The sequence below is a fragment of the Lygodium microphyllum genome, chromosome 19 (genome assembly GCF_053477565.2).
Source record: "Lygodium microphyllum isolate KBCC chromosome 19, Lygodium_microphyllum_v1.1.10, whole genome shotgun sequence".
NCBI lineage: Eukaryota > Viridiplantae > Streptophyta > Polypodiopsida > Schizaeales > Lygodiaceae > Lygodium > Lygodium microphyllum.
In genome coordinates, this window is record NC_141153.1 from 52243530 (window position 1) to 52387708 (window position 144179).

General features: G+C 40.2%; 1 protein-coding gene across 2 annotated transcripts; it reads right to left on the bottom strand.

The window, feature by feature from the left end:
- Nucleotides 1–13068: 13068 nt before the first annotated feature.
- On the bottom strand, nucleotides 13069–87683 carry LOC148019864 (P-loop containing nucleoside triphosphate hydrolases superfamily protein). Of its 2 annotated transcripts, none has more exons than XM_087700069.1 (11): nucleotides 87192–87683; nucleotides 46019–46255; nucleotides 45641–45907; nucleotides 45484–45563; nucleotides 44400–44505; nucleotides 44162–44275; nucleotides 43964–44062; nucleotides 43735–43824; nucleotides 14633–14739; nucleotides 14309–14452; nucleotides 13069–14231 (listed from the first exon to the last, which is right to left on the bottom strand). In XM_087700069.1, exons 1-11 carry the CDS (start codon nucleotides 87537–87539, stop codon nucleotides 13787–13789), a joined length of 2037 nt encoding a protein of 678 aa, XP_087556195.1. In that variant the 5' UTR covers nucleotides 87540–87683; the 3' UTR covers nucleotides 13069–13786. The 2 variants fall into 2 exon arrangements, with proteins under 2 accessions (XP_087556195.1, XP_087556196.1); XM_087700070.1 differs by having other exon boundaries at nucleotides 13897–14231; nucleotides 14373–14452.
- Between the last annotated feature and the right edge of the window lie 56496 nt (nucleotides 87684–144179).

The following is a 144179-nucleotide window of genomic DNA, read 5'->3' on the forward strand; positions in this document are numbered from 1 at the left end:
GTGCAAAAAATCATCATGTTCTAAAGCAATACAGAAAAAAAAGTGGTTTGGAATGAAGTTTGGATATTTACGAGCATTCTCAAGGTGGCTTAGATGAATTATTGATAGCTATTTTCCTCATCCAACCAATCTAGAAAAATCCACAGGCATAAGACAACCAAGTCCATCATCATGGTATCTCTCATGCATTCCAAAAAACATACTTAATGGAGTTAACCGCTTACATGCATTATGATCTTCACTATCCATTAATGCATTTTGCTAACCTTCATGATCATATACATCAATGACCAATCCATCAACAGGATTTGTCTTCTTAGAGGCATTATGATTATCACATTTTGAAGCATTTGATAAGAAAGACCTAACATTTGGACATACAACAATCAAATGAGCATATAATGCTACAAGCATAGCACCAATCCTACTCTTTTGTTGTTTCTTCCACATAGTGGGTACGTAAACCTCTTGCATCATTTTGTCATGAAGTGTGCTTGCCCAATTAGGCATTTCATTATTCTCAGCATACCATAAAATTCAATAGGTATCACAGTTAATAGTGTCAATCTTGATGAAGCCGAGAAACCTCTCCATGAACCACTTGATATGTTGCCTTCTTTTGGGATCCACATTCCTCGATATATATTGATTTTGAGCACTTGTTGGTAAACCAAACTCCACCTACATTGCTTCCTTGGTACATCTTCAATGTTTAACATGGTCATTACATTCCAATGTAAAGACTTCAGATAAGAGAGAAAGAATAATGTCTAGTTTTCAACCAATCTTCCTTATATTATGAAGAATAGCCAACTAATTTGTAGCATGTGAGTTATCACCCCATAAATCCTAGCAACCCCTAATATTTGCATTAAAGGTATCAACATGAAGTACCGAATCCACCAATGGAGTTGATAACTCATCCTCTTCACTTGAGAATCCATGAATAGCTTTAGATGTCAACTTCCTCTTCTTGAAACGTGTGATTTTTGATGGATTGTTAGACTAGTCAACATCATCCACATCATCATCACATAACTACTCCTGATATTTGCATCGGAGGTATCAACATGAAGTACCGAATCCACCAATGGAGTTGATAACTCACCCTCGTCACTTGAGACTAGAAAAATAGCTTTACATGTCGACTTCCTCTTCTTGAAAGGTGTGAATTTTTTCTCCCTTTTCACTTCCATTTCCTTCAAATCATGACTAAATGCCGGCAATACTTGAAGAGAATTGGTTCCATAGTACTTGCATACAACCATTATAGCTAAAAAATCTTGAGTTGCCGCTTTAGGCACCATGGCACGAGCATGAAGCAAATTGATTGTTGCTATTTCCTTAAGTTGTGAATCTTGATCTAGATCATCATAATCAGGTTGCACGAGTATCCACAACCTAAATTCATTTATTTTTTACTTTATGATCTCGCCTTGCAATGTAACTAGGAAAAAAGTTCCTTGGCCACCAACATCCTTCACTATTTTATAAGGACTTGCATAGCAAAGCTTAAGCTTATCTGGATGTTTTCCAAGCTTTGAATTGTACACCATCACTAGGTCTCCTTCTTTAAAAGTTTTATTTCTCACATGATGGTTAACCCAAACTTTCCTCCATGAATGCACTATCACTGATAAGTAGCGAGCAATAATCCTATCTTTTTCTAGCTACATAAGCTTTTGTAGCCTATCATGCACCGGTTCTTCAAGGGATAACCAATGAGTGACTACAATTCTTAAGCTAGGAAATGGACTCCATAGAAACCACCACTTCAAGCCCATATATCAATTTAAATGGAGTTAAGCATATGTTGACTTTTTAAGCTCTTCTAAAAGACCGTAAACATGAGTCCAAATTAGTGTCCCAATCTTTAGATTATGTGACTTGTAATCTTTTTCAAAATACGCAATAAGATTTTATTTGAACACTTAGCTTGATCGTTAGCTTGAGGATGATATAATCTTGACATCTTATGCAATATCATATGTTTGGAGATCAATTCGTTGATAACCTCATTCAAAAAATGTTTACCTCAATCATTGACAAGCTCAATCGGAAAACCAAATCTTGTCATGACATTAGAATAAAGAAATTGAGCCACACTTGCTACTTTGTTATCCCACAATGCCTTTGTTTCAACCCATTTAGTGCAATAATTTGTGCACATTAAGATATACTAATTCTTACTATGATGGGATGCTTGTTTGATGGGGCCCACAAAGTCTATACCCCATTTTTGAAAGGGTTGTAGGGGTAGAATGGATGATCTTGCATCTTATCCCTAAGTTGTGGTTGGCCTTTCTGTAGATAGAAAATATAGTCCTTTGCGTATTGATGGGCATCTTCAAGAATTGTAGACCACCATAAACTTGCATGGAGGATATTTTTACTTGTAATTTCAACAAAGTGTCCCCTTGATAATCCAACATGAGCTTCATGTATTGCAATGGGTTCATCAACTGTAACACACCTTCTAAGTATATTATAAATTCCTCGCCTATATAATATTCCCATTCTGACTTAAAAATGTTTACTTTGTAATGCCAACTTTCTCCATTGGTCTCTAGACAAATTTTTTGCCATTACCCCATCAAGCAAAAAGATTAGCATTTGATCATAAAACTTAGTTAAATTGGTGTACATGGACATTGAAAAATTCGTTGTTAGGAAATAGATCATTAAAACCTTGTTCTTGTTGACTCAATTTTACCCAAAAATTTTGCTACAACATGTTCTTCCCTAATGTACACACAATTTTATAGACAAACTCTTACAATAGTAGCATCCATTTGGCTAAAATCCTTGTCAACTAGGGTTTATTTATCAAATAGTGTAGAGCCTCATGATCAACATGAAAAACTACTTGATTCCCCAATAGATAGTGTTAAAAATTTTCTAATGAAAATGCCATACCCATGGCTTCTTTCACTGTCATAGTATAATTCTTTTATGATATTGTTAGCCTTCTATTAGCACAATAGTTTTGCCTAAACTATCTTGTTCCCCTCTCCTACATCAGGAACCCCCATGGCAATGTCAAAAGTGTCTATAAACCCATGATAAAGAAGATTCCATTATGGGGGTTGCAAGATTACAGCTACAACTAACATCTTCTTTAATACACTAAAAACCTCCTCTTGATCATTTCTCAATATAAACCAAATATCTTTTTTAGTGAGCAACGTAAGAGGAAAACAAATATATGCCAAGTATCAAAGATACCTGATGTGTCACTTGACCCATAAATCACATAACCTCTTGTACTATTGCAAGTACCATAGCCTTTTGAATTGCTTGAATTTTCCTAGGATCAATTGCCATGCCTTTTAGTGAAGTGATATGTCCCAATAGAACTCTTTTTGTAGCAAAAAATGATTTAAATGGATTGAGTGACATTCCAGACTTGTAGCATATTTCAAAACAAAGCCTTAAATGTTGTAAATGGTTTCTATCTTGCCAAAAACACAAAAATCGTCAATAAATACTCTCATAAATGTAGTGACGTATGGGTCCAAAGTTTTATGAGCTGCTTCTTGGAATTTTACTGGTCCATTCTTTAATCCAAAGTTCATGACCATACTTTCAAAACTCCCCATTCAATGATAAAGGCAGTCTTGTCCATGTCTTTTGGATGCATTCTTATCTGGTTGTAACCTAAAAACAATCAAAGTAGCTATAAATTTCATGACCTGCTACATCATCTAATAAGGAATATGTGAATGGAAGACAAAATGGGGTAGTAATGGTAGCTGCATTCAATTTCTTGTAATATACACAAACTTGTATTTTTCCATTTTTCTTTCGTACAACAACTATAGGTGATAGCCATGTGACTTCATTCATAGGCTTGATAAAACCCACTCTAAATAGCTTACCAATTTCCTTGTTCACTTTCTTAGCATAGTTGGGGTTCATATAGTACCATTTATGCATGATGGTTTCCACATTTTCTTTTAAGTTGATTCTATGTTGACACACTTGTTGAATCAAAACCTTTCATGTCAATATATTCCCAAGAAAAAACATATTGGAACTCTTTACATAATTGAACCAACTATTGCTTAAAATCTTCATCCACAAACATAATCATCTTGATTGGTTTTGACTTTGTATCAATATCCAAATTGACTTCCTGCACATAATCTTCCAATACTCTCACTTATAGTATACTCATACTTTAGTTTAGCATCAATAATAGCCTATTGACTAGATTTGTCCAAAGCCTCTTTAGTCTCCATTGAAGTGTTATCCTACACTCCTTAGCCTCCTCGTCAACTTCTTAACTTTCCTTAGTGCAATCAATGCTTACTTGGCCCAATTTATTGTCTTTCTATATCAAGTTACTATCTTCCTACATCAAGGTAACTATCTCCACATCATAGTGCTTGTATCTTGTAATGGTATTCCCATTCTTGTAGTGGTCTTCTCATTGTTGCAATGGTATTTAATTTTCTTGTAGCAATATTCCTATTTCCTATGGCAGTATTGTTGTAAATACATTGTATCTTAACAAAATATTTTCTACATTAACCTCAAAAATTGGCATAATCGTGGGATTACCTTGTAAAAGTAGTTCCTCTTCATCATATCCTATTTCGTGTGCAACATTTATAGTTTGAGCAACTAATGGCCCGCCCATTTTTAGATTTCAACACAACTTGATTAGCTATTGATAGCTTTACCTCTTTACCACCATAAGGAATAATAAGACCATCTATGTCCCAATCTTGCTTGAATGTGAATGAGGGCCTTCCCAATAGCATATGGTATGAATCTCCTAGCCCTATTTCAAGACCTACAAAGCTAACCTTGAACTTACAAAACCACAACACAAATAAGTTGGTCCTTCAAGATTCCCAAAGACTAAAGCCTCTATTGATCTGCCATTTTTACTTAGAAAGGTGTTGGTATAAATCCTTGTAGCACTTATGAGCAAGGTACAATTCTTCAAGAATGATATTTACTGCTGAGCCTTCGTCCAATAGAATATAATCAAACTTAATACCAAAGTACTCCACTTGGATAGTTGGCACTTCATAATCCACTACTTCTAACTGAGTAGGGATCGTTCCTTGACAATCTTATATGTCTTTCTAATCTTTGGCATACTTCTTCCATAATTTCCCTTGATTTACCATAAGCTTTGCTAAGAGCTTCTCCTTAAAGCTTGGGATCAAATGAAGAATGTGATCTAAAGTTAATTATGATGGAGATCTTGCTAATGCTATAAACAAGATGCAAAGCATGGTGATGTAGTTATGGTGGGGATGCAAAAGAAGGTTAGGTTCTCAAAGTTCAAGTTAGAATCCATGCCAAAGAAGCAGGATGTTTTGCACAAATTGGACACTATGCATGTTGAGGAAAAGCCTATGGTTTCATCTTATGTACCACAATATCTTGATGAGGCTTGTACTTGGATAGATGGATTGCATAAATTCCTTCTTGATTTGTAGAGGCTAGTGGTGCAATGAAGCTAGATGTGGTGCACGCTTTGCAACAACAAATTGCAAGTGAAAAAGAGAAAAAGGATGTTGTGTTGTTGGAAATGCAAAAAGTGATGGAGTTGCATGATAGTGAAGTTAGGCTTTGAAGAGGCAAGTTATTAAATATGGTATGATGTTGCAAAATTTTGAAATTTCATCATCAATTTCCAAAAATTGGACTTCTACAATACAATAGAATTTTCAACAAGATATTCAAGTAGTTTCCCAAGATAATGCCAAGCCTAAAGCTGAGAGAGTATTACTGGATGCTTGGATTGAACATTTGTTATAGGTTGAGAAGCAATTGTTTCAAGATCTAGAAGTTGAACTTGAGGGTTTGGTTTTTATACAGAAGGATCTTAATGCTATGAAGAATGCTTTAGTGAAGTGCATGGATGAACAATGAAATAGCATTGCAAATAGGATGTCACAAGTTATTTTTAGGTTGTATGGATTGCTACGGAAAGGTTTTAATTTTGAAAATATGGAAGGTTTGATTCAAGAAAAGCATGCTTTTTGAAAGATTGGTTGGATGGTCTATAAAAGGAGTATAATAGAACACTTGCACATGAATTTGAATACACATTTGAATGCCTTTTTAGATACAATCTCATCTATAGATCTTACATTGTTTTAAATACATTCATAAGTGTGGTAATAATTGTAGTGCCTGCTGGCCAAAAAGAAAACAAGGAGTTGCTAGTTGCAGAATTATGGCTAGAACCATAGTATTGCAACTACCAACTTCCTGGTTTCTTTTTGTCCCTTGTTGCATGCACATTGAGTGTTGTTTATAAAAAGTGAACACACTACACAACACATAATAACATATCTTGACATAATATAATTGTACAATGCAAATATAAAACAAGGACAAGAATGACCAAAAAGTGGTCTTGGTTGTATGACATAAATCTTGCACAATCTATTATAAAACTTGTAAGAAACTTTCCTTGGGAATGATAATCTAAAGGAGCATTAGAACTTTCTCATCTCCCTCAAGGTAAAACGAGGACAAGAATGAACAAATAGTAGTATTGGTTGTATGATATAGATCTTGCAAAAACTATTGTACAACTTGTAAGAAGCTTTCCTTAGGAATGATAATCTAGAGTATTGAAACTTTCTCATCTCCCGCAAGGTAATTGTGTGTGATCTCCACATGTTTCTTCTGAGGATATTGAGGACCTTTTTGGATGACAACGGGAACTTAAGGGTGGGCCATCGTAAGGCTCAAAAGTGGATCATTTGTTTCCAAGAGTATGATTATGGTTCCTTGATTGGAATTTTCTTCACATATTGCTTGGTCCTAGTTATAGTTAACTGTAAGTGGAAGATGTTAAATTTCAATTAGAATAATGAAGGTATATTTTAAGAGAAAAAATCCCAAAAATTTAGGGCCTATTTGCACAAGAAGTCATCATGCACTTGGAAACTTAATCACAAAAAATTTGCAATGTAACTAGTTCATTTCTATGAGTTTCCTTTAAACCCATTTTCTACCCTCTCTTTGACCTTGTTTCCAATCAGTTTACATGGTCCTCTATTGCAATTGATGCATCATAACATGCCCATTTAGTCATCCAACATAGTTCATTTATCTCTCTAACCAACTCATTTGCATTCTCATTTTTGTCCTTTGTGACTTTTGAGCTTCATTGGCCACTCTTATCCTATATCAACAAGATGGCAATTAATGCAACATGAGCTATCCAATGTGAATTTTCATTCCTTGAGTGGACCAAATTCTAATGTTTCCTTAAACTGCAAAGTATGTCCCATGCACTTGTAGAATGTGCTACAAGGATACAAATGATCAAAGATAGAATTCTAAAATAAGCATATGTAAAACCTCGGCATCCAAGAATTTGATTCATTTATGCATTATACAATGTGTGATAGAGCTTGCATCCCAAGCCTCCATCATGTTACCATAGAAATTATGCATCACAACAACTCTTCCTTCTTCTCTACATTGTCAAAGACTATCTTTGAGAGCAACAAAGCCAATCTATTAAGACTAATCCAAATTTTGGCTTTTTCTACCCTTGTTTTTCCTCTATTACTACAATATAGATTCACATCTTTTTTCTAACCCTCATAGTATTTTGGATTTCTTATTGTAATATTACCAAATTCATCTAACAGTGAAGAAAGAATTTTTATAACTTTGACCCCTCTAAAACAACATTTCTTAGACCTATTGCCACTCTTCCCTAACCTCTTTTCAACAATCTCAATTGTTACATTGATGTTTTTATACCCAGACTCCTGATAAACTTTCTACCTCTAGTTTCAATTTTATGTAAAAAACATATATTGATAGTAATTTTTCTAGAATGCAAAAAAATCCATACAAAGAGCACGTATAAAAACATTCTAAAGGTATCTTCATGATAGACTTCCGATTTGGGTCTTGTTTAACACGAGTGGGTGGGGAAGATGTATTTTATTGCACTTGTTGCCACTTCTTCTTACCATCAATTTCTTCTATCCTCTCTATCAAGCAATATAGGCATGGAAATCTTATCTTTGCACCATTGGAGATGTGAAACATGCATTTCAATGTCTTCAAATCACTAGCTAGATCCATTTTGCAATATATTCACCAGTCCCCCTCATCTTACAACCTCTCACCCTTTTTCCTAATGATTCATAATCCCTAAACATGCATACAGATGAAGAATAGTTTAGCATCTCAATACTCCTTTGGAAATTCAAATAAAGCAAGCCACCATATATTGCACTCTAATTGGTTATTAAATTTTCTTAGATTATGTTTGTTGTAATGTAAATCTCTTTTCATTAAAGTGATATTGACTCTCTCAAGCTAGACCCATTTGATAACTTTATTTTCATCTAAGTTCTAATTTGATATAAGGACCAAACTTTATTTTCATCTAAGTTCTAATTTGATATAAATTTTCTTAGATTATGTTTGTTGTAATGTAAATCTCTTTTCATTAAAGTGATATTGACTCTCTCAAGCTAGACCCATTTGATAACTTTATTTTCATCTAAGTTCTAATTTGATATAAGGCAAACAAACACCAAGAAAGAGATCTTCACGTAGCATCATATATTGTATCTCCCACTTGATATTGTCTAGAAAATCCTCAATGAAGGCTAAGTCCCCCATAGCTAACCATTCTCTTTGCTTATGTTATTTCAGTTTTGCTCCACAAAGTTATGGCTACAATGGTGCATGTTTCTATACCTTCAAAAGATAGTGGGAACAGTCCGTCATATATGGCTTCCATAAAGATAGCATTGTGTTTTCTCCATTGGGGAATGAATTTCTTGTAGAAAATGGCCTCGAAATGGATTTATTTAATTCTTTTGAGTAGAATGAATTCTACAATTCTCCATCGATTTCTTCTCCTCTCAACAATGTTTTATCCATTTTTAGCTTGTTTGAGTGCTTGCCCAAGGCAATTTTCCCAAATCGTGCACCAAAGCGTAGAGCTCTCGAGAGAACACCAAGAATACAAGGAAAGATATACAAGAAAACATATACTGTAGCATCAATAAGCATGTTTTTTTATCTTCTTATAAAACCAAACTAGGAAAAACATCTTCACACAATATCATAGATTGTATCTCCTATGGTAGCAAATTTAATGAAACACATCATATTCTTCATAGTAATGAACCACAAAGAAGAGCTCATATTCACCAATGTATAAATCGAATCAATGACATAGTATTCATATTATAACTTCCACAAAGAATCAATGTACTTTTTCTCTCATAGTCTCACAATATACCTCTCATATATGATGTTTTTATGTTAGAATCTCTCTCTCTCTCTCTCTCTCTCTCTCTCTCTCTCTCTCTCTCTCTCTCTCTCTCTCTCTCTCTCTCTCTCTCTCTCTCTCTCTCTCTCTCTCTCTCTCTCTCTCTCTCTCTCTCTCTCTCTCTCTCTCAATGACATAATAGAATATAATAAAATAATACTCCATAATGCTCATTTTTTTTGTGGAGGCACCCTCCAAGATGTATGGCTAATCGGAAGAGGCACTAGAGCCACTACAATGACTCTTCACAATAAATTGCTACACTATCACTCCTAGTTTTGAGCTTCAATTTTGAACAGTTACTTTCTTCACTCAAACTAGCTAATATGAGCTCGTATTCTCCTCTTTCCAAATTAAAAAAACATCCCAAGCTAAGAACAAACTATTAAAAATAGCTAAAAATCCAATCAAATTAGCACACAACAATATTAATGTGGATCAATTGGGCATATATCTCCATTCACCCATCCCTTTAGCTTAGTAAAACCTAACAAGTGGTATTAGTAAATCGTGTCCTCATGAATAAAGAAGCATGTTCATGTGTAGGTCATTCTTTCTTGAACCCATTTTCATCTACTAGGAGAGAGCCCAAATATGCATAATGATTGAGAATCATTGAGAGTCCAATGGAGGTAGAGAAATTTGGATGAATGATAAAGTTAAATAATAGTAGTGAGACTCAAAATTTTACTTTTGTTATTTTAGCTCAACATACAATGGTAAGTAAAAAGCTAGTGAAGCAGTCAAGTTACAATTGGACTTGTGTCCACGTGGAATATGACCTCTACACATGAGCCTTGATGGCTATTTTCGTCAAATTGCAACTTGATGTTGAAAACTCTTAAATGACAATTTATCAATCCTTTACTACACCCAAAGGCTCTTCTAGGTCCATCACTTTATGGAGCCCCATATCCTATTTTATAGGAAATTTTCCCTTAAATAATACATTAAAGATCATCAACAAGAAGTGATTACATCTCTCATTCCTAACATCATCATGAAATAGATCCCAAATATTTGGAGTTTACATTTGGAAAGAATATACGCACGTGGTGTAACTCAAGATGAGCAAAGCAAGATGATGTATGAGACAAAAGGCCATGAAGAATTATTAGCTTTTTTGTTACAAATAGTTAGAAATTCAACGTTTTAGTAGGTTAGAGTTCCATTAGTTTGTTTTAGTAATGTAGATAGAAAACACTAAAACTAGAGTGTAAATTCATCTTTTGAACTGATAAGATGGCTTTAAGGATATGGGTGAAAACTATCATGATATTGAAGTTTCCCTAAAGGGACTATGTACCCAACTTAGATTAGGTGTACTTCTTTGGCACTTCTTCTATGTGTGCATATCTATGTTATGTATATTATTATAGGAGCTAGGAATCCAAGAGCTTCAAGTACTATTTAAAAGCTTTATCAATCTATAGTTGATGCAATAAAAACAAGTATTAAAGCTCCACTGGAATGTCATTTGATCAAGTGGGCCTTTTTGTCAGATTTATTAGTCATAGGGGATGACGAGGATTGACTCTATGTGGGCCCATGAATACATATCAAGAAAAGTGAGAATTTGGAGCTCGTACTACATGAGTATTTAGAGCAAATGATAATGATGATAGCCACACCATATGAATCCTCGATCATACTTTCATGCTCCATTGAACAAACCACTAGACTAGCATAATGGCCAATGAAATTGTTGCGTATATCAAATAGAAAAGTGATTGCTTAAATAGAATCTTACATAGAAGAAATCGACATAAGACATTTATTTCATACGGGTAGTGCCATTAGGGCTGCATAGATATTATATGATGGGAGACGAACCAAATGATTATTATGAGATACTCATAACATCTCCATAGAAAAAGTAAATAAAAGCAAGAGGACACACTTAAGAAGTTGATTAACATATTATGAAGTACTTTAAGAAAACTCAGAGAGTTACAGCTTATACAATTATTGTAGCAATAAAAGCTACAATGTGATGCAACAACTTTGGTTTTGCAATGAAGAATTTGCCGATAAAATAGCCACATCTTTTGTGAGCTAATAACATCAAATTTGCAAGCATGAGAAAATCCATAAATTATGGCCAAGAAAAGTACCCTTTGGTTCGATCTATCCATAAACCTCTAATTCTATCTAAATGATCCTTAAAAATGGCCCATAAAATGAGGAGACCATAATATAGAAGGGTATATGCATGTTTCAAGTGGTCTCAATTTCTAGAACTCTCATAACTTCCATTTTGGAAATCAATGTTTGTCCAAGATCAAAGCATGTGCATAGAACCACTACAAGCCACACAAGTCTCTTTAAATTTTGTTCTAAACTCTTTGGAAATAAGCAATTGACAATAGAGTTGCCAATTGGGCCAAGTTGTAAAAGAACATGTTTGGAGGTTACTACTATCACAAGACAAATGAATATGATGACTCTTGCTTACATGTTATTAAAATGGATTTATGAAAGCCACATTACAAGGTCACAAAACACCATAAAAGTTTGTGTAAAAACTAGGTCAAGTGTAGTGTTTTCATTTTACAAAGCTCTTTGGACACCTCAAAACAATTTCAACATTTAATATTCCTCAAATGCAAATTATTTTACTAGGTATACAATAATCCACCCTTCTTAATATAAATGTTTTTCATGACTAACCACATGAAATGAGGGTTAAAATAAGAAACAATATCACCTAAGGCACCCAAAACTAGACAAATTTAGAGATTCCCTTTTGGATCATGGCTTATGAAACACAATAAGATACATGAGTTTAAAGGCCTTTAAAGTCATCCAATATGAGAACCTCCTTTGGGATCAAATTGAGAAAACCTATGCCTATATATACGGAATTAGTTCGTATAGAAGGGATGTTGCCACATCGATTGATCTGCATAGTATTGAATTCTTTACCCAAGACAAAAGCAACATACCCACACCATCCAAACACAAAGAAAGTACACAAAGTAATGACACTCCTATTGATGCTACATTCCTTTGTTTGCATATGGAAAAGCTTCGCATATGGAAAAGCCTCACAACTACATTCAATGGAGCAACAAAAGTTCTCCAAAGATTGCAAGGGTCTATCACACCTATTATTAGGAGACCTTGTGATACCTCTCGCTCCGAATTAGAAATCCAAGACACAAGACAATAGACAACTACATAGGACTCTCATTGATGTTGCAATACTAATAGGAAGAAATATACACTAGATGCATGTAGAGGAAGCTCATTGGTATCAATAGCCTTCCATGGAAGCTCAATCTTCTTGATAGTTGAAGCCCTATATGATAATATGTTTGAAACTTATAGGTTGATAAACCATACATAGCACCTTTACGTTAATGACCTTCAAGAAGAGAATGTGTGAGAATCGAGAAGGCCAAGATTGACCTCAATTCCTTGTATTTAATATGTGTCTTATCATTTCAATCATGCCATGAATCCATTTGAAGTGATGCACTTCCATTTAACACAACTTTCCTCATGTACAAGCAAGCAAACAGGTATATTGTCATCAATTAAAGCATGAGAAGTTTTTAGCATTTACGCCTAGGTTAACTGACCTGATTTGTGTCACCTTATTTATTTTCAGGTCCAGATCTTGCAAGCAAGAATTTGCCTTAATTGCTTATCTACAAGATAGGAACTTGATTATAGCCACCAATTCACTGGTTGAAATTTACAAGCAAAAACTTCAAAAAAAAACTTTTGAGAAGACCCAAAATAGTCATAAATTTTCCTTTTTGCTGCAGCATCAAATACTAGTTTGCATTAGTATTATCAACTTGACTTTAAAAAGGGGAAAAGTCCTGGGCACGACCAGAAATAGTCATAAAATTTTTAGAAGACCCCCCAAAATAGTCATAAATTTTCCTTTTTGCTGCAGCATCAAAGACTAGTTTGCATTAGTATTATCAACTTTAATTCAAAAAGGTGAAAACTCCTGGGCATGACCAGAAACCATTGTTACCTGGAATTCAACACAGACAGATTCAACTTCTTATATTGTTCGAGGGTTCAGATGGATAGATGTACTTATTACAAGTAAAATTCCTAGGTTTTCACCAAGAAGATCCTTCCCTGCTACCTTTAACCATTGCCAAAGCTGCCAGCAGATGTAGATGAAAACCAAGAATCAGTCTTCCATAACATGAAGCCCCTTTTCAAATCAAGCCACTATCTGGTGGCTGTTGCACGATCTTGGTCACAACAAAGGCCAATGCGTTTTGCAAGTAAAGAAACCAATGCAGATCCCCAGCTCAGCAAGCAGCAACAGAATGACATATTTCTGCATGGCCATCATGCATGAATTATGCTCATAGCAGGAGCAAGGGAAAAATGAAAATGCAGTCCTGCACCTTTTGCTCCCAAGGATATCATGCATGAATTCAGCTGAAGCTTCATGCTCATTGGCAGGACCATGGCCAGAAAAAAAAGATACTCTTTGATCTCATTCAGCTATTTGGATCAGGATACTGGTTCTCATCTTTTCAGTCGTCTTCTTTTCCCAACCTTTTTCCCTGATAGTTTCTTGGAATGCTTTGAAGGAAACAATCCATGCTGCTTCTTTTTGCCTCTCTTTTTCAATCCGGACACACTTTCCAACCGAGCAGCATTGGCATTCCCCTTTGCTTCTTTCCCACTAGATTTGCCAGTGCCTTTGGCCCTTTCGCCATTGTCCATATCCAATGCAAGGTCGCTTTCACTTATTAAACCTTTCTTTATCTTTCTCAGTAAGCGATACTCTTGCTCCATTTCCTTTTCATCTTCAAGTGACTGAGTTGCTCTTCGCTTTTTACTGTTTTCTCGTGTTTCCTTGAATTTATGTGCCTTTTCTGTCTTGACCTCCAGCCTCTGAGGAGCTTGTGACAAGCTTTCCTTCTCCTTAAGTAGCTGCTTTTGACGCTGCTTTTCGCGGACTCTGTCTCTGTTACAATCAGCTCCTTTTAGTGTATGGTTATAATTACAACAGAATCTCAAAAAGTTAGGTCTTTGAGCATTTACTTATATTTGATAGACGTCAAATCAACGCCCTCAACTGGTAAAAAGCCTGCAGATGATAATGTACCCCTCTTAATCTCAGGCATGGCTGGAAGCTGCAACAATCCAAAGCCCATTGCCAACTTTCCTACTTCCAGCTCCTTCCATCTGTAGACCACCATAAAATAGTCAGATTCACAAAGGAGCAAGTTGGGCAGAAGTTAATCGGTCTATGTAGTCAGAGTAAGAAGTCCTAATTTCCTCAAAAACTTCTGAGTCCAGCATGTGCTCCCATAAGCAGTTCTTATGATGCATTTAGATAATGTAAAACAGAAGCAGAGATCTTACCGAAAGATGTATGTGCATTGATGCTCCTTATAAGCACGTATGAAAGACACAAATGCTCTCAATCCTTTCTCCATGACATCACGATCATTCATAGCTGCTGCACGCAACTGCAAAAGCAATGCAACATATGAAGCTTATTTGATGGGCAAGCAACAAAGGAAGACATTTCAAAAACAAAGCAACAATCAAGCAAAGAATCCTCTAGAGATGATGCATGATGATTGATGTGGTAAGATGACTAATCAAGCTTTGGGAGAATCCTTCTACATTATGCTACTTATTGACAACTATAGTAGAGAGACTTCAAGATAAGGTTGAAACTTTTGGCAAGTTCAAACAGTGGCATAAACTTGTGGAACTCAATACAACAAGAAGGTGATCAAGGAGTTTAGGGCAAGTTCATTGACTACTTGAAGTAGCATGGTGTAAAGAAATACTCATCTACAAATAACAAACACATTCATACAACAAAGCACAAACTGATAAAGAATACAGTTATGGTTAAACTCAAAGACAATGAACACCGAGGAAGAAAATGAATCACTGAATGCTGAAAGTAAGTACAATACTCAATACAGGAAACACACTAAGCAAAGGTGAAATACTGACCCCAACTCCCATGTCTAGGACAGGGGCAGAGTATGATATGGAGAGTGTTGTACTTTGGCAAATCCCAAAATGCAGTAGATAGCCTCCAAGTCTATTTGGCAGCAGCAAACACGGCAGTGGGGAGCTGGATCAATGACAGACGGAGAGCAAACAATGGGGTTCTGTCAGAAAAAGCAACAACTGCAGCACCAAAATGCAGTAGTAGATGATGATGTGGCAGCTGTATGGCAGGGCAGAACAGCAAACACAGCTGATAATGATGTCCCTGTAGTAGGCGACTACTCCTGGAGGTCAAACACAAGCTGATCAAGCTCTTGCAACAGCAAATGCAGCCAGCCAAGGTGCTGAACTGTTAACTCAGAGATGGCAGCTATCAGCTCGGCACAAAGAGTGTAGACATAGCTCGACACTTGATTAAATTCACAGTATGTAAGACAAAGTACAAAAGTACAACCCTTAGACTTTAGGGTTGTGCAAGTGCCCTGAGGTGCATTCACACACAAAAATGTGTAATGTGTGATAAGACAATGTGGCAAAAGTGGATTGTTCTTACTAAGCCAAGAAATGCAAGAAAAGCCAAGAAAGAAACAATTTCCACTTGTAGAGTAACGAGAATCAAAATCTTGAGCCCAATTGGAATCATTGTAAGCATATAATTGCAGCAGCCCCCTCTTGGCATAAAGCAATCCAAGAGTCCTAGTGCCCTTCAAGTAACGAAAAATACGCTTCACAACTTGCCAATGTGACATGGGTGGGCTGTGCATATATCTACTCAGGACTAAAACTGCAAACTGAATATCTAGCCTTGTGTTGCATAAATAAATGAGATATCCAACTACTGAAGCATATGTATGAATATCAAACGTCAATGTCGTCATGCAAAGACAGCTTAAGTCCAGTCTCCATTGGTGTGCTTACTAGCTTGCAATCCTGAAAACCAAATCTCTGAAGGAGTTTACCAATATATCTAGACTGTGACACTCCAATGCCTCTAGTATCGTGAATAAACTGAATGCCCAAATAGTAATGCAAAGGCCCCAAAATTTAACATTTCAAAAGTTTGCTGCAAATTTTTCTTGCGTGATGAAATTTTATCAGCATGTGTCCCTATGAGCAAAAAGTCATCCACATAAAGATAAATAACTAGCAAGAAACCCCCCCCCCCCCCCCCCCCCCCTTGCATACGCAAAGAGTAGACTCTGATGGGCTATTAATGAACCCTTGGCTAAGTAAGAAGGCATCAATTACCAAACACATGGAGCTTGCTTCAAACTAATACAAAGCCTTTTTCACCTTGCATACCAAGTATTTGAATCCTTCAATTGCAAAACACAAGGGCTGCTGAACATACACTTCTATCTTAAGTTCCTCATGTAAAAACGCAATTTTAATGTCAAGCTGATGCACAATCCAACTATAATGTACAACCAATGCAACCATACATCTAATAGTAGTCATACAAGATGTAGGAGCAAATGTCTCCTCACAATCCATGCCTTCCTTTTGCACATAGCCTTTTGCCACTAACATGGCATTGTACTTATCAATGGATCCATCCGCTTTTCATTTCAACTTATAGACCCATTTAGTACCAATGGCTTTCTTTCCAACAAGCAATGTAACTAAATCCCATGTTTAATTCTTCATGATAGAATCAAATTCAACTTGCATTGCTACCATCCAATGCACATTTGTTATGCATCCTCAAAAGAATCAAGTTCATCATCATCAAGTGTGTTTGTTGCCATGACAAACTCCATAGTATTAGCATGATCATGTAGACGTGCTTGCCTTCGAGTACAACTGGCAAGAGGAGCATCCAAATGACTATCTTGTAGAGTCTGCAAGTACCATCTAGGTATTTGTCTAGCCTCCTGATTATGTACGTGCTCTTGATGAACCTCAAGTTCAGCATCTTGCCACATATTCAGATCAGCCATAGACTGAATTTCTGCATTATTTAATGGAGCAGTTGGCTGACCATTTTGTTCATTTAATGAAGCTCCAGTCGTATGACCAAAAGAAATAGGCAGCAGCCCTTCAAACATATCATTTGCAGCCTGATATGTGTCATAGCGAGGAAGAGATAATTCTGAATTTTCATCGAAAATCACATCTCTACTGACAAAAACTTTCTTGGAAACAAGATCATGCAATCTATACCCTTTGCTTTCACTACTGTACCCCACAAATATGCACTTAACAGCCCTATTGTCCAACTTCTTTCTCAATACTTTGGGAATGTGAGCATATGCAAGACACCCAAAAGTACGGAAGCAACCAACTAAAGGTTTACGGTTGTTCCAAGCCTCAAAAGACGTTATATTTTTCAATGCCTTAGTAGGGCACCTTTTCAAAACGTGACTAGCACACATGACTGCTTCCATCCAAAATCCATGTGGTAATTTTTTAGCTTTTAGTATACATCTGGCCATCTCCATGAGTGACCAATTCTTCCTTTTTGCAAACCCATTCTGATGTGGAGTATATGTAGTAATATGTTGATGTATAATGTCTTTTTGCTTCAAAAATTTATTTAGCAAAGACATGTATTCCCCCCCTCAGTCCAAACGGAGAGTCTTAATCTAGCATCCAGATTGATTTTCCACAAGTGCAATGAAAGCCAAAAATGCATCATATATAGTACACTTTTAGCTTTTTCACCAATGAATAGACCCAACAAAAATGAGTAAGGTCATCAATCAAGATGAGAAAATAATGACATTCACCCAATGACTTTGTCTGCATGGATCCACACACATTCAAATGCACATTTTGCAACCTAGCCGTAGCTCTAAAAGCAACATCATGAGGAAAAGGAAATCAATGCATTTTTCCCAAAATACATCCCTCACAAATGTGCTCAAGAGGTCTCTCCAAGAGAGGTCAGCCTTGCAACATCTGAGTATATTGCATAAGCATCAAACTGCCATAGTTAACATGCCCCATATGAGAATGCCACAACTCTGCTTGTGACATGGCAAGAGTAACAGTAGATGCCAAATATACTGACTGATCAATTGAATGAGCATCTAACTCATAAAGTCCATGACATAATGTGTCAGTAAGTACCAAATGTGACTTGCATTCCACACTTTGCTAAAGAAAAAATGAACAGCAAATTCTTCTTTATCCCTAGCACTTATAATGCATCCTACAAACAGAGAGTAGCACCATCAATGGCTTTCAAGACAATCTCTCCAACATCTACATCTCTAACAGGATAAGATGCATTGTTGGCACATTGCATTGATTTGCCAATAGGAGTTGCAACAACAAAGGTAAACAAACCCCTATGGGATGTAATATACTTAGAAGCACCACTATCAAAGAACCAAGTACTGGCATCCTCTGTAGAGCTGAATGCTCTATTTTTCCCAGAAGAATCATAACTGCAAGTGTAAAAACAATAGTCACGATCAACAATAAATGACATGAACTCTGTAGCAATAGCAATGAAAGGTGCATCTTAAACAGACATCCCAAATTCCTTCTTTTTCTCCTTGGCAATATATTTCTTGAATTTTGTAATATAATGACCTGATTTTTTTACAATAATGGCACTTGGCCTTCTTGGCTTGCATGCCCCCTTGCTTTTTGTTGTTCTATGAAGTTTTTGAACTTTCAGAACTCTGTGGAGCATTCTTGGACTGACTACCTTTGTTCTTCTGTTTTGCCATAAAGGCCTATTCAAAGGCTACAACATTCACCCCATTATTTTTCTTGCTCTTCTTTAAGCAACAAACTAACCAGCTAAAGGAAGGTAAGTGGCTGGAGAGAAATTCGCATTGTGAGATTCAATGCCGTGTGAAAGGCCAAATAAGAAAGTGACAAAGAATTCAAAGTAGTAAAGATCATCTGAGCATCAAAATAATACTCATCTACATTCATTAACTGTTGGTACAAGTCTTGAAATTCATTAAGATGATCATGCACGGCATCACCTTTTTGAATCTTCACATTTTCAAGCTCCTTTAAAAAGAAAATGCAAGTATCAATTTTTTCCAACGAACATATGCTCAAGTATAAGCCATGCTACTTGTGAACTAGCTACAAACCGAATATGCGAGAATAAAGACTATTGAACTACCAATGCAATAAGCCACAATGCGTAGGCATCCCTAGTGCCTTGAGTCTTTTGTGCGGTTGTCCTTTGGGGTGGTGGCTGAACCAGAGCTTACCTTTGACCATGACCTCCTTGTGGAGAAGTGGTAGGAGCCATTCCTCTAGGAAGTACATTCTTCATCATGAAGGACCATAGAGAATAGTTATTGCCATTCAATCTATCCTCTTTAGATGCGTAAGTGAAGGCATCACTCTGTCCTTGATTGGCCATGATAAATGTCACTCTTCCAAAGAGCATAAAAGCAATAACCAAAGCTGGCTTAACCTGGAAATCTGCAAATTTCCAGAAACTACAGCAAATACCAAGCTATAATTAACTAAACTGTGTCACACTTGACCACTACTGTCTCAATGTGCTGAAATTTTTACAGATTTCAACAAGTAGCATGCTGTCCAATGCAAGAACAGTACTCAGCAGCACTGAAAACACAAAATCCCCAAAATTTGACTGTCCAATGTGCACAATTTCAATCAATTTCAGACTGAAACTTCAATGCATACGCCAATGTTTGCCAAACATGCAAAAGCCCAAATTTTCTTACCCAAATTCCAACAAATCTCTACAATTTTTTGCACGAAAGCACCTTTTGTAGCACAAGTAAACCTTTTCCTGTAGAAGCCCCTTGTTGTAGCTCTGATTTTTTTAATAAAATGATAAAATATACCTATGACAGCTGAGAGCTAAGGACGAGCCGAGCTCAAGGTGTGTATGCCAAAAGTACAGGCAGGACTACCCAAGCTGTCAAGCGACAACTGGTACAATTGACAGCAACAAGAGGAGAAGTTGGTGGAGCTCGCAATAACTATTGGCCAGTCAAGTGGCATAGGCAGTAGATAGGCAGGGGCAACAACTAGAGGGACCAGTAGCACAAGCAGCGCATCCTACAGGCGACAGGTTTGGGAGCAGCGGAAACTAGACAAGCGGCTCGTACAGGCGCTGGACAGTGACCACCCAACTGGTCTGGTGAGACCGGCATGGAGCTGTAGATAGGCTGTGGCTGATGTTGTAGTTGGCATGGGAGCTGCTTGCTCAAACTTGGTGCTCTGATACCAAATGTTAAATCAGAGATGGCAACTATCAGCTTAGCACACACACTGTGGAAAATGAAGAGAGTGTGTGTGTGTGTAGACACAGCTCGACACTTGCTTAGATTCAAAGTATATAAGACAAAGTACAAAAGTACAACCCTTAGACTTTAGGGTTGTGTAAGAGCCCTAAGGTGCGTTCACACACAAAAGTGTGTCATGTGTGATAAGTGACCGAACTATGTAATACAATACAAAAATAAGGAGTAATATGACTGGGGGGGAAAAAACCTCTCTTATAGAGAGTAAAAAGTGCCCCGATGTCCTATTGCGGATCAACGACACTCCTATGTGAGCGTAGGCATGAGTAAAACCCAACAATGTAAAGAGAGGGAGAAGGTTTACAGCAACAAAACACAGCCAACTAGCAAGTAGATGTAGGCTGATTAACAATCACCAGCAATAGATGGAGGGCTGGATGTAGGCACCAGCTGATAGTCAATAGCTCAAACTGAGATATCCTCCAAATGACAAGGTGTGGACGAGACAAGGTACCAACAATTTGCAAAACAAGATGGAGCTGAGTGGTGGGCAACCTTTCTATTTATAGATGGAAGGGTCCTCCCATATTAGAGTATGGCTTATGGGACACGAACAGTCTCTAGGGTCGCTTTTCTTTTTAATAAAAGTTTGGTAAATTTGAGTTTTACGGCTGAAATTAAGAGCTAATTAAGTGATAATACATCTTTTAGATCAGCACATGGCATCAAGCACCAAATCACAACAGCCTAAACAACTCAGCAAATGGTGTCATGAAGCGACGCATCCGTACTGTCATAAAGATGGCACAATGTATATTTAAAGGAAAAAGATCACTAAATTCTCTTTGGGCTGAATCAAATAACACAATTGTATACATTCTCAATCAGAGCTACTATAAGACACTAAAGGTAAAAACACCTCAGTATGCCTACTTTGTATAAGAACTTCTCTATCATATATAATTGGAACATCTGGATGTGACTATTGTTTTCATGTTCCAACTAAGAAAAGGACCAAGCAAAAAGCTAGGAACAAAAAAATTATCTTTTATGGGTGCAAGCAAGAATCTAAAGCTTTAGAAACTCATAACAAAAAAATTATCTTTTATGGGTGCAAGAAAGAATCTAAAGTTTTATGGGTGCAAGCAAGAATCTAAAGTTTTTTGCCCTTCGTTTGGTTGTTATGAGTTTCTAGTTATGCTATTTGGACTCATAAATGCTCCAACTACCTTCAATCACAAGATGGATACAACTTTTAGACCACATAGAGCATTTTTTGATACATTCTTTAATAAGATTGTGGTTATCAAAAACACTTGGCCATAGTATTTAATGAGCTAAGGAAGCATCAATTGGTTATTAATGATAAGGAAAGTGAATTCTTTTTGCATGAGAATCACTTTTCACGGCACATTGTATCAACCAATGGTACACGGATGGACCCTATAAGGTTAAAGCAATAAATCATGGCTACATTTGAGAAATGAATCTGCACTTTCATGGGGCTTTGCTCATACTACAAACAGTACATTCATCATTTTGCTGAAATTACTTCTCCATCACATGCTTTGTAAAAGAAAGGTGTGTCCTTTTGTCACCAAAATGAGAAATGAACTTATAAACTTAATGATTTAATTAAAATGAATTTTAATTCTAGTATCCCTAGCTCTTGGCATGGTGACCATTGCACCAGTAGTGAAGGATTTGACACTGGGGCATGCAGTGGACATACGTACGAGACATCTGGTACATGACCAAGGCTAAAGGAACAATGTACAACATGGAACTTTCATTAAATTGAAAGTTTACACCATAGAATTGAGTTACATTGAAAGTTTCACCCAGTAAGTAGCTCACTTAGGGCACTTAAGTTATTAAGCAAGCTTGGAGCTGAATTTTCGCCCAGTAAGTAGCCATTAATTAGCCCCTAATCAAAAACGTGATATGATTAAAAAGCAGCTAGTTACTCATTTCGAAAGCTCATCTTCGCTATTTGGGGCTTCTTCTCTCTCATTCGGGGAAACCCAACTTTGGAGACAGCCACTCTTCTCTCTTTTCTAGAAAAATTGTAGATTTCAACCACAGAATGAGCTTATAGCATAAATGGAGTGTGGACAGCAACCAATTTTTCTCATCTTGGCCTAGGGATTCCATTTGGCAGCTTTATAACTCCATATATGGCAAGGTATGCTATTATTCTTGAGCTAAATATCAAAAAAACAAGTTATGACAATACTATGGACTGAGATCCTTTCTTCTTCTTCGAGATCTAAAGCCTTGTGCACTTTTCTGGGTAATTTTGTCACAAAGAAAGCAACATTCTTACAGTTTCATTGCAAGAAACCACCCCTGTTTGTGAGAGGAACAGCATGGGACTGCATAGTAACTATGCCTCAGACTTATCTCATCAAATGCTCTACAAAATTGGGTTCAAATGGTTGCTATCAATTTTAAGGTTTGGCAAGCTAAAGTGTTCAATCGTAGTTTTAAACACTCTAAAACTAGTTGAAGACCAGCAATGATTCAGTAATCTAAAGAAATACTAAAAGGGATGTCAAACTTTGAAACCAACAAGTGTCAATGTGTGGTATAGGAGCACCCTAGTATGTGTGGAGTTTTCTTGCTGAATTTATTGTTAAGCTAAATTGAATGTTTGCTAAAATGCAATTTACTATCCTTTGGGCTTCTAAAGGCCAGTTCCACGGTTTTCGTTGCCGGGACATCACAAATTTCTGAAGGAGGTGAGCTTGTGGTCGTCTTGAGGAGCAAACATATGCATTTTGGTTTGCTATAATTCAATTACAGCAAGGTTTATACTCGCTGAAAACAGTGTGCAGCAAGGGGCAAACGGTAAAAGATGTCATAACTTGACTTCTTTGGGTAAACAAAGAAGGTGGGGCAGCAGCCAAATTTGAAAACTATAATGGTATGCAAGATAGACTAGAGATTTTGAACTTCATTCAACAATCTGATGTAGCCTACTTTGAGGGAAATTTTCCCAAGCCTTCAAAAGTACACAAAGCAACCGTTTTTTTAAAAGAAAATGCACTTCAGTGATGGACGACCCTCTTGATGCACGGCAAGGCACCAAAAACTTGGGTGTAATTCAAACAAGTTTTCTCTTCTCAATGGTTCACAAACACTTTTGAAGTGAATGTGACCACAGTTTGGCACAAATTGGATGCAATTCATTGTGCTAATTCAGAAGAGTACACAAAAAAAAATTGGGCAGCTTTGTTATCCATTAGCTCTTTTCACAAGGTCACGATGGCTAAGCAAATAGAGATCTATTGTTGTGGTCTACCAAAAGAAAACTGTGACTATTGCACCAAGACAAAAGTGACCAGCATGGCACAATTGACTGAAAATGCAAATACAGCTTATGCATTGATGAAAGGACATGTCATGGGATTTAAGGGCAGCAAAGATGCTTCAAAAGACAATACTGATGTTGGATGAGTGCGCAATGGAAATAAAAATCAGAAGTAAAGCAACAACAGTCTTGAGTGTGAGAGTGAGAGAATCCTAAGATGAGTGTACCAGCTCGTTCCGGTACACAAAGAATAAAATATATTTATATGTTAGGGTACAAATAAGGGTGTGTTCACACCCATATAAGTTTATACACTAAGATTAAGGGACTTTACACCCAACAACCTCCCACTTAAAGGCTTGAAGTAGTACATTTAAGCTAGCCGACTTCCACTAATCGGATGCAATGTTTACGCTGAGCCTTTGCAAGACTCTTAGTGAGAACATCTGAACGGTTATCTTGGGTCTTGACCTTAGTCAGTGTGACAAGACCATCATCTAAGACCTGTCGAATGAAGTGTGACATGCATATGTTAGGGTAAAAATAAGAGTGTGTTCATACCCATATAAGTTTATACACTAAGACTAAGGGACTTTACATCCGAAGGGACTTTACGCCCAACAACCTCCCACTTAAAGGCCCGAAGTGGTACCTTTAAGCTAGCCAACTCCTACTAATCGGATGCAATGTTCATGCTGAGCCTTTGCAAGACTCTTAGTGAGAACATTTGCAAGGTTATCTTGGGTCTTGACCTTGGTCAGTATGACAAGACCATCATCCAAGACCTGTTGAATGAAGTGGTACCAAACATCTAAATAAAAGTTACAAAGTATCATGCACCCCCATATGAAATAACAGGCATAGTGCACACATCAGAGTATACTAAATCAAGAGTATTGGACTTCTTAACGACACCAAAGTAATAAGGAGACTTCACATGTTTTCCATATATGCAATCATTACAAAAGTTGAGACCAAAGCCTTTTACATCAAATCTCCCTAAAGAGGAGAGAACCTAAAGGTCTTTCTGGCTCATATAGCCAAGTCTTTTGTGGTAAAGTTCCATTTGTGAATGAACTTCAGCCACAGCCAAATACTTGCCAGGTAATGCTTTACAATGCAAATAGTACAAAGTCTCTTTTTGCTACCCTTAACAATCAGCATAAAGCCCTTGTAGACCTTTCAAGATCCACCACCAAAGGCAGTAAAATATCCTCTTGCATCAAGCTGCCCAACTAACAATAGACTTTTCATTATGCCAAGTACATATCTCATATCCTATAAAATCAGCTCTTGGTTGTTTTCAAGGGCCAAGTGAATAGTACCTACACCCTCTATCTCACATGCATAGTTGTTGCCCAAGTAAACCTTTGCCTAGGCAACTTGCAATGTATTCTGAAAATGACTAAAAAGAGGGAGTAATATGAAAAGAGGCATCACTATCCACTATGTATGATTGGGATAGCCCATCATGAGCTGAAAGTAAAGCATCAATGACCTCCTTTTTGGTGATGTGTGTTAACCCCAACACAAAGAAAGCAAAAGGAAATAAAAAAGACGCAGGGCAAAGGCGGAAAAAAGGTAACCCGACAGAAGAAAGAAGAAAAGAAAAGGCTAAAAGCGCAGGGGCAACCTTAAAAAGCCCAAGGCAAATGAAAAAGAGAAAAGGTGCATTTTAAAATACAAAGGCGCACCCTAAAATCTTGTAAAAGAGTGCCAGGCGGTGGAAAATCCGGAAAGCTAAAATAAAAGATAAAGACAAAGGCCAAGGCAAGAGAAATGGAAGACAAAGGCGCACAAGGAAAAGCGCAAAACAAAACTTTTGTAAAAGAGCGCAAGCGCATCACGGTTTAATTCAAGGAGCGCCGGGCTCTCACCCGTGCAATTTGTAAATGTAGACGGGCGGTGGAAAGGAAGCTAGGAAGAAAGAAGAACAATGGGAAAAGAGCCTAGGCTACGGCCGGCCATGTAAAAAAGGGGATAAGGGGATGACCGCCCAAAAGGGATTTAGGGTTTTGTATATAAAGTGGAAAAGTGAATGAGAAGCTCATTCTTGTGTGTGGCAAAAAGTAGCTCTCCTCTTCTTCTTCTTCTTCTTCTTCTTCTTCTTCTTGCTTGCTGGAGCTTGTGCTTGAGAGAGGGAGTATGAGAGTGTGAGGGAGTGAGTGTGTGAGGATGAGGGACCGTGGGGTGGAGAAGCTCTCCATCTTCTCCTCTCTTCTTCTCTTCTCTTCTCTTCTCTCACCTTGCTCGCGGCGATGGAGCTTGGAGCTTGGAGTGGGAGGATGGAGCTTGCTTGACTTGCACTTGGATCGTGGAGCTACCGGAGTACGCAGGAGAGGAGGTAACTTGAATAGCATGGAGATAAGCTCACTACATCCGTAGATATGGATGGCGCGTCGGCTATGTGAGAGGTAGCCATTAGTGCTCGGCTTGGAACGCTTGAAACAATAAGCGGTCCGTGGGTCTTGGCGGTTGAGCGAAGGCTCCCACATTTTGATTCCGTTGCCGGACCAATGGATTCAAGCATTGAGCGCTTGCGCGCTTCGAATCGAGCATCAAAGTAAGGGTTTTCCCCGAACCGGTGCTTGAGATAGGTAGGAAGTGAGGGGGTTGAAGATGGTATTCGATCTCCTTGGCGAGTAGGTTTTTTGCTTTTTTGAGATTTATGTTGTGAGATGGAGTAGTGTAGGTATTTACTTTGTGATTTGGGTACATTAGAGTAGGAGAAAACAAAGAAAAACAAAGAAAATAAGCATTAGGGTTTACTGTTGCAAAACAGGGCAAAAACAGAGCAAAAATCGTGCAAAAAATGGTAAAAAACTCGCTTGTGATGCCTAAGATTGGCAAGTAAGTGATTGGGGACATCAATACCATACCCGGGAAGGGGTATAAGGGCCGCTTCGATCTTGTCATCCGAGAGATATTTGCCCAACCCAGGTAATTCTACACCTTCCCCTACATGAATAGGATGGATCTGGAGCTACTTGACTAGGGGGAAGGCCTCCAACGCTCGACGCGGCAAATTTCGTGAGGTCCGGCGAAAAAACGCGCGGCGCTCGACGTGTCCGAGTGACAGCGATTCTGGGCCGAGTCTCAGAATCGGCCCTCAGACCATCTAACTCGGCCCTCCTAACCACTCGACTCGGCCCTCGGCCACTTGGTCCTCTGACCATTCGGCCACTACCACTCGGACACCCACCGCTCGGCCCGTCCGAATTGAGCACTCGGACTACCTTGGAATTCGGCCCTTTGCCCTCCTGACTCGGCCTCGGCCCACTCGGCCCTCCTGGCTCGACCTCGGCCCACTCGGCCCTCGGACATCTAGGTTCGGACTGGCCGAATTTGGCAGTCGGACGGCTACATACGATCTTGTCATCCGAGAGATATTTGCCCAGCCCAGGTAATTCTACACCTTCCTCTACATGAATAGGATAGATCTGGAGCTGCTTGACTAGGGGGAAGGCCTCCAACGCTCGGCGCGGCAAATTTCGTGAGGTCCGGCGAAAAAACGCGCCGCGCTCGACATGTTCGAGTGACGGCGATTCTGGGCCGAGCCCTCGGACCTCCGACTCGGCCCTCCTGACCACTCGACTCGGCCCTCGGCCACTTGGTCCTCTGACCATTTGGCCACTACCACTTCGACGCCCACCGCTCGGCCCGTCCGAATTGAGCACTCGGACTACCTTGGAATTCGGCCCTCGGCCCTCCTGACTCGGCCTTGGCCCACTCGGCCCTCCTGACTCGACCTCGGCCCACTCAGCCCTCAGACATCTAGGTTCGGACTGGCCGAATTTGGCAATCGGACAGTTACATACGGCCCCTTCTACTCGGCCCTCGGACGAGGCCGAATCGGGCACTCAACCCCTGCAATTCGGACCAAGGGCCTAGTAAGAATTTTGATCAAATTTTCAGAAATTTGACCTGACCCGGCTACTGTCGAAAGCCCTTAGGACGCTCAGAACTTGACTCTGGCACACGGCATAGGCAAAATCGTAGGGCGTAGCCGCTTAGCAGCTTGAAGTAATCAGCAGCAAGACCCAGAGACCTAGACGCAAAGCGCTGAGCAGTTAAAACTTGATTGGCCAAAAACGAACGCGACAACATATTAGAAAGGTGCTGAACCCCGTCAAGGCGGCCAAAAAAGTGACCAGCAAGCCTATCAGGCCCGAACAAGCGGAAGTGCATGAGACGCTTCAAGTAGCTTGCTGCACTCACCGCAAATTTCTGCACTTGAATGCACTTAAAGAAATTGAAAGCCCAACTGAGCACAAGTGCACGAAGAGCGACACGCACACTAAGTAACCATAAAGTGAGGGTTGCATTCAATAACCGAAGGAACTCACTCAGATAAACCTCTCGAGGACCCTCGCAGAGGGGGCTCTGCCCCTCTGCACCTCCCCCAAGTAGGTTGAAGAGAAAACACGCGCCGTGATAGGTCCTCCAAATTAGACCCTAGTGTAGTAATGGCTCTACAACCCTAGTGTAGTAATGGCTCTACACGAACATGGATTCGCACTGACAAAAGAGCAACCAAAAGCCCATACCCGAACCGAGAGAAACAGAGACCCTAGAACCTCAATGGGCCAATCTAGCCAACAAGGGCAAGAAGGCCGCACTGCAAAAACACATACGTGTTGCATTCGGACTGCATCTAGTCAAAGCGACACGCAACAACATCAAGCTACAATAGCGAGAATGACTGGACATGACAGTCCTGACAATAGATGCTCCTTGAATAGCACTGCACGGACGAGCCAAGATATCAGTGGAGAATCCACATCTGGTCGTGCAGTTGGGGACTCAAGGGCATTTGTCAGAAGGCTTAAATTTACAAGCCAAGACCCGCAAGATGAAGACATGGTATCCCTTGCTTATCTTAGGGTCAAACTCACCGCGAAAAGAGAGCATACTATCGATGCTCTGATTGATGCAGGAGCAGATTTTAATGTCTTGACCTATGAGGCATGGACCCTACTAGGCCAACCAGAGTTGACACCGACTAATGCAACTCTTAGCCCTTATAGGGGACCCCCACAAGCACTCATGGGGAAGTGCAATATCCTTGCAACAATCGAAATTGAGAGCTTGCCTATCCTATTTCACGTTCCTCCAAATAGTGCTAAATATGGTAAGGAAACCCTCCTGGGAAGACCCTTCAAAAGAGCGACCAAATGTGAGGCTGACTATGTAGCTCAGAGGATACACCTGACACTACCGGGTGTGAGGATAGTCACAACCTTTAGCAAGGGTGACCTCATCGAACCTCGGAGGAAAGGCAAGGAAGGCGCTGACGTAACAACCAAGCCTAGTAATGAGAGGACATGTGAAGGCAATGGGTCAAGGAAGTTATGCACAGTTTAGAGAGCAATAGGCATGTCACCCTCATCCATGTCGAGTTGATGCAAGCGCAGGTTGAACGGAGAGAGCTAGTGAGTGAGGCCATACTTGAAACAAAAAGGTCAGGAGGCAAGGCCAAGGATAGAATTGGGACTTACAGATATCATAGAAGACCACGAAAGAAGCCTAAGCCTTGTAGACGAAGGCATCGATGGAGAGCTAGCACGATGCCTCGATGGATTTCCAAGGCGTTGCTTCGTGCTGAAGGGTATTATGCAGGCAACCAATGGATTTGGGTACCAAAACCCCCTGCTAAACCACTTCTGCCAGAAGCCCAAATTATGTCAAAAGCAAAGAGGCATTGGAGGAAACCTAAACGCAAATCCAAGTCTCGAATCAAAAATATTGGAGCGATTGAGCCCCTCACGATTGAGATCAAGAAACCGAACACGACCTATCAAAAATTAGATCCTCAGCCTACCGTGCTTAGCAAGCAGATATCGGAGGTAACTGTCGAGCGTGCACGAGGTCCACTAGTGGCCAAGGAGCCTTTGACTTCCCAAGAGAATAATGAGAACCACAGGCACAACATCGCTCATGATAAGGCTGATTGCTCAACAAAGCTAATGACAGAATCGTCTAACAACCACGAGCAACCCATTCCACCAGTGCCAAGTCCACCTAAGAGTCCTAGATCTCCTACATCTTCCTTTTTCAAACGGACACAGGAAGCACAACAGCGGTCGTCAATGGTGGCTGCTTACTCCCAATCTCTATCTCCATCAAAGCTTCCAAATATCCAAGAGGGGGGACATGACACTAGCCGTAGCTCTCGGCCCAAGGATATGCCTGTGCAACCCAATGTGATCAGATCAACTCATGCTCGATCTATACAGATGAATGCTCAAAGGGCAACAAAAGACGCGACCACTTCCGATCGCCCTAAGGACTGGAGACCGCAATCCACCAATAGTAGCAGGTCCACCGAACTAGCTGCTAGTACTTCAAATCAGGGATCACAGCAGTCACAGCCCTTTGCCGTAACAATGCCCCTTGCGGAACGTATCCTTAGTAGTTCACCCGCGGAGGAGGCGCCGCAACCAGTATCCTTGACAACTCCAGCCCTTCCAAAGTACCTAAAGCCTAGGCTTGAGGAGGAACCTCTCAAAGATGTTGCCAAGGAGAAGATGCACCGAACCACTCAACCTATCAAGGCTATTCAGCAGGCCACGGCTATGTTCCATGAGGACACACAAGAGAAAGGAAATGCTAAGGTCCAACCAAGCACAACAACGGTTGACCTAGTCCAAGGTCCTGAGTCGTTGAGAGATGCACCTTCACTGACCAAGAAAAAGAGGAGGAAATAGCGAAAACAAGAACAGCTGCAGGTGGTTGAGGACCCCAAGAACATTGAGACGAAAAGCGCTGGAGAGTTGATGAAGAAAGCATGGAGTCCACCCACCAATGAACCCATTGAGGCCTCCCCTAACTGTGGCGAAACCTCAGGCACATCCGTGTGCTCTGGAAAATCAAAGCAGTCGTTACCATCAATGGCTGCTTGCAAAACTCAATCCACCAACAATAGAACTTGCATTGACCAGTTAAGAGTGAATATAACGCTGTCACAACAGGGTGACAAACCTATACCAGTCACATCCAGGGAAAACCATGACGCAATAACGAAGCCTCAAGAGAAACACGGAAACCCCAAGAGCGTCAGACATCCTAGCGTTGATTGATCCTGCTCATCTAAGCCTGAGCCCCCAGCTACGCTAAAGCCCAAGCAAACTCCTAGAACCTTGCATGAGATAGTAACCAAGCAAGCCCTCGTTGAACATAGAAGTGTCACCGAATGCTTAACTGAGTTGGATGCCAAGCTCAAGGTGTTCGCACGAGTCTATGTCTTGGCAGACATGCGCGCATTCCCTAAAGAGCAGCTCGGAGAGTACTTGCCATTTCCCTTATCTTGGGAGGAGCAAGAACATCTTGACGAGCACTATAACAGGCTCCTGTATGAACGCATGCTACTCATCTCGGGCGAGGAAGCCGACGAACTGCGCTTAACTGTCACATTCAATGATGTGCTCTGCCAACCAAATCTCTTAGAGATAGAGCAACTAAAGCGAGTGTCAGAGGGCCGAAGTCAGTTTGAACAGCGTTGGTGTGAAAACTGCGTTGCAATGGCCGAACTAGGAGCTCAGATCATAACAGTCTCTGAGGAGCGATTGGCCAAGTGGCGGTCTCAAAGAGACCCCACCTATGTGGCACCAACCTCCCTTCGAGTGCTGACTGCCATTCGGGGTACAGACCTAGCTGAACCTAGCCAAGAGGACTTGCTGTTCGATAAGGTCCTCACTGAGGAGAAGCTACACGTTGCCAGTAGACTCGGACAAGGTTCCATGCTACTCGATGTCGCAAAATATTTATCGCTATTGAGTAAGCTGCCACGAGTACAATCCGGAGTTCTATAGCTGGTTTTTATCCTCATAAAGCGACATGAATCCATGGATATGTATATAAATAAACAATAACTTTTGTCACCCTATATAGACGCTATCAACACACACAAGCAATAATAGTCAAGCGCAAACAAAAGAGTTGGGGCCAACAGGCTAGGCTCGTCTGGTCCCCCTCTCACATGACCATTTCCACCTCCGGGCGAAGGATATGCACCCCTCATTGCCACCGTGGAAAGCCCTAACCAACGTCTCTGATGATGCAAGCAGGGTGCAGTCCCTTTCTATACACCTTTCTCTTTCCAGTCCATCCTTCCAAGGATGAGCCCTGCCCAAATCCATGACCACCAGCCGATGTAACTCGGCGTGAGCCAAGATCTACTAACGGCGGGAGGCTAAGTCAACACCATCACGGGGGCCACCCCGCTACAACGAGCACAGTACGTCCCACTCCGCCTCTTCTAGTCATATGCGTTTGATAACCCACACTATGATTCAGCCCATGCGAACGGTCTTATTCCGTATCAAGGCCTAACCCTTGGTTTGCATATTGCAGGTCCCCTACAAGAAAAACATGGAAAACCTAGGGCAGCTGACTTGCAAAGACGCTCTCCACGAACGTCGGGAACTTGCGGCACATGCCCCTCCACCGGTGCGCTATGTGCCCACCCTCAAAAGGTATGCGAAGAAACGGGGCCCTAAGCGACACCGTCCTGGACGAAGGCCGAAGAATCCTCGGGCCAGGAAAGTCGAAGCTCAAAGAAGCACGCAAGATGTGGCAACACCAGTTGCACAAACCCCCAACGTACGCTCAAGCACCAGATGCTCAAGGCCAGAAAGGGCAGCCCGGGATAGGGAAGAATTCAATGAATTATTTAAAGGCATTTTCGAAACGGTGGCGGCCCAGGACTACACCATTCATGTCCCGGCCGACATGTGCCCTGCCCAACCTCACGGGAGTCCCGCACCAGCACCGCCCCAGTCGCCCAACCAACCGGACTCACCCCGCCTAGTACAAATCGTCTAAGCCCCTATGATGTACAAGTAGCTTGACAAGTCATCATGCCATAACTTTTTGTCTTTTGATGAGTAAAGGGGCAAGACCCCCACTTGTGCACACCTCCTTTACCCCTCGTTAATGTATGCGACCTTAACAAGCAATAAAATAGGCATCCCAATAGACATCATAGCATTCTGAAAAATTATGTCTTAACATGATTGCATTTGTTCGACGTACTTAATGTAAGCAAGCATACACTCTCACGAAGTGACAAGTGGATGCAGGATGAGACAGGTCTTTGTGCAAACGCGTTCAACGGCCAGGCCACCGCAAGACCACCAACCGCACAAAGAATCGCAACAAAGCCACGCTACTGAATGCGAAAAATCACCCTTGCGAGTGCCCACATCGCACGAACCAAAGCACAGTCATGGGCTATACTCTCTTCTTGGGCCAAGCTCTACGGTGAGCTCACGACGGATGTCACCGCAATCCCACCAATATCGCAACAACGGCTACCCTAACAACGAGGCTAGGGCAAAATCATCACGGTCATATCTATTCCCTGAGCCTTCGAGGCTTGACATGTCCCGATCTATTGAAAGGCTCATAACCCCCGCATATTGCAATGGTTGTACTGTGGCAAAAAAAAAAAAAAAAAGAGAAGAAAACACGAACGAAAAAATAAAAAACACCCACGATCACAGCACCGCACCTAGGGGCCCTCAAATTAGGTGCGTCCAGTGACCTTGGTCGGCTGGCTCCGTCCCTAGTCCCCTAGCCCCCTAGCATCACCCACCATAGTTCAGGGCACATTAAGGGCAGGACAGTCCTAGGGAGCTTGTCTCGCCTGTGGTTAGACCTGTCACCCTGAACCATTCACACAATTCCCCCTTGCACTCTGCCTTACTACCATTGCAATCAATTGTGGTCGTGCAATCACAATGTACAGGATGTCGCATACGTCTCCACGCATACTTCTTCCCATCCGGGACGACTTTGCTTAATCCACACGTCATTAGGCGAAACCAGCCAGCGGTCTTCTACCTACGTAATATCTAAGTATGCACGGGCACTCACATAATATCTGCACCAAAGTATATATACAGTTTGGGTCCTCAAGTGCAAGACAATACTCTCAACTTGCTTAGAGTTCGACCTGTCTCCCAAACTAATTGCACTATGTCTTGTGCACGATAAAAAGATTGGCACTACCCCGTAGGGAGAGACCACATGAGAGGTTTTCCAATTGCAGGTGTTAAAGACTCCAATGAACGCGCCGTCAGCTCTACATCAACACTCCACTCTGACCTTTTATCCTTTACTTCATCATACAAACCACCAGAGAATCATCACGAGCAAAATCCACCACGAGCATCCCACGAACACCAACCCCCGTGCCAGCTATGAGTGGCCATTCCCAACAAAAAATAGCCCTATCGCCATCATATCACCAGCCAATCGGAACAGCACCGTGCCACCAACGACCTTCATCCGCACCAACATTAGAACTCCCCCAGGGCAAACCACAACACTCCCTTCCACCCACGTCTTCGGTGCAAGCTCCGCATGGTATCTTCGACGAAGAGTGCCATGGGACTGGCACTCGTCTAGGAGGGGGATAATGTTAACCCCAACACGAAGAAAGCAAAAGGAAATAAAAAAGACGCAGGGCAAAGGCAAAAAAAAGGTAACCCGACAGAATAAAGAAGAAAAGAAAATGCCAAAAGCGCAGGGGCAACCTTAAAAAGCCCAAGGCAAATGAAAAAGAGGAAAGGTGCATTTTAAAATACAAAGGCGCACCCTAAAATCTTGTAAAAGAGTCCCAAGCGGTGGAAAATCTGGAAAGCTAAAATAAAAGACAAAGACAAAGGCCAAGGCAAGAGAAATGGAAGACAAAGGCGCACAAGGAAAAGCGCAAGACAAAACTTTTGTAAAAGAGCGCAAGCGCATCACGGTTTAATTCAAGGAGCGCCGAGCTCTCACCCGTGAAATTTGTAAATGTAGACGGGCGGTGGAAAGGAAGCTAGGAAGAAAGAAGAACAATGGAAAAAGGGCTTAGGCTACGGCCGGCCATGTAAAAAAGGGGATAAGGGGATGACCGCCCAAAAGAGATTTAGGGTTTTGTATATAAAGTGGAAAAGTGAATGAGAAGCTCATTCTTGTGTGTGGCAAAAAGTAGCTCTCCTCTTCTTCTTCTTCCTTTTGTTCTTGCTTGCTTGAGCTTGTGCTTGAGAGAGGGAGTGTGAGAGTGTGAGGGAGTGAGTGTGTGAGGGTGAGGGACCGTGGGGTGGAGAAGCTCTCCATCTTCTCCTCTCTTCTTCTCTTCTCTTCTCCTCTCTTACCTTGCTCACGACAATGGAGCTTGGAGCTTGGAGCGGGAGAATGGAGCTTGCTTGAAGCTTGCACTTGGATTGTGGAGCTACCGGAGTGCGCGGGAGAGGAGGTAACTTGAACGGCATGGAGGTAAGCTCACTACACCCGTAGATATGGATGGCGCGTCGGCTATGTGAGAGGTAGCCATTAGTGCTCGGCTTGAAACGCTTGAAACAATAAGCGGTCCGTGGGTCTTGGCGGTTGAGCGAAGGCTCCCACAATGTGCATATCACCTACTGTCGCCATAATACCTACATCATTGCATGAGACTGCAACAATTCTCTCTCAAATGTCAGAGAGCTCTTCAATGACCACACTTGATGCAACATTTGCCTTTGCAACTTCTTTTGAGGAAGAGCTATCATCATCTTTCTTGTCATCCTTTTTCTTTCCTTGCTATTTCTTTATTTCTTGCTCTTTCTTCTAGTAGCAACAACCAGCTTTTTATGCCCTTTATGCCCACATTGAGAGCAAGTAACATCATATTATTTGCCCTTGCTTTTACTCCTACTTTTGTCTTTATTTGTTGCATTACCCCTCTTCTTTAACATGCCTCTAAGATGATAGGCTGAGCCATTGCTTTCTCCACTGGACTTTCTTATAATCTTCTCATTGAGCATAGAGTCCCTAACACCATCAAAGGTTAAAGTAGGATTGTTGCTAAGTGAAACAACCAAAGTCTCTCAACTATCAAGCAAAGTCATCAAGGAGAAAATAGCCTTAAGTTTATAATTGAACGGCTGCAAACTAGAGTCCTGCAACTCACTCAAAATCCCTATGAAAGCACTTAAACGCTCAGATGTTGACTAATACTCATCCAACTCCATGTTCACAAGCTTGAGCATGAGATACACTTAATTCACTGGAGTTATATTTTCATAAGTATCCATTAACTTTTTCCATATGGCATAAGCCATATCAAAATGCTTAGTGTCTGTAAGTACATCATCAAATACAACCATTTTTAATGTATGCAATGGCCTTCTTGTTGAGTCTAGCCCAATCGTCATCTATCATAGCTGAAAGCACTCAAATGCTCAGATGTTAGCTAAGACCCATCCAACTCCATGTTCACAAGCTTGAGCATGAGATGCACTTGATTCACTAGAGTTGTATTTTCATAAGTATCCATTAACTTTTTCCATATGACAAAGCCATATCAAAACGGTTAATGTCTATAAGTACATCATCAAATACAACCATTTTTAATGTATGCAATGGCCTTCTTGTTGAGTCTAGCCCAATCGTCATCTATCATAGTTGCAGGCTTGGTTTCTAAGAGAGCATCATCACAATCCTTGAGAAACGAAATGCCTTGCATCCTATCCTTCCACAAATCAAAGCCAGTCGCCTTGTCACACCCGCCTTGAGGGTACTGATCTTTTCCTTCAAAATTCGCATTGGCAAGATTTTAAGAAGGCCCTGAAAGAGGAGTATTTTCTTGAGGACTTTGGGATGGCTACACGATGGTCATTCCGAGAGTGGGTCTACATGCCAAACAAAGGTCTAGCTGCTTCAGAAGTGATACGAGAATTTGAAGAGAGGTATAATCAGCTTGATGCCACTAAACAAAGAGCATTGGATATTGAGAAAGTTGAGCTTTTCTTGCAAGCTACAGATCCTGCTCTTCGGGTTGAATTAGGAGAGCTTCTTGAGGATCGAGCGAAGCCTATGGGACTTAAAATAGATATGCAGGATGCTCAGGATGCGGTCTCGACTTTGACCAAGAGGCGGATATGAAAGACCCGATTACAGAATGGATCTATGACTTCGACATCGTCCTCTACTCCTATGTCTACTTCTACCCCTGTCATTTATTCTCTTCCTTAGCCAGTTACTTGGCCTATGCTAGTGCCTACTGTTTCTAATCCTCCCTTTCCTCCTATTCCTAGACCGATGCGAGCTCCTTCTGCTCCAAAATCATCCACTCCTTTGGTTCCTTCCTCTCTTGATGACATAATCAAAGGCATAACGGATTTGAAACTGGAGTCAGTTAAAGCAAAATTGGTGGGAAAATTAAAAGAGCAGTTTGTCTCAACCACGCCTACTATTTCTTCTCAAGAACGGATTTAGTGTCATTGTTGCTAGAAGCATTAGTGGCCATTATTCAGTAAAATGTTAAGTACCAATGCTGTATTTTATGACAGCAAATAACACGCCAAATATTCAGCTAATTTCAGCCCAAAATTTCAGGAAATAAGAGCAAGATTTGATCCAAATACATGAACAGCAGTAGAAAGAATGATTGTCATTAATATAACTGAGATTTCAGCATACATTCCATGCGTACATCACTGCAAGGTGACTCCCACTTCAGAAATATCACAAAAAAATACATCTACAATAATCCTAGATCTGCAAATGATCACTAAGACTGCTGCACTATGAATATTCAATGATACATTAACTCAATAGGAGCTGCCTAACATGTGTACTAAATACATACGTGCCCAAGTCAACTTCTAATACATAAAGAACCACCAAAATTCTCTGCAATTCCTCCGAAATCTCACAAGTGGGAGATAATAAACTCATTACACTGCTTATAACACCAAGATTGCTTCAACAATGTCCCCAAAGTGCATTTCACACATCAATTTGGCCAAAATTCACAAATTTCAACAAGAGCCCCAAAATTTCACTAACCAACCTGGCCCGATTGCATTAATACATGTTCCCAAAAGCATAGAACGTGAAAATTTAGCAAAATTTCACAAAATTTTGCAAAATCCCCAAATTTCTTGGGTCTAAATGTGCACCAATGTCAGTAAATTCAACTCAGCTGAGAAAAATTTCACTAATATATGAAAGGCCCCAAAAATTTTCAAAGCCAATGTGCACAATTTCTGCAATTTCCGGGTCCAATGTCACTGTTATGTATGAACAGCACCAAATCTGGGAAAAGCCCCAAATTTTTGGGCACAAATCTGAGAATTGTGCTTACACACGCAAACCTCTGTTAGTGAACAAGGAGTCTGCTTGCAGAAATTAAGAAAATTTTGACGAAAACTGCCCAAAACGTGACAAAAAACAGCCATTGACCTGCCCTAAGCAGTTGCCTGGTCTGAAAACTGATGAGACTGCCTTGCATGGCTGTGACACAGCTGATCATGGCCTGTACTGCCTGCGCCTGACCAGCCTGAGCGGAAAACAAACGTGAAACACTGTCACCTGCACAAAACGAAACCTGGGAGTTGTCACCTATCTCGCCTCAGCCAAAAAAAACAACCTGATGTTTCTTTGTGCATGCGAGCTGAAACTGACCCGCACGGTCCTCAGGAAGCGCGCACACCTTAGCCGCAGCTTTGATAACAATTTGTTGGGATGAGTACACAATGGGAATGCAAGTCAAAAGTGAAGCAGCAGCAATGTTGAGTGTGAGAGTGATAGAATCCCAAGATGAGTGTACCAACTCGTCACGGTACACAAAGAATAAGATGTATTTATATGTTAGGGTACAAATGAGGGTGTGTTCACACCCATGTAAGTTTATACATGGAGATTAAGAGACTCCACACCCAAAGGGACTTTACAACCAACAACTAAAAATAAGGGTGGCAAGACTGAATTTTTTGGCAACAAGTTTAAATCCTCAAAAAAGGGTCAACGTGTTGAAAATCAGTCAAAGTCATTCTTTAAGAAAGGTAGACAAGGCAAAAGGTCATTTGCTAGTACTAAGAAAACTACTGAAAGGAAGGCATTGTATGATGCAAACAAATGCTATGTTTCTGAACAAGAGGGGCATATAGCTCGTGAATGCCCAAAAAGTAAGTCTAAAAACCATGCAAATGACAATAAGGATCGAAAAGGCAAGAAGCATAAAACTTTTGCGGAATTGATATCTAATCTTGTTGCTGAGCAACCAAACAAGGATGCTTCACAGCTATGCCGTGCATAGGGCAAAGTGAGGGATCAACATGCTTTAGTTTTCTTTGATGCACAAGCTCATGCCCGCTTCATTTCCCCAAAATTGGCAACCAAGTTGGGCAATAGAGATGATGAGATGGATCCCATGGGTTAGGCTAGTTTGTTTGTTTGAAAGGGACTATTTGAGAATGTGGCTACCATGTTGAAATTTTCATCATCCTTCCATAAATGGATGGGCAATCAAACGAAGTGAATTCCACAATGTTGGGTTTCTTAAGGTGCTACGTTTCTCAAGATAAGTCACAATAGGAACAATTTTTGACATTCATGGAGTTTGATTACAATGACACAATACATAGTTCCACTAGAAAGGCTCCCTTTGAGATTGTGGGGAGAGAGAAGAAAATTTCACCTATTTTAAATACAAAGAATAAGATCTTTGAGGCTGATAACTATATCCAAAGAATGGATGTGACTTATCAAAAGATCAAGCAAACACTTCAAAGGTCTCAAGAGAAGCAAAAGAGAGCAATGATTGACATAGATGACCATTAGAGTTTGTAGAGAGAAGTTGGGTATTTATGCATTTTTTAAAGGCAAGGCTGAAAAAGATGAAAGGCAAAGAGCATTTATCCTAAGCTGAATATGTGTTACCATGGGCCCTTCCAAGTGTTGAAAAAGTTAAGTAATGTGGCACATAGGCTGAAATTACCTCCACATTGGAAGATACACAATGCCTTTCACGTTAGCCTATTAAGATCTTTTCATGGAGATGTGCTAAAGGATGTATCTACTGAAATCCAGCCAAAGGTTGAGAAGCTAGATGAGATTTTGGTACCAAAGTAGATTTTAGTACGTAAGGAAAGAAAGGTTAGAGCTAATCTAATGTTTCCAAATGTTACTTCGTGAAATTTCAAAATTATGCACCTATGGATGCAAAATGGATGAAAGAGGGTAACCCAAAAGACTATTCTCACTTGTTGCAACTTTACCTCAATGCATTTCAGCTTGAGCCAACTTTAGATTGGGCTCCTTCAAATTCAACAATGCAAGAGATCCAAGTATCACCTTATGCTCAAAGAGGTAGCACTTCCACTTCTCTAATGATGGACAATTTTGCAATGGATCTTGGATATACTCACTTTGCATCCAAGGTATTGTTTGCTGAAAATACGTTTGCCTAGAGGTCACTATTCAATGTATTGATAACTATGGCCGGTATGGAGACCGGTATAGTTTTGAACATGGCTCTCACACTATACTTTTGTATTGGTTATTAGCGGGCATTGGTTATCAGTGGTTTTAAGTGTTAGATATTGCACATGAATGTCATGTGATGCCACTAAATATACAAGCATGGTTAATGCTCAATTTATGCTCTACTATGCCTTGATGGTCACACCGATGTTGCTTTTTGTATGATGACCACATCCCATGTGGTTTTGACAACAATTATAATTCATTCCGATGAACTGTGACTTAGTTTTGCTAGCTCAAAATTTCAGCATGTGTATTTGGCATGAGCATAGTTAAATACTAGTGTCCAATGTTGTTTGACTATGATGCCTTCTGCTTTGCCAATTGAGTACTTTGCTTTTGTCACATTGTAGAGCAATCAAAGACAATAGCAAGGATTTAAGGGGGAGGGATGTCACAAGGATGTGAATTTTTATTACTTTGCTTTGGTATATTTAAGTTATGCACATGTGAGGTGCATATGTGAATTCCAAGTTAATTTGAGCACAATGAAATCCAAAACCTATGTTTGCCAATGGGAGATATTGGTAAATGTTGTGCCATATTATGTCACAAGGATGTGAATTTTAACTACTTTGCTTTGGTATAATTAAGTTATGCACATGTGAGGTGTATATGTGAATTCCAAGTTAATTCGAGCAGAATGAAATTCAAAACCTATGGTTGCCAATGGGAGATATTGGTAAAAGTTGTGCCAGATTATGCATGACACATACTTGTGGGTAGGGTTGTCACATCCGATTAGTACCGTCCGGTACTAATTGCACTAATAAATCTTGAACTTACATCCGATGAAAAAAATTGTACATATAAATTTTAATGCCTATACCTAATGTTGGGACTCAAAATAATACACTTTAAACATTTAGAGACTTTATACCAAGAGTTTTATTTATTTATTTTAGGGGGGGAGACTTTATACCTTTTTTTTTTTTTGGGGGGACAAGTGTGCTATGGAGAGGAAGCCTAAACAAAGTTTGTGTGGGGTGTACAAGTGTGCTACGGAGAGGAAGCCTAAACAATACCTACAATTTAGCCCAAATGGTCACAAACAAGCACTTTGAAACAATCGGACAATTTCCATCGAATGTGATCGGACATGTCGTACTGGACAGGATGGATCAGATGAGTTGACCCGTCCATCAAACGTGGACAACTAGGCTTGTGGGTGCCTGCGACAATTTTGATCAAGAGCATTAAATTACTTATTACGTCATTTGGGATGAGCCAAAATTGAAACATTTAATGCTGGACTAAGCTAATGAAAGTTAAAACAACTTTCAAGTTCAAAGGGCTTAGGACATTAAATGTGGATGCGTAGGCCATTAATTAACCACTAGAAATTAAGAGGCTGAGTTTCACATCAGGCGTGTCATTTGGTGGCCAAGAAGAGAACTTGCCATGCAAACTAGATGAGGGCCGTTTGGAGGATGGCTCAGGCTGTGGAGGAACCATTCTGAGGTTGTAGATTGCAGGAGAAGCTGATTCCAGCCTAGGCAACTGCTGCAAGGGAGATTTCAGGCACTAGAGGAGCAGCTAGAGACTAGGTAAGAGTACCAAAAGGCTGCCCACCAGCTGGCGAAAACCTCTACAAGCCCAGTTCCTGCTGGCAATAGCACACTCTCTCCTCCAAGACAGTAGACTGCAATCAACAATATTTTTGCTGTTAGGAATCATGCAATAGAAGATTTGAAGCTATCGTAGCAATGGAACCATGACAACACCTTTCCTTCTCAGATAGAGTGGTAGATGACATGATTTAGAACTAATTACAGCAAGCAAATAATTCACAAATCTGAAATAAAACTTTACCACAACAAACTTGGATAGCCGACACCCGATTAGCCCCAAAACTAGTACCCCTTGCAATATTTCTTTAATTTGTATTGCCTCGAACTTATAATCTCTAAAAATTCCAATACTCTTGGTTGTCACAAATGACCAGCAGAGTATTATTCTCTCCAAGCTCCCTTCCCCAACTAGTATTGGAACTTCCATGACACATTTTGATATACAATTTGGGCCTAAATTGGACTGAGAACACTGGCATACAAGTCAAATCAAATGTGGCTGCAAGAAGACGCAAAATGAGCAAATGCTACAATTAGGGGACTTACAGCAGATCGAACAAAGATTGCACATCTACATTTAATCTGACTCACATACAAGTGTTCTTGGTCCAATTGAAATTAGTGCTTCTCAGCCATCACAGAAAACATGTCCATTAACAAGAAACCCAAAGATCAAATCAATTGCTGCTATTAGGGAATTACAGCAGATCTGACAAAGATTATACATCCACATTTCATTTGACTTGCATGAAGGCGTTTTCAGTCCAATTTTGGCCCAAATTGCATCAGAATCAAGAGGCAAATTGGATCTTGATGCTGCTGGTCATTTGTGACAACCCAGAGTATTGCAATTTGTAGAGAGATCGACCTATATATCAATGTACTACAAGTTTGAGGCAATACAAATTTTAAGAAACATAGCAAGGGCACTAGTTTTGGAGCCAAATGGGTGTCGGCTGTCCAAGATTATTGTGCTAAAGTTTATTTCAGATTTGTGAATTATTTGCTCGTGGTAATTAGTGTTAAATCAAGTCATCTACCACCCTATCCAAGAAAGAAGCCGGTTTCAATGTGAGTGAACATGTTAATGATTCAACATTTGGCATCTTGTTCGATCATCCTGTCATGGTGAACACTTATAAGCACTAATGGCAATAGCAATAATTTGGAAACAATGACAGTTTTGGAAACAAATAAACAATATCTAGAGCCTTGTGGTGATCTTCAAGAGGCTGGTTGCACGTCCATGAATTCGACCAGTACACTCAAACTGAAGACAATTGCTTTTCTAGTGGGGGGAACCTAATATGCCAAGCATCACCCCTTGTAATTTGGACCTAGGCATATGGGTGGGCAAGCACATGTGAACAACGTGGTGACCTGGTAGTCAAACATGATGTCGTATGGTATTTGAATTATGAATAGGTGCCTGGTTGATTGGTTGGTCAGTCAGCCACTTAAAGAACCCTCTCCTAAAAAGGGACACTTCTCCATTTCCATCTGGACATTATGAGTTTGCATATCAAGGTAGCATGCACAAGAGTGGCCATGGCTGATCATGCATGATCAGAGATCTGTCTAGAATGACAAAGCATGCCTACTTGGTGCAAATAAAGCATGGGAGTGTGCAAGCCCGCATACAGGCTCGTGTGCAGCATGGATTTGTTGTCTGCAGCAATATTTTAGGAGTGGAAGGACCATTTCCACGTTTGGATTCTCTATCTTTTCAGTCATGAACTTCATTATTTGTGCAAAACTGTATGAGTGGGAAGGCTCTTTCCACTTTTGGATTCTCTTATATAACACTTTTGGATTGTGATCTGGTATTACTGATTGCATCCATCCCATTGACTATACTCCTTTGAATAAGCCCAATCATTCACAAAATACTTATTGCACTTTTCAGATTGCACAAAACTAGATAGACAGGCCATAACGACTAGATATCCTTGAAATTGCTTTTGGCAAGCTAGAAGATAGTCCCCCGCAATACATGTAGCCCTCCACTCTTCACAAAGGTTGCACAGACAAGCACAGAGCTTCAGAAGCTATAAGGCAATGACTTTACTAACATATGTTTTTTCTTATTAAATTGTGACTAGCAGTCTAATGGTCACTCACCAATGGAACAACATTTTCAGCCATGCTCCATTTTTCTTTTTCATCCAGGGGGACTCGCCGAATTTTCAAAAACTCAACGTAAGCATCTTCCTGCACCCAGTGGATGTCCAAACTTAAAACTCATGTTTTGTAGGTGAACCATACCGTAAAAAGAAAGAAAGCATACCAAACATTCAGCACTCAAATATTACATGGCATGTCTGGACAACATGAGCCGTATCCTTCTAACCTTAGGTAATAAGAAAACAAGTGCATTGCCTGATCTTCCCATACGAGCTGTACGCCCCACTCTGTGAACAAAAACATTAGGATCTTGAGGTGGATCATACTGCATCAGAAGATAAAGTCAATTAATAACAGTCCTTCAGCAACGTTGTAACCATAACATCAATGTGAGTATATAAGAGGTTAATCATTGAGATCTTACCTGTAAAATCCAGTCCACATTGGGTATATCAAGACCCCGAGCTGCAACATCAGTGCAAAGTAAAACTCCAGACTGCATGGTTGCAAATCGCGCAAGCGCCTTCTCACGCACAGACTGAATGAGGAAGCCCATTAGTAATTTTTTTTTATCAGAGTTTAAAATTTACAAAGTAAGTTACCCCAAAGAAATGTTAGCAGAAAATTCAGATTGCAAATGCCTGCAAAGACTACCCTATTACCTGTTTCATTTTTCCATGTAAAGAAATCATTGACAGGGTCTTTAAACACTCCAAGGTAGGAAGGATGGTTCCCCAAAAGTCAACACATGCACACGTCATAAAATAGCTGCAAAAGCCCCACAAAAGATAGAAAAACAATTTAACAAACATGATACAAAAATTTAACACCTGAATATAAGAGAAGTTTTGGATCCAAGTTTTCTTTGAATCTTGTTAAAGTCTAAGAACAGGCTTTTAAATTAGATAGAACATATAGTCAAAAGAAAAACCATCTCGAATTTCCACATGGTTACCACGAATAATACAACAAAGCGTGCAGCTTTAACCTTATTACAGATGTGATCAGCCCTTAAGCAGTCAAGAAACCCTATTCAGTCAATAACCTAGGATGAAAGGATTTGAACAAGTCTAATAGTAATCTAATGCAATCACAATTTAGTGATGGCATCCCAATGTTCCTCTCTTACAAGCATTGATACAAGAAGTTCGCTTACCTTTATAATTAACAGTCATGACATGACCACATAACTTTTGCATAAAGCTTTACCGTATACATAAGGACACATTTGTTCAGAAGATAATCCTAAATTTGTAAACTTTCGGATTATCTTTATGATCTTTAACACACACATACACACATATATATACATGTGTGCGTATGTATATATGTACGTGCGTGCGTGCGTGCGTGTGTGTGTGTGTGTGTGTGTGTGTGTGTGTGTGTGCATATCTATATCTATATTTATATTTTATTTGTTTTTTTTGTGTGTGTGTAAAGAACAGTTTTTCAACAGCAATAAGTGGGAGCATGCTTTCCTCTTTCCAAATTTCTCAATGCCCATAATGCATAATATAATTAATATTGACACTAAGAGCAGCTCTTCTTATTCATTGAGTGATTTAGTGCTTTTTTTCTTAAAGAAAGAGGGGGGTGGACGGTGTGTTGAAGATACACACACAGACACACACATGGAGAGCCAGCCTGCCTCTTGTAAGCTTGTAATATTCTACTTTTTTTGTAATTAATATAATTACCTATTACGAGAGAGAGAGAGAGAGAGAGAGAGAGAGAGAGAGAGCCTACACGATAATTTTGGCTGCACTCAAATCCAGAAGAAATTGAACAAGTTGTGATGGCTTTTCATCTGCTTCACATGCTAGAAACTGCAAATCATAATTCGGCAATTTAGACTATAGACACTCAATTTTTCAAAAAGGTACTGCAACAGATCTCAACGTACTTGAATCTTTAGACTTGAAGGAGTCTTGGAACATGCAAAACCAGGATTGGTACTTGATACTGATGAAGAATGAAATTTTGCCTCGACCCTTACTTCAACTCGGACGGGATTTCGAAGCCCTGCCTTTGACAGTTCTTCTACTGCCTCTGTTTGTGTTGCAGAAAAAAGACCTGTCCTTCGCTGCTTTGGTAGCCGAGAAACAATGGCAGACAGCTGCCTTTGAAACCCCATGTCCAATAATCTATCAGCCTCATCGAGGATGAGAACCTGATTCAATTAACAGGCGGTCCTTTACCACGGACAGTTAATCAAACACAATGACAGGCAATTGCATACTGACAGTATGCTCAGCATTGAAACTACGAAGTGTTGTCTTGCCTCAAGCAGCCTGAAATCCAAACATAAAGAACGCTCCATTATGTCATCTATTCGACCAGGTGTACCAATAATGATGTTTGCCCCACGTTCATTCAATCTTGTGACATCAGCAGTAACATCTGTTCCGCCAACAAGTAGGACTACATGAATGTTTGGCAGCGTCCTGACAAATGGCTCTGCTACATGATATGTTTGAGAAGCCAACTCACGTGTTGGTGACACTACTACTGCCCCAACCTAAAGTTTGAGAAAGTACAATAACACAAGTGAGTATTGTGAACAGTTTTACTGGCATATAAAAGGACCTTACATTGAACAAGGATATCTATGTTAATAAAAGCACAGTTTAAGATAGCCTTGTACCATAAATCACACCATTGCTAGACACAGAATTAATTTTAACATTGAAATTATAAGACTATTTTCATATCATAACAGGATGAAATCAATTGGAAAAGATACTGTTCACATTCCCATAATTTGACTGTCCTTAAATATTGGCTGATACATGACGCTCAAAATTTATGGTGATATTTTCAACCAAGGTGGATGCACTTATCAGTATTCTATTTCATTTTTAGACCATGCATGCATGGGCACATGCACACTTCCACACTCTATTAGTACCAATCCAAAAAGAATATGTGGTAGAAGTATAAACCAAATTCCCAATGAAAAAACATTTTTGTACCCCAAACTGGGTTCGATTGTATTTATCTAAATAAATCACAACCATGTGTTGTCTATGTGTGAGTTTGTGCATGAACAGTAAGCTGGGCACACTAGTTTCATGATGCAATTGCCTAATTTATTGGGGCATGTACTGTGAGAGTGCACAACAGAAGAGGAACACCAACTCGGAGAGAGAAAAGAAGAGAGATATTGCAATGAAAGAAGAGAATGGAAGAAGAAAATCTGCACTGAACTGAATGCAAGCTGAATACAAAGGTGGACTAATCAGGCCCTGCACATAACCCAAGGCGTTAATGAGGGCACCGGATCAAGCTAATGACAAACGGCAACACTAGAAGACAGAGGCGTGTCCCAAATGTGAGAGTGTGCAGGGAAACCTGCAGAAGATGAATGACCAGCCAAGTGAAGGCAAGCTATTTATAGCAATAAATGCCAAAACTGGCTGACATAGTGACATTGGATGGGTTTTGAGGATGGGAACAGGGATCAGGCCCAACAGGAGGACTGGGCCCAAGATGGGGACAAGGACAAGAATTGCCATCCCCTTGTCACCACGAGAGGGGGCTGTAACATGGGGACAGGACTGGGACGGTATGGGGATGGAACGGGATCGGGACAATAAGCTAGAAAATGGCCATCCCATGTTACTATGCCAGCCAACCTACTGCCTAATCATGCCAAAAAGCTGGCCGACCCGCAAAGAATCAATAAAATAATGCAGGCAGTTCATAAAAGTGCAGATCACCACATAATAATGCTGATCGCCCCTGTCCTATGTGAAATGACTCTCTACAGACTAAAAAAGAAAATACAATAGGCTGGATAAATAAATTAGCCAATGTGAACACACCTAAAACTGATTGAAAAAAAATGTGTGGTCTTAATCAAAGCTGCCTCCTCAGTCAAAACACATCACAAACCAAGTGTCAAAATTCCTAATGTCCTCATCCAACTTTGACGGACTGACTCAAACTAAGGCTCACAAGCAAGAGGGTGGTGTTTGTGTGTGTGTGTGTGTGTGTGTGTGTGTGTGTGTGTGTTTTACAAGGAATCTGCCAAGGAAGGTGTCATGAGGACATATATTTTTGAAACCTCATTTAACATATGGATTAATTTTTAATCACATGGTTAAGTAAATGTTGCACATGTGAGGTGTAATTGGGGTTAGAGTAAATTTACGAGCCCGGGACCCGAGGAAATCACGGGATGTCAAAGGCAAAAGTTACTATAAGTTATGCTACACAAGTACTTGGTGGTATCTAGTGCCAATTGTTGGCCTAGGTCATTCATTTGGCCATTAATATAAATTGGTGACACTACAAAAGTGGCGTTTAATGGTACCTAATGCCAATCTGAAGTCAAAGATCACGCAGAAACACTTGGGAATGGAAGTTACCTAGCTAATTTAATTATTGGCGTGTCAATTTATTTTTTTGGACACCAAAATAATTATTAGATTAATTTTCAATATTAAAGACTGAAAATTAACATTTAATTATGGATAATGCTGAAAAAACCATTTGGGAAGGCTGCTACTTGTCAAAAATGCCCATGCAAGACTAAAAAATGTCTTTAGAGGCCTGAGAGAGGCAATTTTAGTCCATTCAGCCTACAAGAGAGAGAAAGGAGATATTGTTAGTATGATCTACAGCCATTAGAGGACCTTCTGAGGCAACCAAGGGCAAGAGAAGACCAATCAATTGTAGGCGACAGCATCCACAGGCTATTGAGACAGGGTACCAGCAATAAACGACTAATTTTCTTCAGTTCTTCGTGAAGGTCTGAATTTTCACTCTCCTTAGCATTCTCTCTCATCTCCCAACCTTTCTACAGCCTTGCTCCGAAGATTAGAGCATTGAGATAACTAGAGGCTGCGAAATTTTAAATTTCTCTGCTGTAAACCCTAATCTACAATGAAAATTAGGGTTTAGCAATAGCCTCGAGAAGCGCGCCAGAAATTAGAAGCTCCAAGACTTGGATTCAACAAGGCTAAAGCTGTTTTCAATCAAATTCAAGTGGAGGGACTAGCAAATCAATGAATTAGGGACATTTTTCCATCTCCATCAAAGTGGGTAAAGACCAATGGACTGTCCGAATCAAGGGACAAATCAGATTGAAGACTTGCTAGTCGTTTTGAATAGCAAGGGGAGTTGGAATATCGAAAGGAATTGGGAAAATCCCATTGTATATCAACTTCCTCTTCAATTAAGTTAAAGAGATACTGAAAGGGGTACCAATTTTGGAGCCAACAAAGTGTTCATTGTCCAAGATTGTGAGTTAATTTGCATTTCTTAGTTTTATAATAAATGTTGTTGCTGTAACTAAGTTGTAATCATGGAATTACCACCCATCCATAGAAAGAAGGCTCAATTCAAGAGGTGGTGGGAGATGGGATGAAACCTGTGAAATAGGTGATGCGCGATCAAGAACAGGTGCAGCTATGGAAGATTGCCTTGAAGCACCTGGTACAATGAAAAGGGAATGGAGCCTATATAGCCCTCGCTCTCCCCCCAGCACTAACATGTCGCTAAAATGGCTTCTAAAGAATAAATCTCAATAAATACGACATGCTTAGTGAGAGCCCAAGTATCAAATCTAGTAAGGCCATAAACTAAGAGGAGTGAAAAGACGATACAGTCGTGAAAGAAGGCTCCTCCATCACATGGATGTGAAGGAACACAAACTCATGAGTAACAATTGGGGTAGAAGTAGAAAAAGGCTCAAATAATTATCTCTATCCTTTACTCCTAGACAAAGGTAAGGGTATTTCTTTCAACACTTCTCTTCAAGATGGATATCCTTCCCACAATGTGGGCAATTAGGCTTCCCCTCTAAATTTGCGTCAGAGCTTGAAGACGTGGACTTGTATGACGTGTCATGTATTGGTTGCAAAGGGGCTTTGGAACATTGTACATGGAACTGAAAGACATCCATTTAGCCAAGCCAAATCCACTAGCCCCTATCTCCTTAAGTCACTCTTCCTGCTCCAAAGAAAGCGGAGCAACTTGGTATACATGACATCATACTTAGGAGATGGTAGATGAATAATGAGAATCGTCGCTCTGTCCTCTGATGAAATCGTCCTGCCAAGGGATACAAGCTCATCCTATATGTTTTCCATTTTATTGATGTGAACCTACATAGGGGAATCTTGGGTAGCAAGAACTGCAGTGACGGGTCAACCACGAAGATCAAAACAGTAGGTATTACTTAGGCGCGAAGAGATAGAGAGAGTCAGAGCAGAGAGTGAGCATGTTTTTAGGTACAATGACGAGTGTGTACCTTTGGGTTTTTAGATAGATATATATGAAGTATAAGTACTAAGGATGAGTTCACACCCGAGTACATTTAAAGACACGGCAACTTTATTCCCAACAACCTCCCACCTAAAGGCAATGTGCCTTAAGAGGAAAAAAGAATCAACTAAGTCTAGGTATGCACAAAGCTGAAATACATATATCTATCCAACTCCCATCATCTGTCGGCAATGAGCAAACTGCTCTGCTGGAAGACCCTTCATGAGAAGGTCTGCAGGCTTATCATCTATATGCACTTTGACAAGCTCAATGCTCTTGCTATCAAGTACATCTCTAATGAAGTCGTACTTCACCTATATGTGTTGTCTTTGCATAAAAGACAGGATTCCGTGCTAGCATGATAGCACTCCGACTATCACAATGGAGAACAGGTAACCCTGTGATGCCAAGCTCTCCCACCATACGTGAAAGCCATAAAGCCTCCTTCCATGCCTCAATGGCAGCCACATACTCTGCCTCTGTAGTAGACAATGCAACACACTTTTGTAGCCTGGAGATCCAAGAGACTGCTCCTCCTGTGAAGGTAAACACATACCCAAAAGTGGACATTCTGCAGTCCACATGACCAGCATAGTTTGCATTCGTAAAGCCAACATACGTGAAAGCCATAAAGCCTCCTTCCATGCCTCAGTGGCAGCCACATACTCTACCTCTGTAGTAGACAATGCAACACACTTTTGTAGCCTGGAGATCCAAGAGACTGCTCCTCCTGTGAAGGTAAACACATACCCAAAAGTGGACTTTCTGCAGTCCACATGACCAGCATAGTTTGCATTCGTAAAGCCAACAACAGATCTCTTCTACATTCCAAAGCAGATGCACAAATCCTTTGTGCCTTTGAGTTATCTCATAATACCTTTCGCTACTTCCCAATGCTTTTTACCAAGGTTTGCCATGTATCTACTAACCACTCCCACTGCAAAGGCAATGTCAGGACATGTAAAAACCATAGGATACATCAAACTGCCAACAGCTGAAGCATATGGTATCTTGGCCATTTCAGCCTTCTCATCATCAAATGTAGAGCTCTTCTCTGCACTGAGTTTCACATATGAAGGCAATGGAACCCCAATTGTTTTCCCCCCCTCCATATTGAAATGCTGCAAAACCTTGGAGATATACTCCTGCTGAAATAGATAGAGTAATCCTTTTGACCTATCTCTAAGTATTCGCATACCAAAAATGTGATTTGCATCACCAAGATCCTTCATGTCAAAGCTGCCATGAAGACTTTGCATCAGTGAGTCCAAGGCATGAGTATCCCTGCCAGCAATCAACATGTCATCTACATACAAAACCAAGATAATCAAGCTGCTATCTGTTGCCTTCTTGGTGTACAAGCAGTGATCCACTTGACTTCTATGAGAACCTTGAGACTACATAAATGTATCAAACTTATGATACCATTCTCTTGGTGCTTGTTTCAGCCCATACAAACTCCTTTTGAGTTTACATACCATCTTCTCTTTCCCTTTTGCCACAAACCCTTCAGGCTGCTGCATATATATGTCTTCATGCAGATCACCATGTAAGAATGCGGTCTTTACATCCATCTATATGAGCTCCATATCTTCAGCTGCAACCAAGCCCAAAATGGTTCTCAATGTAGTCATCTTGACTATAGGAGAGAAGATCTCATCAAAGTCAACTCCATGTTCTTGCTTATACCCCTTCACAACCAATCTTGCTTTGTACTTTGGCGAGGAACCAGAAGTGACCTTCATCTTGTAAACCCATTTGCATGGAAGGGTTTTCTGCCCTTTAGGCAACTGCACCAAGTCCCAAGTGCCTTTTTTCTCAAGAGATTCCATCTCTGACAACATGCTTTATACAATTTCTTGATATCCTGTCTGTCCATTGCTTCCTCGAAGCAAGACGGTTCACCACAATCTGTCAATATGACATAATCAGCCACATTGTTTGCACCAAAAATGAATCTATCACGTTGTCTAGTAGCCCTAGACGATCTTCTAACCCAATGATCATTGTTTGCTTGCTGTTGAGCCTATAAATTTCCATTTTCAGCTTGCTGTCCTGGCATTTCAGCCTGCAAATCAGTATTAACAGCTTGTTGTCCTGGCTGTTCCTGCACATCCAGTGGCTCATCATTATGGGCAATGGCTGGCTGATCATTTCCATTATTATTTTCTACATTTGCACGTTCATTTATAGCAAGTATTTGATGTTGTACAGAAGGCACATTTTGCTATCCAAAAGGTATTTCTTCCTGAAATACAAACCTATAGACTTCCTCTGTTCTTTCGGGCTGTTTGTGCATGAGATCTTTCCGAAAGATAACATCATTGCTACGTACTACTTTCCTTTTCTCGGGATCCCATAATCTATACCCCATTTTACCCTCATCATCATATCCTAGGAAAATGCATTTACAAGACTTTGGCTCAAGTTTGTTGCGTTTTTCTTTACGAATGTGCACAAAAGCCTTGCAACCAAACACTTTTACGTGAGCATATGAAGGTGGCTTGCCTAACCACGCTTCTTGGGGAACTCCCCAAAGACCTGTTTGGTGACCGATTAATTAAGTGAACAGTTGTCATAACAACCTCTGCCCAAAAACCATAGGGTAATGCAACATGAGACAACATCGTACGGACCTTATCTTGTATGGTCCGATTCATACGCTCTACAACTCCATTTTCGGGTGGATTATGAGGAGCAGTGAACTAACTCTTTATCCCTTTGCTGTTACAAAATGCCTGAAAGGCCTTGGACACATATTCCCTACCATTGTCAGAGCGAAGACACTTAAATGTCTTATCTGTCTGATTTTCAATCAATGCCAAGAATTTTTTAAACTTGTCAAGCACTTCATCCTTGCTACGAATAGGATAAACCCATAAATTCCATGTAGCATCATCAACAAAGGTGACAAAATATTTATTTTCCTCTAAAGATAATCCTGGCATCTGACATTCATTTGAATGCACTAACTCTAGAGGAGAAGATTTCAACGAAAGAGACTTTTTATGTGACGTCTATGCATGTTTGCCATAAATACAATGATCACAATGGTCAAAATCAGCATAACGAAGACAAGGCAAGTAACCCAAACAAGAAAGCACTTTCATTCCCATTTGACTCATGTGTCCCAACCGGCCATGCCACAAAGAAATGCTTGGCTGCTCGGTCACGGCAACAACATGGTCACGCACACGGGTCAGACACGAAGATGGAGACAGTAAGTATTACTTAGGTGCAAAGAAACAGAGAGAGAGAGAGAGAGTAGAGAGTGAGCATGTTTTTAGGTACAATGATGAGTGTGTACCTTTAGGTTTTTAGATAGATATATATGTGTAAGTACAAGTGCTAAGGGTGTGTTCACACCCGAATACATTTAAAGGCATGAGGCCTGTATTCCCAACAAGGACAATGTCACACTGAAAGAAATGCTTGAAAACAAACGAGGAGGCCACAAAAAAATCTCGGATGGTAAGAAAATGTCTGAAAGGTAGAGATAGACTAGAAAAATAATAAAATAACCTAGAAATGCATATAAAAGACCGACAACTGAAGCAAATGCACCTAAAACTACCAAAGCTCCTATGTCTCTCTCAAACTCTAACATGAGCTCACAACCAAGAGATGACAAACTAATATGACTAACATAGACAGGCTAACACCCCCTCTCAAATCCTGAGCGTCTGAAGACCCAACAACCTCATGTAATGAAGCATAGAGGCATGAGGTTGCGGCTTGGTGAAGAGATACCTTGCATTGTCCATCATGGGACAATAGGCCACTGCTAACTCAAAATTCAGAATCCGCTCTCGAACATAGTAACATTGAACCTCAATGTGCTTCGTGCAAGCATGAAACGCAGGGTTCTTCACCTGAGCTAGAGCATTTTGGCTGTTCATATGCAGCACCGTAAGCCCAAGCTGGAAAAAGGCAATCTGCACCAACATGTGGGAAAGCCAAACTGTCTCCATAGCTATAGAACATAATGCATGATACTCTACCTTTGTAGAAAAAAGGGCCACATTAGGCTGCTTCTTACTGCTCCACAAGATAGCCCTCCCAAGGGAGAATGCATAACTTGTAGTGGACCGTCTCAATTCCACATCACTTACCCAATCACACTCCTTTCAACCAGAGTGAGTAAGCCCCTCTCCATACATGATCCTGCAAGATCGAGTGCCCCTATAAATAACGAAGAACATGCAAGGCCACTCTCCAATGCTTCTAAGTGGAAATCTTCATGAAAGAAGACAACAAAACCACAACAAAAGAAACATCTAGCCGAGTGTGAATAAGCCAGATGAGCCACAAGACGCTTGTAATGAGTGGCATCTGTAAGGGGATCTCCTACTGCCAAAAGCTTGAACTCTCGGTCCATGGGGCATGAAATAGACCAACAATCGACCATACCAAACTCCATGAGTAACTTAGAGATGTACCTTTGCTGGAAAATAAATATGCCCTGTACCATCTGATAGATCTCCAATCCAAGGGAGAAATGTAGGATCCCAAGATCCGTCATATCAAACTCCTATCTCAAAATCTCCGAAGTCCGATCAACCTCCTGAGCATAGCTCCCATGATGATAAGATCATCCACATACAATATGATCAAAACACACCTGTCAACCTTAACCTTGCTGTATAGATTGGGGTCACGAGTTGATTGATAGGAGCCACTCTCTAGAAAGAATCGATCAATCCTCTTGTACCAAGCTCTAGGAGCTTGCTTCAAGCCATAGAGGGCCTTCCATAATCAATACACATAGTCGTCCTTCCCCTGCACAAGAAAACCTACATGCCATGAAACATAAATCTCCTCCTCAAGAACATCATTCAAGAAGACAAAATTGACGTCCATCTGATAAATAGGCAAGCGGTGGTGGGCTACAAGAGCTAAGATAGCTCGAATAGTAGACATCCAAGCCGTAGATATAGAAGTCTCATAATAGTCCAAAACTGCCCGCTAAGTAAAAACCTTGGCAACAAGCCTAGCTTTGTGCTTGTCCAAGGAACCACTTGCAAGGTGCTTGGTGTTATAGACCCACTTCACACCTATCACCTTCCACTTCCGTGGACAAGGAATCAACTCCCAAGTCTAATTATTCTCGATAGAATCAAGCCCCTCTTGCATAGCCTGATAGCAAACATCCTGTGCAAGAGCCTCTGCAACTATTGGCTCTTTGTCATGGAGAATCAGCGACATAAGAGCATAGTTCACACATAGTGAGCTATCTTGCTAGGCCTGTAAGCAAGCTGATTTGTGTGGACCTGTAGGAGAAGCATGAAAGCGAGAAATACCTAAATCTTGCATGAGCCATTTGTACCAAAGAGGAATCCAGATAGGCTCTTCTTGCTACAAGGGAGACTAAGTGGCCTCCGGTACTTGCAATGCACATGTCTATGGAAGGGACTCCCCTTCACTAAGAGAAGGTAAATCCTCCTCATCAGAAGAAGGCTCTCCTTCGGACGATCCCTAGAAGACTCTAGAGTAGAGGCTGGAGGGTTGGAAGTACTCGGCGCAGAAAAAATAGTCACACAAGTCAAAGGTGGTAGGAAAGCCGGTGTAGAGGGTGGAGGAGGAGATGGAGGAGCCGAAGATGAAGAAGGGGTGCTAAGAGGAAACCAAGAAGGGAGGAGAGGAATGGAGGGTGGGGGAAGGTCAATCAATGATAGGATCCTCGAGCCACAACCTCATCGAAGATCACATCCTTGCTTGCCTCAATCTTCCATGTCATCAAGTCGTAGAGTTGATAGCCCTTCGCAATAGTGCTATAGCCCATGAAGATGAGCTTCCTGAACTTCAAGTCAAGCTTCGTCTTCCTCTTCTTCTTGTCCACATGGACAAATGCATTACACCCAAAGGATGCAAAAGTGAGAAACAGAAGGCTTCCTTCCAAAGAAATCCTCGTAGGGAGTCATGTCTTGTAATGCAAAAATCGGAGAGCGATTGTGGATGTGAACCGCAGTAGCCACCGCCTCACCTCAAAGGAAATGAGGAAGACCCTATGCTCCAATATTGATCGGGCCATCTCTAGCACAATCCGATTTGCACACTCCACTACACCATTCTCCAATGGGGTGTTTGGATGGGAATACTCCACCTGAATACCATGATCCCTGCAAAACCAAGAAAAGAGGTTGGAAGTAAACTCTCCACAATGATCTGCTCATATGCCACACACTTTGAAAGTAGTTTGCTTCTCTATAAACACCTCCCACTCGCAGATTCGAGAGTACGCTTTGCTCTTGTACTCCAAAAAAAAAGGCCACACATAACGACTGAAGCTATCAACAATCAGCATCAAATACTTGGCCTTCCCAAGGGAGGCCGTGCCTATAGATCCGCAAAGGTCAATATAGACCAACTCAAGCAAGGTAGAAGCCCTCCTAGTGGCAACCTATGGATATGGCTATCTATGCTACTTGTCTCTGAAACAGCTAGGGCATAAAGTGTATATAGGAGGGAAATCTAGAAGTCCCTCTGTCATCTTCTTCCGAGAAGCCTGTCGAATAGCATCGATGTTCAGATGACCATAACGAGCATGCCAAAGTAGCCTAAGCTTGTGGAAAGACCTTGAGGTTAAGGCTATGAGCATAAAAGCCCATCCTCCTTGGAACATGTCCAAGAATTGCACCTGTGGAAGCATCGTCCATGGTCACTACATTCTATGTAAAGACAACGAGAGTACCTAGCTATATAAGACCATGAATAGACAATAGGTTAAAACCCAGATGCAGTACATAGAGAACTATGGCTAAAGAAGGTTGCTTGTCCAGAAATAAAGCAATAGTCCCCACTCCTCGAACGAGAATGGTAGAGTTGTTACCAGTAGTGACAATTCCCCCTTTGGCACTCATGTCCTAAAGCCAATCTTGTCTTAGGTCATGTGAGAAGAGGCCCCACTATCCACAAGCAAAGGCTTCTCCTGTGCGGAAAAAGCAAGAGTTGCATCCTCCTCGACAAAGACGCGCACAAAGACAAACTCTACCGTAGCATGGGTGGCCTTTGAATCCTTCTCGTTCGGCTTCAAATGGGGGTACTTCTGCCAACACTTCTCCTCGCGAGGAATGCCCTTCCCACAATGTGAATACTTGGGCTTCTTCTCTTCTTCTCATCCATCTTGTCCTCCTGCTTCTTTTCCTTGGCCTTCTCCTTTTTCTTCTTTCGGCCACATGTACCTGCAGTAAAGGCTTTGGTGGAGCCGGGACCATTGGCCCCAATCTCTTTGAGTCTCTCATCATGCTTCAAGACAAGCAGGAAAAGTTCCACCCATAAGAGTGTCTCACAAGTCCTCGATGTGATAAGGCTAGTGTAGAAGATATCAAATCGAGGAGATGACAACTGGGTCAAAAGGATCATAGCCTTCAGATATCGGACCAAGAGAGACAAGCTCACCCCTCATGTCCTCCATCTTAGTGATGTGCTCCTTCATAGAGCAGTCATCAATATTGAGTATCTACAACTTCTTCTCAATGGAAATCTTGTGGACAAACGTCTTGTGTTGATACAAAGACACAAGCTTCTTCCACACTTCCGCCACGGTCTTCAACCTGCGAACATGCACAAGGACAGAATCCTACAGACTCATAAAGAGAGAGTATCTCGCTCAAGAGTTGAGCCGATCACACAAGGCTATACGGTCCATAGAAGTCCCATTTGCAAAATCCTCCTTAGAACAGGGGATAGAATCAAAAACAAGCCCCGAAAGATCGAAGGTGTCGAGTATGCATTCCACCTTATACAATCACAATGAATAGTTTGAACCATCCAGTTTGTCTGTATAAGGAAGGTAAGACAGGCACCTGCACTAAGGGTATAAAGGACGGCATCTTCACTTCAAATGAAGCCTTCTGTGGCAGATGAATAGAAGAGAAACATGTGCGACTAGGAGACTCCTACCGCCGACGATAATCGCATCTCCACTCAAAAGAGTATGTAGAAAGAAGCTCCTCCTCTGAGTCATAAAAGTTCGTGAACTAGTAAGACATATTCGATCATGCAATCACCCAAAAATCTGTGTTTTGATGGAAACAACAACAAAGACAAGAAGTAGTCAACTACAATGACTATAGATGTACCGCCTGGACACAAAAAGTTGTCGCTTGCTACTGGAAGGATCTCACCTGCACCATGGAATTATCGTCACAATCCAAAAATTTGCATTTTTAACAAAACGTTGAGAGAGAGGGGCCACTTGATGCTTAAAAGCAATCACTTGCACCTATATGCTGCAGTCTGGCCTTTAGATGATATCGCAATGCACCAAATAGGGTCACCCGGCTACTAAATGGGGTCGATTGGGCTGGCAAACTCCTATAGAGGCTGCATTTGTAGCAAATGCAAGCTGAAAACCTGTGTTTTGATGATTGGGTTACCCCTCGATGAGAGATCGCCTACTCCACAAGAAATCTCAAAACTGTGTCCTCACTTAAGCGATGCTACCATGTGAGTATGCAATTACATAAGTTACATGTGGTTTGTAGTTGACGTATGCTTTATATGATTATCATGTGGTACATCATTGCTATGAGGTGTTATTTATGCTCAGTTTATGCATTGCAATGCCTTAGTAGTCAAAACAATGTTGGGTTTTGACCTGTGCACACTGCACGCATTGTTTATGGTTCGGACAGTGGTTATGATTCATATATGTGGATTGTAAATGGTTCAAGTGACTAGAATTTCACATGCAGAGGGCATGAGCATGGTTAAGCAATAGGTGCACATGTTTGATTACGATGCCACCATGTATTTCCAATAGTGGCAATAGATGCTTTGACACATTGCAGTGCAATTGAGGATGATTGCAAGGATTTCAAGGGGATGGTCTATCATGAGGACATGAAATTTTATTGCTTCACTTAGCATTTGATCGAAAGTTAATCAAATGTGCAAACGTGACTTACACGTGTGAGATGCATGTCAATTATTTCACAATGTGGAACCAAGGATCCCAAAATATCAATTGATGCCAAATGTAAAAGTTGTAATAAGTTATGTCTAACAGGTACTAGGTGATATTAGGTGTCAAATTTTGGGTTAGACCAATTTATTGGCCACTAATGTCGATGGTGATATTAAATATTAGACATTAATTAATTAAGTTATTGACCCAAGACCCCGAAACATTAGTTAATGCCAAAGGCAAAAGTTATAATAAGTTATGTCTGACACTTACTAGATGGTACCCGATGTCAAATTTTAGAATAGACCAATTTATTGGCCGCTAATGTCAATGGTGATATGAGAGACTAGGCATTAATTAATTAATTAATGCCAATATAAGAATCAATAACTACTCAAGGATATTTAGAAGACAAATTAGCCTAGTAGCTACCCAATTTCATTATTGGCTAGTTGAATTACTTAATTGAGCACTAGAATAATTATTAAATTAATTTTCAGTGTTAATATTTTGAAATTTAAAAATTAATTTAATAAGCTAGATAACGCTGAAAAATGAGATTAGAAGGTTGCTACTTAGCAAAACTTGCCCATGCAAGTGGAAAAAACGTTTTTGGGGCTAGTGGACGTTTATTCCAAACATTGTGAGAGAGATAGAGGTTGTTAGAGAGCAAGAAGATGTTGCTAATGTGATTTGAAGCCACCAGGGACCAATCCTACAGCAGTGATAGCAGTATGGAGACCTCCAAACGCAAGTGACAACAACCATAGGTCCTTCTGGTGTAGGTGAGAGCATACAAGAGGAGGCAGTGGCCTTTTTGGTGGTCCTAAGCTATACGTGACAGCTTCCATGGTTGTTTAAATAAGGCAACAACAGTAGTTTTTCAACCTTTCTCACAATGAAACTCTGAATTTTCTCTCTCTACAACATTCTCTCTCATCCATCTCTCAAGCGATCTTAGCAAAATTCAACCATTTGAGTCATCCAAGGTGGAGATATTGGAAAATCGCTCCTATAAACTCTAATTTACAATAAATTTAGGGTTTGACAACCACCTCGAGATGCATACTCAAAATTGAGGACCTAGGACTTAAATTTTAGCAACTAAAATTAAAAAATTTTAGGGAGATTCAAGAGGCCGGCCAACCCATATCAAATTTGGGGCTTCATTCATCTTTCAAGTAGCAAGGTGAAGGCCAATCCCAAAGCAAACCAAGGGGCAAATTGGTTTGAAGGCTTGCTAGACAATTTTCACATCAAGACAATTGGTTTGAAGGCTTGCTAGACAATTTTCACATCAAGAGGCGCTTGGATTAGCGAAGAAGATCAAAGAATCTCAATTGTACTCCATCGATTTGCAATAAAGTCTAAAGAAATACTACAAGGAGCGCCACTTTTGGGACCAACAGACTGTCCATTGTCCAAGATTAAAGTAGTAAAGTATGCATTTTCACTTTATGTGAATTAAATACTTACTGTAATTGTTGATTAATGAGGTCATTACTACCCTCTCTCCGAGGAGGAAGGTTGGTTTCAAATATCCTTAAAAACGAACTCTTCAACGAACGTATCAACTCCCAAGTAGCCTCCGCCTTGAAGTAATTTTTTCACTTAACCAAAGACTTGGTATAATTAGTTTGATGGTATCACTTAGTCCTAAAGTCGAGAACCAACTTAGATTGAGTGAAATATAGTTGTATCCTCAAGCGCAGAACCTCCTTGATCAAACCAATCAATTTACCTTATCCTAATTGTTCTTCGGACTTCCAAATGACTAACATGAAACATAGGGTGAACTCGGATTTTCAAAGGTAAATTTAGCTCATCAAGTACGCTACTTATCTTCTTGGTAATTTGGAAAGGACCACAATATCTCGAAGATAATTTATAGCACTTACTAATAGTCATTGAATCAGAGTCCTTTGGGACTTTAAGGTAAAACCACGTGCCTTCTTGGAGCTCTCAAGGAGTATGATGTTGGTTAGCATAAAACATGCACGATCTTAGGCTATTCTAATGCTTTCCCTTGCAATCAACATCATCTCCTACATATTATATAGGAAAACCAAAGACTGCATTTTCACCCCCTTGAGCTTCACAACAATCAGTGGTTTCAGCTCATAACTGTACTTAAGCATAAATGGGCTATAACCAATAGCTAAATGCTTAGCACTATTATAAGCAAACTCAATCTAAGGAAGATAGCGCTCCCAATTAAATTGTCTACAAGAGATATATGCACACAGCATATCCTCCATAGTTTGATTTGTCCTCTTGGTCTATCCATCGATCTCAGGATGTTTTGAGAATATGGACAATCTAGTTTTCAATTTTTGAAAAATTATTTGTCAAAAACAGCCAATGAACTTAGAATCCTAATTGCGGACTATTTCATCAAGCAAACCAAAACCAACCTTCCTTCTTGAAAAGGGTAGTAATTCCATGATCAAGCACTTGATTATAACAATCAGCAAATAAACATAAATTGAAATGCACAATTGACCTTAATAATCTTGGACAATAGATACCGTATTGGCCCCAAAACTAGCACCCCTTTCGGTATTTCTTCAATTGCCAATAGATGTATTACAAGCCGAGATTCCACAATCTCCTTAGCTAATCCAAAAGCTCCTTATTGATCCAACAATCAACAAATAAATTGAGCAATTTGCCCCTTTATTTTCGCCCACGATCTCCTTAGCTAAAATCCAAAATCCCCTTGCTGATCCAACAGTCAACAAATAAATTGAGCAATTTGCCCCTTGATTTTCACCCACAACTTGCTCTAACTGGACCCCCACTGGCCAAATGCTGCCCCAAATTTACAATGGATTACTAGACATCTGAAATCCCTGACAATTCACAAATTTCAAGTCCTGATTTCAGTGTACAATGCCTTCTTCTAATGGCGCAGGTCCCAAACAGCAGGCCTTAAGGTAGGTTCAACTCCTATTATCCATTTACATTATAATAAAACTAACTAATGATGCCAAAACTAGCTCACCATGGCTCTGATGCCTTGTCAAACTAGCTCACCATGGCTCTGATGCCTTGTCAAACAACACGAATCTAGAACTAGTTGGCTATAGTGGACACAAATCATAGAATCCAAACATGATAAAGAGATTGTAACTCAAGTGAATTAGGTTCCAAGACATATATATGCACTTCTAGCTTGAGTGTGGTTACAAGTTTTCATGACTATGAGATATTGTGGAAAGACTGAGAGAATGAGAGCTTAGGCGTGTTTGAACACTCTGCGCTTCAAATGGTTGGCTCTTAGCTACAAGGGAACTCTCAAGTATCTCTACGTCTTCTTACCTCTCTAATGGCTCTCTTAGATAATTAAATAATCCTAAAAATTAATTTCAATCATTTTGACACTGCCTAGAATTAAATGTGTCCATCCATAATTAAATTGGCTAGGCCATTTGCAATATGGAGTGGTCCCCAACCCCTATTGATCCTTAGACTGGCATTAATTAATTAATTAATGCTAGTCCCTAATGACACCACTAATACTTTTGGCCAAACAACTATCCTGGGGTCAAAACTAACACCAATTAACCAACAAAACCCAATAGGCATAACTTATCACAACTTTTGCCTTTGATACCTACTACATCCTCAGGGTCCTTGGACTGCTACCGTAAAACAATTGCCATATGCATCACATGTGCTAAACAACCTTGTACATTTGATTAGTAACCTAATCAAATGTTATCGACAAGATTAAAGCATCTCAAAATTTCATGTCCTTGTGACACAAACCATAAAGTCTATAAAGATGTTCAACAAAGAGACTAACCAACTCGTGGCATTTCATGGTCATCGACTTAATAGAGCCATTTTTGACAATCGGTCAACCACAACCCAAATTGTGCCATGACATCGATTCATATGGGGTAATCCTACTACAAAATTGTGTCATGATATCGATTCATATGAGTTAATCCTACTACAAAATCCATAAAATTACTACTTCACTTTCTATTGAGTATTTGTAAAAGATGTAACATCCCCGCTTATTTGTGTAGTTCAGCTTTATTAAGCTAATATTACAAGCACTCACTCACATAAGACTCAACCATAGTCTTGATGTGCAGCCAATAAAAATAGCAAGTAACTAAGGTCAAAGTTCAATGTATGCCAAGGTGTCCAATGCTCAGCACATCATGACACTCGTATAAAATTTTCCTGCAAATATCCTAATCATCAAACACACACACTTTGCCTTGTTTAAAAATTAATCCATTACGATTGGAATCCCTTTTTGCCATCTTTCTCTCAATAGCCAAGTTTCAAACTATTGGAGCCTGACGCGAAGCTGAGGGTGAATGTGACACATAACACACACACACACACACACACACACACACACACAGAGTAGAGAGAGCAGTGTAGAGAGGAGAGTGAGCAGGACACCTTTCTTGTTTGGTACAATGGCGAGTGTACCTCTTTAGGTTTTAGATAGATATATAAGAAAGTACAAATGTGCTAAGGGTGTGTTCACACCCGTGCACGTATAAAAGGCACAATGGCCCTTTATTCCCAACAACCTCCCGCCTAAAGGCAATGTGCCTTAAGAGGAGAAAAGAATCAGCTATGTCTAGGTATGTACAAAGCTGAAATACATATACCTATCCAACTCCCATCATATGTCGGCAATGAGCAAACCGCTCTGCTGGAAGACCTTTCGTGAGAAGATTTGCAGGATTATCATCTGTATGCACTTTGACAAGCTCAATGCTCTTGCTATCAAGTACACTCTAATGAAGTGATACATCACATGTATGTGCTTTGTCTTTGCATGAAAGACGGGATTCCGTGCTAGCATGATAGCACTCTTGACTATCACAATGAAGAACAGGTAACTCTGTAATGCCAAGCTCTCCCACCAGACGTGAAAGCCATAAAGGCTCTTTGCATGCCTCAGTGGCAACTGTGAAGGAAACTGCTAGGGTTTGCACTGAGGACACACAAAGTGTACGACCACGACAAAAACACAAAGAGACAGACACAAACATAGAGCGCAAAACTCAAACCCTAAACGCAAAACTCAAAACTCAAACACAAACAGAGAAGGGAGAGAGAGAGCACAACTCTGAAGTGAATGAATGCTGTAAATAAATGTAAGAGTATACAGTGTGCTCAAGGGCAGAGCAATGTCGGAGTGTGACGTCCACCGAAGACGGATCCCAAGTCTGTGACCACCACTCGAAGTGTAGGAGTGCTGAATAGTGAATGGCAGCAGGCTGGTCACCAAAAAGCAATAGTCTAGAGGTTGGAAACTGGTAAACGCAGCAGTGTACCACCGATCGGAGGCTGGAAACTGTACACAATCTACTGTAAACAACAGGCTGAAACAGTGTCTGAGAGTGTCAGGGCCTGCAATGCTGAAAACGCAGGCTAGCTGACCTTGGAGATGATGGACAGCAGGCTAAACAGCACTCTGGGACAGTCTGGAGCAATCGCCAACAACAGAGAGTTGTCGCCTACAGCAATGGACAGGCTGAAAATAATGTGGCCACAATCAATGATGGCTGGACAGTAGATGGAGGCAGGCTGCAGGCTGGAAACTGGGCGCCAACAGCAGCAGAGGGTGTATGGGCTGGTGTAACCTGCAAACAAGGATGATGGCTGAATGGGGGCAACCTGTCTATTTATAGATGTGGAAGGACGCCCCAAAAATTAGGGTTTCAACTAAACTCTCTCGAAACACTTCCTGTTTTAGGGTTTCCACTGAACTCTCTCCAATAGCTCCCTGTTTTAGTGTTTCCACTGAACTCTCTCCAACCGCTCCCCGTTTAAGGATTTTACTCTAAAAGAGCATTTTTAGTGTGTTTTGGGGCTATTTAGGAAGGCTAATCAGCAAGTAATGCATATTTTAGCTCAACAGCAGCCACATACTCTGCCTCTGTAGTAGACAATGCAACACACTTTTGTGGCCTAGAGATCCAGGAGACTACTCCTCTTGTGAAGGTAAACACATACCCAGAAGTGGACTTTCTGCAATCCGCATCACCAGCATAGTTTGTATTCGTAAAGCCAACGACAGATGCCTTCTGCTTTCCAAAGCAGATGCACAAATTCTTTGTGCCTTTGAGGTATCTCATAATACCTTTCACTACTTCCCAATGCTTTTTACCAGGGTTTGCCATGTATCTACTAACCACTCCCACTGCAAAGGCAATGTCAGGACGTGTAAAAACCATAGGATACATCAAACTGCCAACAGCTGAAGCATATGGTATCTTGGCCATTTCAGCCTTCTCATCATCAGATGTAGAGCTCTCCTCTGCACTGAGTTTCACATATGAAGGCAATGGAACCCCAATTGTTTTCCCCCCCTCCATATTGAAACGTTGCAAAACCTTGGAGATATACTCCTGCTGAGATAGATAGAGTAATCCTTTTGACCTATCTTTAAGTATTCGCATACCAAAAATGTGATTTGCATCACCAAGATCCTTCATGTCAAAGCTGCCATGAAGACTTTGCTTCAGTGAGTCCAAGGCATGAGTATCCCTGCCAGCAATCAGCATGTCATCTACATACAGAACCAAGATAATCAGGCTGTCATCTGTTGCCTTCTTGGTGTACAAGCAGTGATCCACTTGACTTCTATGAAAACCTTGAGACTGCATAAATGTATCAAACTTATGATACCATTCTCTTGGTACTTGTTTCAGCCCATACAAACTCCTTTTGAGTTTACATACCATCTTCTCTTTCCCTTTTGCCACAAACCCTTCAGGCTACTACATATATATGTCTTCATGCAGATCACCATATAAGAATGCGGTCTTTACATCCATCTATATGAGCTCCATATCTTCAGCTGCAACCAAGCCCAAAATGGTTCTCAATGTAGTCATCTTGACTATAGGAGAGAAGATCTCATCAAAGTCAGCTCCATGTTCCTGCTTATACCCCTTCGCAACCAATCTTGCTTTGTACTTTGGCGAGGAACCAGAAGTGACCTTGCAAACCCATTTGCATGGAAGGGTTTTCTGCCCTTTAGGCAACTGCGCCAAGTCCCAAGTGCCTTTTTTCTCAAGAGATTCCATCTTTGACAACATGGCTTTATACCATTTCTTGCTGTCTTGTCTGTCCATTGCTTCCTGGAAGCAAGACGGTTCACCACAGTCTATCAATATGATATAATCGGCCACATTGTTTGCACCAGGAATGAATCTATCACGTTGTCTAGTAGCCCTAGACGATCTTCTAACCCAATGATCATTGTTTGCTGACTGTTGAGCCTGTAAATTTCCATTTTCAGCTTGCTGTCCTGGCATTTCAGCCTGCAAATCAACATTAACAGCTTGTTGTCCTGGCTGTTCCTGCACATCCAGTGGCTCATCATTATGGGTAATGGCTGGCTGATCATTTCCATTATTATTTTCTGCATTTACAGGTTCATTTATAGCAGGTATTTGCTGTTGTACAGCGGGCACATTTTGCTGTCCAAAAGGTATTTCTTCCTGAAATACAACCCTATGGACTTCCTCTGTTCTTTCGGGCTGTTTGTGCATGCGATCTTCCCGAAAGATAACATCACTGCTACGTACTACTTTTCCTTTTCTCGGGATCCCATAATCTATACCCCATTTCACCCTCATCATCATATCCTAGGAAAATGCATTTACAGGACTTTGGCTCAAGTTTGCTGCGTTTTTCTTTACAAATTTGCACAAAAGCCTTGCAACCAAACACTTTCACGTGAGCATATAAAAGTGGCTTGCCCGACCACGCTTCTTGGGGAACTCCCCAAAGACCTGTTTAGTGACTGACTAATTAAGTGAACAGTTGTTATAACAGCCTCTGCCCAAAAACCATGGGGTAATGCAACATGAGACAACATCGTACGGACCTTATCCTGTATGGTCCGATTCATACGCTCTGCAACTCCATTTTCGTATGGATTATGAGCAGTGAGCTCCCTCTTTATCCCTTTGCTGTCACAAAATGCCTGAAAGGCCTTGGACACATATTCCCCACCATTGTTAGAGCGAAGACGCTTAAGTGTCTTATCTGTCTGATTTTCAATCAATGCCAAGAATTTTTTAAACTTGTCAAGCACTTCATCCTTGCTACGAATAGGATAAACCCACCTAAAGATAATCCTGGCATCTGACATACATATGAATGTACTAACTCTAGAGGAGAAAATTTCAACGAAAGAGACTTTTTATGTGACATATGTGCATGTTTGGAAAGTGAGCTCCCTCTTTATCCCTTTGCAGTCACAAAATGCCTGAAAGGCCTTGGACACATATTCCCCATCATTGTCAGAGCGAAGACAATGAAGTATCTTATCAATCTGATTCTCAACCAATACCAAGAATTTTTAAAACTTGTCAAGCACTTCGTCCTTGCTACGAATAGAGTAAACTATAACTTCCGTGTAGCATCATCGACAAAGGTGACAAAGTATTTCTTTTCCCCTAAAGATAACCCTGGCATCTGACATACATCGAAATGTACTAACTCTAGAGAAGAAGATTTCAATGAAAAAGACTTTTTATGGGACGTCTGTGCATGTTTACCATAAACACAATGATCACAATGCTCAAAATCAGCATAACGAAGACAAGGCAAGTAACCCAAACAAAAAAGCACTTTCATTCCAGTTTGACTCATGTGTCCCAATCGGCCATGCCACAAAGAAAGACTTGGCTGCTTGGTCACGGCAACAACATGGTCACGCACACTAGATACATGGAGAGGATACAAGGTATCACTTTTACAACCTCTAGCAATCACTCTAGATCCCTTTGCAAAGTCGAAGCAGAAGCAAATCAAGAAAGAGAGCTGAGAGCAAGCACAATAATCGAGGAGTTCAAGGACTCAAAGCTGAACAGTGTTTGATAGTGATAGAGTGAGAGTGAGTCATCGGATAGGTGCGTACCAGTGTGGTACACACAAAGAATAAAAGAATGTATTTATACTTAGGGTATGGTACACTTACACCCGTTAGGGTGGGTTCACATGTGTGAAGTAATATATACACGAGAGAGTGCGTAAAGGGCCTTTACACCCAACAACCTCCCACTTAAAGGTCCTAAGAGAACCTTTAACCAACTCCCACAAGTCTAATAATGCAATGCTCATGTTGAGCCTTTGCAAGACTTTTAGTGAGTACGTCTGCAGGGTTATCATGTGATTTGATCTTAGTCAGGGTGACTAGACCATCATCCAAAACTTGTCTGATAAAATGATACCGAACATCAATATGTTTGGTATATGCATGAAACATGACATTCTTAGCCAGGCATACAACACTCTCGCTATCACATCTAAGAACGGTTGTTTTGGTGGGAGCCCAAAATCCTTGACCAAACGACCACGCCAAACTGCTTCTTTTGAAGCTTCAGTGGCTGAAATATATTCAACCTCAGTGGTAGAGACTGCTACTATTTTTTGCAATCTAGAGCACCAAGAAACCGCCCCACCTATCAAGGTAAAGATATACCCACTAGTAGGCTTGCGAGTATCCAAGTCACCTACCATGTCTGCATCACAATACCCCTGCAGATCCAACGTACCCTTGCCATAGCAAATACATTTTCTTTGTGTGCCCTTAAGGTACCGTAAGATACATTTCACTGCTTCCCAATGTGCTTTGCCAGGATTTGACATGAATCTGCTTACACCTCCCACTGCATAAGCAATGTCAGGTCTAGTAGCAACAATAGCATACATGAGTGAACCACAAGCTGAAGCATAAGAAACACCCTTCATAGTACTGGCTCCCTTATCATCTTTTGGGCAATCTATTTTGCTAAGCTTAAGATAGGGTAGAAAAGGTACACCAAGAGGCTTAGCATCAGCCATAGAAAAACGATCAAGTACTTTGCTGATGTACTTTTCTTGTGAGAGAAATAAGAGTTGTTGCTCTCTATCTCATGTTACACGCATGCCCAAAATATGTTCAGCTAGATCCAAATCCTTCATAGAAAAGGCTGAACTCAGCTTCCTTTTCAATGCATTAATCTGGCTTTTATGCTTACCAGCAATAAGCATATCATCCACATAAAGCACAAGTACAATAAGACTTCCATCATCAGCCTTCTTAATATATAAGCAGTGATCTGCACTACTCCTTTTAAAACCATGTGAGAGCATGAAGGCATCTAACTTTTTATACCATTGTCTAGGAGCTTGTTTTAAACCATACAAGCTTCTCTTAAGCTTACATATCAAATGCTCCTTTCCATGTATAACAAAGCCTTCGGGCTGTTTCATATACAGCTCTTCTTCCAGATCACCATGCAGAAATGCAGTTCTAACATCCATCTGATCAAGTTCAAGATCCATAGATGCTACAATGGCAAATAACACTTGAAGAGTGGTCATTTTGACAAAAGGAGAAAATACTTCCTGAAAATCAATGCCCTCCTTTTATATATAGCCCTTAGCCACAAGTTTAGCTGTGTATTTGGGTTTGCCATCCACACATTTGATTTTATAGATCCATTTGTTAGGAATGGCTTTTCTATCCTTGGGCAATGCAACCAAATCCCAAATATCATTCTAATACAATGACTTCATTTCTTCCTGTATAGCTAGCTCCCACTTATTCTTTAACTCACATGATAAGGCCTCTTTATATGTAAGAAACTCACCTTCATCAATGAGCAAAATGCAATCCAAAGAATGATCAAATATTTCTATAGGTCTTCTGACATGGGTAGACCTTCTTACCCAATGATCTATATTATCAGGCAGTGGATCCACATCTAAGGGAATGTCAATGACCTCATTGTTTGGCTGTTGAACTACATGTTCAGGTTGCTGTAATACAATTTCAGGCTGCTGTAATTCATTTTCAACATGTTGATTTTGGTGCTCAAGTTGATGTTCAGTCTCCCCCTTGCTGCCCATTTTCATCTGGCTCAATGATGATACGTTGATTGTCATAACCACCATCAAAAGGAGCTGAATTTTCAGTGGCTGATGGCTGCTCTAGTAACTAATCATGCTGAAGTTTAACTTTCTTTTTGTCTCAGTCATTGGATGTGACATTTTTCAGCAGCTTTGACTCATTGAATATCACACCCCGGCTACGAAGCACCTTTTTTATGCTTGGAACCCAAACTCGATAGCCCATTTCACCTTCATCTCCATAACCCATGAAGATGCCTCTGTGAGATTTCATGTCAAGTTTAGTTCTGCTATCAACAGGTACATGTACATAGCATTCGCAGCCAAAGACTCTTAAGTGGCATATGAAGCAAGTTTGCCAGACCAAACCTCTTCAGGGATGCCACTTTCAAGTGCACGATGTGGAGATTGGTTGTAAACATGCACCGTGGTTTTAAGTGCCTCTCCCCAAAACGATTATGAGAGATTAGCTGTGGACAACATGCACTGAATCTTCTCACATAATGTGCGATTAATTCGCTCAGCCACACCATTAGAATATGGATTGTAAGGAGCTGTAAGCTCTCGTTTAATCCCATTGTCATCACAAAACTTACTGAGTTGTTTAGATACATACTCTCCCCCACTATCTGTTCTTATACATTTTAACTTTAAGCCTTTTTTAGTATTAACCAATGCATAAAACCTTTTAAAAGCATCCAATGCCTTCCTTTTCTACTTAAGCAAGTAGACCCATAGCTTCCTAGAATGGTCATTAATAAAAGACATAAAATAACTGAAACCACTATGAGTTTTTATTGGCCTGGTGCAAACATCAGAAAGAACTAAATCCAAGATACATGCCTTCCTAGAGGCTCCATGAGAGTAGGGACTCTTTACATGTTTACCAAAAACACAATCATCACAAAAGTCAAGCTTTGAGCTTTTCACATCAACTCTTCCAAGTGAAGAGAGTGCTTGCAAACCGTTTTGGCTCATATGTCCAAGACGCTTGTGCCATAACTCCATAAGTGACTGTACTTTAGCAACTACAACAAGCTTTCCAGGAAATGCCTTACAATAGAGATAATATAGAGTGCCCTTTTTACCACCTCTAGTGATTAGCATAGATCCTTTCTATATTTTCCACATACCACCACTAAAAGTAGTGAAATAGCCTCTGTTGTCTAGCTGCCCAACACAAAGCAAGCTCTTCTTGATGCCAGGAACATATCTAACATCGTGGAGTATCAATTCCTGACCATTTTCTAGAGCCAGGTGTATGGTGCCCATTCCTTCAATATCACATGCATGATTGTTGCCAAGGTAGACTTTTCCAAGATTACCTTCTGCATAAGTAGAAAAACACTCCAGAGATGGAGTTACATGAAAAGAAGCACTGCTGTCAACAATCCACGATTGTGACAAACCATCATGAGCTAACAACAAAGCATCTATCACATCTGTTTTAGTAATATACATGTCCTCCACTATCATAGCAAGCGGGTCTAAAAATGCAACCAGCAAATCAGCATCTTCTATTTCCTCAATAACACCACTAGATACCACATTTGCTTTTTCTACCTCTTTAGGGGTAGAGCTGCCATCCTTGTCATTCTTTTTACCTTTTGCATTAGCCTACTTCTTAAGTTCTTGTTTCTTTTTAAAGTACCTACAATCGGGCTTTTTATGCCCTTTGCGACCACATTGATAACAAGTTACTTCTTGTTGTTTTTCCTTGCTTTGCTACGATTTTTGTTTTTATTTGCAGCATTATATCTTTTTTCAGTTCTTCCTCTTACATTGTAGGCTGATCCACTATTTTCCCCACTTGCCTTGCGTCTAATCTCTTCATTCAGAATAGAACCACGCACACCATCAAATGTCAAGTTGGGATTATTGCTCAATGACACAACCAATGCTTCCCATGAATCGGGCAAGGTCATGAGCAAGAAGATAGCCCTCAATTTAGGATCAAAAGCTGGCAAACCTATATCCTATAACTGCCTCAAAATACCAGTGAAAGCATTCAAATACTTTGAGGCAAGTTTGGACTCATCAAGCTTCAAGTTGACCAACTTCCGCATGAGATGTACATGATTGACAAGAGTTGTATTCTCATAAGTAGCCCTGAGTTTCTCCCAAACTACATAGGCAATATCAAGCCCCTTTATATCAACCAAGATATCATCTGTGACGGCCATTTTAATGTAAGTAATGGCCTTTTTATTCATTTTAGCCCAATCCTCATTCGACAAAGCAACAAGCTTATGTTCTTCTAAAGCATCATCATGTCAGAAGTGGTGCAACAATGGAAGCATAAACAACATGCTGAAATAAACTGATGAAACACAAGACGAGAATGAATGAATGAATGAACACAAATACAGATGAGAACTCAGATGTATACTCAGGAAACGGAATCCATATCGAATACGAGACAGCAGCATACAACAGTGAGTCACTGGCTGTGTGGGCACCCTAGCACCGGCTCCTCTCTCCCCAGAAGAATCCACAAATGATGGCTGAAATACAGAAGAGGAGGAGGAGCCCTAGCAATATATAGGCATAAAATGGGGGGAGCAATAAATGCAGTCGGCCAGCATTAAATGCTCCCCAGCCCTAAAAAGGGCACCAGAAAATGCCAGTAAAAATACTACAAAAAGGCCACAACCTCTGCAACACAAACTCACACCTGAGCTGACTAATCTGCTAATCCCCTCTCTCGAATTAGGGGTGATCCGATACAATACAATAGTACAATGATAGGGAATCATAAACTATATAGCATAGAACCACCAGAAAAACCATAGATATACAAGTAGTGAGTGGCCAGCTCACTACCAAGATGCCTCGGAGAGTATCTGACATCGATGTTGAGCATAACAGCACCACCTGAAAATAGAGAAGAATCATAGCGGCTCTTTGTGTTATGTCACCTATGTTACTCAGAACATATGAGACCAATCTGCCAAACATGTCTCTGAACATGTGACTATGGAATCCCCGCCTTCGGCTAAAACCGCCAAAGTGTCTCCTCATGTGGGCTCCAGACAAAAAACCTCCCGCTCTCTGTCAAGGAACCAGCCCATCATAAGCCTGGATGTCAACCCTAGCTCTAAGATTTGTACCTGCCAGACTTCGGTCAATGCGTCAGGGATGTCTCTCTTTGGATCCTGTGCATCTGTATAGACATATAGATGAGGCACGATTGCCCCATCTCGCCACACTCTCACACTCCTCTAGCACTAAAGAAGTGTGAGGAATGTCTGCATCACCACCACTAGAAAGCAGATAAGGAAGGGGCCACTAAGCCCTTCCCACGATCCGAAGAAGAGGATCCCTTCCACGCCTTGGACTTCGCCTTGGCTAGAGGATCGGAATCAGAATCTGAGGCAGATGATGACTCGTCAGAGAAGTCCGCATCCCCCTTCGTCTTCTGCTCCTTTTTCTTCTTGGAAGCCACTAACTCTTTGCAGTCCTTCCTTAAATGACCCTTCTTGCCACAATGGTAACACTGGGCCTTCGACATCTTCATCTTTGAACCCCTCTCTGAAGCTGCAAGAGCCTCATCTGAACCTCCATAATGTGACGGAAGCCTCCCTTGTAGTCGCAAAGTAGCCTCATGCTCAAGTAGCATGGAGAATATGTAAAGAAAACTGACAGGAGTCGTAGATGTTTGCGCCCGTAAAGCATTCGCCACGCCATCAAACTCCCGAGGAAGCTTGTAGAGTACCGTACCAACAAGATGTGCCTCTAATAGGGCAGACTGCATAGTGCGAAGCTGGTCCTGGAGTTGGATAACACGAAGTAGGAAGGATTGAATCGTATCTTTGGATTCAAACTTCAGTTACTAGAGCTGGCCATAGAGAGTAACGGCCCTCATGGTTGAAGGAGCCTCGTACATCAACAGTAACTTTGACCATATAACTGAAGCTGTCGTACAGGAGGTGACCGCCAATAGGACTTCTTTGAAAATACACCGAAGTAACGCCGAAAAAGCACGGGCATCATCCGAATCCCATGTAAGCACAGCCTCCTCATGGTTGTCTTCATCAAAAGCAGATGGAACAGGAGAAATTTGTCAAGGACATGCCACAGCTCCGTTAACCACGTACCATAACCGCTTCTGAATAAACCAAACCTTCATCACTGCACTCCACGTGTAATAATCAAGTCCATGGAGCTTGTCATCAGTGGATGTGCATGGAGGAGCCATCTGGAGAGGATGTAGAAGTAGAGAAAAGAAAGGATTGGGAGAGGGAACATAGCCAAACCACGAGCGTAGACTGCAAAAACCAAGAGTTCAGATGCAGTATAACCCAAAAGCTAATCAAAATAAGCCAAAATCTACTGCACAAAGTCAAAAAATCAATCAAACACTAGCAAAAACGGCTTGATGATATAAACGCCCAGCCAGGAGAAGGTGCAAAAACACCAAAACACACTCTAAAATGGATGCGCAGGCTGTACGGATGCTGACATCAGCAAAAAACGCAGGCAAAACTGGTCGCCTGATTGGACCAGCAGCTGCCTGATTAGCATAAGGGAAAATAGTCCTAAAATCAACAATAAAACACAGCAGAAACACAAATCCTGAAAACTGATACCATGTCAGAAGTGGTGTAGCAATGGAAGCATAAACAACATGCTGAAATAAACTGTTGAAACACAAGACAAGAGAAAGAATAAATGAATGAACACAAATACAGATGAGAACTCAGATGTATGCTCGGGAAACGAAATCCATATCGAACACGAGACAGCAACATACAACAATGAGTCACTGGCTGTGTGGGCGCCCTGGCACCGGCTTCTCTCTCCCCAAAAGAATCCACAAATGATGGCTGAAGTACAGAAGAGGAGGAGGAGCCCTAGCAATATATAGGCATAAAATGGGGGGAGCAATAAATGCAGTCGGCCAGCATTTAATGCTGTTCGGCCATTATTAAATGCTCCCCAATCCTAAAAGGGCACCAAAAAATGCCAGTAAAAATAGTACAAAAAGGCCACAACCTCTCCAACACAAACTCGCACCTGAGTTGACTAATCTGCTAACACATCATAATCCTTTAGAAAGAGCATACCCTAAATACGATCTTTCCAAAAAGATCAAAACCATTTCTGTCAAATTTACGAATCTCAAAGAGATTCTTTGTGTTAGATGTAGATGCACTACCAGCCATTTTCAGCAATACACAACTGCAACAAAGGGCTGAATGCTTTCAGCCAATAGCAAGGTTTCCGAATTGTAACAGCAAGTACACACTCTTGTACTTCCAAAGTGTCCAAGAAGCAGATGTTTAGCTGCAAATTTCAGTCTCAAGTACTGATTACAACATGTGCACGAATCAAATCTGATACATTTGCATTAAGGATAGCTCCCACTTCAGTAGTACATCACCAAAATTCCCAAATGCAATGACCCAAATGCTGTATTTACCACTGTTTCACTACATAATGAGTATTCAGCAATGCATGTACCAAGAGAAGCTGCCCTTTTTCAGCATTTGAAGCATCCAAAACTCTAAAGACTCCCACTCAACACTGAATCTGCTGCAAATTTCACTGTCCAGTCTCAAAATGACTCAAAAATACATCACCAATGTGAAAAGCCCCAAATTTTCTGCAATGAATCTACTCCAATTGCATGAATACATCTTCCCGAGCATCAAGTACAGACTAATGTTGCAGAAATTTCACAATTTCTGCAAAAGCCCCAAATTTCGGGGTCTAACAGTGCACAATTTCCAAGAAATTGGCTCATCCAAGCATAAATTTCACTTGCATTTGAGAATCCCCAAAAATTTCTAAGGCTTGTGCACTCAATATCTGCAATTTATGGTCCAGAGGTCGATGCAATATGTGTCAAGCACCAAATTCGGGAAAAGCCCCAAATTTTAAGACACAGATTTGCACAGATTTGCACTCTGTGCTTGTAGGTGTGAACACTTGGTAGAAGGGGGAAAATAAGGTGAAGAAAAATTAAAAGAAAATGTCTTCTGCCCGTCATCCGTGCAACCCGACACCCTATCCCTGTCACGCGAGAGCCTTCCGTCGTGTCGCATGTCTCCAAACCCGTCGCGCAGGTCACCTTGTCACACAGCCCCGTCAGTCTGCGTCTGACGCCCGTTACACCTGCACATGACCAGTCACCTGGCCCGTTACACCTGCACCCGACTGTTGATACCTAACACATTAGGCCTGCACCCGACTATTGACGCTTGCCACATTAGCTGCATCTGACCAGTCACCCAACTAATCAGTCACTACCAATTTCCAGAGTCGAAGTGGAAGCAGATCGAGAAAGAGAGCTGAGAGCAAACACATTAATCGAGGAGTTCAAGGACTCAGAGCTGAACAATGTTTGACAGTGATAGAGTAAGATTGAGTCATCGGATAGGTGTGTACCAGTGTGGTACACACAAAGAATAAAAGAATGTATTTATACTTGGGGTGCGGTACACTTACACCCATTAGGGTGGGTTCACATGTGTGAAGTAATATATACACGGGAGAGAGCATAAAGGGCCTTTACACCCAACGCCCTTACATATCTTCCATTTCCCATCACCAAAGGTGGTATGAAATCCATTGTCATCTAGCTACCCTGCGCTAATCAAGCTCTTCTTGAGCTGAGCTACATGCCGTACATGCTGAAGTGTGAAGACAGAACCATGCTGAAATTGCAACTGCACACTGCCAATACTTGCAATGTCACATGCATAGTTGTCCCCAAGATGGACAACACCATGTCGACCCCTTGTATAGTCAGAAAACCACTCATGATGAGGGGTGACATGAAAGGAAGCACCTGAATCTAGAATCCAAGTATGCATGTCATCATCCGTATCGGCAAGTAAAGCATGTGTACAAAAGTGTGAAGAGATAAAAGAGTACGTCATTCCCACTGTCACTGTCATGAGTGACTACATTCACTTCTTCAATTTTGACACTGCTCTTCTTAGGCTGACTCTCTTTCTTCTCTTCCTTGCTATCATTTGTCTTCTTGCCCCTTCCTTTCTCTTTCTTTCATTTGTAGCAGTCACGTTTAAAGTGGCCCTTCTTGCCACAATGATGGCATTCAACATTCTTACCACGTGATTTGCTGCGTCCCTTGCTATCAAATTTGTCTTTCTACTGTGATCTGCCCATGGTATGCAAAGCACTGGAAGACTTACTGGATGCATTATTCTGTCGATTCATTTCTTCCATGAGTAGAGCACTCTCTACATTAACATACAAAAGGATCGCATTAGAATCGCTCATAGCAGTCCTGAATGTATCCCAACTCTCTGGTAGAGTGCAAAGCAAGAACATAGCCTTAAATTCTTAATTAATCATGAACTTCAAGGCAACCAGCTGGCTGAAAATGGAGTTAAACTCACTCAAATGAGTAGATATTGCTGTACCCTCTTTCATACGCAAATCCATAAGCTTTTTCAGCCAATAAACTTTGCTTGTGGCACTCTTCTGTGCATACAATTCTTCTAGTCGAGTCCAAATAGCATAGGCATAATCCAAACCTTCAATGTTGTGCTCCTTCAAGCTTCTTAATGTGCATGAGATGACTGCTGTCACTGCTGCCAACCATGATTTTCAGTCCAAATGTGACCAAAAATTCAGCAAATGCAATCCCAAACTGTCACACAAGCGACCAAGGTCAAACAAGTACCAACCACCAATAAATAACCACGTAAAGGCAGAAATTTCAGACCTGCAAATAAATTTCCAGAAGCACTAAACCTTGTGCTACAGCACTCCACAACTGATTACAGTTGTTTCAAGGTCAAATACATCACATTACATGAGAAGTCCCAAATTTTAGCTGCAATTTCTGTTGTACATGCACCACGGGCACAAAATTTGACACGCACAGTCAAAAGCCCCAAAATTTTTGTGCTCAAAGCATCAACCATACATCTGCACTGTCTCTGACATGCATAAAATAGGGCAAATTTACCAAAATAGAGCAATTTCAACCAAAACCCCAAATTTTCCAAGTGCTAGGTGTTCAAATTGCATGGAATTAAAGCCGCATGTACATAAAATGACCAAATGGCACACAAATTTCGCCCAAACAGCAAAAGCCCCAAATTGCACGAGGTCCAATGTGCATCAATGTCGAACAATTGGGTAAATTTCAGCCCAATTCTCACATGTACATGAAAAGCCCCAAATGTCGAAGGCAAAATGTCACAAATTCCTGCAATTTCTAAGACAAATATCACTATTGTGTCTTGCTCACATCAAATCTGGACGAATCCCCAAATTTCTTGAACAAAATTGCAAATTCTTGAACTGTGCTTACACGCACGAACGCCCGTAAAGGAAAAGGGGTATTTAAAAAAACTGATTTTTGAAAAAATATGACCCGGGGGGGTGCAGCTGGCGGTCACCACACGCTGGACCCATCTCCTCCTCGCCACGCACTAGAGCCTCACGCGACACCTATCTAACTGTCCCCGCCTGACCCACTCCGTCCACCAGTTGCCCTGACTCACGTCGCCTGCAAGTCGTCGCCTGCCCCGTCGCGTCCTGCCTATCACATCCACTCTTCTCATGATTGCTGCCCCGTCACACATAGCTGCTGCCGTCGCCTGCTCGTCGCATCCTAGAAAGACAACGTTTTGACCTGCATGCAGCCTGACGTGGCTTGTTGGCCTGCAACTAACTGAAAATGACATTTTTTTGACCTGTGTGTGACTGCACGAGTGTCTGTCCAGTGAAAGAACAATGACAAGCTCACCAGCACTAACTCTGAGAAGGGCGAACACCTTAATCGCAGCTCTAAAACCAGTTTGTTGGAGCCTAACGCAAAGCTGAGAGTGAATGTGACGGATAACACACACACACAAAGTAGAGAGAGCAGTGTAGAGAGGAGAGTGAGCACGACACCTTTCTTGTTCGGTACAATGACAAGTGTATCTCTTTAGGTTTTAGATAGATATATAAGAAAGTACAAATGTGCTAAGGGTGTGTTCACACCCGTGCACATATAAAAGGCACGATGGCCCTTTATTCCCAACACAAACGTCTGGACCGCCAAAGCTTCCCAGGCTATTAGATCCCTCTTGGACTAGCTACTAAATCTTAGCAAAGTGAAGATTGTTTTGGCACGGCCCTTTGAGAGAAAGATAGAAATCAATCGAGATTTCAAAGAAGGACAAGATATTAACTTCAAAATCTGACAAAGGCTATCGGCAACCATATGAGTGAACCAAGCACCATACAAATAATAGCGCCATAGTTTAAGTACATGGATAACCGCCAACGGTTCCTTCTCTTGGATAGTATAAAATATTTGGGTGTTAGAGCTTACAACTCTCAAATGCGATGGATCGACCGTCCTAATAAAAAACAATACTTATAGCATAGTCACTTGTATATATATGACCTCAAAAGGTTCATTCAAATAAATAATCTACAACATCGGTACTATGGTAACCAATCATTTCAATGTTTGAAAATGTTGATTGAGCTCACTAGACCAAATAACTGGCGAACTAACATGCTTTTTCTTACTTTGGAAATCCTTAAGCAAACATGTTAAGGGTTCAATAATATGAGCATAGTCCTTAATGAACTTCTAAAAAAATCAATAAAACCCAAAAAAGATTTTACTTACCTTACGATCCTCAAAATAGGTCAATGGAGCACTACTTGAATCTTTTCGAGACCAATACAAATGCTATCAATTGAGATGGCATATCCCATACATAACAGCTCCGTGCAAAAAAAAATTCACAAATGGATAGTTTTGCAAACAATTGCTCGTCTTAAGAGACACAAGACAATATGCAAATGGTTCACATGCTTCGATGTCAAATATTTCACTACCAAAGTTCGATGTATACCAAGATATCCAACGCTCGATGCATCATGACATTCTATAAAATTTTATTACGAATATAAGGGACGACAAATTAGACTCACCTCCTAGCCATAGAGCCAAACAAGCTCACCCCCAAGCCTAGGAGCTAGCAGGACTCTCAGTCACAACGACATTCCCAAGGTTGGCATTCCATACCACCAATCCACACCATCCTAGCACACAAACAGTCAACACGCCAAGAGTCCAAGAGTGGTGAACACATAATAATATGTGCAATAGGACCTTGAGTCCTATAAATAGGCCTTCACTGCTATCCATACATACTAAGTCACTTCATAACCACTATGACCAATTCTACTAGCATTAGTAGTATATTCAGCTCATAAGTGAGTTTGTATTGTGATTTAGCAGGCCAGACATTTTAGATGCTTTTTGGCATTTTTTAGTGGTCATTATTAAGAGACTTGTGGCATTTATTGCTAGCCAACCAACATTAAATACCGGTCGACCTAATGCATTATTGCATTATTTTTTACCTATTTATTTGGCTCCCTCCATAGTCTGCTCATTCAGCACTTGGAGATTCCAGTGCATGCCCTATTAGAGAGAGGGAGCCAATGCTACTACCCACATAGCCAATGACTCACCATTGTGCATGACTATCTCATGTTTGGTATATGGATTCCATTTTTCAAGCATATCTTTGAGTTCTCCTTTGCAATATCATTGTGTTTCCTCTTTTCTCTCTCTTCTGTCTTGTGTTCAACAATTTATTTCAACATGTTTCTATGCTTCCATTGCTGCATCCACTTCTGACATGATATCAAATTTCAAGATCTATGTTCTTGTTGCTGTCTACTGTCAAAAGATGACGTATCAACAAGACAGTAGGGTTTGCAAGGAGAAACACAGAGTGAACTCAACAGACACTACCAAGAGAAAAGAAAAGAGAAGAAACTCTGATGAATGGAATATTGAAGTTTTGAATCATGGAGTGAATGTGATACAAGGGAAGGGTGTCGTAGCACAAGGAAGATGATGAAGACAACCACGAACCACGAACCGCAATGTCCTCCTGAAGGGGTGTGAGGGCAATGGAGAGGCTGGAGAAGAGATGACGGACTGAATAAATCAGCCGTAAGGAATGAATAAGAGAATGGCCTATAAATAGGCACAGTCAGTCTAGGATGGCGCCTCTTTTTTTGGCTGCAAACCCTAAACGCAAAACGCAAAAATGCAAACTACGGGTGAAGGGTGAAGAGTTTCTCAACACCCCCTCTCAAGCCCAAAAAGGGGAATAAAAGAAGAGTGAGGTAAAGATGCAATGCTACATGCTGAAGAATGCTCATGTAGCAAGTGCCACTTGGACAGTGTCCCTCGTGGGGAAATTATTCACTTGCCCAAGCACCCTAGTACAAAGATGATGAAAACATGCAATGCATAGGAGGAATGTCGGACTTTGTGTGGTGCCGAGAACCATAAAGGATATGCCCATACTCGAGCTCGGGAGGTGGCTCCATGACCAAGGGACGAAGAAGATCCACCCTGTAATCTAAGAATACCACCTAAAAGGAGACCTTTGAAGATAGTCAGGAGACAGGATGAGCTGTAGAACCCAAAACTCAACCTCGGGAGAGAAGCCGCTAGCTCCGTGACTCCATGTTGAAAGGAATACGAAGGCCTAGCCACCAAGTCGCTGCTAAAGACCCAAGGGCCCCGATCTAGGTAGATCCTCTAGATCCTGGGTATGAGTAGAGGAAATGATTGCTCGAAGGAGAGCCACTCCTCAAAAGTGAAAGGTGGTGGTGTGTGAAGAACTTCATGGCACATAGAGTTTCTCTCTGAATTGGAAGGAGTAGAAGCAGGAATCCCCCTCCGAAGCTAAAGAAGAATTGATAGCCCCCTTTGAGGGCGAAGTAAGAAAATCCCCCTCTGAATCCCAGTCTAAGAGAGAAAGGAACTCCAACCACTCATGGCTCACGGACGGCGAAGCATTTGATGATGAAGGAAGTGCCACCGGTTGTGCCGAAGAAGGTATCAAGGTCTCGGAATAAGAAGATGGAAAGCACCCAAAAGTGGTCTCTCGAACCTAAGTGTGGAAGAAGGTGGGGAAGAAGGAGGCTCACGATGAGCCAAGGGTGGGGAACAGTCAAAGGCTTTCAGGAGAGTGGACTGTGGAGGAGATGTGGGCCGTGGAAGCCATTGTACCCGGAAGTAGGTGGGGGAAACCTCCGCACAGTGGGGTGGTCTTCAAGAGGGCTTATCGCCTCATAAGGTCTTAGAGCCTTCGTGTGCTCGAAAGGACTTAGTGCACATCGGGTGCGGCTTATTGCCTCAAGCATAATACTCTGATAGCCAATGCAGAACGATCTCTATGGCCCAGAAAGGAGAGGTGGCACAAGGAGTGCTTGGTGAAAGACGAATATACTCCAGAGGGATGGGGAGCAAAGGTCGAAGTCGACAGTCTTCGGTAGGATGACCGTTCGTGCCGCAGTAGTAGCACCCAGTAGAAGGATAATCTGCCGGTGGAGACACCATAGTACCACTGTGGCAAATTGGAGAAGGGAGGGTGGCAGGGAGAAAAATGATATCTCCCAATGCGCAGCGGAAATGATGGAGAAATCAAATGTTGATGCCGAACCCACCACTGGTCTTTGTCTTCTCTAATGAGGAGAATCTTTGTGGGCAAACGCAACCAAGAAAGGCTGAATCTCATGCAAACGATAATGCAAGAGAGAGAAAGACTAAAAACGCAGGCTGGAAAACAACAAACGCAGGAGGGAGCAGCCGCTAGTTAGGATGTTGATGCAGCGGAAGAAGAAGAAAAGTGGATGCCGAATCCGCCACCGGTCTTTGCCTTCACTAGAGTGGAGAATTTTTGCCACTGTTTGAGCAGATCCAACTCTGATACCATGTCGAAAGATGACGTACCAGCGAGACAGTAGGATTTGTGGGGAGGAACACGAAGTGAACTCGGCAAACATGGAGAAGAGAAAAGAAGAGAGAAGAAACTCTGATGAATGGAATGATGAAGTTCTGAATCATGGAGTGAATGTGATACAAGGGAACAAGGGTACCATAGCACAGGGAAGATGATGAAGACAGCCACAAACCACGAACTGCAATGTCCTCTTGAAGGGGTGTGAGGGCAGTGGAGAGGCTGAAGAGAAGAGATGACGGGGACTGAATGAATCAGCCGTAAGGAGTGGATGAGAGTGGCCTATAAATAGCCACAGTCAGTCTAGGATGGCGCCCCTTTTTTGGGCTGCAAACGCTAAACGCATAGAAAAGCAGAAACGCAAACTATGAGTGAAGGGTGAAGGGTTTCTCAACATCTACTACTAATTATTGATCATCTATATGTCAACTTTTCTCAGCCAAGGAAACATCGGTCTGCTGTCAATTGGCCTATCTACTACCCCAATTCTTCGTTTTCATCAGCAAAACCTGCATTTACTGCATTTAATGTTGTGGCAGCCTGCATTATGACATTCTACACCTAGTTTTCAATTTTCTTGTCTCCTATAGACTAGACAACGATGTTTTCAGGCTGCTCTTGCTGATTTTGATTGATTCCCCCTGTCTAATTTGATTTTTCCTTATCCAAGAATTGTTTTTGTGATCAACTTCTTTCTTCACTACGTATGAACTCCGTTTAGTGCAGCCTATCATGTGCTTCATGTGCTTTGGATGTACTCTCTCTCTCTCTCTCTCTCTCTCTCTCTCTCTCTCTCTCTCTCTCTCTCTCTCTCTCTCTCACATGGCTCCTCGCTACATTCTATTGATGACAAACTTCATGGCCCTAATTACTTAACATGAAGTGTTGTTATGGAAGCCTTGTTTGTGCAGAAGTGCCTCTGGTACACTGTTTCCAAAGCTATTGAGCATCCTCAATGCACCACTCCTCTTCCAGCTAATTTCAATGAGGACAACCACAAGGATGCTATGCTTACATGGGATTCCAATGATGCCCATGCATATTCAACTCTTCTTCGTTGTATCTCTAGAGAGGTTCTTCCGTGGTCACCTCTTGCAAAATAGCTTCAACAGTCTGGGCAAATCTTTAGATGTATGAGCGTCGAGGCTCCCTCGCCCATGTGTGCAACTACTCTTTATGGAAAGCTTCAACAAATGAAGTTTAAGCCCGGTCATTCTTCCTTCATGTTACACAAGTGCAAGATTAGATTTGTCACATGCAATTTACCCTTACACAGGCTCATCTTGTGGGGATTGTGCTCTACAAGCTCCCTCTGGAGTTTGATGAAGTAGCCAATGCTCTGTAGGCCCAAATGTCATCGACACTAGTGAGCTTTAACCATATGTGCTCGATGTTGCCTGATCATGAGTCAGCTTTGCAATTACAGAGGAGACTTCCATCTTAGCAATGAGGCATTTGCCGCTTCAGAAAGGGTTGACGGGAAGAAGTCAAAGTCCCATTGTTATCACTGAGGTAAAAGTTGACATTTGCGCAAGGATTGCAAAGTGTTAGTGGCTTGGTCGAAGAAGAAGAAGCAAGATACAGACTCCTTCACTGAGACATCCACCTCCAACTCCAATTTGGATCCTCCAACCAAGGCCACGGCCAAAGTACAAAAGGGGTCCTCTTTGTCAAATCGAGGGAGGGGCTTGGCAACCCCTCATCCTGTTGTTTTCTAGTGCACGTGATGTAGCCATCCCTCACATCTCTCCCGTGCTAGAGAGGGAGTCCAAATGTCCAAGGATATAACAACATGCAAGTTGGATTGCGCAAACAAGCTAAGCCATGTAGCAAGCAATAGATCAAATCATTTTATTATTACTTTACTTTATTAGTTGTTGTAGTCACGCTTTTCCAGCATGCAGTTGGCAAGTTTTACTAACCAACTTGATGTATTCTATTCATTTTTGTCAGCCTATTTATGGCTGGCCTGCATGGGGATCATATCACTTCAATTTCTTGCAAGGGTGAGCACTTTGGCTAGTGATACTCCAACAGCCCATTGTATATGCCTTCGGTGTTCAGCATTCATACTCTACAATCTTTAGTGTTCTACTATCTCTTTCACTCTCTCTCTCTCTCCACTTTGTGTTCACTTCTTTCTTTCAATGTAATCATACGCTTCCACATTCGCTACAGTCTAGCATGGTATCAAAGCAACATAGAAGCACTAATTGATCGTGAGAAGATCTGAAGAGCACTTTTTTGAATGACACCAAGGCTGTGTTTTCAGCATTCAAGGGCAAGCAAGAGGGCTGCGCATCAATACAGGGCTGAAGCGAGCAAAGATGCACGAAAGGAAGTTAGGTTGCTGTTTTTATGCAGGTTTTGATGTTTAGGAAGGAGAAAAGGCTGCATTTTCAGCCTTCACAACAGGTTTTGATTTTTAATCACCTCCAACAATTAAGCAGTGTGTAGCAAGAGCGAAGGAAGCCCTAGCAAGCTGTGTCTTTTCAAGGCCAAAGAGGGCTACCCTTTCTTTTGTGCACGTTATTTAGGATCCATTTTGTCAGAAATCAATATGGAGTTCCATGTGATTATGAACCCATGTTACCGGCTCTTCCACAAGATCAAAAGCTGGATGGAAAAAACTATCGCATTTGGTAGGTGATGATACTAGCCATCTTGGAGTCTTGTGATTTGGCAAATCACATGATAGATGCTATTGATCATCCATTGGCCCAAGATCTTTCTAGACTTTCTTCTTTGGAGAAAGCAAAGTTGGTGAATATACATGCACACTAGGACAAGTTGAATGCACGCATCCTTTCTTATTTCGCTCGTGTACTCCGACTGTGATAGCCCATATTGAGCATCTTACCAATGCTTGAGAGATATGGCTCGAACTAGATCAACTCTATAATAGGATGGCTATCATGAAGAGGGTCTCTTTGGAGGTGCAAAAGTAAACTTTGAATTCAAGCAAGTCCGTTTTCATAAGGAGCATGTGAACAAGCTTCAACAGCTACAAACGATGGTTCAAAATTCAAGCAAGGCAATCACCTCCAAGGATATGGCAATTATCTTGTCCTCATAGTTGTTCCCTAGATTTAACACATAAAAGAGGATTAATGTGTTAAGGACTTTACTAAGGAGTTTGAAAGGTTGTGGAAATGATGGAGTTTGACATTGCCAGAAGGTGAGATAGCTCCCACTACAAGATATAGGCCTTATACCGACGTTAAAAGCGACGAAAATGTTCATAAAGAAATTTTTCCCCGTCGTCGCAAAAAGTGTCGTTATTGGCAACGCCATAGAACAATCGGTATCAGCGTCGTTATCAGCGTTGCTATTTACGTCGGTATCAGTATCAAGGTATCAGCGTCGCAAATACCGACGCAAATAGTGACGCTGATAACGACGCTTTGCGATGCATTTTGCGATGCTAATAGCGATGCGTGCAGTAAGTCAAGCTTCCCAAAAGAAGGGGAAGCAAAAGCAAAAGACGGAAGACCAAAACAAGAAGGATGAAGAGTCTACTTGCCAAATTTTGTGCAACAATGAGAGTTGCATAGCCTTGACACGGAATCCCATTTTTCATGCTAGGACGAAGCACGTAGAGATCTAGTATCACCACATTTGTGAGAAGCTCTTGGATGAGACCATTGATTGTTTACTAAAGCACTTCCTCAGGCCATTCTACGTCAGCATTCCAGATCCCTTGGGCTTATGCCACACCCCGAATCTGAGAGGGGGTGTTAAAGATATAGTCATCCCTAGGATGGGCACAAGCATGTACAGGGCAGCAGGTTAGGGCAGTTCATGTAGTCGCATTTTGTTCTGATGCAAGTCAAGCAGCAATTCATGCAGTCACCATCAGTTCGGGCACGATTCCAGGCAGAACATGCAGGCTGGATTGGGTGGACAGGCTGTTCCACACGGTAGGCAACAGATTGCAGCATTTTTATTATTACTTCACCAGTTGCTACAGTTGGTCATTTCCAGCATGCAGTCAGCCAGTTTTAGCTGGCCAACCTGATGTATTGTATCCATTTTTGTCGGCCTAATTATGGCTGGCCTACCTGGGGGTCATCATATTACTTCAATTTCTTGCAAGTGAGAGAGAGCTCTAGCTGGTGATACTATGACAGCCCATAGCATTTACACTCTGCAGTCTTCAGCGTTCTACTGTCTGTTTCTCTCTCTCTTCTCTCTGTATTCGCTTCTTTCTTTCGGTCCAGTCATGCGCCTTTGCATTCACTGCACTCTGACGGGAGATTCACTTCTTGAGACAGTCTCTAAGGATCCACAGCAATGGGAATTGCTTTCAAACCATATGTAGAACGGCTCCACCACTGAGTGATAGCCACACATGAATTGCAAGTTCAGCTGCATTGATTACGCTTGTGGTGGCACGTCCACAAAAAAGAACAGAGGTGAAATCTTAGGGCTTCACCGTATCATCGCTTGTAAGAATGCCCGTAATTGATTATGAAAAGATCGACATTTTACAAAGGAAACTGTTTGCCACTATGATCATAAACAGATAAAAGTCTACAGACCAAGTTTGTTTGCCGAAGATGCAACATTTAACTTACGACCATTTGGAACGCACAAATTAATGCAGTACGGTGGACAGAGAGAGCCATCGGCACCTGGTGAGAGCTCAGGGAATGGCAGACGCGGCGGAGGATCTCAATTATTGGCACAAGGAAGGCGAGGGTCTTGCCAGAGCCGGTGGCAGCATCCACTGCGACGTCTTTGTGAGTGCACAGGAGGGGGATAGTGGCAGCCTGCACGGGAGTTGCGAGGCGAAACCCTTGGGACTCTAAGACGTGCAGGGTGTCTGGGGAGAGCGGAGGCTGGAGATCCTTGAAAGGCGTTCTGCTGAGGACTCCTGCTCCTCCTCCCCCACCTCCTCCTTCTACTGACTGCTTCCTTGACATGGCATCTTCGCCGATAGTCCCTCCTACCGATGGTGTTTTATTTTTCTTCTTGGGCATTTCCAAAGAAACACACACGCGGGCTCTCTCTGTCTCCTCCTGTGTCGGCTAGACGGCCATCTTCGTCGACAGAAATCCTAAAAACCCCGTGCCTCCGCCTGTTCCCCAAGCATGCACGTATATACTGTCTCCGCTTTTTTTTTAAACCCATGTCTATTCTATATATTCTTTCTATCTTCTATTCTATATATATTCTTCTTCTTGAAAGGTTTACCAAACCTCTCCTAGGAGCAAAAGCTTTTCCGAACCTCAAGAAGCTCTCTCCTCTCTCTTATTGTAGAGTCCTTCCGAAGTACTAAAAGTTTTTCCAAACCTGAGGAAGCTCTGTTTTATTTTACGGTAATATTTATATATTATTAAAAGGTTCGCCAAACCTTTCCTTTCGAATCACCAAAAGCTTTTTTGAACCTGAGGAAGCTCTCCCTTATTTTATAGTAATATTTGTATATCGGGAGCTTCTCATAAAATATAGATGTTTAAAAAAACTCTCTCTCCTTTCTTTCCTTTACATGTAGGAATAGACAAAGAAGAGACATATATGCAATAATGAAGGAAGATTCAAGTGGCTAACAGTAACTCTCTTTCCCTTCTTTTCTTGACATGAGGGACATAACAGCAAGGGTGGATGGCTAACAACAACAAGAGAGCAAGCTAGCGGGAATGCAAGAGCATGGTATTCCTCTTCAATTGGCCATAAAGATTCACTCCTAGCTAGATTGCAAATAGATCATGCCAATCATGTCGTATATGTTTGTCTAAGGGCACAACTACTCATAGGTCGTTGTGGCCAAATACATGGCTAGTGATCAGCAAAAGTCACAAGCTATGTACAAGGTCATGATTGTAGATCTACTTAGGGTTCACAATCTAACCAAGAAACCAAAGATCAACTACACATAGCTTGCACCTCTTTCTCTCTCACAATTGTAGCTGATCCAACTATTATTAACACTAGTCCTTCAAACCCCAATACAAAGCATTAAAAGAACACTAGCTCGAAGCACCAAAAGAATCTAGACGTGGAGTGCCTAGTGTATTGTTCATTCACAAGAGAAGAATTTTGCCTGAATATATTTATCCTTACTCTTTAATTTTATCTCTAATCTATATTTATCTACTATAATAGAAATGAAAGAAACACTAGGTCTCTCTCCTATCCTATGTGGTAATTGTAGGGTAATTTTTAACCTCCCAAATTTGAGGTAGTTAAAAGTAAATGTTTTTTAGTTTCTTTCTCAAGGTAAAATTAAAAAAATAGCAAGTAAGGCAAACACTCTCTCCCCCCTACATATCAAAGACAAACACACACACACACATCACTCACTCACTCACATGCACACACTCACACACACACACACACTCTCTCTCTCTCTCTCTCTCTCTCTCTCTCTCTCTCTCTCTCTCTCTCTCTCTCTCTCTCTCTCTCCACACACACATGCATGCATGGACATGTACACATACAATTATTGCTCATGTCATTGGTCCCTCTCAAGCCCACACTTGCAACACAACTATCCCATTTTCAAATGTCTATGCACATGTTGCATCAACAAGTTGAAGCTTCTCTCCTCTTGGCATTATAGTATTGCTCAAGTTGCTCTCAATGCTCACATCACAAATCCCTCTCAAGCCCACACTTGCAACACAATTATTCCACTCTCAAATGTTTATGCATAGATTGTGTTGACAAGCTGAAGCTTCTCTCCTATTTATGCTATTGCCCAAGTCACTTGTGATGTCATCACCTTCAAAGACTATATAGCCTAGCGCATGGCATAAGACACTAATGCTCTGCAACTATTCAATAGGGACAAACAAGATATTCAATAACTCTCTTAAAGTGCTCAAACTTGATATCTAGCCAAAGCAAAAGCTCTCTTATGACTATCTAGTAGTTGAGATGGATGCAAATGTGGGTAAAACTCAACAAGAACCTGATTGTAGGAGAGATATAAATTGAATCGAAATTGATGAAATGAAGGAAGATGACTCAATCAAAATGTTTGAATAAAGACAAGCAATCCATTCAAGATCAAATTGGATGGATTGGAATAATGGGAGGTAGCAAAGAAAGAGAAGAGAGGATAGAAAGTGGGGGGGGGGGGGGGGGGGGGTGTTGAATATGGGGTTTTGGAGCTTGAGTGGATTGAAAATAGGATTTTGGAGCCACAATAAGAGAGGACTTGGGAGTGTCTTTGAAATTCACTTTCTAAAAGTTTCCATTTCACACCAAAATCTATCGTTCTCTATCATTTTTCAATGTTTCTAAGCTAGGGTTTTGCCTGAAGAAATATAAAGGAAATGAACTCAATGAAAGGTGAGAAGGATCAAAGCTTGCACTCGAGAGCTATGGCGGGAGAGCAAGAGCAAGAAAGAGAGAGACAAGAAATGGGAACTCCAATAGTCACAATGTGTGACCGGGCCTTCCTTCATTCAAACTGTCACTAAAAGAATAAAGAATAAAGTGACAGTGACGGGCGCCCGCCACCTGCAATGTGCAGTGGCAGTGACTGTCAGTGTAGTAATACACAGGTGGCTAGGTGGAGGCACCTTTACCCCCAACAACCTCCCACTTAAAGGCGAATCTGCCCTAGTGAGGAGTGAAAAGAGAAAAAAAAAAGACAGTACAACATGTACACATGTACAACAAGATGAGCAAAGATGTCATCTCATCCCACGCCCATCAACCTTCTGAGGAAGGCAAAGCGCTCTGTAGAGAGGCTTTTCGTGAGCAGATCTGCAGGATTCTGGTCAGTCAAGATCTTGACAAGGTCAACAGACTTGTCCTCAACGACCCCACGTATGAAGTGATACCTCACCTCAATGTGTTTCGTCTTCACATGGAAGACCGGATTCTTGGCTAACTGAATAGCACTCATAGAATCCGAATGTAGTGTAGGAATAGCATCAATACCAAGGTCAGCAACCAAATGACCCAACCAAATAGCCTCCTTGCAAGCCTCAGTGGCTGCAACATACTCGGCCTCTATAGTAGAAAGGTGCATTTCTGCACCCTGGACATCCAAGAAACAGCACCTCCAACATAGGTGAATACATAGCCGGAAGTGGACTTCCTACTATCTGCATGTCCTACATAATCAGAGTCAGTGTACCCCATGACTCCTGTATCCTGGCTGCCATAGCATATGCACATATCTACAGTGCCCTTCAGATACCTCATGATACCCTTCACGGCATCCTAATGCTTCTTGCCAGGTGTAGACATATAGCGTGCCACAACACCAACTGCAAAGGCAATATCTGGACGAGTGGCTATCATGGAATACATAAGACTGTCCACTGCGGATGCATAGGGAATCTTGGCCATCTCGGCCCTCTGCTCATCTATCTGCGAACAATCAGCCTGTGATACCTTCACATAAGAAGGCAATGTATAGTCAATAGGCTTTATGTCCTGCATGCGGAAGCGCTCAAGGACTTTATGAATGTACTCCCTCTGTGACAAGTAGAGGAGTCTCTAATGCCTGTCGTATCTAATGCGCATATCAAGTATGTGAGAGGCCTGTCCCAGATCTTTCATCTCAAATCACTTCTTGACTTGAGCCTTGAAAGCATCTAGCTCATCATGAGCTTTCCCTGCTATCAGCATATCATCCACATAGAGTACCAAAATCAATAAAGAACCATCACAGACTTTCTTTGTGTAAAGACACGGATCCATAGCACTCCTGGTGTAGCCCTGTGACTGCATAAAGGCATCAAACTTATGATACCACTCCCTAGGTGCCTACTTCAAGCCATAAAGACTTTTCTTCAATTTGCACACTAGGTGCTCCCTACCAGGTTCTGCAAAGCCCTTAGGCTGCTCCATATAAATCTCATCATGCAAGTCCCCATGTAAGAAAGCCATCTTGATATCCATCTAGTATAAATCCAAGTCAAGCTGAGCAACCAAAGCCAAGACTAAGCACATGGTGGTCATCTTAACCACAGGAGAAAAGACCTCATCAAAGTCCACACCATGCTCCTGCTTAAAACCCTTTGCTACCAATCTAGCCTTGTATGCTGGCTCGGGGTGTCCAGGGGTACTTTTCAACTTGTACGCCCACTTACAAGGCAAAGCCTTCTTGTCCGTAGGCAAGGAAACCAAATCCCAAGTGTCATTCTTATGCAAGGAGTCTATCTCAGTTTGCATAGCCCTCTCCCAGGAGTGACTATCACCCCTGTGCATAGCCTCATCATAAGTGAAAGGCTCTCCTACATTTGTAACCAAGACATAATGCATCGAGGGCTGAAATCTATCAGGTGGATGTCTGTCTCTAGTAGACCGTCTCATGGCAGGCTCTGCTGCATGTCCAACACCCTGACCATGAGCATCCGATGCAGCTGTAGGCTGTCCAACTGGCTGTGCGGGAGCTCTCGGCTCCTCCTAAAATATGACCCTACGGATCTCAATAACTCTCTCAGGCTGCCGATGCATCTTGTCTTCATGGAAGACTACATCATGATTGCGGATGAATTTCTGCGCCTGCAGATCCCAGAGATGGTAACCCATCTCGCCTGCATCCCTATAACCAAGGAAAATGCATTTGACACTTTTAGGATCCAGCTTACTTCTCTTGTCCCTAGGCACATGGCAAAATGCCTCACATGCAAAGACATGGAGATGCGCATAAGAGGGAGGTTTTCCAGTCCATACCTCCTCTGCAACCTAGAAATCCAAACCACTAGAAGGTGATCTGTTTATGACATGCATAGCTGTACTAACTGCCTCAGCCCAAAAGCTCTGTGGTAGGCCTACATGGCTAAGCATACTGCATACATGCTCCTGGATGGTTCTATTCATCCGCTCTGCCAAACCATTCTGGGGGGGGTATAGGGGGCGGTCAACTGATGCTTAATACCCCTCTCATCATATAACTACTCAAAAGCACGTGAGACATACTCACCCCCATTATCTGTCCTTAGGCATTTTAGCCTATAACCAGACTGGTTCTCAACCAATGCAAGCCATCTTTGAAACACAGCCAAGACATCGGATTTCAGCTTAATGGGATAAGCCGAAACTTTCCATGAAAAATCATCTATGAAAGTAACAAAATACTTGGCACCACCCATACACTGACAAGGCATGGGCCTATAGACATCCGAATGTACCAATGCCAAGGGCTCACTCATGTGTGGCCTACCAGACTTCTTATGCGTAGACCTAGTCTGCCTACCATAAAGGCAATGCTCACATGAATCAAAACATGCATAATCAAGGGGCGGCAAGTATTGCAAACCAGAAAGCATTTTCATTCCCTTCAAAGACATATGGCCCAAACGAGCATGCCAAAGAGATACATGTGGGATAGAACCCACAGACAAAACATGATCAAGGGAAGAAGCGGATACAATCAAGGGATAGAGGTTGCCAGCCTTGGTACCTCTTGCAATCACAAGTCTGCCACGAGTGATCTTCCATGCAGAGTCTCCAAAAGATACATGATAATCTGCGTCATCAAGCTGTCCAGCTGACATGAGACTGCGTGTCAAAGCAGGTACATAACGTATATCCTGCATAACAAAACTGCTGCCAGAAGGAAACTGCAGCCTAACATCACCAATGCCCACAATATCAAGAGAGTTGTTATCACCCAAGCGCACATAACTCGAAACAATATGGTATGAATGAAACCACTTTGAGCAAGGTGTCACATGAAAGGACACACCTGAGTCCAAGAGCCAACACTGTGCATACATAGAGTGTATCTCTATCATCTGCGAAGCATTAGAAGAAGCTTCAAGGATATTCCCCTTATCTTTACGCCTTTCATTGCGCAATTCGTGGCATTGTGGCCTAATATGGCCCTTTTTTCCACAATGGTGATAAGTAACATTTGCATTCCTGCCACGGGATTTGCTGCGTGACTTCCCACGAGACTTGGACCGAGATTTCTGAGAATCCCGTCCATGGCCACTGCCACTGCCACGCTTGTCTTTCCCCTTATCTTTGAGCCTTTCATTGCACAGTTCGTGGCATTGTGGCCTAATATGGCCCTTTTTTCCACAATGGTGATAAGTAACATCTGCATTCCTGCCACGGGATTTGCTGCGTGACTTCCCACGAGACTTGGACCGAGATTTCTGAGAATCCCGTCCATGGCCACTACCACTGCCATGCTTTCCATATCCATCATTCCTGCATCTAACTGTCATAGCATGCGACACACGAGTGGCATCCAAATTCTTACGGTTAACCTCTTCCTCTACAGAAGAGCAATCTCAACATCAGATAATTTCAAGGTAGCAGTAGAGGCACATAATGTAGTGCGAAATACATCCCATGACTCATTAAGAGTACCAAGCAAGAAAAGAGGAGTGACATCCTCTGCAAAAAAGATGTCCTGTGAAGTCAAATTCTTGAGTATAGCATGGAACTGGCTCAAATGAGCAGACATAGTCACATTCTCCTTCATGCGCAGATCCATAAGCTGCTTCAGCTACTAATACATCTGACTCGCTGGACTTTTCTTGTCATAGAGATTCTTGATTTTATCCCACAACTACCATGCACTCTGTTCTTCCTCAAATATATTGTAATGATCCTGTTTTGTGAGAGAGAATACAATAGTGGACTTGCATAACTCATCAAGCTCAAGCCATTCCTCATCTGGTATAGTTGTAAGCGGATGCCCACTCAACCTCAAAGGTTTGATCTGCGATTTTTGCACCAATACATGCCAAATTTGGCTCTTCCAATAAGAGTAATTCATACCATCAAGCTTAGTGATGTTGAAAATAGCATGATCAGTTGGACAAACTCGCCATAATGTAGGCTGGAAGACTGTAAACAATTTAAAACTGCTTGATGTTTACTGTAGAGAATGACCAAAAAATCACCAAAATCAAGAGAAAAATGACGAGAAAAGTATAACCAAAACTGCTACCCACCAAGTACTAGTGAAAGTACATCATTTCAGAATATTTCAACATGAAAAATCCATGTCAATCCGGAGTTATATGCTTGCTATAATAAATGACAGCAGGGTACTGTGAGAGGCAATTGCTGACCAAATCACTGCACCCAGTCAAAAAATGACAGCCAAGACATGGCCAGCCATAAACGGGCATAAATCAGCACCAAACAGTCATCAAGACCCTGAGCAAACACCCAAACATGTCACCAAAGTATCGGGACCTGACACCAGTAGGTGTATGCTCACAAGAGTGCAAAGCCCAAGCTCAAGTCAAAAGCAATTCCAAGATATCAGTGCATGAACCATGCAACATGTAAGTGCAAGAGATCGCAATGTCTCAAGTATCTGCAAAATGCTCAAATAGCATAAACCTCCTGCTCAATGTCAGTCAAGCATACAAGATGCTCCCACTGGCACAAAAGGCAGATAAACGAGCTCAACAGCTCAATCAAATCAAGTCAGAGTACCAAAGACAGGTAACCAAGACAATGTCTCAATAGCATCCAAGGTCGTAATGGAAAAAGCCAAGTTGTAACGGAAAAATTCAAGTCAATGTCCAACTGCTCAAGGGAATACTCAAATGAATGTCGAGACGAGCTCAAACAACTTCCATCCACAGCCAAAGCATAAAGCATTCACCAAGACACCATAACCCATATTGGGTAGCCTAGGCATAAACCATGTCATAGATGAAATGCCAGCTACAAAGAAGTGACAGTCAAATCCAAATCGAGCTCTAATCTCAGCTCAAAAGCATTCCGGAGTATAAACAAGACATGTGGCATAGTCCAAATACATCATGACATCATACCGAGTAGCCGGGAGCACCCCGTGGACCAATAGGCATAACCCAACTGTAGCATAAATAGCTTCAGCCTTGAAGTTTCCAGCAGCATATAACCTCTATAAACTGAGAAAATTAGTGCTCAATCCAAGCTCAAATCCATAGGCAAACCATATGCATACATTCTCGTATGTATAGGCACCAACCGGGCATAATTGGGCATCAAATGCCAAGACCTGTAAGCATAAGATTGAAGTAACAGGTGGCTGCCCTGTTTTGGACAGATCTGGGATTGTTCAAAATAGTCAATGGCTAAGCTAAATCAGCTCCAAATGCATCTCACATAAGAGGCATAACATCCACAAGTGATCCGGTATCAATAGACATTAGTAGAAGCATCACATAAGCCATAGGCATACAAATACATACTATCTTAGACCTGAAATCTGTTGCAGAATATTTTGTCATCAAAATTTGGCAAATCCGACATCACCATTGCGTCCGGAGCGTGCCAAAACCCCAACTTAGACTCTTACCTTGTATGAATCGGATTCCGAATGCCCGAGATATGACAACAAGAGTGATTTTTGGGCCAGATTTTGAAACAGGCGCAAAAAAAACGTGAGCTAGCTGGGGGGTCTGCTGTCCCACGTGTCAACAATGGGGCCCAAAGGGAGTGGGGGCCAAAGAAGGCCTACATCAAGCCTCAGTAAGCCTTGATAGGCTGGAAGCAAGATCCAGGTAAAGGAAGCTCCAAGAGGTGTGAGCTATGGCTGCCCACAACCTGTGAAAACCCTGTTTACCTAAACCTATGGACTGAAGTAAAACTCTGAAATAATGAAGCAATACCTCAATGTCAATGCCTTGATGGTGCTTCAATAGGCCGGGAAGAAGCTCGGGAAGCTGAGGAGTGACGGGAGCTCAAGAGAATGAACTATGGTTGCCGGGAAGGAGACCCAATGTGAGTGGGGAGTCAATGGGAAGCTGAGAATGCCACAAGCCAAGCTCAAGAGTCAGGAAGCCATGCTCTGATACTAGTTGAAAGGTGAGAAGGATTGAAGCTTGCACTCGAGAGCTATGGCGGGAGAGCAAGAGCAAGAAAGAGAGAGATAAGAAATGGGAACTCCAATAGTCACAATGTGTGACCGGGCCTTGCTTTATTCAAACTGTCACTAAAAGAATAAAGAATAAAGTGACGATGACGGGCACCCACCACTTGCAGTGTGCAGTGGTGGTGACTGTTAGTGTAGTAATACACAGGCGGCTAGGCGGAGGCGCCTTTACCCCCAACACTCAAGGTTTTTGTAAGTATGCCTTGATTTTCTTTACTTCTACCTATCCCCTCATGCAATTGCTTTATAGCCAATTTAAGATTTTTTAAATGTGTATTAAGTTGACAAGCAACCCATTCAATATCAAATTGGATGGATTGGGATAATGGGAGGTAGCAAAGAAAGAGAAGAGAGGATAGAAGGGGGGGTTTGAATATGGGGTTTTGGAGCTTGAGTGGATTGAAAATAGGATTTTGGAGCCACAATAAGAGAGGACTTGGGAGCATCTTTGAAATTCGCTTTCTAAAAGTTTCCATTTCAACAAAAAGCTATCGTTCTCTATCATTTTTCAATGTTTCAAAGCTAGGGTTTTGCCTAAAGAAATATCAAGGAAATGAACTCAAGGGTTTTTGTAAGTATGCCTTGATTTTATTTACTTCTACCTATCCCCTCATGCAATTGCTTTATAGCCAATTTGAGATTTTTCAAATGTGTATTAAGTTGACAAGAAACCCACTCAAGATCAAATTGGATGGATTGGGATAATGGGAGGTAGCAAAGAAAGAGAAGAGAGGATAGAAGGGGGGGGGGGGGGGGGGGTTTGAATATGGGGTTTTGGAGCTTGAGTGGATTGAAAATAGGATTTTGGAGCCACAATAAGAGAGGACTTGTGAGTGTCTTTGAAATTCGCTTTCTAAAAGTTTCCATTTCATACAAAAAGCTATCATTCTCTATCATTTTTCAATGTTTCGAAGCTAGGGTTTTGCCTGAAGAAATATCAAGAAAATGAACTCAAGGGTTTTTGTAAGTATGCCTTGATTTTCTTTACTTCTATCTATCCCCTCATGCAATTGCTTTATAGCCAATTTAAGATTTTTCAAATGTGTATTAAGTTTCCCCTGTTTGGTTCTTGTTTTGAATCTTATTAGTTATGCTACCAACAATAGGATCTTTGATGTAGATCATGTGTCTTCCCCATTCTCACAATATGTTGCTTTTATCGTGATATTTGCAAACTCAGTTTTCTTATAGTAAGGATAATTCTTTACCAAGTAGGGTGTTTCAGGCTAATGTTTGACTCAAACCCCACCTACACACAGACACACACGCACGCATGCACACACGCATGAACACACGCGTGCACGCGCGCGCGCGCACACACACACACACACACACACACACACACACACACACACACACACACACACACACACACACACACACACACACACACACACACACACACACACACACACACACACACACACACACACACACACACACACACACACACACACACACACACACACACACACACACACACACACACACACACACACACACACACACACACACACACATTACGAACCCTCTTGATTGAAAGTGACAACATTTGGTTGATCCACAATACATAGTTTCCACTGTGGTTTGACAAGTAACAATGGTGATTCCTTATTGGATTTATTTTTTTCATGAATATTATAGTATTATGCATGTTCCATCTTACCTATTATTGTTCATATTACTATCATCTAGTTTTATACATTGTAGCATCCGCTAAAGTTTAGCATTGTTTAATATAACATATCTTCTAGTGACTTCTAACACCTAGGTGTAATGCCCACCAATCTAATCTAACCATCTTTGTCCCAAAACCCTAACCCTAGCATGCCTATTCAACCTTACCTTTTTGACATAACCCTTCCATTTTCCTCTCATTTGGGGATACCACAAATGAAATGACCTCCCTCCTCCAAATCCCTTGCCTTGTCGATCGCAAACCAATAGCCTCTAACCAATGGTATTCTCCTCATCCCTTTGTTTACTTTGTATCTTCATTTATGCCTTTTCATCTGTAATTTGCTGCAGTATTCGCCATCAATAAAAAGATGGATATGTTTTTGTCTTTTGCTCTAACAACATACTTTAATATAGGTATGCATCTATGATTATGATTGAAACTTCTTGCTATTTATGGCTGCTAAGTCCTCTCTAGTATGGTAAGTCTTATGCATGATTTGGGTGTTAAAAACCACATGACCTGCGCTATGCTAGGACCCCATTGTAAAATTGTGCTAGCAGGTGTACAAATGTAATGCCATGTGCATCATGGATGCATAGGTCAATGATTTGTAGGTATTCACCATGGTGCACCCCTATCATTTGCCTTTTTGAATAGGAAATTGAAAGCTTCAGTCATCTCCCTTAGCTATACTCCTGAATCATTTGTATTGGTATAATTGTTCTTGATCTGAAATCTAATTTTGGGCCTAATATGTTATAATGGTTGGATGAAACATATTGTTGGTATAATGGGTCCACAACATCTATTGACATTTGGTCCTCTATTCTCATTCTACACTTGAGCTATGGAAATTGTAAAATTGGTAATCTCTAGCTCATTCTCACCATGCTATATGTAACATGCTCTTTATCATGGTTCAATATATTTTCCTTTTGTTTTTTGTAATATTTATATCTCTGCGAATGTTATGTACAATGCCCTTATCATGCATCTATGATTTATGTAGGTCTAAACTTTGTAATGATGGACTGCATAACTATCATGAATTTTGGGGGGTATTTGAAATTTACCCTTCTTGGTAAGTTTTTTTAAATACTACTAATGCCCTAAAATCTGACCGTGAGGCTTTCTGCCATGAAACATATATATCTAATTTGCAGCAATGATATATGGCAAGCCACTCATGTACCCTTTTAGGAGATTATGAGGAAGACCATGTAATATCTTGCATGAAATGCATAAATATAATTTTGTGATTCAATTTCTTATTCATTTCTCTATCCTTAGTCTTTTGTGATTTGAAGATAATGGCACTTAACCACAATGGATGATGTGATTAGTTAAAGTATATTTAGAAAAACTTCTTATGTAGTAATTACTTGAGTTGTTATAGGAAGGGGCAATTCACTATTATTTGGCAATTTTGCACCAATATATTTTTAAATAGCTCAAAACTATTGGGATGGTCTAGTTTTGATCACAAATGTACCCACTATGGGCTAGTTCATAATGGAATGATCATGATTAGACCAACCATGGTCCTTTAAGTAACCATGGTCATCTACATTGCATATGTTGACTTTATTTTATAAAACATTGCTTGTCCTATGTAATACTATTAAAGATCACGTTGAGACATTGTTTATACAAAAAAAATGGCTCTTAGTGTTTTGATGTAACCATGATGTTTGATTTTAACAACCTAGTTGTAACACACACTCATGGGAATAATGTTATTGCAGTTATTCTCTATAATGATCAATATTCAGTTATTCATAATACATTTTTGACTCCTCTATCTTATGCTTGTATAGGAAATTGGTTGGCACTAGGAATTGCTAGCCTTGAGCTATGTAGACCCACTTCCATCTGCATCCATTTTTGTGCAAGGCTTACTTGCTTGTATCAGTTGAAAAGGACTTTCATCAACCCCTAATTGATCTTGATTAATCTTGCCTTTGTGGTAATTGTGAAATTGAGAACTTACTATTGCTGAACTGGATTTAGCTAGCTATCTAAAAATCTACCATATTGCCCTCTCAAACTCCTTTAGAGCTATTTCAAAACTAAGGACCTTGATGGACAATATGGAAAACTTAGCAAAAGAGGATGAGATGAACTTGAGCAATTGGATCAAATCCTCAAAATCCATCATCAAAAAACTTTTTTAGCATGTCAGTATCCAATTTCAAGATGAAAATTCAAGACCTAGAAAGAGCTTGGATTTTGACACGCCCACCCCTTTGGATGAAATGGAATGAAACTCACTTGTCCCTCAAGACTTCTTGGAGGAAGAGGCAGAAATCTTAAATATGACATGAGAAACCCCCAAATGGATCAAAAAATAAGAGCATGGCTCTTAGGTTGATGCCTTCATTCCATTGTGACTCCTAGAAATCTACTTGTAGGCATGTAACCATCAAACTTGGTCCTATGGGATACTTACCCTTGATGCCCCCATTCTCATTAAGATGTGGTTGCTACTTCTTGGTGAATATAATATTGATACTACTAGAAAAGAATTCTCATCCTTGGCTATAGATGGAACATCCTCGCTTTCAAAAACCATTATTCTTACTAGCCCATTTAGTGTGGCTATGTTTGAGGCAAGTTGGCGTGTGGACTATGTATGGCTTCAAAATCCACCAAACCTAATAACTATAGACATGATGCCAAGTATCTCTATGGGGTGTTTAACTTTTTGCGACCCTTTATTAAATGCTACTATGATATAGTAGGGCATATGGGGTGAATGTAAGAATAATACCATCTTATGGTTTCATCATGCCCTTTGGTTCATTATACACAATCTAGATATTGTATTCCTTGCAAAGTCACTATGAGGCTCTATGTAAGAATAATACCATCTTATGGTTTCATCATGCCCTTTGGTTCATTATGCACAATGTAGATATTATATTCCCTGCAAAGTCATTATGAGTAGAGAAATGGTCTTAATTGTAGCCAAGAATCTTATGGTAGAATAGTTCTAGTTTAATACCAAAATAGAAAAGGAGATGTTGTAAGGCTTAAAAGGTGCTTCAACCCACCCAAAATCTAACAATTTGGTAACAATATTTCCTCTATAAGGAGTTCTAGAACTATCTCTAGGGGCATTAGGCATCCTCAAGTGCATTGCATACCAAAAAGCTTTGGCCATAAGACATCAAGCATTCCTACTCAAGCTTTTAGCAAATTTATGTCACAAAATATCAAAAGAAAGGGTGTCCACCTTGATGAGTGTGATTCATAGCTACTTTTTGATTGATGTATGCAAGTTTTAGTCTAACAACCTCATGGTAGAATCAAGCTCAGTAAAAAAAGATTAGTTGCTCCTATTATACATTTTACATATTGTAATGACTTACTCGATAAAATCCTTCCCAAAAACTGCTTCAAGGAAATTTTCTTCCTTATTAGAATACCTTTGACTTCAATGTTTTTCAAGATATCTACTTTACATGGAAAATTTTCCCTTCACTGAAATTCTTAAATTTACAAGCCACATTCTACTTTTACTACTTCGTATGAATTGTGTAACTGTCACTTGTATTCCAAGTCCTTTTATTTTAAGAATTATGAGCATGTTGGCACCACTAATTTGGACATTATGTCTAACAAGTATCTAAGAAAGCAATTATCAAAAGGTCTAAACCATATTCCCTCCAAATTTATTTACCAAATTGAGGCAAAACGATCCTTAATTCATGGCTTTCTTGAATTTCTAAATGTACTTGGATTGGATAAATACATTTATTTGGAGAAGTGATAGCTCCATAGATAAAAAGTTGTATGCTATACTTGTTAATATGATATGGAGGATCACGACCACGATCTGAAAAGACTCATCACATACTTCTATATAGTTGGCATAGACAAGGTTGCCAATAACCCTTCATTCTTTTGCAAAAAACTCATATTGCTACATGCAAAAGAAAGATTGATCAATGGTTCATACTTCTCTAATGAGAAAATTGACACGACTTCTTTCTTACATGACATGAAATAGGTTGCTAAAACCAATAATATGGATGCAATGTTAAGTAATGTCCCCTTTCTCATGGGTACATATAAAGCCCATAAAAATGAATTCTAATGGCTTACTAATCCTACTCATTTAGTCTATATTGATTGCACAACAATTCTTTCAATCATATTAGACTCTTGCAAAGATGTCTTGATGTTTGTGGCTAGGATTTTTAATAAAAATGTCTACTTAGTTTCTCGCTTCCATATTCAATCTTTTTGGTTGGTAAGCTTTGCCAAAGAGTCCTTAATAAAATTTCCCCATTGTTTTTTGGCTGATATAATGAAATGCAATGCAAATATCCCACATCATGATGAATTCGGACTTACCAAAATCATAGAATAAAACTCTCTCTCTAGATTTCAAGCACAATAATGCTAACTTCTTGGGCTATTGACCCAATTTTGAAAAAAGGAAGTTGGAAAACCAATCTTGTTCGCATTGAACTATGCTTTACCCTAGAAGAATGTCTCAAACAAAATGCTTGGATCATTGACAATACCTATATACTACTTTCAGATTCAATCAAAAGGATATGCCAGGGGATACCCATGGGATTTAATTGTTCTCCCATGTGGTGTAGTCTCTATCTTAATTTCTTTGAATGCAAGTTTTGTAAAAGGCTTGCTATGAGTAATAGATTTGATATCTTGAGGCACTTTGTTCATGCTTATAGATTCTATGATGACTTATTACTAATTAATATTCCCAATCCAACCATCTTCCTCAATTAGCAATGCCCTTCCATCTTTTCTATCTACCACAGAATTCTATTAAAATTTGATGTCTTAGAAAATTCCTTCTATTTCTATGAAAATGGCCACTTCATATCTCACGAAATGCATTTCCTCAATATGCATATGAAATGCTCGCCTATTGCTCTCTCTATTGAAACATATGATAAGAAGGATAAAAAAAGATATATCCACAAAAGTAGTAATCAACCATTTGATTGGGTGCATAAGGTCATCCTTCCCCAATTTGGGTCCAATTGTCTACTTTGACAACTCTCCACAAAAAGCCCTTACAAATATCAAAACACGTGCTAAGGGTTACATACAATAGATTTGAAAAAGCTCGCTTATGTTGACTTATCTCTAGACATCTAAAAACTAATCTACTAATGCTAAAACTAGATCAAACATTATTAAGAAAACTAGTGTTGTGGGCTAAGCATGGTGAGTACCTCCAGACCACCCCTATGACAGGTGGTGGTCATGTGGTATATGATCACCACATGTTCATAGCCAACAAGGTATGGGTTGAAGATGGGTTGATTATGAACTATTAATTGGAAGTGATAGCATTTGGTTGATCCATAATACATAGCTTCCACAGTGGTCTCACAAGTAACAATGGTGATTCCTTATTGGATTTTTTTCCTTGAATATTATAGCATTATGCCTGTTCCATCTTACCTATTATTATTCATATGACAATCATCCAACTTTTATACATCATAGCATATATGCTAGAGTTTAGCATTGTTTAATATACTATATCTTCCAATGACTTCTAACCCCCAGGTGTAATGCTTGCCAATCTAACCTAACCCCATTTGTCCCAAAATCGTAACCCTAGAATGCCTATTTAACCCTACTTTTTTGACATAAACCTTCCATTTTCCTCCCATTTGGGATACCACAAACGAAATGACCCTTGCCATGCCCTACCTTATCGACTGCGAACTAGGAGCCTTTAACGAGTGGTATTCTCCTCATTCCTTTGTTTATTCTTTAGCTTGTTTTGTGCCCTCTCATTAGTAATCTATTGCAATTTTAGCCATCAGTAAAAAGATGGATAAGTGTTTGTTTTTTGCTCTAATAGCATGCTTTAATAGAGGTATGCACTTGTGCTTATGATTCAAACTTTCTGCTCTTTATGGCTATTAATTTTTCTCTAGTTTGGTTAGCCTTTTGCACGATTTGGGTGTTAAAAACCCAATGGCATGCACTATGCTAGGACCCCACTATAAAATTGTGCTGGCAAATATACAACTATAACACATGTGTATCATGGATTCATAGGTCAATGATTCATAGGTATTCACCATGGCCCACCCTTGTTATTTGCCTTTTTGAATGGCTAATTGAAAGCTTCTATTATCTCCCATAGTTGTTGTCCAAAATCATTTGTATTGGTATACTTGTTCTTGATTTGAAAGCTTCTATTATCTCCCTTAGTTGTAATCCTAAATCATTTGTATTGGTATACTTGTTCTTGATTTGAAATCTAATTCTAGGCCTAATATGTTACAGTGGTTAGATGAAACATATGGCTAGTATAATGGGTCCATTGCATCTGTTGACATCTGCTCCTCTATTCTCATTCTATATCCGAGCTATGGAAATGGTAAAATTGGTAATTTCTGGCTCATTTTTGCCATGCTATGTAACATGCTCTTTATCATGGTTCAATATATTACAAATGCCCTAAAAAATAATCATGAGGCTTTTTTCCATGAAATATTTATTTTTAATTTGCAATAATGATATATGGCAATCTACTCATGTACTCTTTTAGGAGATTATGGGGAAAAGCATGTAATATCCTACATGGAATGCATAAATATAATTTTGTGATTTAGTTTCTTATTCATTTCTCTACCCCTACTCTTTTGTGATTTGACAAATAATGGTACTTAACCACAATGGATGATGTGGTCAATTAATGTATATTGAGAAAGCTTCTTATGTAGTAATTACTTGAGTTGTTGTAGCAAGGGGCAATTCGCTATTATTTGGCAATTCTTGCATTTCCTCTACAAGAGGCAATGATGGTACTTATACTTGCTTTCGTAATGAGTGTTCAACAAGAATTTCTTTAATAGCTCAAAACTATTGGGATGGGCTAGTTTTGATCAAACCTACCCATTATGGGGCTAGTTCATAATGGAATGATCATGATTAAACCAACCATAGGCCTTAACCTTTAATGTTTTAGGACTCATAGGTATAATGTATTGAGATAACCACTCTTACTTTTCACAGTACAAATCTTGATCCTTATTGATTGAAAAAATACTTTCACTAATGTTTTGAGATTACCACTCTTACTTTTCACAGTACAAATCTTGATCCTTTTACTGATTGAAAAAATACTTTCACTAATGTTTTATCCATAAATAATACTAGTTTGTTGCACACCCAAATTATATAGCATTTTCTTATACTATACTATTCCTTTCAAGAAGCAATGATGATACTTATATCTAGCTTCAAACTTTGATGAAATATGCTCACCACCCCCTCGCAAAAAAAAAATAAAAAAATAAAATCGTATTGTCTAAGATTATACCTATCAAAAGCAATGATGATACTTATATCTAGCTTCATTCTTTGGTGAAGTATACTCACCTTATAGCTCCTCTCACATGAAAAGTAGCTTATGATTAAATTATCATTCCTTCCTTAGAGCTAGCATTTTTCTAAAAAATTGGCTTTGACTATCTCTAGGATAATGGTACCTTTGAGTGACACAATCATACCTCTCTCTCCTCCATTAACCCCCTAATTTAAAAAATAAACAAATCCACACAAGTAATCTCTCTCTTGATACATATCGCCTTTATGTACTACATCTTTAGCTTTGATTCCGAATTTGTTAGCCATTCATGGAGTTATGGGATAACCATGCTATACCATAACCATGCATATTGGTTCAACCATGAGCATTTCTCTTAGCTCTACTACTAATCCAAAAATCTACTTTCCTAAATAGCCCCCCCTTTTTTTTATCAAAGCCCAACAATAACTCTTATCGTCTCTTGAACATGCCACTAGTGAATTTGGGAATTTCCCACAAGTTTAGGACTCATGGTCAAAACTTTATCTTTGCTATAAGTCTCATATCATGGCTCCAAGTTTGGTGTTCAATAGCTCAAGAGATTCCATTTTTCATAAGGTTTCCAATCGTGTATTAGATGGTAGCTCCGGGTGACTTGAAGGCATCTTTTTTTTAGCCCCAATGTTCTAAATAATAATAAATGGTACTTGAAAGTCTTGCAAACTCACCAAAATTTTGTTCTTGCATCTTTTTAAGTTAAACCTTGATCCTGAAATCGATTGCCTCTCATGGATGTATGGGATAATGATAGTCTCCCAAACCCATGTATACTTATCCAACCATGGGGTATTACCTATATTCCCCCCTTTCTTAGTTACTATTTGTATATCAAAAATTTACCATTCATGCTCTCTCATGCTTTTGGTCTATATATATGTGAGGCCTCTTGCACCATCAACAATTCATTCCCTTGCATATTCAAACACTCAGAGGACAAAAACCCTTTGCTATGGCCTTTGTAGCTTCATAGACATGAACAAGGTAAACTTGTTCTAAGAGGGTGAGAGGGATGGCAATCGTTATTGCCATTGACACCTACATCATAGGTTTGTTTACCTTGTTCTTACTAATAAACTACCTGCTCGATTTTGCAAGTAACAAGAGATACCCTTCCCTCTTGAACTTGCTTTTCTTGTTAATGGTCATCTACATTGCACATCTTGACTTTGTTCTATGAAACATTTATTGCCTTATGCAATATTGTTAATGAGCACATTGAGATATTTTTTATACAAAACAATGGCTCTTAGTGTTTTGATGTAACGATATTGTTTGATATTAATGACCTAGTTGTAACACACACCCACACACACACATGCACACTAAGCACTCAGTGCCTAGATTCTCTTGGCACTTTGTGCCGGTGTTCTCCTAGTACTTGGCATTGGGGTTTGAAAGCACATTTCATATGGCAAGAGGGTTCATGGGAGGTTGATATGAGAGATATAATTCAAACTTCAAAATCTTTGGTAGCTTAGACTAACATAATGTTTAATGCACAAAAATGCAATTTATGGGGATGTGGCTTTATTATTATTAACAAAAAGTTTGGAGCACCACCACATCACACACGCAAAGAGTGCCATGTGGCAAGCCTTGGAGGTCCCTCACAAAACATGGGCAGCTCCCATGTGCAGCAACCACCCAATCATGGACTTTGATGTTGCTTCTTCTTCATTCTCGTGATGGTGGTGACTGATAAGCATTGCCATGGAGCTATCCTCAGCCATTGCCACCAATAGTGGTGTTGCCCTTCCCATTGATGAGCTCTCGGCCCCCCACACTACCCCCCACCAATTTGACAAAGCTGACCTTGCATTCGCATCCCCACCCTCTCTTGGATCGCACCTTCAACCTTTGGAAGTACCACACCCTACACACCCCTTTCCATAACAACACCTTTAGCTGTAGGGGTTTCCAAAATGATTTTTTGGCACTACCACAACGTTGTTTGTGAGTAGTGGAGTACCGGCTATGGTAGCTTTGATAGAAGTTATGACAAAAAAGGCAAGGAACATAATGTACTAGGGAGAGAGAGGATGTGTCCAATCATGTGCAGCCTCTCACATCATAGAGAGTGTGCAGAGGAAGAAAGTAGAGAGTCCTATAGGCATAATGCCAAAGCAAAGAGCGTGGAGATACTACAAAGGAAGGGTAGGGGTACCCTTTCCTTTAGTGTATTTCAGAGTGCCCTCAATTGGTATTAAATTATAACTAATATTAATGTATGTACATAACAAATAATTATATACATTAACCTATTTATTAGTTATTATATATGTATAGGTCATACATCTTTTGTTAGCAATTAATTAACACATATTAATAATTATTAATTAATATATAATTATATCATGCACACATATATGTAATTGATTATATATGATATAATAATATATAATTATTTATATTAATAATTATAATACATATATTATACTTACAATTAATTTAGATCATAGATAAATGATAAATAATGTGATAATTAGGTGTTAATATCTAATATAAATATTAATTATACATGCACATATTGCTTATAAGTTATATATAATTTACATAATAATAGCTAATAGTAGCTAATGATAAATACATAATCTATGTGTGTGGGGGGGGGGGGTAGGATATATGTATGTGTGGATGTAGATGTGTGTATGAATCACACACACACACACACACACACACACACACACACACACACACACACACACACACACACACACACACAGACACACACACACACACACACACACACACACACACACACACACACACACACACACACACACACACACACACACACACACACACACACACACACACACACACACACACACACACACACACACACACACACACACACACACACACACACACACACACGTGCGCGCGCGCACACGCATATGTATATGCGTATGTGGGTGTATGTATATATATGTGTATTTAATACACATGTGTCTATTTATGTGGTCTCGTAAATATGTGTCATCTCTCTCCCTGTCATCATTTTTATTTTCTCTTGTTTCTCTTTCTTCCTACTATATCTCATCTTTCTTCACCTCATATGTGTGCATATGTACATGTCTATATATGTATGCACATGTTTGTATGCATGACATGTATATGTATACATATGAATTGCATATATATGTATATATTTGTGTGTGGATATGTATTTCTACATACATGCATGTGTGCATATTTGTAAGTGCGTGTATTTTATAAGTGTATATCCATTCTCTCTCTCTCTCTTTCCATTTTTTCTCTCACTCATATATATTTACGTATGTATGAGCATGCATGCATCTATGGATATGTGTGTATGACTTTGTATATGTATGTACACATGTACATATATATGTGTGCATGTATTGTTCATGTCTTTGTATAGTCTATGTGCATTTGTGTGTGGTTTTAGAGTATGTATACATTGCGTGAACATGTTCAACCATTAAAATTATTATCCCATCCCATAATAGCCAATAAAAAATCAACACTTATTTTATAGTTTATGTGTATTTGTGGATGTTTTTATAGCACGTATACATTGCAGTTCAACCCTTAAAATATCATATCATTTTCATAAGCCCAATTAAAAAAGATATATATATATATATATATATATATATATATATATATATATATATATATATATATATATATATTCAAAGACTTACCTTTCCCCTTTCCATGATTATATATTATATTCAATTAAAAGAGAAAGAGAGAGAATGCATGTATATGTGTGTTCAATTGGATGGGGGAGATTATAGAAAATAAATGTAACTCCCACTCACCCTTCAATTAAAAACCATCCTTATTTCTTGAATATTGAACTCCTTTTCCTTGTGCAACATAGGCTTGGGAGCCTTCTGTTCTTAGATTGCAAAACTGAACCAAAAGACTATATATATATATATATATATATTCAAAGACTTACCTTTCCCCTTTCCATGATTATATATTATATTCAATTAAAAAAGAGAAAGAGAGAGAATGCGTGTATATGTGTGTTCAATTGGATGGGGGAGATTATAGAAAATAAATGTAACTCCCACTCACCCTTCAATTAAAAACCATCCTTATTTCTTGAATATTAAACTCCTTTTCCTTGTGCAACATAGGCTTGGGAGCCTTCTGTTCTTAGATTGCAAAACTGAACCAAAAGACTGCTTGTGCATCAAAGATAAAAATAGAGGGAAAATAGGTCCCCCTTGTCTCTTTTACTCATGAACTTTAAGGAATCCTCAATATATGAGGTGAGTCGCACAGAGGCCAAAAATATAATCATCAACTATGGATCCATACTAGCTCACTTGATAGCCACCTACCTAGGTGTGCCTTACGAACAGTTGATACCTAGCTTTGCATCCAGCTCAGTAGAAAAATAAAAAGAAAAGGAAAAGGCATAGGGAAGATATAGTAGGTGATGTAAAACAAAGCTTGCGTGATGTGGTCACCAAAATCTCCAAGAAAGAGTTTGACAAACTAGAGGCTAGATGGGAACAACAATAAAGAGAGGATATCACAAAAGCTATCCAAACATCATTAGAGACCTCAATTTGGGAGCAAGTTATGGCTATAATAGCCCTTCAAAAAGGAGAATCTAGCTCTAAAAAGAGCAAGGATAAAGTAAATGAAAAACCTATTTAGGACAAAAAAATTCGGATTGGACAGCCTCTCCTCTAGCGCGTCCCTAAAAGATAGAGTCCAAGTGGAAGCACACAAGAAGTGAAAGTAAGACCTATGGCAAATGGATTAAGAGCACAAGAGAAAGAGACACCATATGTGGGAACTCCAGTAGTCACAATGTGTCACTGGCTTTCCCCGTATTCAATAGTCACTGAAAGAATAAAAAATGAAGTGATAGTGATGGGCACTCGCCACCTGCAGTGTATAGGTGTGCATTTATAGTATATAGTGAGTAAATGTGGGTGGCTAGGCACAAGAGCCTTTATCCCTAGCAACCTCCCACTTTAAGGAAAATGCGCCTTAATGAGGAGTAAAATAATAAAAAAGAGAGAAGTACAACATGTATGTAGAGTCCCACTTAAAGGCAATTGTGCCTTAGTGAGGAGTAAAAGAATAAAAAAGAGAGAAGTGCAACATGTACACAAAGTACAATAGGATGAGGAAAGATGTCATCTCATCCTACACCTATCAACCTTCTAAGGAAGGTATATCATTCCACTGGGATACTTTTAGTGAGTAGATATGTAGGATTCATATCCATATGAATCTTGATAAGCTCAATGGACTTGTCTTCTACCACCTCCCTAATGAAGTGACAGTGCACCTCAATGTGCTTTGTCTTTACATGGAAGATTGGCAACTAAATGGCACTCATCAAATTCAAATGTAATGTAGGGGTCATCATATGAAGATCTATGAGTAGATAGCCTAACTGTAGGGCCTCCTTGCAAGTCTCAATGGATGCAATGTACTTAGCCTCGATAGTAGACAAGGTCATGCATTTCTACACCTTAGACATCTAAGAGATATCACCTTCAACATATGTAAAGTCATACCCAGATATGGACTTCCTACTATTTGCATGTCTTACAGAATCTAAGTCAGTGTAGCCCATGATTCCTATATCCAGCTAGCATATCAAATGCACATATTTATTGTGCATTTCAAGTATCTCATGATACCCTTCAAGATATCCTAACATTGCTTACTAGGTGTAGCTATATAATGTGCCACAACTCCCACTACAAATGCTATGTCACGACGAGTAGCTATCATGGCATACATGCCTACTACGAATGCACATGAAACCTTGTCCATCTCATCATCTGTTGACTATAGATAGTCAGCTTGACTAATCTTCACATGAGAAGGCAAAGGACAATGAATAGGCTTACCATCTTGCATATAAAATTGCTTAAGTACTGTGTGTATGTACTCTTTTTGGAACAAGTAGAGAAGTTCTTGGAGTGATTGCGCGTAATGCACATACCAAGTATATGTGAGGCTTGTACCATGTCCTTAATCTCAAAGCTCTTCTTGAGTTGAGTCAAAGCATCTAGCTCAACATGAGCACTCCCGACTATAAGCATATCATTAATATAAAGCATCAAGATAATATAGCTATCATCACGGGCCTTCTTCATGCATAAACATGGATTCATATCACTACAAGAACACCCTTGTGAATGCATAAAAGCATCAAACTTATGGTACCACTCTCTAAGTATCTATTTAAGCCCATAAAGACTCTTCTTCGATTTGCACACTAGGTGTTCCCTACCTTTCTTTGCAAAACCCTTAGGTTGATGCATATAAATCTCATCATGTAGGTCCCCATGTAAGAAAGTTGTCTTAATATCCATTTGATGAAGATCCAAGTCCAACTGAGCAACCAAGGCCAAGACTAAGCATAGGGTAATCATCTTGACTACAAGAGAAAAGACTTCATCAAAGTCAACACCATGCTTCTACACCCACTTACATGGTAAGGCATGCTTCTCATCAGGTAAGAAAAGTAAGTCTCATATATGATTTTTCTATAGTGAATTAAACTTAGATTCTATGGCCCTTTCCCAAGAATGAGAACCACCTATGCACATAGCCTCCTCATAGGTAAGTGACTCAATAGAGTTTGTCACCATGACACTTAATCCATAGAGGGCTCATAGTGATCAAGAGGATGTGAAGCTCTAGTAGAGTGCCTCAAATTTGGCTGTGGAGCTTGTATGGCATGCTCTCTCTATCTAACAACATGATCTTGCACAACACGTGGATTGTGAGCCATTACATCATCAACAACTATAGCAGGTTATCTCATTGGGTCTGGTTGTATGGTAGCATGAGGCTCCTCCTAAAAGACCACCCTACGTATCTCAACTACTTGCTGAAGTTGCTTATGCATCCTCTCTCCATGAAACACAACATTATATTTGCAGGATAACCTTGTGAGCATGTAGATCCCAAAGGTGATAGTCCATCTCACCTTCATCATCATATCCAAGAAAGATGCATTTGACAGCTTGTTGTGCTTGTCCTTGGGCACATGGTAGAAAGCCTCACATCCAAAGATTCTCAAATTAACATATTATAGAGGTTTTCTAGACCATACCTTCTTTGCAAACTGATAACCAAGAGTAGCACATGGGGATTTATTAATGAGATGCACGATAGTGGTAACTACCTAAGCCCAAAAGTATTGCAATAAACCTACTTGACTAAGCATACTACAGACTCTTTATTAAATGGTCATGTTCATGCGCTCTCCAATACCATTCTAGGGTGGGGTATATGAGGCAATTAATTGACTCTTAATACCCGTTCATTGTAAAACTGCTCAAATACCTTAGAGACATATTCATCCCCATTGTCAGATCTTAGGCATTTCAATCTATACCTAGATTGGTTTTTAACAAGAGTAAGAAATCACTGAAATGTAGGTAGAACGTCCAATTTTCACTTAATTGGATAAGCCTAGATCTTATGTGAATCATCATCAATAAACGTCACAAAGTACATTGTGCCATCCAATGTTTGATAGGGTATGGGACTACATTGGAATGCACAAGAGCCACATGCTTACCCATTTGTGTAGAACCAAACTTCTTATATGAGTTATGAGTCTGCCTACCATAAAGACAATGATCACATGAATCAAAGTGCGAGTAATCAAGAGACATAAGATACTATAAACAAATAAGCACTTTTATTCCTTTCAAAGACATGTACCCAAGGTGACAATGCCATAAAGATACATGTGATAAGTCAGTCACAACCAATACATGGTCAATATAGATCCAGATACAAATAAAGAATAGAGGCTTCCATCCTTAGTACCTCGAGCAAAAACAAGGTGATCATGGGTAATCTTCTAGGCAGAATCACCAAACGAGACATGATATTATGCATCATCCGATTGTCCAATAAAAAGTAGCCTTTTGGTAAAAGTTGATACATAACATACATTATACAAAACAAAAGAGCTACTTGAAGCAAACTGCAATCTAATATCCCCAATGCCAATGATATCCAATGTAGTGTCATTTCCCAGTATCACAAAACTTATAATGTTGCAATAGGTATGAAACCATCCCCAATGTTGTGGGGGGGTAACATAGAAAGAAGCCCCTAAATCAAGCAGCCAATACTGAAATTAAGTAGATGAAGCATCAGTCAATTGACTAGAATTAAGAGACAAAGCAATTAAGATATCATCATCATTAGACTCAAGCTCTACACTAAATGTATCTCTTCAATCTTCATGCTGGACTTACTAGGGATAATGCTACGATCATCAAACTTTGTTGCACTTTTCTTTTACCTTTCTCATTGCATTTATCATTGCACATTTTAGAGATTTCCCACCATGAGATTGAGATTTTCCCATGTTGGGCTGTGAGTCTCTACTACGGTTATTATTGCCACTACCACTGGTTTTTCCTCTAACAATTAATGCATGAGAAGTGCAGGTTGCATCAATGTTCTTCCTATTTACCTCTTCTATTAGTAGAGCACTCTCTACATCATTACATTTAAAACTACCCTCAGGGGGATGAGCACTCATAGCAATATGAAAGGTATTTCATGACTTAGGTAGTGTAACAAGCAAGAATACATACTTGATATTATCTTTAAACTGAATGCCATGTGATACAAGCTAGCTGAAAATGGAATAAAACTCATTCAAATGAGTAGACATAGCTGTACCCTCCTTTATGCGAAGGTCCACAAGCTTTTTCAATTGGTATAATTGAGATGCAAGACTTTGTTTTGATAAAGATCACAAATCTTTTTCCATAATGCATAAGCACCACCCTTAGTGTCAACGATATTAAAATACACTTACTTTTGACCTAGAACAAGGAACCCTTAATTCTTTAGATGACCAAAACTTGGAAAAGGAACACATGTTTAGAAATTACAACCTTCTTCTCCAACTCTATAATAAGATAACTCAACTACAATGCAAAATGCAAAATACATGTGATTGATTCAGGGATACAATACAAACCAAATATACCATGGAATCATCTCACGACTTACCTTATAAATGATCCATCCCACAGCCTTATAAGCCTAAAGCTTGTCAGAATTGCTATTAATTAGGCCATGATGGATGCTATTACCTAGGCCATGACCCACTAAAAATGGCTTTCTATGCATTGAATGTAGATCCACTCATATGTGTCACAATTGTCCTAAAGAATATAGGGTACTCAATAGCAATTATCACATGCATGCTAGGCTGGGTATCTCCACACCTATGGCTAAGGTTATCATCATTGACTTAGAAGATGATGAGCTAGTCCTTCTTGCCTACCTTAGGGTCAAATTTGTTTCAAAGTAAGGGCACATAATTAAAGCTCTCATTGATGAAGGAGTTGGTTATAATATCCTCACCTATGACTCTTAGACTTTGGGACAAATAGAGCTTGTGCCTACTGATGCTATAATCAATCCTTATAGGGGGATCCCCATGCTCTCTCTTAGGCAAATGCAAAATTCTACTTACCCTAGAGACAAAAGTTTGTCAACTATGTTTTATGTGCTTCCCAATAGAGAGGACGTCAAAAGGGAAATTCTACTTATCAACTATGTTTTATGTGCAACTAAGTGTGATGTGGACTATTGAGCACATTGAATACACTTGGCCCTATGGACAATATTTATGAGCAACTAAGTGTGATATGGACTAATGAGCACATCGAATACACTTGAACCTACCTAATGTGAAGATAATCATAACTTTGGAAAAAGCAACCTTGTCGATGCACAAAAATTCCAAGCAACCTATTTCTAAGCCAGCATAAAACTCAAGCACAGAAAGTCATAAAGTTCTTAGTGAACTACTAAAGGCATAACATCGAAAGTAGATACTCATCAGTGCAAAGTTCCCCAGCCCTAGTGAGAAAATTTAAGCATCTAATAACTCCAATATAGCTTTTGATATTGCCAAGAAAAGACCTCCATGCAAAAAGAGGTGAAGAAGTTGGGGACACCATTACAAATGCAGATGTAGAGCTAGCACAATGTTGTGATGGATCTCCAACACAGTCCTAAGATCCATCTATTTATTGTTGAATTCATTATACTGAAAATTTGACATATCTTTTTTCTTTTCCTTTGTAAAATGCATTGAAAGTTTAATATGCTTGTAGTCACCTAGTAGCTTTGTCATTGCAAGGTTTTGCTTTTGCCTCTCTTTTGCAAGCATGTATGGTCTATGAAGAATAACTAAACCACTTTGACAATATTAACAAAGGTTCTTCTCCACCACCTTTTTAATTGCTTTATACCCTTGTCCACTTATTGAAACATTGTCATATCCTAGTGCAAAACTTTCTGTGGTTGGTCCAACTATGTTTTGAAAATCCTTGCTTAGCTCCTTCCAAACATCTTTTCGCAGAGAGATTGAAGCTAGATCCCTGAGCAAATTGATCATGTTCTCTTTGTTTTGGTATGCTATCTGCCTCATGAAATGAAAATTCTTGTAGTTTATACATGTTATATTCCTTTTTATTCTTTGCTTGAAGCCCTTGCCTTTTGATGCTAAATTGTCAAGGCTTTTAAGCTATCTTTTTCTAAATCTAAAACCATCTAAACTAAGTAAGGCTGTCAATTTAGTTATTGATCCTTTTTTAATTTGTTCTCCTCTTTTACATTCTCCATTTTCTCCTTCATTGTTTCTAACTCTATGCCTATCTTGACTAACATTCACACTACTTGTCTATAATTTGCCTCCTAAGAACAATGATTGTGATAAAGCAATTGTCTCAAATTGTGAGTCTTGCTTACATATTGAGATTTGCAAATGATTATACTACCCCCACAAGCCATCCTTTCCATCTCCAATAAACCTAATTATATGATGAAGAGTCTCAAATCTAGATGGTTGACTTGGTAATGAATTTGTTGGATAGAAGCCTCCATTTATCTACCAATCTATGTCCTTATTGCCTTCATCTCTCAACCTTTTAACTTCAACTTGATGGGAAAGAAATCTATGGTTCTTTTCTCTCTATATCAAATATGCTTCTTCCACAATAATATAAATATGACTTTTATTTTTTATTAGAGAGTCACCCATGTTTCTTGAAAGCCAAAAAGAGTAAAAGACTTGCAACATGGAAATATGTGGTTATGATTAGTGACTTCTTAAACTAATGCAAGTGTACATACAAATAGAAATTACATTAGCATCCCAATTACCTTAAAAAACTCCTTGCTTCTTCCAATCTAATTGGCACACTAAGTAGCAAAAGAGTAATGATAAGAAAGAAGATAAAGGAATGTCATAATGAAAAAGACTTCTTAATACCTTACATATAGCATTTCAATAACTTTCACAAATTTCTTGTTTCTTTCATGGCAAGACTCTTCTTATAGAGCATCCAAATGCATAGAAAACACGAGCAATATTAAGAAAGAATGAAAATAAGAAGAAAGACCTATAACAATGAAAATAACTTCTAAATCATAACAATCTTTACATTCCAATTACCTTGTCAACATTCTGTGTCCAAGGAATTGTTCACTGCTTTTAGAATGGTGCTTAAGGGAATAACCATTGACTGGAATTCCTATCTCTAACAATATGGATCAACATTTTATTAGGGTGACTAGGGATAATGTGACTAATGTCACATATGACTCTTATTTGTATGTTTTCTTGATACATTCTACCCATGCCAAAGAAATTCCACCACCTCCTGATAACCCTCCAGTGGTTCCCCCTCTTTCTCTTGAGGATTTTGAACCACTCCGCCCTAAAGATCATGACTCTCCTCATCATGTGGTCATTCAGAGGAAGTGCTTAAAACGAGTAGCAGAAACAATTCCTACTTTCGTTCCTCCAGTGTCGATTCTTTAGTACGTTGAGTAGTACCCTTCCTCCATGCCTCACAACTCCAAATTCATTTCGAGCACATAGAGATGGTACTTTGGACATCCCGATTTCTTCTCTACATCGCCTAGTTTCAAGAGATATTATTTCTTTCCTTTGTAAGGTTATTTAGAGTTCTATAGAGATTTCAGTTACAACTTGTATTCAATAGTTGTATTCTTCTCTTCATGAGGATATGCAACACTCCAAGGAGGAGTTACATAAGGTCACCATTGAGCTTGCCTCATCTAAGGAAACTCTCTTTTATCTTTTCAAGAACATGGAGTCCTAGACTAAGTTGATAGAAGCCTAGAAAGCAAAAATCTCCTCTTTGCAACCTCAGTTGATTGAAGCAAAAGCTCAAGTGGCTTCTGCCAATGAGGCTAAGGACCATCTTTTTCACAAGACCCAAGAGCTTAAAGCTTTAATTGTTGCCTAAACACTGGAATTACAATTTGCCAATTGTACAATTGAGAATCAAAATACTAAGATTAAGGAGTTAAAAGAATAGGTGGCTCAGCTACACTCCATTCCTCTAAGTCCTAGTATACAATCAATACCATCTTTGTTAGCTACGGACTTGGCTGCTCTTCAATGTCAAGCTACTTATGTCCTTTGTCCTAAGCTAAAGTGGAAAGACTTTAGTCCAGAATGGATCTTCTTTGGTCTCATTTTGAGCAATTTTTTGAATACATCCTACCAAATCATTCATTTTTTGTACACTATCAGCAACAAAAGCTGGCTTTTTACATGAAGCTATCCACTATGGATTTGCATCCTCTAGAGGATGGCTGGAGTGGTGCTTGGTCTTCAAATCTTTTATCAGAATTTGTAAAAATGGTTTTTGTATATTTAATCATACCAAAAACTATGCTGCTATCTTATATGTATCTTAGAGGTGATCTAATTCTTGATGATGAGGATATGTCTGGATATATGGGGGATGTGATCTTGCAAGTTGTTCTTTATGTCTGACACTTGGAGCTGCAAATGGATGAATTTTTTCAAGCCTATCCTTCCAAAGGGGATGCATGTTCTGAGGAATCTTAGCATTCCATGATTGAGTCTATGGTATTGAATCAAAGGCAATTGAAAGCTCTTGCACGATTAGAAACTGTTAACCAACTGAGGGAGGATCTTTTGGCCCACATTTCTAATCAATTTCCTTTTGATACCTCTTTCTTTGAATCTTATAATCACCACTCTGTTTTAGGTCCATCAGTGCCTTTACTTGCTTATTATCAACAAATGGCCCCACAGATTGGATTCTTATCTATCCATACTTAAAGCAGCTCCTCATGTTATTTCCTCTCTTCTTTTCCAAACACAAGGAGCTCCTCAAATTCCTATTTTTCCTCCTTGCCCCTTTATTGTCGATTGTGATTTCTCTCCTACTACTCCTTATTCTACACCATCTATCATTCTCCTCTCCACTTTTCCAGCCTATTTCCTAACCCTTTTCATCTTTGATCTAGTAAAATTACCTGAATCACCATCTTTAACCCTTTCTTCTTTTTATGATTTTTCTTATCCATCACTTCATCCCCTATTCCACTTCCTCCATCTACCTCTTTTATTCCTAGCCCCCTTCAGTTGTTAGTAGCCAGCCTAGTTTTGATCTACTGATACAAAGATGAAGAGGGTGGAGCTAGGTTGATTTCTTAACATCACCTTAAATTAACTAGCATGTAACTTTAGGGGATTGGCAAACTCCTATCTAAGCTTATTAGAATTATTTGTAGTTTTCTTAGATCCATCATCAATCTACTAATCCTTCAATTAGATTGACAACTCATTTTTTTTGGTCCCTAGCATACATGCATCGATACTCTCATAATGATTAGAAGTAGATCCCAAAGTTATGCTTAAATGCCAATGTGGATATTGATCCTCATCAATTAGATATCTTGTACTTTCATGCCCTTTGTCTTTTGAGCAGATATCATGTCCTTATGGAGACCATGTGTTGTTTGCAATTTTTTTCAAAATCCTCCCAATATATTTGTAGATGAATCACTTTCTATGGATAGGTTTCGAAATCATCAGGCCTTTAAAAGGGAATATCTTCATTGATGATTTCTTTTCAAGATGTACTTGGTGGATTGAGTTTGAATGAAATCTCTCCTTTTCATTCTCCATTATTGGGGTGTCTTTCAAATTTTTCTATGTTATATGTGAGTATGGATGCATTTGGTTTCTGTTTATCTAGAGATATGGTTTGAGAAAGCAGACAAGATTTGAAGTTGCTGATTTTTGGATTTGGCTAAATTTTTTAAGATTTGTGACGGACAGGAAGAATCTCTTATATCCTTTACTAATTTGTTTGATTATAGTCTGAAAACTAAGGATTCCTTTATCCTTTCATCAATCTATTTTGATATATCCAGGTTATTTTGGAGATTGATGGGGTCGAGGTTAGTTTGTGGATGCTAATTGATCGATGTTTGAGAAAGCAATTTTGAGCTAGTTTTGGGCTTAGTATTCTTCCTTGTTTTAAGGTTACGAGAATATATTGAGGGCTACATTAAGTCATTTTTTGAGCTAGTTTTTGTTGTTTTTGTGAGCTGAATGGTTGATTTTGAGGATTTATTGATTGATTATGGTAGATCTGGAAGTGTTTTGGAATGTGTTGGGATGGGTTGAGTATGTTTGAGAAGCTCACTATGGTTTTTGGTTGAGATATGATGTTCTGATAAGTTTTGTAATGTGTTTGTTTGGTTCTAATAAGGTCTACTTTGATCTGTTTTCTTTCTGTTCGTGAGGTTGGGATTGTGAATGAGTCTTTTGAGAAATGATTGAGAGTGTGTTGGATGGTTTGAAGTGGTTTTAGTTTAATTTGTATGATTTTTATGCCTTCTGTTGGCCCTCTGTAGTAGTGTTTTGTAGAGCCTCTGTTTACTTTTGTATCTATTCTGATGGATGGATGTTTAGCTTAGGAAATGTTTTGCAATCTTGGCAGAGGAAGAATACAAGCTCAAAATATCTCAAAGAACCAAAAGAAGTAGCTAAAGAAGACTAGTGACTATTCATATTTGGCATACCTCTTGGGAGGCATATCCATGACCAATAGAGGCTTATTGAGGATTATTCATTGTTATTCCAATGTATTATTGAGATAAAGCCTGTGTGAGAGGGATAGAGTATGAGATATAGCCAATTTTATATGAGAAACATTGTACCTAAGAGAGAGAGAGACTATGAAGATAATGAAAGATGAATACTATGTGATGAATTCCATTCAAAGTTTATCTTTCTTGTGTGTCCTTGTGGTTCTTTGATAGTTTCTATAAAGAATATGTTGAAGATTTGTTGTGATAAATTTGTGGGAGAATTGCTATATGATGTTGCATGAAGATTTATCAAGATTAGTGTTGTTTTTCTTCTTGTGGTTGATTAAAATATGAAGAACATACTTGTTGTGACAATATAGATTTTCTTGCAGTAGATTTCCCATTTTCTTGGTTTTCCTCTTGGGACTCCGGTGAAAAAGCACAGATAGATACATAGAGATATTAATGGTATCAAGATGCTTAATTCTATGGAAGTAGATCAAAGAGGCATAGATAGATACATAGATATATTAATGAAAATAGGGTTTTGATATCTATGGAGGTAGACTAGAGAGGCACAAATAGGCACACATAAATATCAAAGGAAAGCATGTAGCTTCATGTGTTAAGGTAGCATGGATGGACACATAGAGATGTCAAGGATAATCGAATAGTTGAGTGTGAAGGGGGAGTGCACATATATAGATAGATTAATGGCAAGCAAGATAAGCTAATGTAATTCACTGTGTCAAGGTACATTGGATAGACACAAAGAAAAGCTCACAATAGAGTTATGAGAGAGTAGTGAAATGGAGAAGAATAACTTAGAGAGAAAGGATGGCCTAAAGTTTTCAAATTTTAGAAAATTTAAATTTACCTCCAAAACACTTTTTAAAAATAGAAAATTTGACCAATAGGTTTGATTGTTGATCAAAAGTGGGAATATAAAAAATCCCCAAAATATATTAAAGGAACTCCCAAAATTTTATTTTCCTTGTTTTTGCTTTAATTTTTTTTCCCATACCTACACCCATACTTTTATGTAGCATCATTAATAAAAATGATAAAGTATGGTGCTCCTCCTATAAATAGTGATATTGTAGGCATAGGCCCACACACATCACCATTTACTTCCAATGGTTTAGATTTCTTTATAGCAATATTCTTCTTAAATGGCACTTTAGTTTGCTTCCTATGTGTACAATACTCACATATCTCAATGTCTAAAAGATAAAATATAGAAGATATTATAAACAAAAAATAATATTTATGCTAGTCATAGATATGTATCAAAAATGGTGATGCCAAAGAGGTATAAATGATTGCACAGTCATAACTACAATAAAACCCTTTACACTTAACATGTGCAAAGAGTATAAAGTGCCAAATGTTGACCCTTGTGTAACAATTGGAGACCTTTTGAAAGTCTTCCATGAGTGACTTTCAAAGACAACATGGTATCTAATCAAGCTCTTCTTTAGATTAGGTACATGTCATACATTCTTGAGCACAAATAAAGAACCGTCAGGAAGAGATATATGTACATCTACCACTCCAACATTGTTACATGCATAGTAATTGCTAAAAGAGACATATCCTTTTCTACATGAATCATACAAAGCGAATCACCCCATTTGTGGAGTAACATGAAAGGATGCTCTTAAGTCAATGATGTAATCTTGTGACATTTCATCAATAGAGGCAACAAAAAATGTATTGTCAAGATTAGTTTTTTCTCCTTTTTGTCATCTTCATCAGTCTTTTATTTACCTTTTCATTTATTCTTCCATTTACATTAGTCCTTTTTTGTGACCCTTCTTATTGTAGTAGAAACATTCTACATACTTCCTTATACAAGCCTTAATTCTAGAGTTTTCACTTTCCCATGATTTTTCCCTTGCATTAGACCTCCCTCTCATAGTAACTACACTAAAACCTATAGTGCCTTTATGAATCTTGCTATTGGCCTCCTTAGTAAGTAAACTACTCTCAACATTTGTACTAGTCAAGACCCCAATATATGTTGAATTGCTAATAGGAGTCCTCAAAAGGTATCTCAACTTGTAGGAAACATCACAAGCAAAAAGATAGCTTTGGCAAAGCTATCAAAGGCAATGTTGTTAGCTCTAACAACAACTAGTTGAAAATAGTGTTAAACTCATTTAAGTGGTTAGACATAGAGGTTCCATACAAAGATTAATGAGCTTTTTTAATCAATAAACTTGGGATGCATCACTTTATTTTTTATAGAGATTATACGAATTTTTCCATATACCATTTGTACCACCATTTGTGTGAGTTCACATTAAAGAATACTAACTTAAAGAGTGTCAATATGATAGTAGATTGTGTAAGCTCATCCCTGTCATCTTGGATAGCTCTATCCATGCCATTTAGCTTCATACCTTCACACTCAAGGGACTTCATTAGGACCAATTTTTAGGCCTATCAAGGTTTGGATTAATTCTTAATTATGTATCCTAACTAAATAAAACTAGGGCAAGAAGGATACCTTATTAATTGGTTGTTTTCCCCTAATTCTAGGACCAAATTAGTATTAAAGAATGGTAAAAGATCTCTCTTTTCCCTTTATTTATGTGTTTAATAACCTCAGTTTGAAAGATCTCGATTAAGACCTTAAAATGATGCCTTTTCTTCCTAAGAAATTTGATTACAACCTTTAGGTGCTCATTTTTCAAGTTTTAATTATGTTCTATTTTTACTTTTTTTTTTCACTTTTTAAGCTCTACATATTCTTTTTTTGTTTTTTTACTATTTTTTAATTCATTCTCTTTCTCCTCTCGTTGACATTTCTTGGTAGGCATAAACCTGTCCTGAAGGAACTGACATAGCTATTTCCAAAAAGGATAAGATATCGTGGAGACACAAACCCCAGATGTGGTGATGACCTATTTGGCATCCAATAATTCTTTGGTTTGTCTTTGTGTAAGAGATTTAGAATATCAGCATTGGAAAAGAACTAGTGAGCTATTGGAAAGGATTCCCGAAAATAGGGAAGAGACAAAGCTTTCCCCAATTCTCAAGGTGTTATCATAACAATGTTGCCTCAAGTAGAGCCAAACTTCTTGCTATACGAGATTAAAAATTCATCACATAGGGTGGGATCATCAGGGATAAGTGGCAAAGAGAGAGCCAAAAACTGGGAGAGTCCGACCTTAGTAATAAGGTCCAATGTCGTCAACATGAGAATAATCTCGACTAACCAATGGAACATATTGGATTGGAGGAGTAAGGGGTGCCATTCAGATAGAAAAAACAAAACACACACCATAAATAGATACAAGGGAGGCCTACAAAATAAGAAATCAAAGAACCAATAAGATCTTGATAGATGATCAATTTGTCCACAACACAAAAGAGCACCCAAGCAAACCATATCCTAGAAAGGATTCAGCATGACCTATCACATGTGTGACCAATAGCTTTGTGAAATGCAATAAACAAGCACCTTGATCGTCGTATCAAGTAAGAAAATGAAAAGAAATATATATATCGTATCCAAACCACATCAACGTGACCAGCAAACCAAAAGAAATACCACAAACAACACCACTCTGGACACAATTGACTAAAACCAGTCAATATGGATTGAGTAATCAACTATGTCTCCCTCTTTCCCACACACCACGTTCATTGATTAGATGAGAGATGTGCAATGAAGATGGATCTAGGTTTAATGGAATGTGGATTTTACCAATTATTAATAATGGGTGATATTTTTATTATGGGATTAACCTGAAAAAGAAAATTGTGGTTTATTTTATCCTTTAAGAAAAATTATTATGTTTTACGGTACTTTAAACGAACTCAGACTTTGATCCCGACTCCATGGATCTCTAAATGCATATTTATTTTTATTAATTATTATGTGTGTGCAAGAGTGATGGTTGGATTATTTTATTATCAATTAAAAATTTGTTCATGTTGAGCACATGAGAAGTGCGTGCAATGTGAACATTGGGTTGATTTTATTGTAATTAAATTGGTGTGTATTTTGAGCGTAGATGTGCATAAAAGAAGTGATCGGATGGTTCATTTTAACCATTAAATGTGGTTGGGGTGTAGTAAAAAGAAAATACAATTTTAAATACTTGTAGGGTGTGTGAATGTACCCTAATCTGAATTCGCAAACGAAAATCAACGGGTGAAGAGAAAACTGGCCTCAAAGCAACCCGAAAGATAATCCCACCAAACAGTCAACAAAAAGGTTGTTCAATTAAGCTTAATCCCCTTTAGGATTTTGATAGATGCAGTGAATAATTATCAAGACAAATACTTGGATGCAAGCTTGCGTCGGTTCTAGAGGAATTGGTATAACTGCTTCCATAAGGGAGAGGAAATGTATGCCATTGATACTCCACAACTGGTAATAACCTTATGTGCTACCAATGGAGTAGAGGTCTCCTTTTGCAACAAGGCAAGGATCTCTACAATGGATAATAAATGATTACCACTCGGCAAAGGGGAAGCTGCAAAAGACAGGAACAAGGCCTCATTAATAGTAGCAAGAGATAAATAGAATTGACGGCCATAAACCGGCCATAAACCAAACCCGAAAGCTTCTTGTAAGTCTCCAAAAAAAAGTAACAGAGCTTTGTATCCACTAGAGGGAGCTTCAAGGGCACAAAGAGATGAAGACCACCCTTGCGAATATAGTCAACATCCAAAAGGAGAGAGCAATCTTGGATTGGTAACGGTACATGCTAAATCATGAGCGGGGGTATGGAAGAAGATTCCATTTAGACCACACTAGATCACTTGCATACACACAAAAACTAGGAAAAGGAGAAGGTATCCCTATAAAACCCACACATACCACCCACTGAGATAGATAACAAGGAAACAAAAACAACAACAACAAAATTGACTGGACTAGACCAGACCTCCCGGAGCAATCCACATCCTACAAAAAAATTGACATGACCTACATATATATGCGATCAAAAGCTTCATGCTATGCAAACATACATGCACTCAAAAACTCCGTAATCAAGTACTCAAAAGAAAATAAAAATGCAATGTATGCCATATGCCAGACACAATCTAGAAATCAAGATTGAACCATAGACTCAGACCATCAAAATAAATACAGACGGATAAGACTAATGTCTCTCACCAAGAAATCCCAATCCCCATAAGTGTATAGTGTATACTTATAGTGCGGTGAAGTGGATGGGTGAAAACTACACGATTCATTTTTATTGGATGACACAAATTAATCACAGTTCATTATTAAATCATCCCATTAATGCATGGTGAGTCATATTCTCATTCCAACCCCTACTTAGACTGACTTGATTGGATTGAACTAGGGGTCTCTACAAATGCAATTTATTCTTAAAAATTAGATGATCTGTGACACAAAGTGCATGCATGAGTGACTTCGAGGAATTCATTATTATTTACAAATTAAATGTGTATATAGCGCATTGCACATACACTGTGAATGGATACTAATTTACAAAATTAAGTGGGTTATGGTGATATGTGCTCGTGCAATGGTCAGATTTCTTTTATAAATTAATGATCGATTCTTTTTAATTAAAAATTTATGTGCTTCATTTTTTTGTTTGTTGGTGCAACGGTTGATTGATTTTTAATTACAATTATATGTGTGTTACGGTGCATGTGAAAGAGGAAAAAAGAAAATAAACTTGGCAGTATGTGGACATCGGCAAGGTCTCATGTGTAAAATCTCACTTCCAAACAAGCCGTAGAATAGAAAAATCTATGTACAAAAACAATAGTGTGAGGTGTCCGCTAGTCTCAATCCAGGGCACACCTTTCAGTAGTCCATCAGTAGGTTTTTCGAAAATGATGCCGCCTGGTGCTCCCTTGGAACATCACGTGTTTTGTCACTTAGGCCCTATTGAGTCTACTTCGCAATGGGAGAGTTTCGGCCGAACCCACTAGGATTGACCTGAAGCTTTGGGTTCCTGAAATCAGATGGATATCCTAGCAACCAGCTAGCATGAGTAATTTCGAGTCCCACTTTTACAGGATTACTCGATCTGAAGCGTACTTGCCATTGCACTTGGTTCAAAGAGAATGGGAGATGGAGGGGATGGTTCAACCCTCCTACCCATAAGGCAAAATCCCATTTCGGCCCCCTAAAACAATGCAAGTTGGTTCTACCTAACAACTAGTTGGTCAATTTACCGTCTTCTTATTTCTATTGCCGATTTAGAAAAGCTCCTAGCTAACCGGGACCACTCTACCATTGGACAGACTCGTCGGGGGTTATGCCCACCCGCTTTCCTTTGATGATGGGTCATCTTTAGTTTTTTAATTACCTACAGTACATTTATTGGAACATATACAACCAGCTTCCTTAATTAGTCCATTAAGTCACAGGTTTCTTCACATAATTTTTCTCACCGACACGCATACAATTCGAACAGTAAAGCAAACTTCTTTATTATATTGGAAGCTTATTACAATTTCCATCTTTCCGTCCCAGCGGAAGATACACAAAATTCCATAAGGATATTCTATCCACCAAGATTCCACCCTCATAACTAGTATTTAGGGTTCCAGGATCCCATCCTGGGTCACGAAGGGGCTCGTCAGATTCTGGAAACAATGCAAGATTTACAGCCAGAGCCCCCTCTGGCACCTACATTTCCTACTGTCTGAGACTATCCGTACTGACAGACCTTTCGCCTATGGAGCCGGTCCAAGCCTCTCGTAGTGATAATCATGACCCCCTTGGAGTAGGGTCTCGCCGCTAGCTTGGGGGTAGCCTAGCGCGATCCTTCCTTTTATTCTGTTTGACAATAATTTCAATCAGAGATCAAGATTCTAGTAAACATAAATAGTTCTTTCAAATGTATATCAAATGATGCAATGACAATCACCCCATCATGCAATTCACAGCTTCACATAGCCAATGTAGACCTTATCCTAAGGTAACCTTACATTCTAATGAGGATTCTCCTCCCCATAAAGAAGTGTTGAGTACATCTCTTAAACATGTTAAGCAAGGCATGAATTTCTTGTTTGGGCTATCTTACCCAACATAAGCAAAATTCTTTAAAGAAATATATTGTGCCAATAACTCAATGAGATGACCTATATGACTCTTAAATAGACAATCAGTTTCTATAACCATCTCTAGTCAACTCTTAACCTTGTCGCATTTGACCATAACTATATCGAATGCGAATAAAGACATATGTACAATAACCTTTGGCAATTAATTCAAACATGATTCTATGACTTAGAATCTCAATTAATCTAGCTACAAATCATAGCGATTAATTGTTTATGCTTGTACTAATATGTTTTCTAGATGAGTTATCAATTTGTGTAAGTGAAGAATATTGAAGCTAATATCTTATGTAATTATCTTATATAGCAAAATAATAATCTAGTAATGAATAACCTGGTTCGGTAGCATGACGACATTAGGAATTTCGCCTTTACTTACACTTGCATTAGCCACACCCGATGTTCTGTTGGTAGTGGCAACTCTTGCAACCTCAGGCACTCTTGTATCATTGGCAATACCCATTGCTTGATCGGTTGCGTTGGTCCCCATGGTTTTTCCACTTCATCGCTTTGAAGCCATCGTCCATGAGTGGTTCGAGAGATAGGGAAGGTGGAGTAGATTTGAGATGAGAGAGCGTAAGAGAATATGGCTTAGTTAAAGATCGAGACAAGGGAATTGAGCTAACTCTCTTCCTCTCTTCCTCTCTTCCTCTCTTCCTCTCTCTCTTTCTCTCTCTCTCTCTCTCTCTCTCTCTCTCTCTCTCTCTCTCTCTCTATCTCTAGCTTCTTTTTGCAGCCTCTTGAAGGGGTATCCTTCTACCTCTCTTTCTCTACCTCTCTCTCGTAGCCTCTCAGGGTCTCCTTATGTCTCCCTAACTGCCCCCCATGCCTCTTATTTATAGTAAATTGGAGAAGAAGGGTTGTGACTGAGAAGAGGAGCTCTTTGTGGAGGCAGATCTTGGAAAGGTTAGTGATCTGATGCTCCGATCATAAATCTGATGGTTCGATTGGCTCCGAAAAGGGGGGTAAAATACCAAGACGCTTGGTTAGAAAGCTCTCACTTCACTCCTTCTTTTCTCTGTTCGAAGTGCTATTTTTTGTCTGTAGACTGCAATCGTGGCACGTGCGATTTTGCCAATCTCTCTTCCTTTTTTTCTTCTTCTTTTCAAATCTTCAAACTAACTAACTTTTCCTTTAAATGACATCCAGTTCTAGAAATCTCTATATATTTTTTTAAAAAAGATAATATCTAAAATATTCTAGTCTTGTCAAAAAATCTAATATTTTTAGACCATCCTTACTATATACATTAACATTAGTGATTGATGTAGCTCATCTCTCTTGTTCACGTTGTAATTTTCGTGAAGGGTGGCTACAATCCTTGTTAATTCATAAAAAAAACTGAGTTGCGACTTTTGATTTTATTTATTTATTTATTTTTAATGTTAGTTAGTTATTAACGTTAGTAAATTTTTTTACTTTAGTCAGTAACCTTACTAACGTATTAATTGACTAACTAACTTTTGAACTAACCAACTAACTTTTATTGCCTGGAAATATTACAAATAGATTGACTAGGTGATAATCGGCGGCCTATTGTAAGGTATGAAGAAAACAATGCGAATACCGTGGTAAAAAAATTAAAAGAAAGAAGATAAGGAAGGGTTTGTCACCTGGGTGTGATCATGTGTTGGGTTTTTTTGTTTATGTTTTTTATTTGATTTTTTTGATTTTTATTTTATTTGCGTGGTTTTTCATTGTTTAATTTTATTTTGTGTGGTGTTTGAATCCTAAGAATTTTGAGAATTGTTTATTGGACAGTGCTCAAATTTGGATTTTTAGATGTCATGTCACATTTGATGTGGATGGTACTTGAAACATTTTGATTGGTCTGTTGGGGATGATTATTTTCCATTAGGTTTGTTGTTTGTTTTAAAATTAATTAGTAAATAAATGAATGAGTAACCAAACAGCTACACAAACATTGGGAATATAAAAAATAATTAATTAAAGAAAAATTAATAGCCATTTTTTTAAAATTTACTTACAATTTTTAAGTATTTCTCATTTTATAAATTATTTTTTAAATACAAATAAATATTTTTCATTGTATTTTTTGAATTTTAATGTATTTATGGCTATTCATAATCATGAATTTTTTTTAGATTTTTTGGGTTTTTTTTTGGAAAATTTTAAATTTAGTTATTTTTATGAAAATTTTTAGGGTTTTTTAAAATTTAATGTTTTTTTCATTTTTAAAGTGTGGAGGATTAAAATAATTAGAGTAATCGAGATAGCGAGATACATGATGGTGACTGCATGTGAATGCCAACTCTGTGCGGCAGAGATGCAAGAGGATGCACGTCCTTGCCTCTGAATAAGGGCTTACAACATGAACGCATGAATGCGATCAAATACGCATGCTCTCGCATGCGAACAACCACAAATCACGAGCACACCACGTTGTGCGCGACATGGGCTTGCAAAGAGGTGTTCACATGGGGACGTAACTTGAAACACGATCAACAACACAACATTGCCACCACTTAGGTGGGGCAGTCGCGCGGGTGAGGGGACGGGTGGGGGGACGGGTGGGTTGGTAGTTGGGGTAAAAGGGGAGGGGGGGTTAAAATGGGAGGGGGATTAAGGGTTAATGGGGGGGGGGGGGAAGGTTAAATAGGGGAAAAAGGTGTGGTTTGATGGGGGAAGGAAGGGTAATGGGGGGTAGTGGGCACGGTGTGGGTCGGGGAGGGGGGGAGAAGGGTTTAGAATGGATGGGAGGGGTAGTGGGCAAGGTGTGGGCAGCAAGGTGGTGGTTTTAAGGGTGGGATGGCGGAGTAGGAGACGTTGAAGAGGGAGGGGGGAAATGGCAAATGCAGGGTGAGGGAGGAGGAGACGACAAAGAGGAGGGGGGAAATGGCAGTGTAGGTCACAGGAAAGCCACAGGGTGGGCGAAGGAGAAGATGAAGGTGGCAAGGCAGGGGACGAGGCGACAAAGGCAAGGTGGAGAGAAGGTCGTAGGTTGGAGCATAGTGCTGTAGGTGGGCGACGAAGTGGAGGGAGGAGGGAAGAGGGAAAGAAGGAGGAGAAGAAGAAGAGTGGGAGGAAAGGGAGGAAGGAGGGGGAGGAGAAGGAGATGGTAGGAGGAGGAAGAAGGAAGGAGGGAGGGGGAGGAAGCACACAGAGGGAGGTCAGGGGAAGAGAAAAAGAGAGAGGGAGAGAGAAAGAGGGAAGGAGGGGAGGGAGGAAGGAGGGAGAGGGAGAAAGAGGGGAAGGAGGGAGGGGGAGGAAGCGCATAGAGGGGATTTTGGGGAGAGAGAAAGAGGGAAGGAGGGCAGGGAGGAAGGAGGAAGAGGGAGGAAGAGGGGAAGGAGGAAGGAGGGAGGGGGACGAAGTGCACAGAGGGGGTTTCGGGGAGAGAGAAAGAGAGAGGGAGAGAGAGAGAGGGAAGGAGAGGAGGGACTAGGAGAGACAGTTTGGGAGGGGAAAAATGATTTTTTTTGTTTATTAAAAATTATAGTTTTTGTTTTGTAATATTTTTTTTGAGGGTACGCATGTTGAGGTGAAAATCGGTGTAACGTGTCCACCTGTCCACTTGTAGGACACGTCTTAGCAGCCCATCGGGAAGAGAGTCCAGAAAGCGCCGCGCACGACACTTCCACGGAATGTCACGGGGTTTGCGATCTAGGTCTTCCCGAGTCTGCCCACGAAGCGGAAGCATTCCGGCCATTCCCACTTAGGATCGACCTGAATCAGGGCTTCCCTAATGGTCAAGTTCCTTGGAGGTAACTAGTGTTGTCGAGCCCCCAGACGAACTACTTTACGCAGAATCGTCAGGGTCGAAGCGGATTTATACTGCACTTGGTTCAAGGAGAATGGGAAATGAGAGGGATGCGAAGCTCGACCTCTCTGCCCGTAAGGCATAGTTCCATTCTGTTCCCCTAAAACAATATAAAATCGGGACTCTAGCTTTCTAGATTCTAGGTCATTGTTACTTTGTTGTCAAATCCTTTGAGAAAAGTTCTCGGCCAACCAGGACAACCCTTCCGTAGGACGGACCCATGGTCACATCCACCGCACTTTCCTCAGTTGTTTTAGTTATCTAATTACCTACCACATTTAGTTTGACAAGCAAAAACAACTTCCTTAATTAGCCAATTAATCACTGGTTCCTTCACGTAACTTAGGCACTGACATAGAAAAACAATGTCAAGCAAGTTCCTTTTCAACAATTGATCTTATTTATCAGGCTTTGGAATACATCATATAATCCAGCCCGAAGGCTATTCCATAATCCGCCCGAAGGTTAATCCATAATCCGCCCAAAGGCTATTCCAGCAATCCTCAGGGATCGCTATTCTAAGTTTCCACCCGTAGACTAGTATGCGGGCCTCGAGTTCCAATCTCGAGTCACATCGGCCTCTTGTGCAGGGTCCGGAGGCAAGGGATTTACAGCCACAGTCCCCTCTGGCACCCAAGCGTCCTCCTGCTCCAAGTAGCACCCATGGAGAGACCTCTCGCAACGGGTTCGGTCCACGTACTCGGCGCGGCTAACAACCCCCTTGGATAGGGCAACTCAGACAGTCGGGGGTAACTGATGCTGCCTCTCCCTCCAGGCTTTCAACCTGAAGCATTAGTTATTTTCCAGCATTAGTTCCTTGAGCAAAGAAGTACAAATAGTGCTCCTAAGTGTACAAACACAAGCATTCCAGTGGGTCATTTGTACGGCCAACTGCTAAGGTGTGAATCCTTCTCTCCGAATACATCCAGCATTTGATCCGGGATCAATCGCGACTTGGCAAGATCCCAAGGGTTTCGTAAGCTAAGTTGCTTGTTTAGCCTATTATCCTTGGGTTAGGGTTTATACCCAGTTAACCCAAATTGTGTCCACCTTACGTTTCCTTAAATTAAAGACAATAAATCCTGGGCAACCTCGTCGCCCTAACTTGATTGGTCAATTGCTTTCTAGGCAATTCATAATTACCCTAACTTGGCAAATCAGCCCCAAAGAAGGGTGATGTAGCAGGATGACTACTCATCCTCTTGCAAATTAGACTTGTACTTAGATCTCGCCAACCTTGTCCTAAGGAGTGGCAATACTACTCTGTGAATTAGACACAAAACCATGCGACGTTGCAACTTGTTGCACGAGATAAGTGTTGCACCTAACTTGTGGGATTATTTCTCCCATCACACGGTATTCCTTGGTCAAGAATACTTTGGTCAAGATGTAGGGTTTAGGAGTCCTCTTGACCCAATCCAACCCTAACCCTACTAGGCCGATGACGCTTTGGCCCTAGGGTTCCTAAATCCATACGGAGGTCTAGTATTTGGCTAATTGACCCTTAGGGTAAGAACGCTAGATCGTTCTTGCAAAGGCATTCAACTAACCCTTAACATTCTGTGAATGTGGGTAGGACCTTTGAGGTTGGAAATATTAAGTCGGTTTCCTGAGTGCGGTACTAGGCAGAATTTTATTGTAGCTTAGCTCTACCTAGCGCATTGAGATGATCATCATTTGAGTTACACCATTATAAGCAATTTACCTAATTGATCTAATTGTCTTGCGACAAGAGGTGAACTTTTCTAAATACAAACTTCGATAAAAGAACTCCATGCATGAGTGAATGCCATGAGACCATTATTGATTGATCCTTCCTTCAACACTTAACCCGACCTAAAATGTAACCATCCTCGCATGCAATTTGCAAGTTCACAATTCCTTTCCATGCATTGCGACGATTTGGACATCATTCAATGGGCGTCTAAGATTATCCTCTATATGAACCACGACCATGAATTTACTTCATAAGTGCATCATGCGACATAAGCTCTATCCTTCTCAGCACGATATCATCTTCTAAGTCATGCATTATACGTTCAAGACGATTGCAACTTGACCATGGAAGTGCAAACAATTTCAAATGCATGACATGCAGCTAAATCTTGTAAATCGGGCAAGGAAATAAATTTCCCAATGTATTTTAACTTGACTACGTAAATTAAAGACATGCTTAAATGCATTCTTTTCATGCAAGACTATTAACGAAACCTGGGCATTAGGACTTGGGGCGTTGTCCACTCGCATGCTCGGGGTGGAAGCTCCCGCGTGTGCGCCTCGCGTCTTTAGCTTCAGAGCCATTTATGCAGTGTATTTTGTCACAGCAGCTCCCCTTGGGTCACTTCCGCGTATCGGATCCTCTTTGTCCGATATCTTATCTCCCGCGCAGGACACGGCCCTTGCAAATGCAGTTTTAAGTAAACTCGGGGAAGGCATGGGAGAATAGGGCTTATGGAGGCTTTAATTTAGAAGCTTCCAAAGAAGCTTCCAAACTTCTATAAGGAGATTACGTGGAGAGAGAAGATGAGGATGGAGGTGATGATGAGGAGGGTGGAATTGACGACGATGATGGTGATTATGATGATGCTGGTGGTGGTGGTGGTAGAGGTAGAGTGGCGTAGCATGGCGGCAGCGCTGGCGGCGAGTAGGCAGCGTGACGGCAGCATCAATGGCACGGGCAGGCTCATGATCCTCTCTCCCTTTTTTCCCCTTCTTGTGGAGGGGGGTTCATATATAGGTGGAAGGGGGGGGGAGATAGCCACACACATGGCTAGTGGCATGCTCCCCTCCCCATGCTCCTCTCTATAACTCATGCTCTTCCCACACTCCCTCTCCCCGCCATGCATCGGTTGAGGGGGTTATTAAAAAAAATTGCACAATTTTATCCATTATCCCCTTTTCCCCCCCTTGAAGAGGTGTTCCCGTGCGGGCTTGCGGTCTTCAAGCCACGGCCTCTTATGCATGTCACGAAGCTGGAGTTTTGCTAGTGCACATGAAGTAAGCACTTAGCCAAAGGTCTTTTGTCGCGGGGAGATTATTTTAAACTGCTTTTTGCATGGAGTGTGGAGGGTCTAGGGCCGATTAATATTTCATTGCGGAAATATTACATTCTCTCCCCGTTAGAGGAATCAAGATGTCCTCATCTCGAGAAGATTTGGGGGTATTGTTGGTTGAGAGTGCTTTCATCCATCCAAGTGGCATCCTCTTCAGGATAATCTTTCCATTGGACGAGGTATTCTCTCAAGGTTCTGGATCTCAAATGCCTCTCCCTAACATCTAAGATCCTGTCAGGCCATAGCTCAAGGACTCCTTGGCTAGGTATTACAACTTGTTGATCATCAAGCACGTGACTAGGGTTAGGCACATACTTTTTCAGTAGACTGATATGGAATACATTATGAACTTTTAGGTTTTCAGGGAGTTGCAGTCTGTAGGCATTAGGCCCTAGGCACTTGAGAATCTTATAGGGTCCACAATACCTTGGACTTAGCTTTTTGCATTCACCCAAGGATAGGGAACTCTTCTTTGGGTGTATGCGAATAAAGACCATATCACCTTCAACGAAGGATCTATCTTGACGTTTCAAATCCGCGTAAGCCTTCTGTCTGTCCTTGGTGGCTTGGATGCCCTATCTTATTGACTTGATTTGGTCATCCATGTCTTCCAACATCTGCTTTGAAGCTTCAACCTTCAGGGTTGGATCTGAAAAGCTCAAAGGACTACGATAGTCGTACCCATACGATGCTTGAAAAGGGGTCATCTAAATGCTTTGTTGGTAGGAAGCATTGTAGGCAAACTCAACTAGTGGAAAATATTGAATCCACTTTTTGGGTTTGCGATAGCAGTGTGCCCTAAGCATATCTTCAATGACTTTGTTGACTCGCTCCGTTTGACCATCGGTTTGGGGATGGTAAGCTATATTGAAATAGAGTTGAGTCCCCATGGCCTCGAAGATAGCCCTCCAGAAGTGCGATGTGAAGAGAGAGTCACGATCGCTAATGATTCTTCTGGGTAACCCATGTAGTTTGAATATCTCCTTGATGAACAACCTTGCAATGCCTAAGGCTTTATAGTTTGTCTTAACAGGGATAAGATGTGCAACTTTGGTGAGCATATCTACCACAACCATAATGGAGTTGTATCCTCCCTGAACTTGGGGTAGGCCAACAACAAAGTCCATACTAATGAATTTCCATTTCATTTGGGGAATGTCAAGTGGTTGCAATTTCCCTAGCATTTTGACATGTTCGGCCTTAATGCGTTGACAAGACAAACATTCCGTGACATATTTGAGGACGTCACCTTTAAGCTTCTCCCAATAATAGCTCTTTCTGACTGCATTGAGGGTCTTGGCATAGCCAGGATGTCCTGAGAAAGGGGAGTCATGGGCTTTCCAAAGAATCTTCTGCTTGAGTGATTGGCTTGCCGGTATACATAATCTCATTCTATAGTAGACAAGTCCATTATTGATAGAGAACTCTTGATACTTTGCCTGTAGCTTCGGGTCTTGATCTTTAATAGGGATCTCCCTTAGCAATTTCTGATAGGTTGGGTCATGACATGCCTCATCTCTAGCTAGCTCAAGAATTGGGTTGTTTGGCATGGATACCTTTGTGGCTAGAGATTTGGCTATTGATGGATCTTGCAAAATCAGAGAATTTAGAAAAGCCTTGCGATTGAGTGCATCGGCATTTACATTCTCCTTTCCAGGCCAGTATTTGATTTCAAAGTCATATTCCTCCAGCACTTCAATCCATCAACGTTGCCTCATATTGAGCTCATTCTGGGTAAAGATCCATTTAAGACTTTTATGATCCGTCACTAGGGTAAACTTGTTACCCAGCAAGTAGTGTCTTCAAAGCTTGAGAGCATGGATGACAGCCAACAGCTCCAGATCGTGGGTAGCATAATTCCTTTTGTGGCTCTTCAGTTTCCTTGAGGAGTATGCTACAGGATGACCTTCTTGCATAAGCACACATCCTAAGGCAAGTGTGCTAGCATCAGTTATCACTTCAAACTCCTTACTAAGATCTGGAAGTTTCAGAATAGGTTCTGATACCAAGCATTGCTTTAGTTTATCAAAGCTGGATTGTTCAGCAGGTGACCATACAATTGATACTTCCTTCTTCAGTAGATCGGTCAGAGGTGCTGCAATGAAGGCATAGTTTTTGATAAAGACCCTGCACCATCCTGTCAATCCAATAAAATTACGTATTTCTTTGATAGTTGTTGCCGTTGGCCACTCCAGAACGTCTCTGACCTTGGCCGGATCTACTGAAATTTCTTCTGCTGATACAATGAATCCCAGATATTCGATCTATCGCTTGAAAAATGCACACTTCTTCTTCTTGACATAAAGCTTGTGTGCCCTCATTGTTTCAAGAACAATGCGAAGCTAGGGTTCATGATCTTCTTCCTGTTTGGAGTAGACTAGGGTATCGTCAAAGACGATGAGTACGAAGTCATTAAGATAGGGCCTAAAGATATCCTGCATTAGCTTGTTGAAGGTAGTAGGAGCATTTGTCAGCCCGAATGATATGACCAAGAACTCAAAGTGTTCATATCTTGTGCTGAATGCCGTCTTTGGGATATCTTCTTCCTTGATCCTTATCTGATAATATCCAGACTTGAGATCAATCTTGGAGAAGATCTTCGCACCTTGAAGACGGTTAAGAAGTTCATCTATTCTTGGAATGGGATATTTGTTCTTAATGGTTGATTGATTCAACCCTCTGTAGTCAATGCATAACCGAAGCGTTCCATCTTTCTTCTTCTGCAACAACACTGGAGCTCCCCATGGTGAACTGCTAGGACGAATGTAGCCTTGGTCTAATAGTTGCTTGAGTTGCTCCTTTAGCTCAATTGCTTCCGGGATGGACATCCTATATGGTCTCTTTGCGATTGGTGCAACTCCTGGCCCTAGCTTGATTTCGTGATCGACTTCTGTTTGAGGAGGAAGCTCTGTCAGCTCTTCAGGAAATACGTATGTGTACTCCTTTAGCCATGAAGGTTCTTCCCTAGACTCCTGATTCTGATCTAGCTTATTTAGCTTAATCAAGTAGATAGGTAGCCCCTTTCTAACTCCTTTTATTATTCGAGATGCTTTGGCCAGTTGAATTTTTGGCATACCAGCCTCTCCTTGAGTTGTGACCAATTCCCCTTCAGAATTTCGAAAGGAGACTTGGCCCTTTTCACAGTGAATGTGGGCATCATTAGGTTTAAGCCAATCCATTCCGAGCAAACACTCGTGGACACCTAGGTTCATAACCCTGAATCTGACCGAAGTCGGCTTTCCACCTAGTAGGAATTTCATCTTACATTACATGCCCAATTCAGCTTCTAGCCAAGTGACCTTAATCACTTAACTTCGTTACCAACACTTACAGCCATGAAAGACGGTAATAAAAATCTTATTCGTTACTAAAAATCACACAAAGATTAATTTCCTAAAAATCATTAGTTGAAAAGAAATGTGAAAAAAAAAGAGTAATGAGAAGGTGGATAGGTTTGTCACGTCAAAACGTAGTTTTGATGAGAATAGAACCCGTTCGCATGAAAAAGACGAAAAAGGAATACTCGAAAATATAATTGAAAATTAATAAAAAATAAAAAGTCAAAATGGAAGACAACAAGAAGGAAAATGTGGTGAGTGACGAGTGGGATAGGGCTATGTAGTTGAAACATGGTTCCGATGGTGGAGGGACTAGGAGAGACAGTTGGGAAGGGGGAAAAATGTTTTTTTTTTTGGTTTAAAAAATAATAGTTTTTGTTTTGTTTGTAATTAAAAAATGGGTTGGTAATAATTTTTTTTGAAAAAAAAGAGAGCATGCTCCTTGGTCCCAAGCACCAATACGGGTGGGGGATAAAAAAAATTGCATTGACGAAAACAGTCGGGGCAACGCGTGTTGATGTGAAAATCGGCTGTATACAAGACACACGGGGGGCAAAAAAAAATATAAAAATTAATTTAGAGAGATTCGAGCATCGGAGAAAGATGCCATAAAAATCAAAACTAGGCAGGGCGATGGGAGGAATGGCACGTATAATGCGTCCAGTGCGTACGATAGCAAAGAGGAGTTCACATGGAAAAAGATGAAAAATTGATCATTAAAAATCACACAAAAATTAATTTTGAAAAAATGGCTAGTTGAAATGAAATGCGAAAAGGAAACTTCGTAATGAGAAGGTGGATAGGTTTATCACGTTAAAACATAGTTTCGATGAGAATAGAACCCGTTCGCATGAAAAAGACGAAAAAAGAATACCCGAAAACATAAGTGAAAATTAATAAAAAAATAAAAAGTCAAAATGGAAGACAACAAGAAGAAAAATGTGTTGAGTGACAAGTGGGATAGGGCTATCTAGTTGAAACATGGTTCCAAAGGCAAATGGGGAGGCTTGCATGGAAAAAATGATAAAAAGACACTCGAAAACCTGAACAAAAACTAACTTCAAACAGTTCGTAAGACAGAACCAGGAGCAAAAAACGGAAAAATGTCCAAGGAATGGTGGGTGAAAGGGCTATTAGGTCAGAACGTGATTTCGATACAGGAAAGGCATGTTCACATGGAAAAAGGGGTAAAAATGCATAAGAAAACACAATTAAGAATTAATAATTGGATGATCGGAACAAGGGGGAGGAAAAAGAAAGACGTCTGGGGGAATGAATAGCTTGAGGCTATCCAAACAGAATGCCATTTCGATGGAAGAAGAGCGTTCACATGGAAAAAAAAGAAAAATCACTTAAAAATAAACCCACAAATATGCAAAAATAAATAACAGCCAATCCGTTCATTGGAAAGATATGCGGTAAAAGGAAAAGTGTATGAGAAAAGGAAAGGATCAAGATATCACAACAAATTGCAGTTCTGGTGCACAAATTACAGTTTTGGTGCAAAAAAGGTGTGTTTGTATGGAAACATGTCCTAATCACATAAAATTCTTCAAAAATTAATAGCTCAAGAATGGTGGCTCAGAAGAATTGAGGACCATAAAAAGGGATAAACAAGGCTATAGGATCAAATTGCAATTGCAATAAATGTAAGGTGTGTTCATATGGAGGATCATCAAAATGATAAAACAACCCATAGGGTTAGAGACGACTGCGGAAATGGGTCAGAATAGGGTGGGTGGGTGAGGAAGGGACCTCAACAGGACACAAAGAAAACATGATATTGTGTCAAGATCAATTAACAGGATGTTCACAAATGTATGCAACCAAGACGCGTATGAATATGTCCTCACACTTAAGACATGAATGGATCATGTTGACTAATCAATAGGGCCAAACACTTGTGCACGACCCTTACCCATATGTCCCCACACTTAAAACATGAAATACACATAAATAAACACAAGAGGTAGGGTTAAACACACTTGGCCCATTTAGTCGGCTGATGGAGATCATTGTTTACATGCACTGGGGAGTCAAAGTCATCCATAAGAGGTACCAAGGCTCAATACAGCATGCTTTGGACATGGCAGAAGGACCATGCAGCAACACTCCTTGGTGATAATGTTATCATGCAGGAATAGGGCCACATTGTTGCCATTATCCCACTTCAAAGCTTTATCTTCACACCACTTTGTCACGTAGTCAATACAGACCAAGATGTATCTATTCTGCTTCCTCCTAGTTGGCAAATGGAGAGGGTTGATGAAGTCAATTTTCCACTTCTCAAACAACTTTAGGGGAAGGATGGGCTATAGTGGCATAGCATTGGCTTTGGTAGGCTTTCCCATCCATTGACAAGCATCACCACATTTGTAGTAGTCATAGGCATCCTTGTGGATGGTCAGCCATAAGTATCCTACGAGTAGAGCCCTTCTAGCTATTACTTCTCTTGTAAAGTTTCCTCCATAGGGCTCGTCATGGCATGCTTTCAGAACTATTCTAATTTCATCTCCTGCCACACATCTTCAAAGTACTTCATCTTTACCTTTTTGTACAGAGAGTGTTGCCTCTAACAGGGTGTAGGGGGTTGATTCCAATAGAAGCTTCTTCTCTCTGCTAAATATACAAGGAGGATACTGTTAAATTGCCAAAAAGTTGGCAATATCTACATACCATGGGTTTAAAGTTTTGACTAAAAAGAGGGAAGCATCAAGAAGGTCTAAGTCATTCTGCTCCTCTTTGTCACTTTGAGGGATATGCAATAGATGATTAGCTAGGACATGGGAGCGACCAGGCTTGGTAACCACTTCAAAGTCAAACTCCTGGAACAAAAGGAGCCATCTCATCATTTGGCCTTTCACATCTATCTCGTTAATCAAGAAGGACAAGGCCTCATGGTCCACATAGAATTTGAAATGCGTCGACAGTAGCAATTGTTAGAATTTATCCAAGGCGAACATCATTGAAAGGCATTCGAGTTCTATCACTGTGTAGTTTCTTTCTCGATCAATTACTTTTTGGTGTGTATAGTAGATAAATTGATCTAACTTTGAGGAGCCTTTTTGACATAAGACTGTGCCTAAGCCTTCTATAGATGCATCAGTGTGCACATGGAATTCCTTTGTCCAATAAGGAGGTTGCAAGATGGGTGCTTCAATTAGATATTACTTCAGGGTGTTGAACGCTTCATCACAATCAACAATCCACATGAACTCTACATCTTTCCTCAGGAGCTTAGCAAGGGGGACTATCTTTGTCGCATAGTGTGCAATGAATAGTTTGTAATAGCCCACATGGCTGAGAGATCCCCTCAACTATTTGAGGTCGGTTGGTACTATTAGAGGTGCAATCTTCTCGAATCTTGGAAGGATTTGTTGTTATTCCTTGTGTAGAGACAATGTGGCCCAACAAAACTCATGAAGAGGCTCTAAAGATGCATTTATTAGGCTTGAGAGAGATCCCATACTCTCGATATTTATTAAAGCATTGCTCTAGGTTTCCCCAATGCTCACTTATTAGGCTATAGACACAATAGTCATCTAGGTATACCTCAATGAAATTATGCAGATGGTTTTGGAATGTTGCCATTATCACTCGTTGAAAGGTAGCATGAGAGTTACAGAGCCCAAAAATGACATTATCTATAAGCATAAGTTCCCCAATCTGTTGTGAAAGTTATTTTGGATTGATCTTTTTCTATGATTTGGACTTGATTGTATCCACTGAATCCATCCAAGAGGGAATAGAGTTAATGCCCAACCACTACGTCTAATAGTTGGTGTGTAAAAGGGATAGGGAAATGATGCTTCTTAGCCTTGGAGTTTGGCTTTCGGAACTCCACATATATTTGCAATTTTCCATTCTTCTTGGGTACTACTAAGATGGGCGAAATCCACTCATTATCGTTGCCACTGGATAGATAAAATCGACTTCAAGGAGCTTCCATAATTTGGCTTTCACTAGGGCGGAGTAATTTGGATTTGTACACCTCTGCCATTGCCTCATTGGCTTGGCATCAGGCTCTAGGTTGATGTGCTGTTGACATATTGTGGGATCAATCCCCTTCAAATATTTATATGACCATGCGAACAGGTCTAAGTTCTCCTTCAGAAGGTCATGCAAGATTGACAGCTCCTCTTTTGAAAGACTAATACCTACCTTCAAATGACGTTTAGTATGATTAGCATCCATGAACTATTGCTTTTCACCTTCCACTTCATGGATGAAGGTTCCACGGATTGCTTCTATGTACAGATTCGACTCCTTCAAAAAGGGAGTGGTCTCCTCTTCTAATGTTCTACTAGAATTGACTTTTTCTTTCAATGAGAACTTTGTTTGCTTCTTGGGATGCTAAAAGGGTATCGGGGAAGTTTCAGGTTTGGTGAGAGAGTTACTTACCTCTTGACTCGAAGACTCATCTTCTCAGGATGCCTCTAGGAATGTCACATAATAGGAACCTCCGGAGTTCTGTTTGGGTTGTAGGACTGGTGGTTGTTGGCATAGTGCATCATCATCATCCTCTCTTGAGAAGGGTAAATTTGTGTGACAAGCGTCACTATTGAAGGAAGGCTTATTATGTTTAATCCATTTTTTATGGATATTTTGCATATGTTGCGATTCATTAACCAGTGCAAAGGGTACCAGAGTCATTCTGTCTAATAGCATGGGATCTTTAGCTTTTGTAACCTCTAGGACTTCGCACTCATTTGTATCCTCTTTAGGCTCGATAGATTCTTTCAATTTGCTATCATAATCTTCTTCTGCAATGTCAAAATCTTCCTCTTCAGACTCTATTTCTGCCTCTGTAGGGGTTTATAAGAGAAAAATAGATTATTCGTTGTATCCTCTACCTCTGCCTCTATCTCTATCCCTGCTTCTGTCTCTGTCTTTGCTTCTATGACTATGTAACAGGGAGAACACTACATCCATGCCTCTATCTCACTGTTAGAGGTGACTTTTGAAGTCATTCTTAGGTTAGGTAGGAGGTATTCACCCATTGACAAGGACTTTGCTTCTTTTGGGAGTTGGCTTATAGTGCACACTATTAGGGAATGTGCCTCTATTTTCTTGGAAAAGATATATTTGATAGCCTCTTCGTCTCCTGATGTGCCATTTGTAATTTCGTTTGAGGAGTCTGTTAAGACTTCAATGGAAGTGGATCCATTACCTTTTTGGGAGCCACACAACTTCAATACTACTTTGTTGGGTCCTTTAAACCAATTTGTCTGTGCTCTTACTTCAAAAATCCATGGTCTTCCCAGTAGCAAAGGGTATGAGGTCTCATAGGAATTTGATTTTACCAGCATAGGTTAGCCAATAATCTCTTCTTGCAAGGGTTGTCCTCACATATGGGAGAATGCCCAAAGGCTTAATTCTACTTTGGTCAATGAGTCTAGAAAGCCACTACACAAGCTGCATACCTTGCAAGCCTAGATCCTTCATTGTCACATCTATCATTATGTTCATTGATGAACCTCCATCAATCAATACATCCACTATAAAACATCCTTAAATCCAAAAGCCAATATTTGGGGTACCAGGATCTAAGAAGGCGTTAGCCACATCCACTTCTTTCATAGGCTCTAGAGCTTTATTGGACTTAGGGACAATTGTGGAAGCAATCATTAGGCCTTGTCTTCTTGTCAATATGCTTTTCAATTTCTTTTGACAACTAGGAGACAACATCAGCAATTTTTGGAATGTTAGGTTTGGTTTGAAGGTGTCTAAGTCTTTGATCAAGTCATACTTCTTGATAGGATCTACGGGCTTCTCCAATCGGCTAGGGAATGGGGCAACCCCCACTTTTATCTTCCCTCTTTCTTCTAGCTATGGTAACATTTGCAATTCTTCTATTACTGGATGTACTTCTGCATCCTCTATCTCTTCGGCCTCAGGTCTTATCTATGTAATTGCCTCTCTATCCTTCTATATTATTGGATGGATTTGTATTGTACCATTCTATTTTGTAACCAACATTCCAAGTTAGCTTCATAATCTAGCTTCCAACATACATTACATGAGTTAACATTTCTTGGAGCCTTAATCACTTCCATATCCAACAACTGCTTCGTGATGTTCTTTTTCAGTAGCTTTTCCAAATCATTTTTCCCTTATCTTTACCGCTCTTCCTATCTTTAGAGGATCCTTTGTCCTTCTTAAACTTCTGCTTGTGCCATTTTGTATTCTTTTCCCTCTATCATCGTAAGAGTAACTAGACTTAGTATTTGAATTAGATTCTAATGAGGAATCCTCCTCATCTCTATTATCATTCGAATCCACATCAAATCTTGTTGGCACTTTTCTTTTGGACTTACTCTTGCCAAGTCTCTTCTCTAGCCTTTGGGTAGTATCGACTAATACATCTATGATAACATTTCCACATTGGCAATTGTACTAGCAATAATTTTATCCAAACCTTTCACAAAGTATGAACACTACAGATATAAAGATGGTTTGTTTGGAACATTCAATGTGTTTGACAAATTCTTGAACTTTTATGCATAATCTTGCACCAAGATTGGATTTTTCCTGATTTGTTTTAGCTTATTTAACACATCTTTGGTTATATGATGTTTTCTAAATCTAATTAGAAAAGCTATTTTTAAGGGCACTGTATGTAGTTAA

Coding starts and splice junctions, on each gene's coding strand:
- LOC148019864 (XM_087700069.1), bottom strand. CDS start 87,539: ATGCCCAAGAAGAAAAATAAAACACCATCGGTAGGAGGGACTATCGGC. Junction 43,825..43,963: donor TTGTTTTCTTATTACCTAAG/GTTAGAAGGATA, acceptor CACTGGGTGCAG/GAAGATGCTTACGTTGAGTT. Junction 14,740..43,734: donor CTGAAAATGTTGTTCCATTG/GTGAGTGACCAT, acceptor TTGCTTTTGCAG/TTGCGTGCAGCAGCTATGAA.